Here is a 115,294-nt window from a genome sequence, read left to right as displayed (position 1 = left end):
AGGGATGTGTCATAACCCAGAACATCCCAAAAGAAGCGACTCCAAGCTATCCTCTTAGCTGTTGGAGTCGTGAGGATCTTGAGTGTCTTAAATAAGGTTTGATCTCATGGGACGTGTCCTGCTGTCTACCTCTGTGTATGTAACGGCTATTAACATGAGGGATTTCCCCTGACACTGAAAAGGTTACACCTTTCAAGCTCTTTACAAAGCGAGGTTTGTCCATAATAGCTGGTGCTAGTGCACCTAGGATTGACCTTTTAATCCTAATCTGCCCCAAAGGAAATTCCCCCCTGCACCAAAGGACATCTCCTGTGTGTGTACACAATCACATAAAATATATCCTTGAAATACACAAGCGACACTCTTGAACCTCACACACACAAACACACACAAAGGCACACAGGCACATACACACAATCAAACACCTGTAGCACACACTTACACAACCCTTTGCTTACACATCCCAGTCACACACACACATACACACACACACACACACACACACACACACACACACACACACACACACACACACACAGATAGTGCTCACAATTGCCGTAATGCGAATGACCTCGAGAGTCAGATAGAAATCCTCAAAGGGCAATCAGTTCCTTAACTATCAATAAAATCAATTGTATGTGTAAGCCATCTCTTCTAGTTACAATTACCTATGTTTGAGTTTCTTTATGGCCAAATGGACCAGAAGGAAAAGTGAGGAAGAGTAGGGAAGAGTGAGGAAGACGGAGAAGTACTAAGTGTGCGCCTAGTTTTTCAGGGTAATGCCTCCATTACCTTAAAGCGACGACCTACAGACTCAAATCGGAATCCTCGTAAGGCAGTCTGTTCTTGGTAACCGCCAATCAAGCGGTTGCAATGAATCCCCACCACAAGCAATCTTTTGTGGTTACGGTTACCTGGTTACGGTTACCCCCATGTGAGCTCAGTTACGGGCAGCTATGCAATAGTACGTACAGTGGCAGGAAGGAGATATCAGCAGGACATTCAATTATCATGCAAGGCGCTAGGCATTAATGAGTGGCCCCTTCACAATAGTTTCTGAAAACAGAGAGAGAGAGAGAGAGAGGGAGGGAGGAAGGGTTGGAGAGAGAGACAGAGAGAGAGAGAGAGAGAGAAAGAAGGAGGAAAGAGATATCAGCAGGACATTGAGCGATCATGCAAGGCGCTAGGTATTAATGAGTGGCCCCTTCACAATAGTTTGCTGAAAACCGACCCGGCAGCTGATACCAGACGTCTCGGCAGTCCTGCCCTGGGAGTCTAATCTTCCCACAATCCTCACCTTTGGCCCTTGATCGTACGCTGAGACTCCTATGGTAGCCCAGATGCAGGTGTCTGCATTCTTCAGGTTTATATGCACTGCTTTTCATAAGGAGAAAACAACCAAACCTGCCATGTTTTTGTCCTTCTTTTTGTAAGGTATCTTGATATACAAATCATGTTCTATTGTCTGTGACAAAAATCAGTGGTGCTTCTAGAGTTCCCCTTGCATCAGAGTGTCATAGTGTTTGCCTTGTCTCCTCAGGAGGGAGCAGACGGTGGAGAAGAAGTACCCCGGCAGCTACAAGCGGCCGATGGTGCGGCCCATCGTCAGGCCCAACGCCGTGGAGAAGCTCATCAAGAAGAAAGCCAGCGTGTCGCACAAGCCCGGTACCCAGACGCCCAAGAGGTGAGCACTCAGCCACATTATAAAAAACAGCCACAACAGAGAAAAACGGCGTCTTTCGGATCAACAAGCCCCGGTATTGCTGGTGAACCAACCAATCGGAGAAGAGCCTTGTTGTATTTGTCAGGCCAGCCCGGACCCGCTGAAGTGCACTCTGCTTAAAACTACTATAAAAAAAAACTTAATTCATGTATTTCTGAGTGTTTAAAACTCCTATGCCAGTGTAACGGAGGAATGGCTCAATGTATTACTCAATGTATTACTGTGTTAATGAATGTTTTTATCCAATCTCCATCCACAGGCCTGACCTGCTACGATCTGAAGGCATCCCCAGCACGAGCCCCCACCCCTCCCCGTCGCCCCTCTCCGGCAGCCCCAAGGTCTCCACACCGCCAGGCAAGGCACGCTACCGCAGCAAGCAGCGCCACCGACGGGCAAACAGCAAGGGCAGCCACAACGACTTCCCGGGGGTCCTGAAGAGCAACAGCACAGGGATCGTTGGCAGTGGTAGCGGCGGAGCAGCCAGCAGCGAAGAGCAGCAGCCTCTCCAGCAGTCTCTCCAGCAACACCACCACCACCACCTCCTCCTCCACCACCACCAGCAGCATCTGCCGCTGAAGACCCGGGAAAACGCGGTGGCCACCTGTGCCAACAACCTGCGCTACTTTGGCCCGGCAGCCCCGCTGCGCAGCCCCCAGACTGACCACTTTAAGCGCCTGGTGGCCGGCTCCGACCCTGACCTCATCTCCACGGCCGTGGACGCGGGCTCCCACCGTGTTGGCAGCGCTGGCTTTCTGGAGGCCACGTCGACCGGCGAGGATGCCACCGCGGGTCTCGCCGTGTCCGCCTCCTCCCTGAGCTCTGGCCCTGGCCCGCTGTGCCCTTGCTGCCAGGTGCACCCTTACCCCGACTGCCCGAACTGCCAGGAAGATGCCCCCGTCCCCGCCAGCCACCCCGAGCTGCCCCACTACTCGCTGCTCAGCACCTGCGAGGGTAGCCCCCAGCCTGCCACGCCCCGCCTGGGAGAGCCCGTCTCAGACACGGAGGGCCAGGAGGGGGTGCGTCAGGGCCAAAAGGCCGAGCAGGGGTCCCCGCGACCCAGCCTCCCCTCTGGGCTCATCCGCATGCTCAGGCCCCTCAGGAAGGTGGGTCGAGACTATTTTATATTATTTTATAATATCTGTTTCTATTTAATGTTTCTATTTGCATTCATTGCATTGCATTTATTAATCTAGCAGACACTTAAGTCCAAAGCAAACAACAATGGAGGAAAGACAATCAAGCTAAATTAGGTTAGGAGACTGGTTAAAGAGTCAAGAACAAAGTACTCATTCTTGTCAATCTGACAAGAGATTTGGAGGGTCAGATTATTAGTTTAACACCTAGGAAAGGAAATTCACATTAATTTGAACGTTTTCTCAGTGATTGTGAGTGTTCTTTCAAGAACACAATCAGGACTGTCTGGTGAAATTCCTTCCTGTCTGTATAGTCAGCCAGGATCAGTTCACGGTCCAGTGGATTTCTGGTGCTTGTGTGAATCTGGCCGAGCCGGTTTTGGAGATTGTTAGGAGATGGTTATCAGCAGACTGGCCTAGGGTGTGGGCCTGGCATCCAGCGACTTCACAGCTGCCTGTTTTTGTGACCTTACAGCCTACAAACCAATTAGCGCAGCTGTCTAGATATTTAGCGATAATTGCATGTCATTCGAGCGGTTGTGTCTCCCCTTAACACTTTAATTTAATGACTGGCTCAGCGTGTTGAATGTTTCCTAGTGTATGTCTATGTGTGAGGGTGGAGATTTGGATATTTGTGTGTCGGTGTTTGTGAATGTGTTGTGTGTGTGTATGTGTGTGTAGGTGTGTGTGTATTTGTGCATGTGTTGGGTGATTGTGTGTGTGTTTGTGTTTATGTGTTTGTGTATGTGTCATGTGATTTTATCTGTCTGTCTGCGTGTTTGTGTATATGTTGTGTGATTGTGTGTGATTATGTGTGTGTGTGTGTGTGTGTGTGTGTGTGTGTGTGTGTGAGAGAGAGAGAGCTGGGTGCAGATGATTGATTAGCTGTTTTAATTGCTCTGCTCTTTGCAGACTGGCGATGAGTCATCTGAAGAGGAAGAAGGGGAGGTGGACAGCGAAGTGGAGTTCCCACGGAGACAGAGGTGAGGGCCGCTCCCCCATTTATTAATTATTGACGACCATTTTCTGTTGATCAGCCTCGTTCGTGACTGGAGATGATCTCTGGGACAGAACGCAGTGTATAGTTTCATCCATAGCCAGACACAGTGTGTGTGTGTGTGTACGTGTGTATGTGTACGTGTGTGTGTGTGTGTGTGTGTGTGTGTGTGTGTGTGTGTGTGTGTGTGTGTGTGTTCATGATCGAGATAGCGGAAATCAGGACCTGCGGTCTATTTCTCATCTCCAGTGACACTGTGGCGGGTGGATGCAGTGTTGGGTTGAGCAAAGACACTGTAGCCACTAAGCATTTAGGTTTGATATGAATAATGAATACCGTTGAAACTGTGTAATCCAGAACGCTAAATTGCAAATGATCATCTGATTATCTACAGTGAGGGTAAATAACCTGTTAAATAACCGCTGAGAAGTTGATTTATCCTCACGTTAATTATTGACATGTTTGTCCAAGTTGATATTCCTTCTGAATGTACGTACAGTATGTGTGGCACTTGTAGCTTGAGTGATCATTAGTGGCGCTTGTATCAAATGGCCATGCCTGAGCTCATTTGAGGCAGAACATCTGATGTTGTCGGTCTGTGAAGAACTGCAGGTCAGAATCAGGTTTTATTGGCCAAGTAAGTTTGCACAAACAAGGAATTTGTCTTGGTGCAGTGGCTCTCAGTGCGCTTACACATATTACACAAAATATACATCTCAACACAAAACAATTCAACAGTGCAAAACAATACAACAGTGCAATGGTCTAACACTCCCAAGAAGTCTAAAAAAGTACACAATAATAAACTTTAATTAATAAACTTTATTACAGGCTCAAGGCCCACATGGAAGATGTACAATACATAAAATCAATACATTACATATAAATATACATACTGTACATACAATCATAAATACATATAAATACACAAGGAAAGAAGGGCTAAAAAAGGCACTTATGCCAGTGTTCCCAGATCTTAGATGTGTACTTGACAGAGCTGCGGCCAGGGTCTGTCATCAGATCAATTATAACATTTGAAGAGCGGTCCAGCCGACACATAAACTTAAAAGTAAGGTTCCTCAGCAAGGCCATGAAGGTGGTTAGACCCATACTACAGAACAGCTGACTGGCTCTAGTACTCCTGGGTTTCTTCCGGAGTATCCTAAGACAGTCATTATAGGCTACTTTAAATTTACGCAAGCTCTCCTTCTTGTAATTCACCCAGAGTGAGAGCTGTATAGAGAGGGGTGCAGTAGGCTCTAAACAAATTCATTTTTACATCATATGTACAGTGGTGGAATTTTCTAACCAACATGTTAGCTAGGACTAGTCTGGGAAGTCCCGCCCCTCTTCTCCGGCCAATTTGATTTTGCCTCTGAAAAGGGTCTGGCAAAGATTGCACAGCCGTTCATTACAGCATTCTCAGGATCGCTGGGACCAATCACAAACTGGCTTTTGGCTACCTGGCGCGCCATTGGCGGATTAAAATTACCACGTCTAGTATCAAAAGCGAAACCTAAGAGAAAAGCACAGCAAACTATAAACTGCTCTCGCGGCTGTCTTGGATGATTAAAGGCAAGTTTTCTTTGAAAATAGAAAAGAAACCTGCTCTGAAACAATTCATACAGAAAAAATATGTGTTTGCTTTATTACCGATCGTTGTATCGTTGTATAGTATCGCTGGTCTGATTGGTTAAAGGCGTGTCCAATTACGTGAGTGAAGTGGACCTCCATTTAGTAGTTTGCTAGACTAACTGAGCAAATGAAATGCAGTGAAGGGACGGGGAATTCCCAGACAAAGCTAGGACAGCAATCTTCTCTGTCTAAACATGTCAGCATCATCCTCCAATGTGTCTGTGATAATGTGCTCTAAGTATTTGGTACTATTGGACACCCCCAATAACTAAGATAATAATAACTAACAATAACTATAATATTAGTATTTCTATATATTATTATCTTTAACTCCCCCGTCTCATGTGCCCCCCCTCAGGCCCCACCGCTGCATGAGCAGCTTCCAGTCCTACTCCACTTTCAGCTCGGAGAACCTGTCAGTGTCGGACGGCGAGGAGGGCAACACGAGCGACCGCTCCAACAGCGGCCCGCTGGAGCGCCTGAGCGCCAGCCAGGAGGAGCAGCTGGACGACCTGCTGTCCAACACGCCCGAGATCCCCATCGACATATCCACGCAGTCCGACGGCCTCTCCGACAAGGAGTGCGCTGTGCGCCGCGTCAAGACCCAGATCTCCCTGGGCAAGCTGTGCTCCGACGAACACAGCTACGAGGTAGGCATGAGCAGCAGGGCCAGTAGGGGAAGCCGTGGAGGTGGAGGTGGAGTCAGGGGTGGGGGTGGGGGTGGGGGTGGGGGTGGGGGTGGGGTGGTGTTGAGAGGGATTAGAAGCATCGGGTGTGATGGGTGAGGTATGAGGTGTGTTGCTCTGCGTCAATGAATTTTAGCTAAAATGTAAAGTGTGAGGTATGAGGTGTGTTGTGTGAGGTATGAGGTGTGTTGTGTGAGTTATGAGGTGTGAAGTGTGAGGTATGAGGTGTGTTGTGTGAGTTATGAGGTGTGTAGTGTGGGTTATGAGGTGTGTAGTGTGAGTTATGAGGTGTGTAGTGTGGGTTATGAGGTGTGTAGTGTGAGTTATGAGGTGTGTAGTGTGAGTTATGAGGTGTGTAGTGTGAGTTATGAGGTGTGTAGTGTGAGGTATGAGGTGTGTGGTGTGTTGTGTGAGTTATGAGGTGTGTAGTGTGAGTTATGAGGTGTGTTGTGTGGGTATGAGGTGTGAAGTCTGAGGTTGGTTGATGCTGATTGGTACAAGGAAGACGTCTCTCTCTGAATAATGTCCCTTTCTGTGACAACTCTCAGTCTCTGAGTGACATGTCCCCTCTGTGTCTGAGTGTCTCTTGAGTTATGTCCCCTCTCTCTCACTCTTAATGATGTACTCTCTCTTTCTTTCTCTCTCTCTCTCTCTCTCCCTCTCTCCCTCTCTCTCACTCTGACTGACGTACCCCCTCTCTCTCCCTCTCTCTCTCTCTCCCTCTCCCCCCCTCTCTCTCCCTCTCTCTCTCTCTCCCTCTCCCCCCCTCTCTCTCCCTCTCTCTCTCTCTCCCTCTCCCCCTCTCCCTCTCCCTCTCTCTCTCTCTCTCTCTCTCTCTCTCTCTCTCTCTCACTCTCTTTCTCTTTCTCTTTTTTTCCCCCTTCAGAACCCGCTGCACTTTGGAGAGTCCGACTGTGACTCCTCTGACGCCGAGTGCTCCGACGCTACCATCCGCAACCCAAAGCCCTGTGCCCCCTCAACCTGGTGAGGGGCCGGACCAACCTCAGAACCCCGCCTCCGCACCAAGGGAAACCATGGCAATAACCAACCAGATCGGCTGCATACAGCCACGCCCCCACCCTTGCTGATACCCTATGCTCCACCCCCTGCCCCCCTCCCTTAGTGTCCACGCCCCCAAGCTCACTACCCAGTCACCTTGGCAACCTAAAGCAGGGATTCCTTCGAATGACACTGTAGCAAACTATATAGCATTCAAAACTTTTATTTTTGTTTGAGGTCTCAAGGAAGTGAAAAATAAATCAGGAACTCTGTATAGAAAAAAAAACTAAACAAAAAAAAATTATAACTTTGCAATGTAGGCGTGTGTGGAGTATATGTGCTAGATCGGACACGGGACACTAGTATCTGTGACCCCAGAGAGACTGGACATAAAATATGAGACGTGTGTGCGTATGTGTGTGTGGGGAGTGTGTGTATGTGTATGTGTAGCCCTTGGTTTCTTGGGCATGGCAGTAGGTCAGTATAGTTAAAGACCATTCCATGGTGGGGACCAGCTGTTGGCCATCCTTTCAGAAGGGACCCGATAAGTGACCCTTAAACCTTGCATCCCCCTCGACATCATTTAGCCAGCCTCCTCTTACTGGCTAAGCAGAGCGTTCAAGCTTAGGTTTACAGAATCCACCTCCACCCCTCGCCCTGTCTCTCGCCTTAGCGGGGGAATCAGGGATGCATCCTGAGTATATAAACACCAGCATGAGGCATTCATCCTCCCAACCCGTCCCCTGTTTCTCTCTCTCTCTCTCTCTCTCTCTCTCTCTCTCTCTCTCTCTCTCTCTCTCTCTCTCTCTCTCTCTCTCTCTCTCTCTCTCTCTCTCTCGCTCTTTCTGTCCGCCAACGTGCTTTTGTTCTAATGGATCTCTCCCCCGTAAAACCCTCTCTTGCATGGCCTGAAAGCTTTCAACAAGACACGGGGGGTGGCCGATGTTGCGGAGACCATGGAAGATGGGATTCACGAGGTGCACACCTCATACAGGACCAGCAGGGGGCGGTCATGCAGGAAGCTGTTTGGAGGCAGCATACAATAAAAGACACACACACACAACTAGGCGCTGATCATGTCCTTCACGTTCTTTCTTCATCTCAGGAGTGTTTGGAACAGGAAAGGACCGAGAGACTTGGCAGGAGGAGCACCAATAAAAATGCTAAGGACTCTTTATGTGAAGCAGGCTTTAGTCTTATGGGCAGGCCTCTGTCTATGCTCATTGATGTTTAGTTTAACATGGCTGACTTCGTTTTTTTTCTCATTATGTTATCCTGGTCATTCACCCGCTCATAATTAGCAGGATGCGTGCAGTGGTGGTTCATGTGAGTTTGCAGTATCCCTTTCAAGGAGTTTGCTCAGGCATAAAAGTCTGTCTTTTCTTTGTTGTTGTTGTCATTGCCGTTGTTAATGTTATTGTTCTTGTATATGCTCTTGATTCTTTGTTTGTTTGCATCGTTGGTGCTGAAGGAGCGCAAAATGAATGTTTACAGTAAGGTTAAAAAAAAAACAATTGAGAAGCACAGGCTCGGTCCCATGCCCGTCTGTGGACGGCTGCTCGGACCAGGAATGAACCAGCAATAAAGTCGGTTTCTGCTCAGGCTGAAAATAGATTTGAACTGCTCAGGAGTGTCCAGCAGGCTGGACAGACAGATGCTCAGACAAGTCGGAAGTGACGTGTAGTGAGACGCAGCTTTTGAGATCCTTTATATTTTTTAACAGAGAAATTCCAGAATCTGATGCTCAGGTATTGATTTGACCACAGTGTTCAGCGTTATAGCAATGAGTGACCACTAGGTGGTGGCAGACTTCTTGATATATATCTCTTTACCCCCACAATCCTTGCTGTGAATTTTGCATTCCAGTCGGGTCAGGCTAGAACTCCCTGACTATTTAGTGAACTGAACTGTGTCATACTTCATGTCTGTCACGAATTTGTATGTTTTGTTTAATTTCTATCCAAGTGAAGGGATACTGCATCTTCTCCATAAACTCTTACTGCCGGAGGTCATCCATTTTTAATTGTTGTCTTTTATGGTATACGTGTTGAAAGTGTCATTAGGATGGCCTGGTGATAAAAATGAACTAAATTAAGTCATATCCTGTTCTTGTTCGTGGAGAGATGTGGGCAAAATTAACTAGATTAAGTCATATCCTGTTCTTGTTCGTGTGGAGCTGTTGGCAAAGATGGCACAAGCTGTGAAATGAAATGAAATGCCTCTGCCTGTTTTGCAAGGAGACGTGGTTTTGTGCTTTTGGACAAATGCCAATAAGATCCAAGAATCCACAGCTAAAGATCAAAGCATCGGAAGACCAGAAGAAGAACTTACCATTAAGGCCACCAGGACCAGAACAGAATGAGAACCGGACTCCTCATGATCCTGTCATTATGTCTTTGATATCTGTCAAACCGCTTGCCTACTGTATAACCACTTAAATGTCTGGATCAATAGCGTAAGAACTGGGTTTTAGGGTTGAGTAGACCAAATGCCAGTGAACTCAAAAGACAGGAACGTTAATTATTGTGTTTGGGATTTGTTTTACATGAAATGGGCCCATTGTCTTGTTTATTTCGTTTACTTGTGGTCCACTTATAACGCTATTCGGATCACCAGAAATAAAACTATGGTGTTAAGGCAAAACCTACAATTAATTCCGGCATATAAAAGCCATTAGTAGATCCTTGTAAAGTATGACTTATTTTATGTGTTGATTTTAAGGTTAATTTAATTTAATGTTATTTTTCTCTTAAATATTTTTTGTAGCTGGCCTACATGATTATAAGTTATGGATAACCTGGAGAGTTAAAAGAAATCAGTGTAATCTCTTGACATCTTGACCTTTTTGTTTGTTTGTTTGTTTGTTTTTTCTCTATCTTTTGACATCCCTCAGTAAATCTGACTGGATTGAAATCCTCTGACGGGTTCCTGAGCTTTTGAAGGAATCTGTGGGACTGCTGAAGATGAGAATGAGAAGGGATGCATCTGTTGCTTCTCTTCTCGTCTTGTCTCTTCTCTTCTTGTCTCTTTCCTCTTCTGGCGGTCATCTTCGATGGTCTGAGGACCCACTAGCTCCTGTTGGCTTTTAGGCCTCTCACATCCCTTCAGGAGCTGGCAGTGGAAGTTAGTAGACCACAGTATCCACTCACGCGTTAGCTAATGCTTTGAGTACTGACAAACAGACCTAGCCAGCAAACCACCCGATGTGGGGGACCCCTCACTCCGGCGCGCCCTTTAAGGGCATTCTGTGTCTGTTGTCTGCTTTCAGGTTGTCCACCACCTTATCTGGTGTCAGACTCCTGCACCAACAGGAGGGCTTGTTTTAAATGCAGGCACTTCGCTGGCACAATGCCAAAGCACATCCAGGGTACAGTGTTAGTTCATAACTACACACACAGACACACACACACACACACACACACACACACACACACACACACACACACACACACACACGCTGACACACAATGGTGTAATCTTGACCCTGTGGTCAAGATTGTCAGGGTGCAGACATGTATTTAGCTATAGTGGTAGGTAGAGATAGGTAGTGTTTTAATGAGTAGACAAGCAGAGCAAGACCGACTTTGAATAGAGGCTGACCCATATCCAGACCAGATCCACTTCAGAACGGGCAGATATTTGAGCCAAGAGGAACTACCACACTGTCAAGTTACAGACATCTGCCAACTCCCCAGACAAGGGTGTTCAATTTCTTTCTCTTTCTATCTCTCTCTCTCTTTTCTCTGTGTCATCATATTCTCTTGTTCTCATGGATAGTCCATACTTCAACTGCTTTTTTCCCCCAAACAGCTCTGTTAATAGTAACTGACTTTGTGCAGAATGTCATTTAATCTGTTGAAGCGTCAGCTCTTCCTGGTTTATTTCTCTCCCCCCTCCCGTGTCTGTCGTTCTTACTCACATCCCGCCTTTTTCCCGCCTCGCCTGTAATTTATTTTTTCTTGAATGGCGTAATGATCAACCAATCCTGATAATGTCCTGTATTAGCCAGTGTACAGTGCAGTGGGGGGAGGGGCGGGAGTAAACCTGAAGCAAACAACTGCATGGAATAAACACTGATGTACTGTACCAAACCACAGGCTTCTCTTTCTTCTATGCACGCACCACACCATTGCATTTTATAGGATACATGTGAAAGCAACATATAGGATCATGTCACAGCATTATGTTACCAAACAAGAAGGTTGCAGTTGGAATAACAACAGTTCTCATTTCTCTTTACTATAAATGTTGGAGAATAATTCAATATTCAAAAATTGAAGAGCATGAAGAGTGTCTTGTACCTTGTATTACCCTTTTTAAGGATATTATGTAAAGTAGTGGTTTATTTCAAATTAGGGTCTTTTATGATTCTACAAGTAGTCTTTGGGGTTTTTTGGGTGGAAAATACATCAATGGATTTTGCTGTTTAGTGTATGGACAGTGTGACAGAGTGGGCTATAAGGTTTATGAGGTAAAGGATTTGATAGGCGTAGGCCTACTATACTCAACTAAGATCAAAGTCCACAGATCTTATATTGTGGGGTAATTGTAGCTGTGAGAAACCAGGAAGGTCAAAAGGTGGTAATAATGGTGCCAAGTGCTTGTTCAAAGATCACTCATAATTTGCTAACTTTTGATAATTATGTTGGCATAGATTACATCCATGCTCTTCAATATTATGTGCTTTTTTTTGTGGTCTACATTGGTCTATTTCTCTTTACATGAAATTGTAATTCCCATAGAAAAAAAGGCAGATTTTTATGCTGTTAACGGATCTAATTTATAGTAAGAGCAGCCATTGCATTGGACTCAGAACATCGGAAGCACACGCTAGTTCCAACCCTCGTTGTTACGACAGAACTGGGAGGAGTCAAGGTGACGCTCACACTCAAGGAAGGTCACCAGGATCTACTGTGTTACAGAGCGCCTGCATAAAAACACTCTGTACCCGACATATTTTTTCCGAGCGGCTTGACTTTGTAAATATTATAATGTCGAAACCGCGCCTTGAAACCAGGATGTCTTCGGTAGCCCTGGAAAAACTGAGGATGACGGGGGCAGGCCGAGCCATTGCTGTACTGACAAGTGGCGGAGATGCCCAAGGTACTGTAGACTGTAGTATCTATTTGAACATGAGACAAGCTAATCATTTCTATCACTGTCTTCTGCAGGACAGGTGACATTCTATCCCAGCATCACAGGACCCATCTGCGCATGTTTTAGTACAATGTTCTGTCTTAATGTTTGCTGTGGAAATGTGAACATCGTAGCTAAAGTTAACAGTGCGTTCTTATAAAATAGGAAATGCTTCATTAAAATATATGTTTGTGTAACACATTGTTTGAAAGAAATACGTTTTAATATTTACATATGTATATATTATGTAGGCTACTGTATCGTGACACAACTAACCTACACATACTGTAGCTGCCTGTACATACGGTTAGGGATTGCATTGTACACATGTCAAGACCTGCGTAGATAGGCGTGGCGCGTGCCTCCTTGAAGCCTACGTGCGAGTTGTCAGGATGTGGTGTTGCCCAGTCCAGCGTGCCTTAAGCAATGAACCCACAACGAATGTCGCCAAAGCATTGACATTTAAAAAGTTGTAAAAAGGTGCGCAGAGAAAACAGTGTAGTTCATGTGTATACATATAAACAGTTTCATGTAGCCTGTGTGTTCTATAACGCTGGTACAAATGAATGTGCAGCTACTCTGTACTTTTTGACCCACCGTAGGAATGAATGCTGCAGTTCGTGCTGTAACCAGAATGGGAATATATGTTGGTGCCAAGGTCTATCTTGTTCATGAGGTATATTTCTCTTTAAAATCTCCCTCCGTCATCTGTTTCAGTTGGGGTCTGATCTGTATGTCAATGTAGCCTACTGTTCACAACCACTTCTTGATTTATTATGGTCATGACACATTGGTATGATCAGAACAAAACAAAACTGAGAAAACAGCATTGTTAACCTTTGAAATTTGCATTCTTTTATTCATTTATATTGTATGTATTATATTTTCTTTATGTATTATTTAATTTAAATGTTATGTTTCTCTCAAGTGCAGACTTTCACAGATTTTTTTTGCAGAACTTTTATACAATTATGCCATCGTTTGATCCACTACACACACACCTCTAAAGTGTCTACACACACCTCTAAAGTGTTGACATTGATGTCCTGCAGGGTTATCAGGGCCTGGTAGATGGAGGAGAAAACATCAAACTGGCTCACTGGCACAGCGTCACCAACATCATCCAACTGGTAAGGACACACACACACACACACACACACACAAACACACACACAAACACACACAGCCATCGGCACCATAGCCTGGTGTGCAAATTGATGTTGGGGTCAATACAGTCATCAAGCTGGTCACACAAACACACATGTCAATGCAGTTAATTAAAATGCTGGGTCTAGTATAATGAGTCACCCACTTGTGGGTCCCAACAAGTTAAAATTGTTATTTTAGTCTAAGGTTTTAACCCTTCAGCCTATACACCCAACTCTTTAGAACTGCATATCGTGTCCTTGTCCTAACAAGCAGGGCAAACTGAAACCCAGAAAGTGTTCCTCTCCTGATCTCTGTCTAAAACATGTTGTGGTCAGCCGAGGTCAGGCGAGGTCAGAGGTCAGCCGATGTCAGTCCATTTTCTATCAGATGGGCTAAATGCATCTACTCTTCAGACTTATGATCATAACTGCCCCCTTACAGATGCTACTGACGAGTACAGACCCTACACTATATCTTATTACAATAACTGATATATATTTTGACAGGAGCATGTTGTACAGTAGGATGTAACTGGCCAGGTCCATCCTTGTGATGTAATAGTCTTGACTCTTGTCCAGAGACCATCTGTAAATCAACCACTAATGTCTCAGAAGTGGAAGAGAACATCCTGAGATGACTGTCAGAAATGACTCATTCGTATTTTTATTCTGTGAAGGAAGTATTTCACAGTTACAACAAAGTGACAAAATTGCGGCATCCAGGGTGTAATGGGGGTTTATCAGCATGTGAGTGCAGCTGGGTTTTGAAATATTCTGCCTGTGCACTTAAAAGTCACAGACCTGATGCAGGATCTCTGGAATTAAATATATATTTCCAAAATGAACTACGTATATATAATAGAATTATGTCCATAATAAAATAGAATGGGATCATGAATGGGATGGGAATGTTCAATAAAGAAATCTGTTCATTTTCAACACATACTGCAGTTCCTTATTCTGTATTCTTAGTTCTCTATGATCACAGGTCACAGTTGTCCAGCATGGTTCCAGTTCTCATAGTTCTGGTTCTGACCTAAACAATCCATTTGCTCTCTCATTCCTGTCCTCACTGATGTCTCTCCTCTTATTCATCTCCTCTTTTCTTCTCCTTCCCAGTTGAGATTCGGAGCCGGTAAGGTGGCTTGTTGCATGTGTATAACCCTAGCTCGCCAGTCTGTAGTCAAGCGCCACTAGCACTTCCTTATGACGGAGCAGCCATGCAAGTTTGCCTTGCAATGCCTTTGACATCCCGACGCAACCCAGACTAATGCAGTATGTGCTCCCATTGTTAGATGTTCTCAGTAGTTACGTTGACTGAGGTGGGTAGGTCTTCTCTGTGATGTAACATCAAGGTTAGGTGCCTTACCTGCTGTATCCTCAACCATCTCCTTATCTACTCAAGCAAAACGTAACCCTTGTGTAACTGTCATTATGTGTTAATGTGGTCTCTCTCAGTAGTGAACGTATGTGTTTTGTCCCATAACATCTGTAAACAAGTCTTCTACTCCTATGCCGTGGGGTTTATTTCCATTATTATTATTATTGTCCATAGTACACAGATCGACTGTGATGTTCATAGTTTTGTGTTGCCTTTTGATGAATTCCAGACAATTTCTATCAAAAGTGCCTCTTCAATTGACATGCGTTTTTATAGTGGTACTTCTGCCAGAGATGCCATATTTGTCTCATCTTGCTGTGGTCGTTTGTAAAGTCTTATTGAAATGCACTTTGTTCAAATGTAATGGCTTTTGCTGCTTCCTGCTGCATTGTGAGATCTGCATTGTTCATGTGCAAAAATAGCCTGCAGAATTGCACTCCCTAATCAGACATGGAGGCTTAAAATATATACTATGTAAAAAAGAGAAAGCAGTCACCCCACCTGGCCTGAAACCTACAGGGTACCAAACCTGCAGTCTGACCGCAACGCCAAAGACCCAGGCTCAATGATATGGCAGTCAGAGTGTAGTGACGGCACTCTGTCACAGAAAGTAGCCATTCTCTGTAAATGCTCCTTTCAGTGATTTATCAGGTCAAGCTCTCTGTGCTGGGTGTACCTGAGACACTGGAGTTAGTAGTGCTGTAAAAGGCATTTTTCAGTGTGTGTCTGCTTGCTCATTTTTCCTGCTCCCAGACTAATAATGGCGCAGTGATGTGCATGTAAGAAATGTATGTACAAGCAAAAATCGATTACAGCTTCCTACCGCGCCGGTGCCTCTTCAGCCTGCACTATTAGCATCTGTTAATGGACATTTCACTGGCAAAGTTATTCAGCTGTTACACAGAGACGAAAAGAGAGAATAATACAACATGTGTTAATACAATGTGATGCACTAAATTGGCAGTGAGGCCCTAAGGTGCCTACATTAGCCTATTTAGCATTGCACGTTTCCAATGAACATACGTATGTGTGTGCTTGTACATGAATGCAACATGTAGATTATTTACTAGTCATATCATGAGGAAATCAGAGCCGCTCTATTCTATTTTGTTCTATTCTGTTCTTTTCTATTCTATTCTACTCGTAACTGTTATGATTCTGCACCTGCAGGGAGGTACAGTGATCGGTAGCGCTCGATGCATGGCCTTCACCACACGCGATGGCCGGCTGGCGTCAGCCTTCAACCTGGTGAAGCGCGGCATCACCAACCTGTGTGTGTGCGGGGGAGATGGCAGCCTCACCGGGGCTAACATCTTCCGCAGCGAGTGGACCGGACTGCTTGCTGAGCTGGTGGAGAAAGGTACTGGGAGCCTAGGCTGTTTAAAACGGCTTATGATTTGTTGTTGTCGCACTACAGTAGTCTTTCTGAAAAACGTGCGTTCATAAGGCCCATGGAAAACTAATAAAATTGTATTTAACAAATCTATAATATTTTATCTAACAAATTATTATATATTTCTTTAATAAGGCAGGATCTCAGACGCCACAGCCAAGCAGTACGACCACCTGAACATCGTGGGCCTGGTGGGGTCCATCGACAACGACTTCTGTGGGACGGACATGACCATCGGTGCTGACTCCGCCCTGCATCGCATCATGGAAATTGTGGACGCCATCACCACCACGGCACAGAGGTGAAACACACACATGCACACACACACGCACACGCACACGCACACACACTCACATACAAACACACTCACACTCACTCACTCATACACACACACACACACACACCACACACACAACACACAACACTCACAGGAACTGGAACTGTGGCCTGAGGGATCAGACAGTGCTGACTTCCTCTCACTGGTGGGAGATATGTTTACATATTGTCTAAATATAACTGTAAGAATAGCAGGGGGAGTCCATATTTGATTTTGGAGGCCTTTCTTGATTGGGAGCGAGGCTCCATTGGGAAGCCATTTAAAATGTCTAGAGAACACTGATCTGTAAATCAAACGTTTAAGTGTTTAATCTAGTGCCTTTCGCTGGAGAATATCCGTATATATCCGTATGATTAATTCAGCAGATTTCAAATCTGTGGCACAAAGCTTGTCTTAGTAACCACCAGATTGTGGTGGATTTGTCCTTTAATTTTCTATACGCCACATAGGTTCAAATAATCTCTTCAGACAGATCGTTCACCCGACTGGCTGCAGCTGTAGTATTCACACCAGCGCAGTGACCAGATATAACATTCCATGTAATTTTCTCCTGAAGATGGCTTTACAGTAAGCTCTCGCCGTCTCCAGCCACGTGATGGCCGCTCTGTGCAGTAACAAGCACAGATATGTCTGTGGGTTCTGGTTGGCTGATTGTGCAGGATTATTGTGTACAGTGGAATGTGCTGAAGTAAATCAGCAAGGCGTGGAGTGGAGGGGGGGAGTTATCAGTTGAATGGCAGGCCTGTCTGTCAGTCCAAAGCTCCTGCCCACACTCACCCCTGTCACAGCAGGCGGCGTGCCAACAACAACATCCTCCACTCCCTCCGTAGATGGTTTTACCTGAGACCGTAGTTTGCAGGAGTTCCAGAATAAGGATCTATATTTGCAGTCATTGACTGGCTTTAAAATGTGATCATTCCTTATCGTTTAAAAAAAGGTGGAAGGATAAAATGTCATCTGTAAAATGTATAATCCACAAATAATTTACACCAAAAACAACATGTCCACCTAGGAAGCTATGCACTTATGTAATACATTCTGTGATTATATTTGAGGTTTACACAACCCATCCATAATGTAAGAGGATGAGGCCTCTTCTACCTTTGTTGTACTTTGAATGAAGAGCCCATGTGTACTGGGTTATGTGCCTCAACTTGTAGCCTCCATTTAAGATTAAAAGTGTGTCTCTCGGAGGATGATAGCAGCATTGTTTGTAAAATACTACATCATCTACATTCCTGAAAGTACTGACCGTGTGCTTGGTTTGCATCTGTACTACTAGCTTAGTGTTTATGTCATACATTCTGTGATTCGTTTTTCGAGCACTGGCAGACACATCCCCCTCCAACACTCTGCCTTTGCTAGATGTATGTGAACCAAACAAATGAGCGGAAGAGATGTTTTGAGTCCAGCTTTTTCAAAGTGCTGTGCCACAACTTAGAAATAGAAATAGAAAGTCTTTTTTATAGCTTTGCATACAACGAAATTTGGAGTGCTGCTCCTCTTGGTGCCATGAGGGACAATATTTATAACAACACAACAATACAATAAACTAAAAAAGATTATTAAACTTTTAAACGTGTACACCTCATACAGTAAGTTATAAGGCAACTGTGTGCTGAAACTGAATTCAGCATGAGTAGCGGTCAGCGAAATGTAACCTGGAGCCTTGTAACCCACTCTGGCATGTCAGTGTGGTGAACGCTTTTCCCTGGTAGCTGTTGAGCTGTTGAGTGTTACTGATGGCTGTGGTATGTGGTTTCCTGTCTGACCTCTCGCCGTGTTCTGCCTTGACAGCCACCAGCGGGCGTTCGTGCTGGAGGTCATGGGAAGGCATTGTGGGTAAGTTGATCTGATCGCACGCACTTCCTCTCCCTGGACCCACAGTGTCCTGCAGGAGTTTTCATTTCACATTTGCATGCGGTCTTTTAGTGGGACAGTTATCTTAAGGTTTTAAAGTACTGTAAAGAGTCTGAAGTAGATCCAAGCAATAGCCTAAGTTAGATATTTTATCCGAATTTGGGGAATTTAAACCTAGATGTGTTTAGCGTTTGTGGTAGTGCTATGCTTGACCGTTTCCCCTTTAGCTGGCTTTACTTAATAGGTCAGTAACATCCATATCCTGTTTACGACCAGTATGAACACATGTGAATAGGACTGATAGACACTGACTCACCTGTCCACCTGTTCAGGTACCTGGCTCTGGTGTCTGCGTTGGCCTCAGGCGCGGACTGGCTCTTTATCCCTGAAGCCCCACCAGAGGAGGGATGGGAGGATCGCATGTGTGCCCGTCTGGAGCAGGTCAGACCTGGGCATCTGAGCTCCTCTGTGACCCCCTAAACCTCTAGAGACAAACCCTAGATCCCCTAAACCTCCAGAGACTAACCACTAACCCCTTTAATATCCAGAGACCGACCAGTGGCAGGGTTACCCCCAGTATCCTATAGACAAACCAAGATTTGAGTAATTGACATCCCATCATTTTATAAAAGGATATTATATAACATTGTGTGTTTTGTCAGCACAAGGATATGTACATTTCTAGTGGGGTTATAGTTTGGAAATGAATTAATGTATTTAATATTCTATTCCAGTGTTTTACAGTGTTTACTTTTGTTCTCTGTAATCGTTTTATCTTAATTTGGGGCTGATAAGGGGAAATATACACAGAGTTGAGTTAAGTGGTCTGCAGAGCTATAAATAGTACAGCATTATGGGTGCCCCCTGCGGTTTGCTTCAGGGATCTTTCTTTAGACAAACTACGTATCTTCCGCTACAGTGGGGAATTTTAGACACACTCCAAAAGGGAAGAATCTTCTGTTTAAATCCCAGTCGGAATTGTTTACTGCTAAATCACATACTGCATCTATCTGTCCTTTGTTGGAGTTTTGCCTGGTAGGTTGGTTTGACATTCAGATCAATTCAGATCCGTTGTAGTCGTTTATGGGCCATTCTACCGAATTGATGCAAAGTCATGTCGGATATATTTTGAGTTTTTTTATGGTTTATTCCCAAATCTTTGTCCGTATGTATATTGTACCATATCTAAAGTACACATATCTAGTAAAATAACAGTCAAGTTTTATATTGTATTTTCAGAATGTGTTGGAATGTTTTTCCTCTTCCAAAAATTGTCACTACCGAAACATCACATTTACTATAGTAAAAAAGTATTAGTATTGACCTGTTCAGATTGTGTTTCCTTCCCTTCTCTGAAGAGTATTTTTACAAATATTTCTTGAAGGTTTTCACAATGAAATCCATAGAAATTAATTTTTTACCAAATTTTCAAGTTCAATTAATCTGTTTCGGTAGTGACTGCACTGTTTCGGTAGTGACTGCACTGTTGGATGGATTTTCATTTCTCTGCCAAAATCATCCAAAAGGTGCTCTGGGCCGCCCTTTAGTCCACACAACACATTTATTTAAAAATTATGGGATTGAACTACTTACCATTTCATTTTGTCACTACCAAAATCATCTGGTCACTACCATATGTTTCGGTAGTGACTGTTTCGGTAGTGACAATTCTAGCTAACTTTAAGCATAAATAAAGAATTCTAGCAAGCACACGGCTTGCAAACACATCTTTGAAGAGGTGAACACACATACAAACATAAGATTTTCCATGAAACCCCAAAAGGTTTACTTAATTGAAGAAAACATGCGTTTCGGTAGTGACAATTCTTAAGGTTACACGTCGATTTTCAGACTTTGGAACACATTTATATAAAAACTATGGGATTTAGCTACTTACCATTCAACCATGAGGGACAGAGATGCAGTGTCACTGCATGGTCAAAAATGCAGAGTCGTGGCTAAAACACAGGCTCAGCCAATGGACTAAAACTCTTGTGTTTCGGTAGTGACATGAAAACTAGGGACATGATTTTTTGAGTATAGTAAATTGATTTAAAAATTAAACCCACAATAAATCTAAATATTCCAAGTTCTGTTTCAACCCAATCATAAAGATCTTTGAAATTAAATCATTGTGTTATTTAAAGGCATTGAAATTTAGATGTCAGGGTTGGGGACAGCTACTTCCCAATAGAAAGTACCCTATAAATGATGATTTTGTATATATTTAGCTTATCACTATCTCATGCAATGCATTGGGTTTATAAAGACCATAACATTTTCTAATTAATTATCTATGCCTAAATACCTAATTGTTTTGTAAATAGTATGCAGGGACTGCATATTACACGAATTCGGTAGAATGGCCCTTATATAGCAGATAATTGCCATTAGGCACATTAAGCGCTGTGCAGAGCCTAAGGCTTTAGCCTCTGAGCAGAAGCACGTCTGCTGTCCTGTGTTTTGACCCTGTTTTCTTGTTCTGTTTTGCACAGAGCCGCAGTAAAGGCTCCAGACTTAACGTGGTCATCATCGCTGAGGGAGCCATCCAAAGGAGTGGAGAGGCCATCTCCTCCGACTACGTCAAAGATGTGGGTGCCCGCTCCGCTTCCTCCTGTTGGGATCCCTCTTTGTAAACCTCGTCTCGTACCCCCTGATTAATATGGCCGTACATTTCATCCAAATAATGTTTATATACTAACTACTGAATTTGGTCTCACCCTTTTTAAAGGTTGTCGTGTCACGCAAATAATAGTATAACTATTCTAACAGTATCTTCTATTATAATATATAACATAACAAAACTCATGTGCACATAATAAACTTACATTTTTGCACTGGAAACAGGAAGCATTGCCGTGTGCTATAATGTAAATGTTCTTCCATGTCCTTGTGCAGTTGATCGTCCAGAGGCTGGGCTATGACACCAGAGTGACCGTGCTGGGTCACGTGCAGAGAGGAGGTACCCCATCTGCCTTTGACAGAATTCTAGTAAGTATCCAGTCGTTGTTTATCTATTTATTTAATTTATTTATATTATTCACTTTTAATCCTGTGCAGTGGACATCGCAGACAGCATGGTATTCAGAAGCCTTTAAGGTTGGGGAAACACATTGAGGTTGTATTTACGACTATTGGTCCCATGGAAGTGCGCTTACGGATAAAACTACTAAAACCCCTCACAGTTTTAAGGAGTTTTAAGAACTTTTGTTTGGAATTTTCTGGTCTATCCATTTAAAGATTCATAAAGGTCCTTAGTGGATGGAAAGAGGACCTTATTACTTAAGGAGTGCAGCACAAAGTGGTAGTTTTCATCTTAAGTTCACCCCAGCATGTTCTCTTGCCCTCCCCAGAGCAGTAGGCTGGGGGTGGAGGCAGTGGTGGCCCTGATGGAGGCCACGCCCGACACCCCTGCCTGTGTCATCGGCCTGTCGGGTAACCAGGCAACCAGGCTCCCCCTGATGGAGTGTGTGGCGATGGTGAGTCCACCTGTCAGTCTGTGGACATAAGACCGACAGCTCTTTCTCTCTCAAACTATGTTTATTATGTTTACGACATATGTTTATTATGATTGCGTTATTTGTGAACATGTACATTGAATGTTTATTGTATTATGTGTATTGAAGATATAATAATTATAATTATATATTAATAATAAGAGAACATTATTTACAGTGAATCTCTCATTTTAGTTGTGATGCTAACCACTTGCAAACTTGTAACATAATGTATTCACTTATAAGTTAAATTGATTAATGAAATCAATTCACTATGAATTCAATTGATTAATATTGTGAATGTAAATATAAACATGTATTGTGTACTTTTACAGTGTTAATGCATGTTCCATAATGTGTCATGATGTGTCTGCGTGTTCCCAGACTAAGGAGGTCCAGAAAGCCATGAATGAGAAGCGCTTTGATGAAACCATTCAGCTTAGAGGCAGGTGAGAGACACAGGTTCTTCTAAGCCCCCTGTCCACTCAGGTACAGGGACTTAAAAAGGTTCCTGGAACTGTAGTCAGACAGGAACAAAAATTGTGATCCTGAGATTAGGAATACAAGTTCCTGTGATGGATTTGGGTCCATATCTTATGTTTGCAAACAGTTAATGTATGCTTTGTGCTTTGGCATGATGTTTAAGCTGTCTTTGGTGTATCATTTGGTGTAAGTGTGCTCAAACCTTGACTTGTTATTGCAGGAGCTTCGAGAACAACTGGAACATATTCAAGCTACTATCTCACCAGAAACCAGCCACCGAAAAGGTAACCCACCCAACAATGTTTAGCTAATCCATTAATGTCTTTAATCCTTGTGTGCTCAAGATATTCAGGTTAATACATTGTCTCTCTGAAATCAATCTTATGTACTTCAGACAGGCCGGTCGGGCTAGATAGGCTCTATCCCAAGAACCTTCTGAGATATACGTCCTGTGACTTCCATTGTTTAGCTTTGCTTCATCTATTCACCCCTGTTAATAGAAAACTTCTCCAGATATGTGACAATGTGCAAATAAAACTGGGTCAAACTGAACTGAAGTAACTTATCCTCATCCTGTGTCCGTACCGACAGAGTAACTACTCCATGGCTGTCCTGAATGTCGGTGCTCCGGCCGCCGGCATGAATGCGGCGGTGCGCTCGGCCGTGAGAGTCGCTCTGGCCCAGGGACACAGGGTCTACACCGTCAGCGATGGCTTCTACGGACTCGCCAACGGACAGGTACAAACTCACCGCCTCCTCTCACCCTCTGTGTTATACTGTATATGCGTTGTGTGCTTTTTATTTCTATTCATTCATATATTTATTTCTATTCATATTGATGTATGTTCTTTATATTCTATTTATATTTTTATCAGGCAACCTTGTGCAAAAAGGTGTACATTCACAGGTGTACAGTGCTTTATGTATTCATTCAGTGGTTCTTCATCACTGGATCCAATAAGCTGTTCACAATTTAATACACAACATACATTCATTCATAGATGTCTTCATTCAGCTGATCTTTATTGTTCCTGGAGGGTAATTATATTAGCAAAACAGAAATACACCAGTACACCAGAAAATAGGCAAAGATGAAGATGAGATGAGATTATGAGAGGTCTTTAAAGACTCTTCCAAAAATAGAGTCAAAATACTGCCCTTGGAAACAGGAATGAGAGCAGTAGATGATGCAGCAACAGACACAAGGCTCAGAGCAGGGGTCTCAATTCTGGCCCGCCGGCTCCTCAGAATGTTGCTAAATGTTTGATTGATTTGAATGGGCCACCCCAACGTTTACCACTGCCATTGGCAAAGGGTTTTGTGCTTCATATTCATATCTTTCATATCATTCCGCAAGTAGTCCAGTCATTTTATGTAATGAATACGTTATTGAAGTCAGAAAGTAAGTAATGGGTTGAAAAGTTCTATTTGCGTGAAGAACCGTTCTTTCTGTTTTTTTACGGCTTAGACTGTGATCATTGACAGAGAGAGAGTGGGAGAAAAAGAGAGGGAGAGAAAGAGGATGGGTTGTAGGGTAGGCTAATTGTATATCTATGCCTAACAGAGGGACATTTTCACAGAGAACTCTTATGCAGGTCAGGGATACGTTTGGGATTTAAGAAGGCTGGATAAGTGTGGGCATTCATAGAACTTTCTGGAAAGTTTGGATTCATTGTTAACGAAGTCGAAGTCGTAGCCCAGGGGTAGAAGCTCCACAGACACAGCCTGTCATCCCTGGAGCCAAATCTGCTACAGCCTGCAGGGAGGAAATGATAATAAATTGGTAATGATAAAAACAAAAACATTTAGTCTTATCTTCTAATCAAACTATCTATATTGACTAAATGTAGTCAGTTTCTTAGGACCTTCCATCATCAATATTTAAGTCACCCAATGAAGCACTACCTGCCCTGCATGAGGGACGACAGGTTTGCACTTTCCCACAACACTGATAACTGAACAACCAGATATGTCAAGGAAAAAAAACCATATTGGTGTCCCTGGACTCCAGTTCACCCCGAAAGTGATGAATCTCCATAAATAATCACTAAATAACTCAGAGAGGGTGTTCACAGACTGAGTCTCATAAAGTATTGCTACAACTGCTACTTCTATTACTACCTCAAATTCTAAACATTTTGTTTTTAAGTCTATATCTTTGTAGAGACTTCCCTCCTCTCTGGTATGACATTGCAGTCTCAGATAAACATAATATGAAGCCCCACCTGTGACGGGTTTAATTTTCCCACAACACTGAAAACCAGATATGTCCTGGAAAATCTGCTATTTCTAATTCTGATCAGTGTCCCTGGACTTTATTTAACCCCAAAACGTCATGACATTTCTTACATAATGAGTAACTGAGACATATAAAAAGGGTGTCTCAGGTTTGAGACTAACAACCTTCTACAACTACTACCATTGCTACTACTGTGTGTCAGAGAGGGAATGAGGTTAAAGATGAGGGCTGTCATCACACTGCTGGTGCTGCTGCTCTCCATTTGTGGATCTCAGACTCGGAGCACCCAGACTGAAGTTTACACAGAGAGCCAGAGCACTGGGGCTGCTGCTGCTGCAGTCACTACCCAGCTGGACGTCTCTGCTGAGCTCAGGGAACTCAGAGCCATAGTGGACAAGCAAGGAATGACTCTGATCTTCACTCAGTATGAGCTAAAAAACACCAAAGATCTGCTGAACATAATAGATGTTGAAAATGATGCTGTGAAACAAAGACTGGTGGCCAGTGAGACTAAAGTGGATGCCCTACAAAGGGTGAATTTAGCACAAGAGGCAGAGATGACAGCTGTGAAGACTGAAATGATGAACCTGATCAAGGATCTGAGGTCAGTTACTGAGAGACTGGCAGCCACTGAGACTGACATGGAGCATGTGAAGAAAGACGCTGCAGCACAACACACAGACCTGACCACCATGAAGACTGAAGTGATGAGCCTGATCAAGAAACAAGCAGCACAAGAGGCAGAACTAGTAGTGCTGAAGACACGGATGGACACTGGTGAAGCCCAAGTGGAGACCAGACTGTCTGCCAGTGAGACTGAGGTGGAGAAACTCAAGATGGAACATGCAGCACAAGATTCAGAGCTGACAGATGTGAAGACCAGACTGGCAGCCACTGAGACTGAAGTAGTGAATCTGGAGAAAGAGATTACAGAGAAACCCAAGGTGGCATTCTCAGCTGGTCTGACTGACTCAGGATACATAGAGGCTGGGAACACTGAGATGAACTTGGTCTTCACTAAAACCATCACCAATGTTGGACAGGCCTACAGCAACATGACCGGCTTCTTCACAGCTCCAGTTAAAGGAGTCTACTATTTCAGATTCACAGTCATGGATTACACAACCTCTCGCGAAATGAATATCAAGATGTTTAAGAATGGAGAGGAGCTTATGTTATTGTACGATTACAATTCTTTACGCTCCTATCTCTCTACTGGTGTAACTCTGCAGCTGGAGGTGGAAGATGTAGTTAACATGAGACTCCCTACAGGCTTCAGGCTCTATGATAGTTCTAATAACCTCAGCACCTTCAGTGGCTTCCTGCTCTTTACTCTGTGAAGGGAACACACTGCTCAACTGCTCATGTTGTCAAATGATAAATAATATGCTTCATGATCATGCTAAAATAAAGCAATTCTAAAATGTTATCCTTCTGTGTCATCCTTGGAAATATTGAGCAATGCATTATCAACACAGATTCATATTCATGGAGTAGGGTGGCCTATTAAGGGGTATCTTATTGAATGCTACACATTCTCCTGACATCCCAGCTTCCTGCCGGAGCATCCTCCATCCAGCCTTCCAATGGCAATTTGGGGGTGGGTGGTGGGGTGGTGGCATTGCATCCCGCTGCCTGCCTCCCCCCTAACCCTCCTCCTCCTCCTCCTCCTCCTCCTCCTCCTCCTCCTCCTCCTCCTCCTCCTCCTCCTCCTGCTCCCAGATGGTACATGTATTTCTGTGGTGTTATCAAACAGTTTAAAGTGACAGAGGAATGACTTTGTGTAAAAACATGCACAGGCTAAGGATGTATTTGAGACAACTGTGCTAGTGTGTTATGGAAGTCGCTCTGAAGAATAACAATATAAACATAAAATAATTCTGATTTTTGCTGAAACTTTATTCAGTTTTCTGCTTTGTTTTGTTTGTTTGCAGCCTTGTTGCCAACTCGACAAAAGTGGTGCAGTACAGCATTTGCTTTGAAATGTGCATGTATTAATAGTATACAATTTTATACCATATTTTGGAGACTCAGTCTTGGATTTGTGTCAGTCATGGATCCAGGTTTATTCTTGAACAATGGGTGGCAATCATTGTGAGACAGAGACTCTAAACCCTATTGAAATAGTCACTTCTGTCCCTCCCTGTTTAGTTTTGCGATTAGCTCTGTAAACACGTGCTCTTAACCCTGTTCTCCATCTGCAGGTGTCTGAGGTGGAGTGGCATAGTGTGGCAGGCTGGACTGGCCTGGGAGGCTCAAAACTGGGAACCAAACGGTGAGAAACACAAACACAGACACACACATTTTAGTGTGGAGTGCTACCTGAACCAGGTGTGGTTAAGGAATTTAACAGATGCTTTTCCGTGCAGGCAGGTTTCAAGTTCAAGTTCAAGTGTTTTTATTTGTCACATACAATAAATTGAAGTGAAATCTTAAAGGGTCAATGCTCCACACTGTGCAAAAATATAAAATAAATTAGTTAATTTATATAGATAAAATAAAAAATATAAATAAAATCAAATTTAAAAATAAGGTGTTGAATTAAAAATTTGAATTCAAGTGTCTCACTGCCTGTGGATAGAAACTTCTCTTAAGTCTCTCAGTCCTTGAGTTAAGGCTTCGTAGGCGTCTTCCCGACGGCAGCAGGGTGAAGAGGTAGTGATAGTGTGATAGTCCGACTTCTCTCGTCGGTCTTGATTTGAGTTGTGTTTATTTTCCTCTGCCAACAGGACCCTGCCAAGCACTTGCATGGAGAAACTGGTGGAGAGCATCAAGAAGTTCAACATCCAGTCACTGCTGGTTGTTGGAGGTTTTGAGGTAAGGGATGCTCAGAGCAAGGCAGATCAAAGGCATTACCATAAAGAAATAATCATCTTTGACTTTGAATGCACTATTTTATCTTTGTGGAATCTTTTTCACTATTTTATCTTTGTATCTCTTGGCCTGACGACAACTTAGAAAAGAGCACAATGTCATTTAAATTCTTAAGTCATTCAGGACTGGGAGATTAAATCCATTATGCAGCATACCTCTCTTAAAAAAGATAAATTAACCTACACAGAAATGTACACGTCATTCTATTACACAAGTTGTCGTTTGCGTTCTCCTGCAGGCGTATGAGGGGGTCCTGGAGCTGGTTGATGCGCGCGGTCACTATGACGAGCTCTGTATCCCTATGTGCATCGTTCCTGCCACCATCAGCAACAACGTCCCAGGAACCGACTTCAGCATCGGCGCAGACACAGCCGTCAACGCAGCTATGTCTGTGAGTGTTATGCATTACAACAGTAACTCCATATAGAGCAAACACTCTCACGGAGCAGACATGTCTTTCTGTCTCATCTACAACAGTAACTCTATACAGAGCAAACACTTTCAAGGAGAAGCCATGTCTCTGAGTCTGTGAAACATGACTTTGAGTCTGGGAAACATTGAATCACATGCATACGGTTATGTAAAGCATGCACTTTCATTGGGCCCTTTCTGCTTTCATGTTTGTCATGCGACAAAGAAATAGAATCAGTCTACATAAACCTATATATGTTTACATCATGGTATAAAATAGTTTAATATTAATATAGACATAATAATGCTACCTTCAGTGTTCGCTACGAATGCAAAGCCTCACGCTGCATGTGTTTTTTTTTTTTTTTTAAATCCACTTCAGTCTACTTTTACCAAAACATAAGCTAATAAAACTCTCTGCATGATAAATGTGGAATATAAATATTTAATGTTCATCTCTCTCCTCAGAGCTGTGATAAGATCAAGCAGTCCGCATCCGGCACCAAAAGGAGGGTGTTCGTCGTGGAAACCATGGGGGGTTACTGTGGTTACTTAGCAACCACCACAGGCATTGCTGTGGGTGCTGATGCTGCCTACATCTTTGAGGATTCGTTCAGCATCCATGATCTGAAGGTGCGTCAGCAAAAATAACAACACCGCCATTCACCCCACTTCAATCGGGAAACTATGTCAACAATAGTGTTCCTGCCATTATCAGCATTATTTATCATCATCAATGCTGCGCCTTTGGTCTAAGTCTTTAATGACTGTGGTTTCTGCTTTGATAGATGAATGTGGAGCATCTCACGGAGAAAATGAAGAAAGACATCCAGAGAGGCCTGGTGCTGAGGTAAACAGGAGCATGCGGTCCGCTATCTGTCACTGGCTGGTCAGATAGTAGAAACAGAAGGGAATGACTAATAAAAAGGGAATATTAGTACACTACACAAACTCAACAACCCTTGACTTCTCACCTAGACAGTTGAGTGAAGAGGCTCTAGAGTATGCTGAAGTGGTCATAGTGGTATGAAACAATCATATGAATATGAATAAAACTGTTTGGTGATATTGCACAACAGAAGGGAAAGACCAACACGAAGGGTAACAGGCCAATGTCAGTACACTGACGTACAGTAGTCCAGAGTTAAAGGGTGCAGTATTTCAATTATTACTTTCATTTCGCAAGAACATCACCATACCAACCCAACATTCCTTAACCATTTTCCCAGACAGCAGGGTTGCTAACTCTCACACTAGCATGACATTTTTTTTTATCATCATGTCAAAATATACACCTGGTTTGGTCAATCTCTGATTCTTACGCCAAGTCAGCTTTGAAAGCTGCTATCTTCAGGAACACAGAAGAAAGAGGTGTAATTTGATAGGCTGTTGAGCTCATATTGCACTAAAATAACTATACTAGCGACTAAATAGAAATGATTGTTTTACTCAAGCTTTGTGCTCATGTTTAGTGAAATCACCAGTTGCACCTGAAGGTGTCTCCTTCCTCTACCAAGCGCATTGTGTTGCCTCTTGGTATAAAAATATAATACAAATACAAGTACAATAAATAAAGCTTTGATGTGAAGTTTGATGTGCCTTCTCTGTGCAGGAATGAGAAGTGCCACGAGCACTACACCACGGACTTCATCCACAGGCTGTACTCCTCCGAGGGACGCGGCATCTTTGACTGCAGAGTGAACGTCCTGGGGCATCTGCAGCAGGTACATGGATGATTGTATTTCTCAGTAGAACACTGGTAAAAAAATGAAAGTATTCATGAAAGTATGAATAACCTCACACACAGGACATGGTTCACTTCCTGGTTATCTGTTGAGTATGTGTTGTGAGTAGTAGTAGAAGTAGTTTTTTTTTTTTTTTTTTTAAGTGGTTGTTTTGACCGCCCTCCTTTTTTCTCTATACTCACTTACCTGTTTATTGCATCACTGTGGTAAATATTTATCTGGTGACCATTGATCAATTTATGAAAGTATTCGAATAGCCTCACTCATGGCCTATTTCCGGGTTACGAAATACTCTAAAGTGTTTGAAGCAATATTACCCTTCTCAGAATTGCAGGTTCCCTAAGAAATAACAGTTTGTGGTTTATTGCAAAACTAGCACTCCATCAGTGTATTCTCTGAAGCCACTCCTTGACAGAATTTCATCATGAGGGCATGAAGATGGTTGGCCTGTTTGACTTCCTCTGTCCTCCTCTCGTAGGGAGGGTCACCCTCACCCTTCGACAGGAACTTTGGCACCAAGCTGGGTGTGAGGGCGGTCCAATGGCTCACTGAGAAGATGGGCGAAACCTTCAGACAAGGTGACCCGAAAAAAAATACTTCAATTCAATAGAGAGCACATTCACAATCCCTTCTCAGTTTTTTATTCATGTCATCGTCATTGCTTTGTTATTCTGTGTTTTATGGCAATTAAATCACAGAATGTTTTGTTCAATCCCCAAATTGTACATTTGGAATTAAGACTACTCTTGACACTTTTGCTTCGTTATGACAATTTCTCTGTAGAATTCTAAGAACAGATTTTTTTTCTTTAATATTCTCTCTGTCAGATGAAGCTGCATCTGATATTGTTAGTGTTGTCTTATTGTCTAACGCATTATTTGTGTGTGTGTGTGTGTGTGTATCAGGGAGGGTGTTTGCTAACGCCCCAGAAACAGCATGTGTCTTAGGGCTGAACAAGAAGGTGCTGGCCTTCTGTCCCGTGACCGAGCTCAAGGAGCAGACCGACTTTGAGTGAGTAGTTTGGATCTTTCTGACAGAATACCCTGAAATAATTAGAATAAGGAGTAGAATACAATAAAATAGAATACAATAGGATGTTATCATAGAATATAGTAGGGTAGGGAAAGATGGAACAGAATGTGTTCATTTTTCAGATGCCTGTTGATGCAAGTGGTGCTTTTCTGTTGTTTTGCTTTTGGAAAATGTGAATGTTGAATTTCGATTTGAATCCGTTTCCATAAATACGAAATAACATCAGTTACTAACACAGTTAGGTGACTGTGAGTGCTATAAGGATATAGGAGGAGAGGGAGAGAGAGAGGCAGCCTAACACAGTCTTACACAGTTGGTCTAACAAAGATACTGTGAGTCAGTCAAAGTCCGTTTTATTTGGTCACAACATGAGACACAGCAACACACACATGCATTTGAGGGTGGCAACACAGGACACACACACGCATGCCAAGGAGGTATTATATTATGTACTGTATATGAGTGCTATAAGATGGCTCTGTCTTTTCTTGTGGTTTCACAGACACAGAATGCCCAAAGTCCAGTGGTGGTTGAACTTCAGGCTAATGATGAAGATGTTGGCCAAGTACCAGACCTCCTTTGACGAATACGTACCCGGGGAGATCGAGCACGTGAACCGGAACTCCCTGAGCCTAGATACTGGCATCTGAAGAAAATGACAACAAAAATGGAAAAACAAGACCAGCATCCACTAGCCAACACGTTATGTCACATCTCACTCTCAATCCATCCAGTCATCTCACTACACCTCTTGTATTTAATGTGCCTGAACCTGACAGAGATCACTCTCAGGGCCAAATCTGAGCAACAATCGGGGCTGTGCTGTTTAAAGTACTTTAGTACATCTCAAGTATATAAACTCAAAGTTTTATTTACAGATAAATCAGTCCCTTCACCTTTTTAGTCATCTGCTTGATTTAGCTTTGTATGACGATGTGATTCCAATCTTGAATGTGAATTTTAAACAAGTGAAATTGAGGACGTATGCAATACAGTGTTAAAATATAAACAAGGAGGGTTGACCTATAGGTGGCTTATATGGTTAGGTATCCATGTTGTGATCTTGAGCCGCCATTAACCATACAGTCACCTGTTGAAGGCAGTCTTTGCTGATGTTATTGTGTCTACTGTATATGTAATCTATGTGCCACTGTTTCTGCCAGATTACATCCAGATTACACCAACGACCTCTGACCTCTCACACAGATATAACCTCAACTTTAAATGAACTCCCTCCAGCTTCCAACCCCACTCATAACATGAACCTGATCAATGGAATAAAACCTGATCAATTGCATTTCACCAGACTTAGTCTTGGACTGTGTTGCTGTAGACACCTGCTGGTGAAATGCTGTATAAGGTAAAAAATTGTTCACATGGTTTGACATCCACCAGCAATCAACCACGGTTATAAATACCAAAAACTGATATTATTACGGTGCTTTATAAATGCTCGCTTGTGGCCAAAGTATGTTGCGCATGGGCTTGAGCATCATCGCGCTCATCTAAATTTGTCCATGCACTACTAACCTGTAAGCTTTTATGGCAAAAATGCAACATTTGTGGCTGATATTGTGTCTCCCACTGTGATGTTATTGTCTAATAATATATACATCTAGTGTGCTTTGCAGTGATTGTGTCACCTGTGGCATTTGTTATTTGTTTAGCTTTATTGTTTATTGATGTTTTTTGTACATTAAGCACCTTGCACATAGAATTGTCAATCCATCCTTGACCCCTAAAAAATGTAATATAAATCTGACTGTTAACAGTCAGTGTATAAGTGCATTAGATTTTTTCCTTTTAAAGAAAAGGTAGTTGTCTGTGACCGCTGTTGTAACAAATTAGCTGTTAGTAATGCTGTTGTAACACTTCAATAGGTATGTGTATGATTCCATTGTAGAACTCCAATGTGAATATAGTGTTCTAATGTCATGATTGGATGTCATTCATGATGAAATCCAAACATAGTTAATAACACAGTTTGCCTTTGATTCTATCACCTTTGTTTTTATTGTCTTTTTCCTTCTTTCAAGTAAACTGCCATACAATTGTATGGATGTATTTGTGTAAACACTTCCTGAATCTGAATGTGAATAAACAAAAATAAATATCACTTTATTGACTGACATAAATCCAGACTCAATCTCATTTCAATGAATAATATATAAATAATGTGTGCATGTTCACAAATTCATTAACAAAAAAAAAAATCAACTAAACTGGGCCAACAACGGGAACATATTTTTACCCTCTGATATGTTCAACTTTAAAAGAACACATTTTCTGGCATTTCTAACTGATCTCAGCCCCCACACAACAGCTCTTAATGACAAAGAGAACAGACACATCACGGCCCAAGGCTTTACACTTGGACTTTGGATAAAAAGAACATTTTTCAACCTTGGAAATTCAATCTTGTATTTGACTGTATATTGTATTCTTTTGTGTAACTAAATTGTCATTGTCGCACCATCCAGTGAACTGGACCTCAAACTACTGATCTCAGTTACCACATCCAAACCTCGTAGTTAGAGAGAATCCAAACAAGTGAATCATGAAGCACACCCTTACCCTATTGGACTGAATTTGAGAAGATTCTCCTTCTGCATAACTTAAAACCACATTTATAATAATATTATCTCTGATGCTCCAGCTACTGATGATCAACCCCCGCTTTCTAGAACTTTCCAAAGTTGAAAGAGAAAGGGAAGCCGTCTCCAGCCCCAGACTTGTCCTCGGAGGTCGGTTGCTGCATGGGGCTCTTGGACGAGAAGGAGAACGGGAAGTCCTCCTCAGATCTGCTCTCGGACTGGTCAAATGGAAACCCTGACCCAAACAAACACACACAGTCACACACACACACGCACAGACACAAACACACAGCATTATTACTAAGAGAAAAACAACTGAAGATGATGTGCGTTTCACGCTTTTTCAGAAAAAAACATTCAGTTCCTATCAGAGATACAGTAGGCTAATGAAGAAAACCCTGATCCAAACACACACACAGAATTATTATTAAATGATGAAAATGAAATGTTGCAAAAACAAGCTGTTCCAATCAGATTTATGTTAATGACTAAACATGGCAGTAGACATTGTACCCTGTACTGATCAGCTGTACGTTTTTTTGTTTTTTTTTTACAAAAAAATTATAATGGGCCGAAACATTATTGCAAGGGGTTATGCATGTTGTGCCTTGTGTTCAATTTCTATAATAAGCTTTGAATTACTGGTAATAGTTTAATAATGATCAAAGTCATCAATACCTGAGAACTTTGCCTCAGGAGATTTCTGTGAAAACACAAATACATGTATTATATCACACTGGTGTAGTACTGAATGAGAAATTAGGGTGATAGACAAATATACCAAAATATGCAGAAATAAACCATTTATACATATTCATTTTGCAGATACTAATCTCATTTTATCCAAAGCCACTTTCAGTTCAGCACAGATTCTTCCTGGGTCACAAATCCATGGCCTTGGTGTTCTCAGCACCTTGCTGTACCGGTTGAGCTACAAGAATATACCAAAACCACCAATACCAATACCTTGTCGCTGAAATATTCACTTGTAAATGCGAATGGGGTTTCCTGACAACACAAATTGTAAAACAATTATAGTGGTGATTAACAAATGGGAACACAAGCCAAACAGCCATCACTATTTGTTCCAAATATTATAACCCTAACACTAACCCAACCAACATTTGAGAGTATTGCCATCAAAATATTCACATTAAAAAATACTATCATCAAAATATTAACATTAAACATAATGATGAACGTTCCGATTTCTCCCCTCACCTCCTCTCGTGCAGTGGAGCCCATATCAAAGCCAAACCCAGAGAAGCCTGGAGTTGAGGGCTCAGAGGTCATGGAGAACACGAAGCCGGGGGACTTCCCCTCAGAGCTGTCACTGCGACTCAGAGGACCGCTGGGGCTACTGCAGAAGATCACAGAACAGCAAACTAGTCTTCACATACACGTCAATCTAACTTCTACAGAACAGTTAGAGAGCTGAGGTAAAGATCACACAACAGCAGGCTAGTCTTCACATACACGTCAATCCAACGTCTTAAGTTAGAGAGCTGAGGTAAAGATCTCACAAAAGCAGGCTAGTCTTCACATACACGTCAATCCAACGTCTACAGTTAGAGAGCTGAGGTAAAGATCACACAACAGCAAGCTAGTCTTCACATACACGACGATACATACATGAAATTCAGATTCAGTCTTTGTACTTGATCACTGAATATCACCTTAACCGAAACCAACCTATAACCCTAATGTTAACCATGAATTGTAGTTAACAGAGTTTCAACAGATAGTTTGTTCATGATCTGAGCATCTGTACATAGTCTATAGGAGACCATCCAAATAAAGTTTGACCAACTATTCCACTTGCTATCTACTCTCTCTGTATCTGTAGAAAATCCCTATTTTCCCATCCATCAATCGCATTGGCTCACGCGAGTGAGAAGGTCGGCGTGGACAGAGCTGCTTTCATCCTGGAGGGCGGGGTTTCGGGAGATGCTGACTTCATCCTGGAGGGGGGGGTGTGGGGAGGGGCTGACTTCATCCTGGAGGGGGGTGTGTGTGGAGGGGCTGACTTCATCCTGGAGGGGGGGGTGTGGGGAGGGGCTGACTTCATCCTGGAGGGGGGTGTGTGGGGAGGGGCTGACTTCATCTTGGAGCGGGGTGTGTGGGGAGGGGCTGCGCTGTCCCCTGCAGATTCCAACTCAGGGACCCCCACAGCAGCAGCATCAGCAGCAGTGGTGGCGGTCGGAGGGTTCTGACTCTCCACTGTCACCCCCTCAAACTCATTATCCATCTCCTCTGCCATGCCGGACATGTTAAAGCTTTCGTCCTAAAAAGATCACAGCCAACAGTTTGGGGACCGTCAAAATGGCAATTTACTGGAATATTACACTTGAATAATTATATATTAGTAATATCTCCAGAATTGACCACCAAAATAATGGTTGTATTCAGAACTGAACCTTAATGAAATGAGCAGCAAACTTATAATTGAGTCTGTATCATTTGAATCATAAGACAATGGGAACTTAATGCTGTCATATGACAACAGGAACTTGAAAATGTTGAAAACGTGAAAATGATGCCCAATTCAGGTATGTTTTCGATGAAGACAAATATAAAACTAATACCAGTCACTAATACTGAGATCAGTCACAATTGTAATAAAGCTAGTTGTTCAGTGACATGAAGATACTCATGTGAAATAGGTTTAGGAGGTAAGTCAATACACATTTGTATGCTGCAAACACCTATGGGTGTGGCTAAGGCATAAGGTAAGATATCAAGCGAGACATTGAGGGCCCAACCTGATCCATTTCTACCAGAGCCTGGTCCGCTACCTCCCTTTGAGCTGCAAAGACAACAACAGTATGAACACAACTAACAGACAGACAGAAGGACAGATGCTACTGAGCAACAATAACTCGGGGTCCTATAAGAAGAGTACCACCTGCTCTAGCTTGTGGATGGGGCCATACACACAAAGACACACACACACACACACATACACACACACACACACACACACACGCACACACACACACACATACACACACACACACACACACACACACACACACACACACACACACACACACACACACACACACACACTCTCTCTCTCTCGCTCTCTCCACCTGCTCTGGTTCCTGGGCTGGTCCAAATGGGGCCTCCTCCACCTGGGTTTGCTGGGACTGCAGCTCTGCTCTGGCCGCCGTCTGGGTGTCCCGCTGCCATTTCCTCCATCCTCTCCTCACCCAACCCAGCACCCTCATCCTGGGGATCACAGCCAGCGCTCTGGAGAGGGGGAATCACTATTTAATTATGTTTGTAGTTTGTATATCTGTGTGAGTGTGTGTGTGTGTGGGGGGGGGGGGGGGGGGGGGGGGGGGTTGTGAGAGAGAGAGAGAGGGCATGTCTGGTTCGGATCAGGGTCTACAAAGAGTGACACAGATTCATGTGTCTGTACATGTGCTTGCCCGCTCTGGAAACAAGGAACTAATACAATAATTCAGAACAGTTTGCAATAACCCAGTATGAAGTTCTGGTATGAAGCACAGAATGTAATGGCTTTTTATTCTGCTTTGTTTGTGAGTGTGAGTGCGTGTATGGAAGTGTGTGTGTGTGTAGATACCTGTGAGAGCGGCTCCGTCATGGCCACTGATGGCTCACCCTGACCGACGAACTGAAGCTCTATATCTCCTGTTGACGCACTTTGAAACAGACAAGAAAACACACAAAAAGATTATTCTAGTCAGGATGAACTACGTTAGTGTAAGTACTTACAGTATATCTCACAAAGGATATATGCTTAAACATATTTCATATATTACAATCACATTTTACAATTTTGTAAATCAATAGTGAAGTGGACTTTTAAGGCAAGGCAAGGCAAGGCAAATTTATTTATAGAGCACATTTCGTACATTATGCAATTCAATGTGCTTTACATAAACAAACAGTAATAACATTTAAATTGAAACACAGTAAAAGAAACTTAAATAAAAATAAAAAATAAAATAAAAATAATTATGAAAATAAATAAATAAATAAAACATTAAAATCAATAAATTGCAGGTAAGAGACATTATGATTAGCAGCACTAAGAAGCAGCATACCGTAATAAATAGAGAATTTCACATATAGGCTAAAGAGAATAGGTTTGTTTTTAGTCTTGTCTTGAAACTGTCTATGGTGGGGGCAGTTTTGATGTGGTCTGTTAGTAGATTCCAAAGTTTTACTGCATAATAACTGAAGGCTGCTTGACCTTGTTTAGTTTTAACAGTAGGGGCCACCAACAAGATTCTATCCTGGGATCGGAGGGGTCTGGGAGGTACATACGGCTGGAGCATGTCCTTAAAATATAAAGGTCCAAACCCATGCATGGACTTAAAAACAAGTAGCATCACTTTAAAATCAATTCTGTGGCTAACTGGAAGCCAGTGAAGAGATTTCAGTATTGGAGTTATATGTTCTGTTCTCCTGGTTTTGGTAAGAACTCTAGCAGCCGCATTTTGTATTAGCTGGAGCTTTTTAATATGCTTTTTGGGGAGTCCAGTGAAAAGACTATTACAATAGTTACAATAGTTTCTAAAACAAACCTCTCATCTGGATTCTCTTGAAGGACTGTATTCATTGCTGCACCTACAACAAAGGCAATTCCATTTTCTATTAAGACAGTCAATAATGATTTGTTAAATTGATTGTCAACTCTGTCATCGTGTTATAATACATACCATAATCACTGTAAAAAGCACACTGTTGAAAGAACGCTCAGATTTTTCTCAGGGTAAACTTTATGAGATAATATGAACCAAATAAAAACACTTTTTTGGGACTAACAGAGCTGAGATGTGTTAGACAGAGAAGTCAAGTAACTTTTCATTACTAGTTGGTATAATTACATTTTCCTCTGTGTTGCCCCATGTTTCTTGCTTCAAAAACTACAAAACAAAAAATAAATACTCTTTATGCAGTTATTAATATTATTATTACTATTATCATTATTAGGTTATTAAGTTATTATTGTCCCTAATTACCCTGTAGTCGCTCTTTCTCTCCAGCGACTATCTGCTCTTCGCAGGCCCTGATTCTCCTCTCGATCTCCTCGTTCTCTGCCTGGATCTTCAGGAGCTTCTGGGCCAGGGGATGCTGGTGATACTTCTCTCTGTGTTTCCTCAGGACCACCTTATAGTTTTCAACCCTGTCCTGGTACATTTTCCTTCAAGAAGTGCCCAAAAATATGTAGTAATAAGCAATCATTGCCCCGGTCTTCTGATGACTTCAATCACAAGAGCCGTATATGAATTTGCAAGATGATCTTTTAACGGACTCACGTGTCCCGATTGCAGTTCTCTTGTCTGCGCTCCAGTTCGCTCTCCAGGACTTTTTCATACTGCAGTAACAAGCCATGAGTCCTTTTCAGGCTGAATTATTTGAAATAGGATGTCTGGTTATAATGATTATCACATTCAAGTATACTCCCATTTTACCACATGTGGGTAAAAGCATTGTTTGACAGCATTGTTTTCTTGTCTATGTTATGCGTAAAAAATATCACAACAATCAAAATATCATCCCTATTCTCAGTCCTTTACCCCTTAGTGTTCTCTTTGTAATGCTGAACTGTCCTCTGTTTCTGTGTAATCTGCTCGTCAAGTTTGTCAATATTCTTCTTGCTCTCTTCGATGTGGGTCTTCTTCAGTTGAATATTTGCTTTGCATTCTGTTGGAACATGCAATGTCCTTACACAGTAAGTTGGCTAACTTCTGTAACAAAGCTTACTTCCAAACAAGGTGGGATGTGTGAACGATAGCTTGATAAACAGTGGGCTCATTAATGAATAATGCTATTAATTGTCACAAAAATGGAACTGTTGTTAATGTAGCATAGAACGCAAGGTGTAGCTATCTGTGGTACTTACTGACCTTGAACATGACGTTGTAGATCCTCTTTTTTAACAGATAATTCTCGAGTCTGCAGAGCTAGGAAGAAAACAATGGAGTACTACGTGTGTAAATAAGTTATATTGTAATTTAATGTAATGATATGGTGTAAACTTGGAGTAAGCACCTATGACTAAAATGTTTTAAATTTTACAGTCCTTGGGTAGTACAGACATGCTCTTGTTATTAGCCAGCTATCTAGCTAGCAGACCAACATGTATCAATGGCGTTAACTTAACGTTTGCTAGATAAAGTGTTTCTGTTACAATTTTGAAAATAACTTTAATATTCATGTGACTTACCTAACTGTATTAAAAGGTTATCCAAACTATCCATAACATCTCCGTCAGCCATTTTAACTGAAGAAAAAGGAAACTTCAAACTTTATTCAGCAACCATTTACATTCAGTTATTTGACAGCTTGTTATGTTACGCTATTTTCACAAGAAAACGGCTATCCCCGCTATCCAGAAGCCATCTAGCAATGCTAGCTAATCCTCACAACCGCAAAATTCGTTCGCCGTTAGCTGTGTTTACCCTCAACTACACAGCTGTTGTTTAAAACAGATGTTACATTAAATATTTTCTTATCACATTTGTACTTTGATGTATGAATATATGATGTGGCTGAAAAGAAACCCAGAGATTTGACACCGTTTCGAAACATGAAAGTCTACCTGAGGAGTTTACTCAAACTGAGCTGAGCTCGTGACTGTGGCCTGCATATCAACCAAGCAGAGCGCTCATCTAGTGCACGCTCATTGGCTAGTCCGATTATGAGTTGGCTCACATTTGTGCAAAGAAAGTTCTGTGCATTTGTCTGTCATTATAGGTCTAAAGCAGGGGTGGGCAATTATTTTTCCCAGAGGTCCAAATGAGCTACTGAAAATATTTTGGAGGGCCGGGCAAAAATGCCGAACTCAATTATGCATAATATACATTTTATTTCTATATAAAAAGCAGTAAATGGCATTGTTTTGACCACTGGTAAGAGTGTATGTTATTATTTGTCAATTCAAATGTGATGTATCATTTATTCAAATTGAATTTCCAAAATGATAAACAAAATGTGAAATATTTGACTCATTTTAAGTCACATTAATAACAAAGGGCATTTTGAGTTTCATATACTATTGAAACAAGGATTTTCTTAGCTTTCTAAAGACATCACATCATCTTTGTAGCCGAAATAAACAAGACAACAAGTCACTGAACTGTGTAACTGTGTAAAGAAAAGTGTCCCAGGTTTGTTGCCTTTTTGACTTTAAATGCCTATTCAGTGGTCCCCAAACTTTTTAGGCCCAAGATCACCAACCTTTGCCTTGGTGAAGGCAAGATCTACCTATTGAGGCGTTGAGAGAAAAAGACTGTCCATACTCCAAACTGCACTTACAGCTTAAATTTGTATTAGGCCTAGTTGTAATTTAATTAAATCAAACACTTTGGTCCAGCTTTCAAACTGATGTGACCAAGAACACATTTAACCAGGGGTTCTCAATTATATCAATTATCAAATATCTCAAACTATAATTTTTCTAAATTATTTCCACAGCCCATAAAGAACCACAGACAGCAATTATTTTATTAGTTTAACGCTGAAACTATGTGTCAGAGTTCATCTTCATATCCAATTTGAAATCTCTATCTGTCTGCAATACCGCTCGCGGCCACTACGCAACTTCGGCGCTCTCACACTTGCAAATCTGGCACCTTTTTCAATTTCAAGTTCAATTTAAGAATCCCCCTGAGAACACTTCAGCTGTGGTCAGAGATATTTTCTGAATATGGTCTCCCGAAGTCCGTAAGAAAACAGTTCGAAAATTACTTTTTTTATTTTTTATTTTTGGGAGATCGACAGGGAAAGTCTCCGAGATCGTGATTGGCCACCTATATTAAATATTTAATGTTTTCAGAACTGTGCAAAAAAAAAAAAAAAATCTAATTATCATGTAATCTTTAGCGATGCCCAGGCCTGGTCTAAAGTATACGTCGTAATGTACTCATTGTATTGTTTAGTTGTCTAAGCCCAAGGTTAAATATATCCAGGCCCTTTTGCAGTGCATACCCATATATTTCTTTGGGTGCGTATACGAGGAGCAAAAAGACCAGTTTTGGCATAACACCAGGTAGGGATGAAAAACTTTCCTGGAGATGGAGAGACACTGAACTCTGCTCACACCGCTGTACACAAGGTATGCTATGCAGTTTATGCCTTTAGAGAATTGTGATTATAATTCTATCTTGATTATGAATCTTCCACCTGCAGTCTGTTAGATTTAATGTTTGCAATCTAATCTTCATTAGTCATTTTCTGTTCATTGGTTCTTGCGGCTAAATGAGGTGCTATTAACTATTACATGTTCTTATTTTAAAGTGTTTTATTACATTTCACTGCTTTGAAGACTGAGGGAAACCTTAGGTGAAGATGGAGAGGGACACTTAACTCTGCTCACACAGCTGTGCATAAGTTATGTTATGCAGCTGATAAGCCTTAGAGCATTTAGATTATAATTCTACTTATTTTGATTATGTATCTTCCACCTGTGGTCTGTTAGATTAATCAGGGTATTGTTTTTGTTGTTTTGATTGCAAGTAGCAGTGCGGCACTCTGGACATTGTGTTTGTGATTGAGAGTGCCAGGCTCACAAACTTCACCCTGGAGAAACGGTTTATCATCAACACCACCAACAGGCTCAATGGCAACAGACTCCTCAAAGACAGGTGCAGCCATAACACAAGCCATTCAAATATAATTATGATAACTACGATTATTTGAATGAAACAATTGAGATATGATCCGGATCATCCTGTGATTTTGTTCAACTCAGATCATTCCTTCAAGTTTGGCACAGAACAAATGACTGCCACTGCTTAGACCAAACACGAACTGTTTCTTCATTCTGTTTATGTCTTCCTTGAAGTGATGGTACTTGATGAGTTGCAAAACACTCTAGGAACTTGCGGTTCTATGCTGTATGTCAGCTGCTAATTGAGAGGAAGGAGCTCCTCTAAAAAGGCCCTTGGCAGAACCTTTAAGGGATCCTTTCAGAGGACAACCAAGGAACTGGCACTGGCACTGGCACTGGCACTGGCACTGGCACTGGCACTGGCACTGGCGGAGTAGATAATCCTTAGGGGAACATCACTAGACGACTGTGAGGGTTGACACAGATATCATCTGCATCTGTGACTACTAGTGAGTTGCACAAGCTATAAAACTGGACGGTGGGGATTCCTAGTGGTATATTTAATGCATTGCACAATTCCAGAGAACCCTCTTTGTTATTAATGAATCCTATCCTAAGGGTACTTTTAAGCAATTTGACCATCATAATCACTACGCTCTTCCAGGCCAAATCTATGGTAGTATATGTATTTTGTTCTCAGGCTATATATTATATTCATATATTATCTGTGTCTTAATAATAGGCCAGCGCCAGTTTGCAGACAGGCAGAGCAGAAATGAAAATCATATGTTACAGTCTACAGTCTTTGCGTATTTCTTGCGCAGGGGCCGCTTAATGCCTCGAAACAAGAAATATGCAAGTGACAGCTGGCTACAGTCCTTCGTTGTGTCTTCCAAAAGGCCCGAGAGAGGAGGGGGGGGGGGGGCTGGGGGGGGCTTCTAACCTCGTTTTGGATTAGCCTACACAGAATGTTAAATGGCTGGTCCATATCCTTGTCTGATTGGATAGGACAGAGGTTGGGGAATTAATGGGCGGGGTAAATGACACTGGGCAGTGGGCAGTGTATAAGCGCATCTGTATGGCCGCTTTTTGTGGGACACGCGTCAGCAGGCAACATTATGGAATAAAACAATCAGGATCGCAATTGGTATGCTACCATAGCAAACATACTGTTTTTTGCACGGATTGAGAATAAGGTAAGCATTTTTATATCCGTTGGGTGTAATGTTTCTGTGCAGATACAACCGGCATGCCATAGAGCAGTGGATGGGTGTGATTAAAATGAAAGGATCAGCTGAGAAAGGAAAACATTCCCACCGTTAATCTGTCGTTCCGGGTCGCAATTTTAGCGAACAATACATGGCTAGCATTACATGCGTTCATTAAGCTCTTGCCATTCGTCATCATTAAAAAAAAATTGTTTCATTTAATTCACTCGCTGCTACGACCAAAAGCTCGCTTTTAGTTCGCGAGATGAAGACGGAAAAGGGTGTCGGCAAATAACAATGCATAGAATTGCCTTGTTCCCAGTCATTGTCACACCATGGGGGTTCCCTGTGCATAAAGTGACGACGGATATGGGCTAACTCTCAGCGTATATCATATTTAAAATGTGTTAATTTGTAATCTGGACACGAGGCGGTAACGATGGCATAATTAATGAAGGCCTATGCAAAAATATATTGAAGATACTGACTTTGATGGTAGTGCGAATATGAGTCGTCGATAAAAGCGTTTCATGTGGAGAAGTGCAAATTCATGCATTTTCCAACACAAGTAATAAATATTTAATTCATCATAACAGTTTGGGATGTGGACTTACCTGAAGCCTTGTATGGAATCTCCTCATTTTCTTTTTTGATTAAAAAAAAAAAAATCCATATGGGTTATTATTCATATTTACTCTCTTCCAGGTATTCCATGTGTGAAACAAAAAATCCTCTGTAGCCTGAAGACAAAGCACTCTCTCAAGTCAAGCAGCAGAGTAACCAAGAGACCCTCAAACAGGCTTACATATATCAGGCCTCAGGTTTAGCAAGGTCTGAATAGGCAGAGGCAAGATGGAGCAGGATGGTCAGCCGGGGTCAGAGAGCCCGAACTTGGCTTCTCTCCGGTCGGAGGGTTCCGTGAGTCAGGTGGAGGATGTGGAGCCAAGCTCCACCAGCTCTGGCGTCAACAAAAGGAGGAAGAAGAGGAGGAAGGAGCCACGGCCGGAGTCCTTCATCGTGTACCGGTCGGACGTGGAGAGAGCACCAGGGGAGGAGCAGGGGGGAGAGGAGGCCCAGGACCGGGGCTCTGAGGAGGGGGCCAAGTTTCTGACGACCCCCACACGTGAAGGTAAGTCCATCTTCGCGGTCCTTCTTTGACATGCTGTTGTTTCATTTGAATCAGAATGAAAGAACATTCCCTAAACATAATGATGTGTGACTCATTACAGTCACAGTTATAGTTTTCTATAGTTACAGTTGATGAACTGCAGTTGCAGTGAACTGGTAAATGCCCCCGAGGAGTCGAATACAGTCCAGCTGAAACTGTGGTGCAGTTTAAGAAGTACTATGAGAAGCAAACCAGAGCTTAATGGCTAAACTACTCCTGACCATTCTTCTAGCAGCCTATTTCACCACTGTAAACTTAAATATACAGTCTAAATTTACTGCACAACAACTATACAGGTAAAATATCTCCTAGTGTTTCATGATGATTTTGTCTCTATGTAAATTAACACCTTCTGAGTTGAAAGCGGCAGCAGCATGAATAAGTGCATATTAGCTAATTTGTTAAAGTGTGCTATATAAATAAAATTCATTATTATTATTATTTATTATTAAATAAGCTAATTTCCCCCTGTGTCTTGCAGTGGCAGAATGGAGTCTGCCCCCAGACAGCCGGTATGTGACACTGACGGGCACCATCACTAGGGGCAAGAAGAAAGGTCAGATGGTAGACATCCACATGACCCTGACGGATAAGGAGCTCCGCGGCATCGCCAAGTCCAGGGAGCGTCTGGACGCTGATTGCGAGCGGGATGGGCGTTCGTGCCACTCCTGCGGGCTGGGCGTGTGCCAGGGCCCGCACGTGGTGCTGTGGAGCCTGTCCTGCGCACCCGTGGTCTTCCTCCTGTCCTTCATCACCTCCTTCTACTTCGGCACGCTCACCTGGTACAACGTGTTCCTGGTGTACAACGAAGAGCGAACGTTCTGGCACAAGATCACCATCTGCCCCTTCCTCATAATCTTCTACCCAATGCTGATCATGGCCGTGTCGGTGTCCCTGGCCGTCTACTCGGCCGTGGTGCAGGTGTCCTGGGCGTTCGGCGAGTGGTGGCAGGCCGTCAGGGACCTGGAGAAGGGCTTCTGCGGTTGGGCCTGTGGGAAACTGGGCATGGAGGAGTGCTCGCCCTACAGCATCGTGGAGCTGCTCGACTCCGACACACTCTCGGACAGCCTCCAAGGGAAAGCTCCAGGGGAGAACGTGCAAACGTCGTCTGTCTGAGGAGCCAGGGTTGAAAAGCGGGCAGTCCCCATTTTTAAACCAAAATATTTAATTTTTTTATTTTTAAAAAGGACCTCTAGGCTTTTCTTTGTGTGCACTCAAAAAAACTGGACCTAGCCAGAGAGAGCTGTAATGCAATTGGCCATTGAGCTCAACAACCATTCAACAGAATCATGGACTGTGCCTTTAAGGTTTAAAGAACATTCTGCTTCTACACCATAGATGCTGCACACCAATTTGGTCAATCAATGCATCAATGCAGACCTCTCCAAGACAATATCTCTGTTTTAATTTTTTTTTATTCAACAATTTCCACCTTATGTGGAGCATATCACATGAATACTGACACCTTGCAAGGGTAAACCCTTTGTGAAAATATGCAGACAAACTGCGTTTAGGCTGAAGGATGTGGAGTGGATGGATGGATGCTCTTAACAGATGCAGACAAACAAAGCCATTTTATTGTCATTGTGCAAGACCGTCTCTTTGTGTATTTCTTAAAAAAACTAAATGTTTTTTTCTATGACATGAAATGGCAACATATGGTAACACTGCATGGTCAAAATACTAAAAAATACTCTGCAGAGAAAAGCTCTCGTGATGGATGGATGTCCTCCCTTTAGAAGTTGGGGGTATGGGCAGGGGGCTTTCTGCTATGATATGATTGATGATCCATATGGATTGGAGCAACTGCTACGTTGTATAAATACACTACGATGTCAGGATTGTGCAAAATGGTGTCTATATTTTTCCTAAATCATTGCTATTTCTCTTTTGCCCAACTAGCTGAGATGACACCATGTGCATGCACACTGTAACGTTCACAAGGCAGTAACAACTTTGGACCCTGCTGATTATTATCAAGATGTCTTCAAGCTGTGTGGGGGATTTCAACGACAGCAACAGATCATGACTGAGGTCATCCTGAGTGCATACTGTTATACTTCAACGATGTGCAGTGTGGGTACGTGTTACATCATGCAGGGATGTTAAGGTTGCTGTTTGAAGTCTGCAGGACAGTTTCTTTGTTTTAATGTTTTTTCTTTCCTCCATGTCATGTGGTGGACATATAGTAACCTCACATGGCTTACAACAACAACATTTTAAAAAGAACCTGTTTTGCATTAACACTTTGTGAGCTAACCTGGTGATTTATTTTAATTATATGATGTGTGCAGTATTAACACAAACTCTACAGTGCACTGTGTTTTTATAAACATCTATTTCTAATGTGTAGAGATTAAACAGGATACCATATTTCTCAATGGTTATACAGAGGGATTACTAATGACAAGCATTGGAGGACACAGTAAATGTTCCTAACTGGGCCACATAAGATTGATAAATTGTCAACCAGGTTGATGTTGTACTTAAAAAAAGGACATAAAAGCTATTTCATGCAATCCAAACAAGATGTTTTCCCAAGAAGTGCAATACAATGGCTGGTACATTTATTTATTTTAATGTTTATTTGACCTGATTGAGATCAAAGATTGATATCACAAACATATTCATGAAAGAGTGACACGTGTTGTTTATAATGAAGTGCACGTTTCATTTTTTTTACCGGTATTTCTAAACTTTTATAAATATATTTATTTTATTTATTTATTACAGATTACAGTTATTTGTCATAGTGTCTCAGTATGTAATTTTTGAACCTTAAACAAGGATAAGCTGACCGATCTGATAACAAGATGTCTAAACTTTTGAAAAGGAACAGCTGTGCTTTGTTATGACTTTTACAGAATCTGCCCTCTTGATATTTTCTCAGCCACTTTTGTGGGTATTGAGATGCTTTTGCAGTTTTATAAGCAATTCTTTTAAATATTCTGAGTATGAGCGATACTGTATCACAAAACAGAATGTTTTTACCATTTGCATGATGTTGTCCAGGTGCTGGTGTCTTAACCCATACATCAAATTGTCAATAAGGTACAACATGTTTTCAACTCCCTTCTTTTTATATTTTATTATTATTATTATTATTCATTGATGTACTTGATTCATTGATGCACCGTTCACTCAGTGTGTGACAATAAAATCTTGTTTATCTCCATCTTTTGTCAAATTAAGTGGAAATGTGACAGTCCTCAGTTTGTGGTTAGCCTCTGCCATATGTCTTGGATTTAACTTGGCAATCAGATACAACATTATGCATGTTTATTAATCTTTTTTTGGTTTTGGTCAATACAATATATGAATTTGCTTTAGTTTTAAACTAATTCTCTTGGAACAAACAGTGCCGTGAATTAAGATGAGACTAGACACATGCTTAACAAGGCCAAGCAGATGGTTCTCAGTAGGCAGCACTCTTTAGGAGATTACTGTTGTTTTGAGGCTCAGCAGTCTCTGTGGGTCTGTTTGGGGGAAATGTAATTAGGAGGCACCTTTGGGTACTTACATGCCCACCCATTATAAGCTCACCACCCAGGGAGCGTGCAACTTTTCGGGAGCTCCAAAGCCATATGGGATTGAAAGCGCCTAATTCAATCATGTCTACAACTTGAATGGTATTTTGCTATTTCAACTGCGATACAATTCTCAGATTTTACGCTAGATTCTTTACACTAATATCAGCCACCTTGAAACACATCAGTTTCACCCTAAGGGCGTTTCAGACTAACATTTCAGTCACTGACAGTGAAGTGCTGGTGGGAGGCCATTTATACTACAGGACTATGTGACGGGAGCACTGCCACTATGGTTAAGCATGCACTCTTACTGCTAAACTAATGAACCTAATGAAAGTGACTGCTCTCTCCCGTTGCTACAGATTGGGGGGAACAGTATGTGTACATTTACAGATATTTTCATGGATAGAAAAGCTACTGTGAACATAAAAACACATGATGTTTCAAATGCTATTACAGATCACACATAGGTTACTATTAAAATGTATATCAGTACTGCAAGTAGCTTTAGATAAAAGCATCTGCTAAAAAAAAATACATGTCACTGTAAATTTAATGATATTGCATGATATCTCTATTGCTTTAGTGCCACTTCAGTGAGTGGCCACAGTCTGACGTCAGCCGGACCTGCCAAAAAGGGGAACGCGCGAATTGGAACTGTGTAGTTCCGGTTTTGGATACATTAGTTCCGGAACTCTTACGGTTCTTCGAAAAGTTTCAAGATATAGACCAAGCTAGTAATATGGAGAACGAAATCGCATCAAAAGCTGTGGAACGATGGCAAGACAGTGAGGTAGAAGCATTCCTCAATATCTATTCAGAGGATGGCATTCAGGGTTCACGTCGGAACACTGAGGTATATCAGATCATTTCCTTGCGTTTAGCTCAGCGGGGGATATACCATACTCCAAAGCAATGCAGAGAAAAAATTAAAAAACTGAAACAAGATTACAAAAAAGCTAAGGAAATTAGCCAGCAAAGTGGCGGCTCAAATAGACGAACCAGCAAGTGGTTTCATTCCCTTGACTTGATTCTGGGCAACAGACCTGCACATTTGGAAGATGTAGTTCCAGTTGATGATAAGGCGTGGAATGCCATATCGGATAACGTTACCATGACCAACAGTCTTGATTTAGATATTTCATCTGCAGAAGGTAAGTTCCGCAGGTACTTGGCGACAAAGTCCTATTTCTTGCGATGTATAAATATCTCAAATGCTGTCTAAAGTAGAAAGCTATTTCACAAAAGCTAGCGTAGCAGTTGGCTAACCAGCTAGGCGTCGGTAGTGTAATAGCTTCAGCTATGCATGCCCTGCTCCGCGCGTATCCCAGACGGTTCTGGCAAAGATCCTCTAAACAGTCTCTGGTTCTGGTTCTTGGAGGTACCCCCTTGATCCGAGGTGTACACAGCTTTATCTTAAAGCAACACTATGCAACAATTTGTCACTTTTTTATTTTACTTTTGATATAATTGCCTATGGTCATGCGAATGACAGATGTTTTTTCTACCCCACTTTAAATGTATGAAAACTGTTTCAGTGCTGATCATGGAGGTATAATGTTTAATTTTGACCCACCTCCTGTATCAACGGGATGAAATAATTTTGCTGTTAGTGTCTACAGTCGTGCGACCTCCGTATGCAGCCTTTCTTAATATATTATGTGTGCAACAATCTGGAAGCAAAGTACAGTTATTCTTATTTTTATTGATTTATGTTTTTTGCATTTAACAGTCGGTCCACACAGAACATCACACCCATTCCCTGATGATGGATTAGGTATTTCAATTACCAATTATATCCCCACCCTGCCCTCCCCATGTATGTTTTGTGTAAAATGACTGAAACATTGTTTCATAATTTTGTTTCATAAATTCATAATTCTGATGTCAGTAATTTAAATAACTTTATTGTCTGTTCTGATAGCTAGTAATTGCAATGAGACTTGGGTTCGAATACCAAGAGTGATGGCTTTCCATTTTAAGTGTTTTGTAAAAGTGGTGAAGTGCAACACAGGGCAACTCCTTACCAGCTCAGAATTATGAACTTATAATACAAATATTTAATTATTATTCTATAATTATAAATAAATAAACTGTTAAATGCAATTTTATATCATTTTAATCTGTTTTGTCACCATGAATGGTGGGATTTTGTTTCAGATCACCATGAGACAAAGGCTCAAGTGAGGGCAGACAAATGGACACACAGAGAGGTGCAATCCTTACTCAACATCTACGCTGAGAATGAGATCCAGAGGGAGTTTGGAATATGGCGGCGCAACGAAAAGGTGTACCAGAATATTTCAATGCGCTTAGCTGAGCTGGGCATCTACCACACCTCAAAGCATTGCCGGGAAAAGATAAAGAAAATGAAACAGGATTACAGAAGAATTAAAGAGCAGGAGAACATCGGAGATCCCATCAAACGTCCAGGCAAGCCTCGATGGTTTGATGCCTTTGATGAAATCCTGAGCCACAGGCCTGAATATGTACACGTGTCGGGCACAAACCATCATGAGACTTTGTTGTTGGAGGTTATGAGTGATGACGAAAGCAGATCCAACAGTAATAATGAACAAGAATCATCTGTGGAAGGTAATTAATTGTGGTCTACTTAAAAAAAACACAACAGCAAATAACTATACTGAACATTAATATAAGTACATCATGGATGAGTCTCAAAGATTTCATGGAGTCACAGTTCATACAAGGGAATTAGGCAATGCATTTTGCATTAAGCAATGAATCTTTACTATGGAAACATATATGAATTAGTGCAGAGAAAGTAAAAAAAAATAATGTTTGTGAACATAGAGAAATGACAGGATTTGCTATTTCATGACAAACTCATGTTGTATTGTTTTGTTCAGTGTCAACAGGTCAGTCTACAGTCAAAGGTATGTGAAACTATAGATCCATGTCTGTCTTTCAGCTCGCTATTGGATTTAATTGAATTGAATTTTCGAGGTGTGCATAATTTGCCACCCCAGTTGTTTTTCGTTGTTTAACATTTAAGGCAAATAAATATGTTGGTTTGCTTTTTTTGTTCTGGCATTGGAGATTTTATAAATACATATTTTATTCTTCTAGTAAAGGGTTTGTGTGTAGATGAAAAGGACAAGCAAGGATAACTTAAAGCAGTTATTTTTTGTAAAAAAGTTACTTTTCCCTGCACCTTTTGAGGTTTCAGTGCAGTTATTCCAAATATTAATCTGGGTTGGCGTGATGTTTTTCAGATGAGCACACTAAACCCATTCACCTCATAGACGCCCGCTTGATTGATTCGCCAGGGACCTCCGGCTGCTGTGATCCTATCTCTCCTTCCCCTTGTCCTGTCTTACCCTCTCTCGGCCTTATATCACCATCACCGGATCAGATCAAAGGTATGTGAAACTGTAGATCCCTGTCTGTCTTTCAGCTTGCTTTTGGATTGAGTTGACTTCTACAAAGCTGAATTTTCACAGTGTGCTAATTTGCCACCCCAGTTGTTTTCGTTGTTTAACATTAAACGCAAATAATTAAGGGGGGGGGGGGTGGGATTAAATGCAGGAGGAAAACGGATATGCCTCTCTTCCCAGGAAAAAGAAAAAGGGAGTCTGATTTACTAGAAGCGATGAGGGAGATGGAGACGAGGGACTCTGTCTTCCTGGACACGATGCGGGAGATGGAGGAGGCCCACATGGATGTCCTGAGGCAGGAGCTCGACCAGCGGGAACGCTGCTTCCAAATGCTTTTGGCGCACGACGTCCAGGAGGCCGAAGCACGCGAGAGGGAGTTCGCCCTCCGACGGGAGGAAGTAGCCGAAGCGAGGCGGCAGCAGGAAGCTTTTCAACAGGGCTTTCTGGCCGTCCTCAACCGGCTCGTCCAGGTCCTGGACAAGAGAGACAGTCCTGTGTCCCCACCACTCGACTAGAGGAACAGAAAAAGGACTGCTTGTGCCTTTGTATACTGATCTAGGGTATATTTTACATGTACAGATATTGGAGTTATTTAGGCATAGTTGTTGCTTTTTTTTATAAAATACAATGGATTTTGCAGTTTGCCTTGTACTGGAGTATGTACAGTCCTGTGAATCCTATAAGGGATGTTGTATTGTAGGTTTTTGTTTGTTTGCTTTTTTGGTTCAGGCATTGGAGATTTTAGTGAATGGTTTGCATGTGGATAAAAAGGGCAGGCAAGGACAGGTTAAAGTGGTTATGTTTATTAACACACAGTGACAAAGATATCAAACCACAGTGGCGTGGTTGTACATCATTCCGTGTTGTACCATATCAACGCTGAGGCACTCACTCTCCCATTGACCAATGTCAAAGAAAACATTAAAAATACAGCTTTGGGAAGGACAGGCTGGATAAATAAACACAGACACGGTGACCATAGTAACCAGTATTTCTGGCGAGTGTCCCTTTATTCACCAGTATCCACAATGTTGACCAGTAGTAAACTGTACCATCCATAGAATTGGCGCCAGCAGTAATCAGGTGAAAACATTTCCCAAAAGACCAGTCCCTTGGCTCTCTCTCTCTGGTCATATTCCAGTCGTTACTCCTTTATAGGGTAATTGTGTACAATTTAGCACTGACCACAAATGCTTGGGGTAGCACCCTTCTCCACTGGCCTTATGTTACATCACAAGATATCCGTCGTTGTCCGCAACAAAGGAACAGCTCTTCACTGGTCGCAACAGTAGAGCAAAGCGGTGATGCCACATCCAGCCAGGCTAGGTGTGCGGTCCTTACTTAAGGATCATAATCCTGCCAGGTAAGGTTAACAACCATCACATACAGAATCGCTTTTTATGATCCCTGCTGGTCATCATGTTCCGTTTCGTGTCACTTGTCTTGCTCTGTTTCGGATCCAAACAGACACGGGAGAGCGACGTGCATGAAAGTATCGAAGCATCTAAAAAACAGAAATAAATAACATTACATGACCAAATGTATATGACCGTGCATTAGATATACATTCTCGTGAGGAAACAATACATCATGCTGGCCCACTTTATGGAAACAGTTGATTAACATTTACCCTTCTTCGTCTTTGGTGCCTAACTTCTGCCCGAGCCAATTTAAAGTCAAGCTCCATAATTCTTAGTTGGAGTTCTCTTCTCCTATCAGATCTAGCCATCTCCGCGTATTCAATCTCCTTGTCCACATTAGACAACCTTTTTTCCAGCATTGATGTACGAAATACGTTCGCACAATAATAAAACACCATAAAGAATAGAACTATTTCGACTTCCTCCATGCTCTTGACGTTTACGTTGTTGGTGTTGTACATTCGTCGCTTAAATTACGTCATTGTAATTGTCGCACAATACGCGTCACTAATCCTCAATCAATAGACAAAAACATATGTCTATGGACAAAAACGTGTAAGAAAGTGTATGCCTCAACATGCACAACCCTCTGCACTCGGTTACATCAGGTTCCAGACTAATCCTTCCGAGTAATTGCAATGTCGTGTACCTTTTTGTTTTCTTTTGATACTTCAAAATCACACATTTCCGTATTATCTCACCGGAAACCACGAATTGTGTGTTAAAATGCATGGCTACTCTATAGGCTACAACACACACTATACAACGCCAGCTGGATAAAGTTCATCTTCCAGGATGACAGTGGTGATAATTTCCTTTACATTTCCAAGCACTGCATGACTATTATATCACAATGAATGAATCCCATGAATCAAATTTCACAAGCAATAGGCCTACATTCACAAGTGTGAATTAGCGTATCATACATTCACCTAATCCAAATTATAATTTAAGTTTAAGTTTATTTAATTACATCATTGTCAATTCACAAGAAGCAGAAAAAAACTACTGCTCATGCTTTTGTTAACTTCTCTCAGGTATATTTTACACGAAAATAGTTTCTTGAAGTTATGGAATAGTTTTTTTATTTGTTTTAAAACAATGAATTTTGCACTTTGCTATGTATTTGAGTATGTACATAATATCATATAACGAAATAAAAAGAATGTTGTATTGTGTTTTTATTTTATTTGTATTTTTTTAAGTTCAGGCACTGGAGATCATAACAAGTCTTGATTGCAGAGTAGACCACCACAAGGGCCGAAAAACAAATCACTTTCCCAACATGGCATTTTTAGCCAGCTCACATTAGGAGGTTCACAGCCTGCCTTGTCTAGAGGTGTCCATGTGATGCAGTCTTTGATGCCAAAGTCTCATCTGAATAAACATTGTGCTCAGTCATGTGAGTGTTGGTCTGGCCCCAAGACATTGCTCACACTCATGTGTCGCAGCACAGAGGAACGGCTGACCTAAATATTCACAATGCTGTCAAAGACTCACACCACATCAAACACTGTGACATTGGACGGGTGTATTTAGATTCACATTGAAATCTAAATCTTTCCTTTATTGATGATACACCATTGAATGCCAGTAATCATATCATTTAGTAGTTGGCTGTACATTTGACCCCAACAGAGAAGTTTTTAAAGCCCTTTAAAAATCAAGTGCCCTTCGAAGCCACCTCTCTTGGTTATAGATGCAAAGGGGTGATACAGACATATATAGCAGTCATGACAAGCAGGAGAAGCCTTTAGCTCCACGCAGATAATAATACTCACCTCTAGCTTTGTTAGATAATATTCAGTGAATTATGTTTAGAAAATGTGTAGAAAATGTGTGTTTTTGAGACTGCCAACTCAAGAAATGTTTATTTAACAACTCACGTCATCCATAGTTGCCTTGTGGTGGTACAATGTCCACTAGGTTTGATTGCTACCCGGACTCATAACAAGGTGAAACAACTCCAGGAGTGTATGAGCCATGGCGCGAACAAGCAAGGTAACGTTAGCGAGTGGACCATTCTCTGTAGTGCAAGTTGTTGTGCTTTGTGAGAAAAGTAACGTTATTACGAGGTGTCAGTAAAAGACTTAAGCAAAGGGCACGTTTAATACAAAAAGCTGTTGTTTGGGCTAGAGTTGACATAGTCGCTAATAACCAAGAAAGCTAGCCAGATCTGTTCAGTCTTACTGTATAGCTAAGTTCACTGACGTTACAGGGCAAAAGTTTTTAGGTTGTAGCTAGATAGCTGGTTATTGTAGGAAAAGCATGACAGTGTCATTGTTTCACATGCTGAATTTACTGATAGGTTAGTTGCTTATTGCAGTTTCTTTTTGCAACTTATGTTTCCTTGTTTCTTGCTAGCTGTCGCATATGAGGTATCATCGTTATCTTATCATCAATGAGTTATTGACGAGATATTAAGCAAAGATTGTAATTGACAAACGTTATGGAGAATGCATTTAGCGAATGTTGTGCATAACTACAGCATTCGTCCTATTAATTACACGAATGATGAAGTGTACATGTACATCCCTATGAGCGCCTCAGACGCGGGACATGCACAGACATGCTCAGGATGTGAAGGGGGCTTGTCCCAGTGCCAGAGCCACCTAGTGGAGAAATTATATAGCGAAATAGAACTCTTGACAGCAGTTCGATATCCTCAACTCAATTTAAATGAAAGCATTGGAAGGAGCAAATGCCTTTTAATTTGCTGTTGTTTTAAAATCATAATTTGTATGGATTCAGTCAGCGCTGGTGCTGTGTATGGATGTCGGCTTCTCCATGAGCAATGCAGCTCCTGGCCATGAAGCACCGTTTGAGCAAGCAAAGAAAGTCATACAGAAATTCGTTCAACGACAGGCAAGTATCCAAACATGTACCGCTGCTTCGAAAACACATTAAGATTTGTTCTGTCAGAAAAATTATTAAATCTATCCTTTATTTTTTAGCTGTTGGTTGTTGGATTTACATCTAATGTAGCTGTTTACGATGTGCGTGCAAATCCTGTAGGTGTTTGCAGAAACGAAGGATGAGCTGGGCCTTGTGCTCTTTGGGTCAGACCACACTAAAAACCCGCTGGCCACAGATGGACAGTATCAGAACATCGCCGTCCATAGACACCTCATGATCCCAGACTTTGAGCTGCTGGAGGAGATCCAAAATGATATACATCCAGGTTCTCAACAGGCAGATTGTATCCTTTCGGTTGATACTGAGACACTTGTGAAATTATTGTTCCATATTTTACACCTACCATGAAGGTAGTCCTTGTTCTTAAAGATACTTTTGAGTGAAACCACAGCAATCCTTCAACTTTGAAGTGAAACATATGGCATTGCTTCGGATACAAATATATTTGTGTCACTAATAGTTTTAATAACAGCATCAGATATTGTTTTGCTTCCTTTACTCTGAGTACATCAGGGTTGGATGCACTTGTGGTGTGTATGGACCTCCTGCAAAAGGAAACCCTGTGAGTAGGCACTGATATTAACAGCAATCAAAGGTTTTTCCCAATGACCATGGAACGCTTAGCTCAGGTAAGGTTGCTAAGATAATGGTCCATCACGTCTTTCTGTTTTTGTGCCGTAGGGGGAAGAAGTGTGACAGGTTAAACATTGCCCTGCTCACTGACCTGCACACCCAGGTGTGTGCTGACCAGCTGGACGTCATCATCAGCAACCTGAAGAGGGCTGGAATCACACTACAGTTCTTGTGAGTAGCCCATCTTGTGGCAGCAGGGATATAGACAAGGCAAGGCAATGCAAGTTTATGTACAAAGCACGAACAAGCAGAACACTGCTTCACAAATGAGCAGATAAAAGGACAGCGAAAATAAAGGATTGAAAATGTAGATTGCGTTGAATTTGTTCCAAATCAGCTGATGTAGAATAAGGGCAGTTTTAGTTGGTGCAAAAAGGTTGTGTATATTTTTAGATGTGTTTTAATGTTTTGCCAGGGAAAAAGCTATGTCAAGCCACAAATCGATGTGCAGCACACACATAAAAGTTGGGTAGCAGTGGGTTTAATGCTAGGCATGGGATCTTATATGCAGTTGTACAGTTTTGTGTGATTGGGTCCCATCTGCCAACTGACAGAGCAGTGATCCCTATTTTCCCCTTATGTTTTTATGCGCTATATTGGAATGTCAAGACTGACTAAAGTCCATTTTTATGTTAGTGGTTGTATTGATTTCAGTTTATCAGTTGTTGTGTATACGTTTGGGATAGATTTATAACGAAAATAGGATTGTGCAAGATTGATTAACTGATTGCATGACTGAATGAATGGAAAAGGCTCACATCAGCTGCAGTGTTCTGCCCCTGCGACTGCTATTGTTGTTTTTGCATCTCCTGTCCTGAGGGTTAGAACAGTGTGCTATCTTTATCCTCTGATTCACCTCGTCCTCTGACACGTTTCCCCCTGTGCTCTCTTAGCCTGCCGTTCCCTGCGGACACGGAGGATCCAGGAGAGGGGGGGTCGGGTGGGGAAGGAGGTTCCCGGCCGCCCCCCCACGGGAAGGGGCTCTCGCGGGAGCAGCAGAAGGGGCTGGAAATGGTGCAGCAGATCATGCACTCCCTGGACGAGGAGAGCGGCATGGAGGAGGTGCATGCCTTCAGGTATGACCTTGGCCCTCAGATGAAAGGGAGTGTACACCTTCAGATATGACGACCGAGATTAAATGTACACCTTCAGGTGTGCCATGCAACAGAGAGAATGGTGTAAAAATTTAAGTATGACCCCAGAAAGGAAGTATACAACTTTAAGAATGACCTCTGAAAAGATGTTAACTCTCAGTTATGACCATTGAAAAGAGGTGTGCACCATTATTTTGGCATCATGATCTTTGAAGTGGTGTGCACCTTTACACCCTCAGGTATAACTGATGACCTCTGACACGAGTTGTGAGTGATGAAGTCTTGAAGGTGCAACAGACTGTAGTGACTGAGTTGGAATGGGAGACACTGAAAACACAAATGCCCAGAAAAATAGCCGAATCCATGCAACATCTTAATGGATTTTTCTCAGTGGGCAGAACCTATCAGTTGAGCTCACTTTTATTTTCAGGGTTAATATAAAAACTTGGTTTATGCATGGGTCTCTTGTTTAAATAGATGCTCTTTATATCGTTGTGGATTTTCCTCACTGAATGCACTGAACACACACTGAACTAACACTGAACACACACACTTCCCCTATTGAGTATTACAAATGGGGTCCTCATTTGAACCCAAATGCATTGTATTCTTCAAAGCTCAAAGAAATGCCATTAATGAATTCATTCATCTTCATATGGGGCTTTGTCGTTGCTGCTCGGGTGAGGCAGATTCTGTAACGCCTGGCTGGGCACTTAGAAATATATCCGTGCAATTAGTATAATTAGAAGATACTAATGAAGAATTTGGATGTGCAATCATTTGGGGATGTCCGTCCCCTTTTATGTGAGAAATAAACAGTGACTGCTTCAAGATAGACCCCTCTTCAATAGCATAAGCTGATTGCATATTAAGTGATTACATTTTCTGCATTAGTCCCAAAGAATCAATGTCATTTTGCACATTATTCCCTAATTTAAGAATGGAATCAAGTTAAAGTCGCCTTCCTCATAGTACCCTCACCCTGACATCGTCAAGAGTTTCAATGACTTTAGTGCACTATATAGACAGCATCCTTAGTTACACTGATTCCATCTTTGGAAGTGACTTAGTGTGTAGAGTATTTATTACAACAGTTGGGTCCGGTCGAACAATTTATTAATTTGTGATTCGACAAGAGGAATACCGCTAGTATACTGCTAGTAATCACTCTGTGTGTGATATATATCAACAGTTGAATTGTAGAACGTCAACATTCAATTGAGTGACCATATTCGTTGCTTGGCAACCTTTCACGCCAAAAACTCAGGTTGAAATTATTTTTGGGGGGAAGATGATGAATGAACAAAATGGGAACAAACAAAAGTCAACACAAGGTTGTGTCTTCAGTTAGTCTGTAGTAGAACTGTTGTATGGCAGCCTTGTGTTGACAGCCAAATCACAGCTGTGGGGACATCCTTTACCAACCCCCCTGCCCTCATGTCATACTGCTTAAGTATTGACTCCAGTGTTTATGCTTTGTCTGGTGCAGTGAGGCCATCGAGAAGCTGTCCATCTTCAAGCACATTGAGAGGAGACCCATGGCCTGGCCGTGCATACTCACCATAGGCACCTCCCTGTCCATCCGCATCGTGGGCTACAAGGCTGTGAGTCGCCCATTATGTGTTTATTGGAGTATGGAAAATGCAAAAAAACAACAATGTAACAACATTACCGCCATGTTTTTGTATGAAGATTATAGCTAAAAAGCTGTTTATGTACTGTTTATTCTTCCTATAAAATAATGCGTCAGAAAATTGACACACATGTAGGTTATAAAACATATTAAATGTATTATATATATGCATTACATATTATAATTTGAAGCATATAATATCAGACACAGATCTTTATATTTCATTTGAGTCAATTCGGTTTCAGTTTTTTTCAAAAGGTTGTCGATTTTGTGCTCAACAGCCAAACAAATGACACCCATGCTCCTGAAACACCATGTTGATTGGCTAGGACTGTTTATAGCTTGTTCCGAGCTACTATGTTTGTTTGAAGGTGAACTTAGAGGATTTGAGGGATTTTCTCCTGATTTCTAGGCCACAGATGCTGTGACATGAGTTATCCATGCTTTCGTTTCAGTTTACAATAATATCCCTGTTATGCACAGGTCACAGAGGAAAAGGTCAAAAAGACGTGGTCCGTGGTGGACGCCCAGTCCAACAGGCGAGACGACGTTAAGAGGGACACTGTCTACTGTCTCCATGACGACAACGAGACAGAGGTGCAGAGGGAGGATACCATCCAGGGTGAGACTTGGGAGGCACAAAGGCATTAGGAACATGCTACAGGAACTACCCTTAGGATCATGCTACAGGAACTACTCTTAGCAACATGCTACAGGAACTACACTTAGCAACATGCTACAGAAACTCCCCTTAGCAACATGCTACAGGAACTACCCTTCAGCTCTGCAGTCTTAGTCATAGGTCTGCTACACTACTGTACTTGAATTAGAGGGTGAAAACACTCATTCAAACATGTGAAAGTCAGTGAAATCTAAGTCTTATTTGGGAATGTTGAATTTCTCGTCATAAAATAAGTATGTTAAAAATGTACTTGAAAGCTGTAGGATTTTATGTTTTAAGTTATGTGAAATTTTATTTACAGTTGGCAAGTATGCATCCAAAGAAAAGAAAACATATGACTGAGTTCTCCTCTCGTTTTAATATCACAACTGGTGGATGATGCAGAAGTAATACTTAAAATCTCATATTTAGTGTAAAACACCGGTCTGGTCAAGGCTGTGTGGTTTTGGATGTTGTCTAACTTTTGGAAATGTTAGATGGAGGCACAGAAGGTTCTGATTATTTATTCCATTTTCCTCTGACCCACCCCCGCCACACATCAGGTTTCCGATATGGGAGCGACATTGTTCCTTTCTCCAAGGTGGACCAGGAACAAATGAAGTACAAGTCGGATGGAAAGTCCTTCTCTGTTCTCGGCTTCACCAAACAGAGCCTGGTAAGGCTTGGCCACTAGGGGGAGCTCTCATTTACATGTCAGCCTTTGGAGATGATCCTGGTCTATGACCAAACAGAATGTCACAGTATAATTGGTTCTGAGGTTGACTTTGTACTATCCCTGTGTGTGTAATTTAAGTCACACCAATGCATTATATTTTCCATGATGTGTGCAGTGTGGATTGACAGTGGTATGTGGTAATTTTAAACTATAATCGCAAGGCTGTGAAAACATTTTTCAGAGCTAAACAAATTGTTTCGTCCTTCTGTTATCGATCGCGTTCCAGCGGTGTACACATCTGCTTTCACACCACATAGAACAAAAAAAATACAGAAACAATTCATAGAATGCAGAATTTGGGTTTATTAAAGAAGAGCTAACTGTCTGTGAATGGTACCAATCAAGTATTACTGAACCGTTAAAACATCCGCTTAATTTCTGCCTAGAGTTGCGGTCTAGCAGGACAACAACCAAATCCTGTTGCAGAAACGATTTTAACAAGCAGGGCTTTGTGCAGTTTAATGTGAACCGTCTGGAAAAAGGTTTTTTGTTATGACTGTTTGTGTGTTCTCCCTCAGCCTGTTTCTCTGTTTGTCCTCTGTGAAAGACACTCGTTTGTGCTAACCCGCCTGGCCGTGTTGTATCGGCATCTTTTCATGCAGATTAATCGCCACCATTTCATGGGCAGTCAGGCCATCAAGGTCTTCGCAGCCAGGGATGATGAGGTGAGTACACAAATCAATGGAGAGAGAAAGAATAACTTCCAAAACTCTTCTTTACATCATGGCCTATGTTAGAGAGCAACCCCGGGGTGTAGAGCTAAACTGGTATCATATGGACGTCCTGGGGTCTGTGAGGAAGTCGGATGGGACCACGCCAGTCCATATCATCAACCCTTTTCCAGTTTAAGCCCATTCTAGTCCCCCCCCCCATTATCTGTGTTGCTAGTGCTTAGGTGACTGACACCTGCATGTCTCCTCTCAGCATGCCAGCGTTGATGTTAAACCATTGTCATTATCACAACGTGTATGGTATCAGGAATGCAGTGCTTATGACACCGTTATGCCAATGATATGGCTGAGGTTTCAATTGAAGTATCACCTGGTCATCATCAGTGTCATGCTCCAGTTTTTGACACCCCCCCCCCCCCCCCCCCTCTGAATGGCAGAACCAGACTGTACAACTTCAACATCTCTTTGTTCACTGAGTAATCATGCAGGCCAGAGAGCTTGTGTTCAGGTGAGTTACACCTGTGTCTATCCTCCCAGCATGCTGCTGTCGCCCTGTCGGCCCTGATCCGCGCGCTGGACAGCACAAACATGGTGGCCATCGTCAGGTACGCCTACGATCGCCGTAGCAACCCCCAGGTGGGCGCTGCCTTCCCCTGTGTCAAGGAGAAGTACGAGGTGAGTGTGGGTGTGTGTGTGTGTGTGTGTTTGGCTCTGAAAGAGTATGTCATTCCTGGCGAATCTTTGATGAAATGCCAAAGTTGTTTCCTTGGGGTGGACTTTTGTGGAATGTTTGTGGGGGTCTTTGATGTGTGGGTGAACTTGATGGATGGGGGAGTAGGTATGTCTGGGGGTCGTAGTTAAGGTGGGGGCGTGTAAAGTGTAAATGCCAGGCATGGGGTGTCTTGCTGACCATGGCCATCCAAATGAATCTAGTCTATGGGGCACTGGCTCCAAACCCCTGGTGTGTCAGAGCCTAAGGATAGGGGTCAATTGATATGGTCTGGAATGTGCAACCCATCACTATCTAACAGGTCAAACACATGGAGGTGGTTTCCCCTCTCTCTACTGCTAGCCTCTGCTCCTCTGCAACATCTATGGAAGTCTTATTTAATTGTTATTTTTTTTACTTTTATGACAGTGCCTGATCTACGTCCAGTTGCCCTACATGGAGGATCTGAGGCAGTTTGCCTTCGCCTCCCTGGAAAACAACAAGAAGTTTTCACCCACGGGTAAGTAGGCTCCTGGCCCGAGGCCCATTCCTCCGCTCTCTTATGTGGGAAACACATCAGTGTGTTTGCTGTTGTTGTTTTTGTCCCGCTAGTCTGGGCAACAGAGCTGGCCCTGGGGTAATGGAAGAGACTCAGCGGGGCACAGATTTGTAGAGTGATTCGTCCAGTTGGATCCAATTTAAAGCTTTCAAAGCAAGTGCTCACACAATTGCTTTGAACTGGTCAATTAAGTGCTCAGTACCCTGGTGAAGACACTGCAGTCATCTATGTACACATGTGCAACCACTGGTACACAGTAGCCTTGTGAAGACACTGTAGAAGACACTGACACTGTAGTCATCTAAGGACGTCTGTGGGGTTTACGGCGTGGGTCAACCCTCTCTGATATTCTTGTTGACTGCATTTGCTGACGCTCTTTTGGTTCTGTCTATTTGTCTCTCTCTCTTTCTCTCTCTTTCCCTTTCTCTGACCTTCTGTCCCTCACCTCTCACCATCTCTCACTCTGGACTTACTCCCCCCCCCCCCCTCTCTCTCTCTCCCTCCCTCCCTCCCTCCCTACCTCTCCTCCTCCCCTCCTCTCCCTGTGTTTGTGCACCAGAGGATCAGCTGTCTGCAGTGGACTCCCTCATTGACTCCATGATGCTGGTGGAGGAGAATGAGGACGGAGAGAAGGAGGACCTGTTTAAAGTCAACCACATTCCCAACCCACAGTTCCAGAGACTCTTCCAGGTGCTCCCCCCACACACACACATCATGGATGTACTTATGCAATCTCCACACACACACACACATCATGGATGTACTTATGCAATCTCCCCACACACACACATCATGGATGTACTTATGCAATCTCCACACACACACACATCATGGATGTACCTGCAATCCCCACACACACACACATCATGCATGTACCTGCAATCCCCACACAAACACATACTGGAGTCAGGATCCTCATGGTTGATTAGATATCCAGAGTGCCACATTGTGTACTGACTGTTAAAAATGTATAAAAAGCTCTGTCTGATATCAGTGTTTTCAAAAGCTGTGTCTGATTTTGGTGTTTTTCTGTGTCTGATATTAGTGTTTTCTCTGTCTGATTCTACGTACATACTTTAAATCAGTCAGCAGAACAGAATAAAATCTGTAAAACTAAAAAAAAAAAACAGCCAAGCTTTTAAGCTGCTGGAAGCTCATGGAGCTCTACTGGGTCATGTAATTGGTTTGGTTAGCTCTGGGTTATTTGTACGACTTTTTTAACATCTTTAATGGAAGGGCCCCTAATGGCCGAAACAAAAATAAAATCCGAGATTTGACAATTGCTGGGGATGCTTCACAGAAAAACAGAGGTTATTTTCACAGCGTTTAATTTAGCTCTTAGTTCAGTCAGTTGCACACTGAATGTATTTAATGTAACCTCTTCAGACCCCCAGCTAGTTCAGTGTTTGTACTAGCTGGGGGTGAACCCCGGGATATAGCCTATAAAGACACATATATATCAAACCAGTGTTGAATGTACACTGCTTAACACTTGGATAAATCATACTCACAATGTACTCCCATTTGACTCTGGTTTTCCACGTTGTGTATTTGACACGGCCTCCCCCCACCCCACCTCAGTGTTTGCACCAGCGGGCGGTGCAGCCGGGCGCCCCGCTGCCCTCCATTGAGCCGTGGCTGAAGCGAGTCCTGGAGAAACCCCAGGCTCTGGAGGCCCGCTGCCATGCCCCGCTGGAGGAGGTGAAGAAGAGGTTCCCTCTGAAGGTGGTGGTGCGCAAGAAGGAGACGAAGGCCGGCGCAGACGTGTTCGGGAACGGGTGAGAACCAGGAGAGGAGAACCCGGGGTTAAGGTCGAAAGCTGCTACAGCAGGTTTTGGGCTAAAACTGGCAATCTAACTACCTAAAATGTATGCAAAAAACCTTGCAAACACCAACCAGAAGTTCATAGTTCATAACCTGGATGGCTAGGGGAGACAGTCGATGTGTTCATCTGTCCATGACTATATACCATCAAAGTGACTTTAAAGATGAAACCAAAATTAGTTGCCTATAAAAACAAACATCAAAAAGTGAAAATGTGTTGCATAATGTTGCTTTACAATTCCAAAAAGGTCTTTTCTGAGGTCTGGAGGCATTTAGCACCTAATAAATAATTCGACAGTACTATGTTAAGAGTCTTCAGGGGCTCCAGAAGACTGGGGAAGGGTGTAGCGAAAACATTGTTTAACTTTTTCAGGAAGCAGGTGTCCGGTTTCAGTCATAAATTATCAGCATTCGGGGGACTGGGGTGGACTCGAGTCAGAAAGTCTCTGGAATGGGTCCGTCGGAAAAAGAGATGGGGAGGGGGGGGGGGGGGGGGGGGGCTAATGAGTTGCGGGCTGTGGGAATAGACTGTACCCCTGGGAGGGTGCTGTGGGAATATGCACCTGGTCTCTATCTTCAGACTGGTTTGGGCGGCAAGACAGGAACTGGCAGCTTGTGAAAAAGGCCTTTGTTTACATCATGGCCTTATTCTTTATGGGGCCAAATGGTGGAAAGCTGATGTGGGATCAGTCGCTCTGATGTTTAGATGCAGTTTCTTGATGCGGTTTGTGCTCGTCCTTACGCAGAGGAAAAGTTAGAGGTGATTTTCTGTGCGTTGGTTGTTTTTTAGGAAAGAGGAGCCAGATGCTAAGAAGGCCAAAGGGGACGAGGAGGAAGACTACAATCTGGCCGAGATTTCAGAAGGCAACATCACATCTGTAAGACATGGCATTTATAACTATGTATATACAAGAATATGTGTGTACAGATACATATTATAACATATGTATAATCATATTTCCATTTGTATATTATGCATATATTGTGGTAATTAAAATACAAAGGAAAAATACTAAATACTAAAAGACAAACTGCTTCTTTGTCAGGTGGGAAGTGTGGATCCAGTGAAAGACTTCCGTGCACTTATTCGCCACAAGACGCTTCCCTTCGGCGAGGGTGAGAGTGCATCTCATGTGTGATCGTATCCGCCTGGAGCATTGTACTGTATAGTACAGGAAATGTATGCCTGATGTGAGCAGTGAAAAAGGCTTTAGTTCCCAAGGAGCACAGACAGTGCATGTATATATTTTCATACATTTGATATGTTATACACAAAGATGTGTGTGTGTGTGTGTGTCTGTGTGTGTGTGTGTGTCTGTGTCTGTGTATGTGTGTCTGTGTGTCTGTGTGTGTGTGTGTGTGTGTGTGTGTGTGTGTGTTGAATTGCGTATACAAACTCCCACTGGACTCTGAAACCCTTTGAGTTGCATCTCATTCAGCATGAGTGACCCTTTTCTCCTCTTCCTCCTCTTCCTCTTCCTCTCTTTTGTTCTGTGTGCTCATGACAGTCTGCCAGCAGCTGACCCTCAGAATAGAGCAGTTGCTGGGCAACAAGAGCACACCCTACTACATGAAGGCCATCACCTGCATCCTGGCCTTCAGGGATCAGTCCATCAAGGTGAGCATCCGCAGGCAGAGAGGCCAGGGACCAGCAGCTAAACAACCAATCAGCAGTTAGACCACTTGACATCGAGACTTACACGGACCAGCTGCTGACCAATCAGAAGTTAGACACTCGTCACAGAGACTTACAGGGACCAGCTGCTGACCAATCAGAAGTTAGACACTCGTCACAGAGACTTACAGGTACCAGCTGCTGACCAATCAGAAGTTAGACACTCGTCACAGAGACTTACAGGGACCAGCTGCTGACCAATCAGAAGTTAGACCAGTCATCATCATAGACACAGGGACCAGCTGCTGACCAATCAGCAGTCAGACACTCATCACAGAGACTTGCAGGGACCAGTGCTAAACAGCAAGTAGTTAGACCAGTCAGCACAGACATATTAGGAGCAGCTCAGCACAGACATATTAGGAGCAGCTCAGCACAGACATATTAGGACAAGTCATCAAAGACACTGTTGTGTGCATTGACTCAGTAAAGACATGAGGAACAACACTGACTAAACAGCAGTTTATAACTCAATGCATTTTATTTGATTATTGATTATTTGAGTCTGAGAGCATAGTGAATAAGAGAACAGGATGTGTTGAGATTTACACCGCCAACCTTCCCCTTCAGTCTCCCCAGTGTAGAACAGTGGCGGATGCAGAACGTGACAGTTGGGTGGGCGTGGAGTAAGTCTGGGTGGGCCTAATCATCACCACTTCGCTAAAATGTATAATGCCTATGTAATAATTGCCAGCGTTCAGACATACCACTACCTTATAGGGGGTTTAGGAGTTATCGACCGATTTTTTTTTTTTTTTTTTTTTAAACTAGCCTGTTCAACGTGCAATTTCAGGGACGTAACTTGGGCGAACACGAGTGTAAAGAGATGTATCCTACAGGATTGTTCAGGCCTACTTATGATGTAGGCTACAATACACATTAAGGGTTGCCACAATACGTTTGAATAAAAATACATTTTTTTTGTTAAGAGTTAAGACTGACTTGTTAAAATGTTTAATGGGCAGGTGGTGACTCATAAGTATGAAAACGGACATCATAACTGATAAATGTTTGCGAATTGAATATGCTATCCACGTTATAGGATCTATTGAGCATGTAAACGTCCCAATCACAATCTGTAAATTGAGCAAGAACTTGTATTTATCACTGTTGAAGACAGTAGCCTACGTTTTCGCGATCGATGGTGGGCTTCCCTTGACGCCACTGGGTCAGAATCAAAGATCTTGGAGCGCTATACGTGCGTAGCTCTCTATGATCTTAGGTCAGAATTGTACGTTCGCAACAGGTGGGAATCCCCATCAGTCAGTTCTGTATTAATTCAAATAAATGCACAGACAAGGCTTCCTTTGCTGGAAAATAAAGACATTTTTTTCCCTGCGAAAGATACAAAACATTCTGAATATCGAGGCTACCGATTGATAAACACAGGTAGGCCTAACACAGTTCACAAAACATACCCCCCACCATAAATATACAAGATTACACTAGCCTATAATAGGCCTACAGTCAAGTAGAAAACATCTAACTCCATAAGTCTCGAACACAGTAAATTCAATTTCGCCGAATAGCGGCTAACAACATACAAATGTATCACAGTTCAAAGTGTGTAGTGCAGTGTAGTAGGCTATAATACGGCACCAAAGTCCATCTACCGTTACCGTACCGTATCTAACTACAATAAAATAAAACATTCACCATTAGTGACAGTATATTTCCCCTTCAATGTCATAAAAAGAATAAGTTAGGCTACTTTGCGCATAGGCTAGATCTAGGCCTAAGTGATGTTGTTGGAGGAAGTTTTTGTTTCTACTGATGACAGCAGATGCAGTCAGCGCCTCGTCTGCTGCAAAGTGGCTGTTCCCATAAACCCAAACGAATGTTCGTAATTCACAATGTTTTACCCTGAAGAAGTTGTATTAATGTTTGTTGTCTATCTACTCATTATACATTGTTTCACCAAAATCAGTTTAATTGATATAATACTGTGTTCATTTGTGTACTGTGTTCATTAAAACAGATTTTAGCAACCCTTAATGTGTAGCCTATTGTAGGCTACACGATAGGCTAACTAGATAGGCTTGCGCGTTTATGCAATTCACATCGACCAGCAACTGATGCAAGCAGCCGTGGTAAAACAAAAAATGATAAACCAATTTTTTTTTACGTAAAATCTGGCAAGGGAGTTCAGCGTCTTTGGTGATGAGACAGACTTCGATCTGCGATACGTCAATTTATCGCAGTGTCTAATTAGGGCGGGCGAGTAGTCAATCTGGGCGGGCATACGCCCACCCATGCCCGCCCGTGGCTCCGCCCCTGGTGTAGAACCCACCCTGCGTCCCCATGACTGACGCCATATTGCATCATAATCACGCCTAAGCTTCTTAAGTGTGAAGACACCTGGGTCCCTGAAGCCAGAGGACTTCGCTGTCTAAGGGGATACGCTGTCTACAGCTGCAGAGGCCCACACAGTTAACAACGGGGTATTTGCCAGCGGTAATTGTGAGCTGCTACTGTAGACCAAAAGCCTTAGAAGGAGCACTTTCTGGAGCAGAATCGGCTGTGTTTATGTATTTAGGTGAACACTGTTGAATGAATGTTCTCCATGAATGTCATCAGTTGGTGGTAAAGTGAAGTGACATGGCCAGTCCGTTTATTAAAGCAGCAAATGTTTCGCAGAATAGTTTTGAACTTCAAGCGTACAGCACAAGCTGGCAAGGGTGTGTGTGTTGGAAGGAATCTCAAAGGAAGGAGGAAACTCAAGACTTCTGTGTGTGTGTGTGTGTGTGTGTGTGTGTGTGTGTGTGTGTGTGTGTGTGTGTGTGTGTGTGTGTGTGTGTGTGTGTGTGTGTGTGTCTGTGCGTGTGTGTCTGTGCGTGTGTGTCTGTGCATGTGCGTGTGTTTCTTGGCAGGCTGCAACGGCTGAACTCTTCAACAGCTACATGCAGTCCCTGAAGAGAAGTATTCCAGACAGAAGCCTCCAGGAATTCTGGGATTTAGTCTCCTCAGGTGGGCCGTAGGGGACAGCACTGTACTGTCCGTCTTCCTGCTCATCTGACAAACTCATCAGGTCCTCTTCTGCTTAGTCCAGCAGCTCAGCAGTGAGAGGGCTTAGACAGACTCTGTCTACAGGAAGTTGAGAGGTCTTACTGAATGCAGAAAATTGCACCGAATGAAAGCATGTGGTTTAAGTGAACAAGGCTGTGACTGTTAGTGTAGTATTCCAGTGTTAGTCACAGACTTACAGACTATTAGAAGGGTCTCTCTGAGATAGATCTGTCTCTGGACTACTGCAGACTCTGCTCAAATCTGAGTGTATCTGTTGTAGTCTGTATAGCTGTTCATTTGTTAATACTGTGGTTGTTTACCGTCCTCAGTGTCTGTTTGTGTTTGTGTTTCTGTTGTTTTATGCAGATGGCCTGACTTTGATCAGCAGAGATGAAGTGGAGGGAAGCTCTGTGTCCAAGCAGGAGGCCAATCAGGTTTGCCGTTTTTCTGTGTGCTTCTTTCTGCTCTTATATAACAGTGGTCTCTCTTCTCATGTTACTTAAGTGCAGTGGTGCTGACTCACACGCTAAAAGATGGATGGACACACATACAGACACACACACACAGACGTATGCAGACACACACACACACACACATTCACACACACACACACAGACACACACACAGACATATGCAGATGCATACACACACACACACACACACACAGACGGATACTGACACACAAACAAACACACACACAGATGGATGCTGACTCACGCACACACACACAGACACATGTAGACAAACAGAGTTTTTCTTTCCACCCAACCCCAACATCTGGCTGGAGTTGCTTGACGAAGAAGGCCAAGAGCTACTTCCCTGGAACAGCTTAAGCTTGAAACAGTGCATGTATAGTTGTCAGTCGCCACTGCCCCAATTGTTTCTGTTCAAGAGATTTTAGACAGAACCCCTGTCATACAGTTCTGATTCCACGGAGCTCTGTTCCTAGGAAGCAGTGTTCTTAGAATTCCTCTGGAGTAATAGTAATAATACCAGTCCCTTCTTCATTTCTCTTCATTTTTTCACACACACTCTTACACATCGAGGGAAACTGACACAAACAAACGTACGTACGTACACACACACACACACACACACACACACACACACACACACACACACACACACACACACACACACACATGAACACACACACACACACACACATGATAACACACACAAGAACACACACACACAAGCACACACACACACATACACACACATTAACACACACATAAACACATAAACACACACACACACACACAAACACACACACACACACACACACACACACTCAATAAGTGGCTATAACTAGAATGCGTTTCGTGAACGAACTGCGAGAGTGTGCTTGCTCTGTTGCGGCCATGACAGAGAGAACAAGTGCCTTGGAATTAGTCTCTTCCCCTCCTAGTCTCCTAGAAGAGTGAAGAAAGTAAAGAAGAGTGGAAGAAGGAAAGAAGAAAAGAAAGAAGAGTGGAAGAAAGAAAGAAGAGTGGAAAGAGTGAACAAGAGTGGCTCTGGACAGTAAAGAGAGAGTGAAGAGGGAAAATATTGAAAGAAGGAGAAAAAAAAGTGAAGCAGAGAGATGGAGTGTGAGAGAAAGTAGAGTGAGAGGGATAGAGAGAAAGAAGGAGAGAGAAAAAAAGTAGAGTATTTGCAGGGCTCTACGCTAAGGTTTTTCCCAAGGAGCACATGTGAAAACAAAGAAATTTAGGAGCACAGCAGGTTTTTTTTACGCGGAAGCAAAGCATGTCATACTCATTTGCGACCTATAGTTACAAACATTGTATTTTCCAACGTTTAACCCCATTCATGTTCAGTTATTCCAAAGCAATTTAGCTGGTAAATTGATCAAATTACTGCATTTGTTCATACAACGCTTTGGTTGACCTCTTATTAATTGTTATTAGTAGTATCTTACATAGCCAGCTTTACTTAAAGTTTATTGTAAGATATAGCTTGTTTGACTTAATGCAGTTAGAGTTAGACTGTAGGTCTAGTATCTAACGTAAGCAACACTTTTACTGTATAGCTAGAGAGCACGTGTATCACATTGGTTTATAGTCTGTCAAATTAGTTCTAGTTATTGGTGTTCGTTGGCATAAAAAGTTAGTCTTCTCTTATAAGCCTATAGTACATCTGATTAGAGCTAGCAACCATGAAAAACCTCTTCTGAAACTAAGAAGGATAACTATGACTAAATGTGACTAAAACTAATATGCATTTTTGTCTTAAGACTGAATCTAAAATAGCTGCCAAAATTAATACATCTCAGTGTTCATTTTGGCATCTATTTTAGATTCAGCAGCTATTTTAGATTCAGTGCATATTAGTTTTAGTCACATTTAGTCATAGTTATCCTTCTTAGTTTCAGTCTAGTTTTCGAAAACTGAGCACACTACAACAGCTACGCTGTGTCCAGGTACATCCTCAAACGTTTTTCAGTTAACCTAATGATTCAAGGTCTCTCATGAATCATTACTCCCAGGACACAGGTTAATGTTAACTCACGCTATCGGCCACAACAAGTTAACCATTCTTTCAGTATAAGCAGCTTTTGCATAGCCCCGCACAGCTAGGATAGCTCACGTTACCGTAGTAGGAATACAAGCCTTAGCTCACTATATCCACACAACTAAATTCATGAATTACTTCACAGGTTTACTTAACAACTTGAATTAAGGAAAATGATCCCCCGTTACGGCTAGCTGAAACTGCCAGTGGATACTCCCGTTACGTAGTGTTAGTTAGCCTTTAGCCCCGTACTCAGATGTTACAGCCATAGACATGTATACGTAGACGCCGCCTCCACTGCTTCAGCCCGTTGCCTCGGCGAAACGCGTCGCCGCCATATTGTTACAGGAGCGCTCTGACGCCAGAGGTCTGTCAAACGTGTTAAACAACCGCAAGTTGCCAGGAGCTGCGGTTTATCTGGATACAAATCACGATAACCTTTTACATTTCGCAACCAATTTCATGGAGTATTCAAGGGTTTATGCTCTACGTGAAGTGTGTGAAAAAGATTTGCCTCTACATTACTTTGAATCTCGCTAGTTAAATCGCCAGTCATTCATGTGCATGGGTCTATGATAAACGCGCACCTGTCTTGCACAGCTCGTGCACTTTGAAAATACTGAGAAGCTCTATAAACTATTGAAATAGTGCTTCTTTAGTTACTACGTATTGACCATCATTAAGAGAAAGAGCATACATCAAATAGTGAAATACTGGCAGTCAGTGTGTTTTTCATAGTTTAATAGTTCCTTTTCAAGTATGTGCATTAAGAAATGAATGACTGTGCATTAAGAAATGTGCAATGGAATAACATATATATGATATGTATAATATGTGATACAACATAATATAATATATTTTAAGTATAGGTATATATTCATATTCCACAAAATCAGGCTGCACCACATTGCAAAACTGAGCACGCTGCAATTACAGACTGGCAACAGTCGAAAAAATACGATACTTTTTAAAGGGTTCTAGCCTAGATTAAATTATTATATTATATCATATATTGTGTGAAATTCTATATTGTGTCAATTGCACTGCATAGATCTGAAAATGTTATGAGCATGATTGTATATGTCAAATTGTACAAATGTACAAATATATATATATATATTATATAATATGAATATATACCTATACTTAAAATATATTACATTATATTATATTGTATCACATATTATATATATCATATGTTATTCCATTGCACATTATACTGAGTCATTATATTATATTGTATTATATATATGCTATGTTATTTATATTACAGTTCAACTATTGAGATGTGTATGTATATATTGAGATGTGTATATTTTTACTGCTATAGAAATATATAGCTTTTTTTGTAATGTTGATTTGTGAAATAACTGTGTATTGGCAATTGCACTGTTCAAGGTTTCTTAATGCACATACTTGAAAAGGAACTATTAAACTATGAAAAACACACTGACTGCCAGTTTCTCACTATTTGATGTATGCTCTTTCTCTTAATGATGGTCAATACCTAGTAACTAAAGAAGCACTATTTCGATAGTTTATAGATCTTCTCAGTATTTTCAAAGTGCACGAGCTGTGCAAGACAGGTGCGCGTTTATCATAGACCCATGCACATGAATGACTGGCGATTTAACTAGCGAGATTCAAAGTAATGTAGAGGCAAATCTTTTTCACACACTTCACGTAGAGCATAAACCCTTGAATACTCCATGAAATTGGTTGCGAAATGTAAAAGGTTATCGTGATTTGTATCCAGACAAACCGCAGCTCCTGGCAACTTGCGGTTGTTTGACACGTTTGACAGACCTCTGAAGTCAGAGAGCTCCTGTAACAATATGGCGGCGACGCGTTTCGCCGAGAAGCAGTGGAGGCGGCGTCTACGTATACATGTCTATGGTTACAGCTGCTTAACACAGCTAGGATAGCTCTGCTTAACACAGCTAGGATAGCTAACGTTACCGTAGTGGGAATACAAGCCTTAGCTCACTATATCCACACAACTAAATTCATGAATTACTTCAAAGGTTTACTTCACAACTTGAATTAAGGAAAATGGCGTCTCCAACGTTAACGTAACGTTAATTTATATGTTAGCTGCTACGGCTAACACTATCAGTTTCCATTAAAATTTCAGTCAGTACACTGAAAATGCTGCCATTCAACTCACCTTAACGAAGTGGAAATATGGTAGCTAGGTTAGAAACTGTAGTTACTCTTATTCTTTCTCAAAGTTGAATTGAGAGGGACAGAGAAATACGGTTCCTCTTATTCTTTTTCAAAGTTGAATTGAGAGGGACAGAGAAAATGCGGTTCCTTGGATTTGGCGGAGGTGTCAGTGAGAAGCACAGGTGCAAGCCAGTTTAATGAGCCTATTATGATGTCATAATGCACAGAGTTCTGCCATGCAAGTCTATGGAGAAAAAAGGGGATGAAAAAGAGGAATAAAAAAGGAGTGGCAAGGAGTACCGCCACGAAAAGTCATAGCGGCTTGCACCGGATCGAGCCGGACATTTCGGTGTTTGAATGGCGTCTCTATCTCAAACGGGCGAGGAGTAGTTAGCTGCAAGAAAAACGGGGAGAATAAATAAATAAAGAAAACTTGACGATAACAATACTGTGCTTCCCTTCGGGCAAGCACACTAATAATAATACCAATCCTTTCTCTTCAGTTCCTCCTGTTGGAGGAGAAGATGGAGGCGGTGGAGATTCCAGCGGCGGTTGACACAGGAGACGTAGATGATCTGGTGAGTGCATTCCTTCCCCATCTTCACTCTAAACAGTAGAGCGCTGGAAAGCACTCCAATTTGAGGCGTCAATGTTGGAATCATTTCTCACAATAATATGAATACCAGAACAAAAAAATATATGTAAAACCTAATCTTTAAGGGTTGCACATGCTGCTTCTTGGTTTTAGAGTTCAGGGACACTGTCATAATATACCGGATCATTTCTGATAGCTTACCTCAGCTAGACTATATCAGTTCATTGTTTTACTGGAATACGGTTTGGAATCCCTCAGTTGAAAACAGCCTGACTGCTTCCTGGCTGACCTATCAGCAAGTTGAGAGGACTTGTGTAGAAAATCAGCTATTCGCTCGTTGATACTGTTGAAAATGAGCACGGAAGAAAGATAAGAGTAGTGTCTGGGCAGATGAGCTGAAGGCTAAACAGTCCCTTTCTCGGCTGCACTCATTTCTGACCCCCTGCTAACCCCAACGAAAAAACCATCAGCGAGTTTCCAGACCACAGAAAACGCTGTGAAATTACCGGACAATAGCAAGGGGCTGCATGTTTGCCCCCAAGCCCTCCTGGGATACTGCCTGACTCTGGCTCTGATTAATGCTGGAAGTCTTCATCCATATTCAAGGTTAAGGGCCTAAATATAGACTCCTCCAGCGCAGGCACAATGGTCAGAGCACACAGATTGTCTTCGGTCAGATGCTCTCAGAGGACACTCATTACTCTTCAATGAGATATAAGCAGAAGAGGGGGTGGCGGTGCTTTTGATCTGGGAGCAGAGCCAGGCGCTAGATAATAATTAATTATCCAATGACTCCTCCTAATGTTGTTTTTATTTTTTTATCTCCTCAAACAGCTGGACATGATGTGAGAGCAGAGACGTCTGGACTTCTGGCCAAAGCACTGGAGACTTTAGTCTGCACACCAACAGTTAAAAACAGAGTCAGCTGTGCCTTCTTCAACCAGACTGTTGCTCATTCAATAATGTACTGTTTGTTTGAAGGCAACTAACATGGAGAGTTGCTCTCGTTGATTTGCGTGTCTGGAATCTCGTCTAGCTGTCAAAACTGAGAAGATGTGTTGTCTTTTTTTATGTGGGTCTGTCAGCTTATGATGATGTAATAAAACTGACCGGACATGGCGATGAGCGAGCCTGTAGTCATTCAGGTGTGTGCGTGTGTGTGTGTGTGTTCGCGTGTTCGCCTGTGCACGTGCTCTGCAGAAGTACGATGGCATGTTTGCTGAGTGCCTGAGTTTCATTGAAACAACAACTTGGGGAAACAAAAAATTGTTTATTTGAACTCAAAAGCACCCAGTGGATCTAACAACATGTCTTTTTGGAAACCAGACCAAAGATTAGCACCTTGATATAGGGAGACAACTGTGGGTGAGAACATTATACCGTGATAATGGCTACACTCATATTATTATTGAACACAGCCTGTTGCTGTGTAGTGAAATATCTTCATTTACTGCTGTCAAGGCTCAGATGAAATTGCTCAAGGGTGAGAAAAAAGTACTGTTTTTTTCTCAATGTGCCGTTGTGTGGGGCTTCAAGGGAAAATACAACTTAGATGGGAGAAAGTGGACCCAAAGCTGAAGCTACACTTCTTGTCTTGAGTGACAAAAAAAACATCAGAGCACTCTCTAACCGTGATCTGTGTCTCTGTACTGGATGCAGGTTATTTGAGGACAGCAGATAAGGTATCTTACCTTGGCCCTGGTGTTTCCCTTTAAGGTCAATGTTACTTACAGTAAGGAAAAAGACACATAGGAAAAGATGAATCGCTAGATGCTATCCCTTCCACTGCAAGTGGGTGCTGTTATGTTGTAATGAGAAATAAATCATGGGAACGCATGATTATGAATTTGATATTGAATGGATCAACCCCTGGTGAAGTTGTTCTCAGTATGTCCATAAAAACATGAAGTTGTTTTTGCTCAAAATAGTCTTGTATGTGACAGCTCGTGTTAATCAACAATCAACAAATAACGTGTTAATCTTGGTATTACCATACTATAAAAAAGGAATAAGAATGGATGGTCTCGTGTAACTAAAAAAAAAAATACCAGTGGTTAGAGGAACTAAACATCTCACTCCTCCCCTAACATTAACACACCCACCGGAAGAACCGGTCAAAAAAGTTCTGCTTGGACAGGTGTGTGTAGTCTGGCCCCTGGAACACTGCGTTGGGATCCCTGAATGCCAACTCCATGACAACATCCTTGTCCACCTCGTTTCCCATGGCGACGACCATGGGTACCACCTGCTCTTTCCGCATGACTCCAAGAACCTCCTTTAGCCCCTCTGTCGTCGTTACGCCGTCTGTAATGAAGACGAAGTTGACCTCGGCCTCCCTCCTGGTCTGCCGCACACGCTCGGAGAAGAGAACGTTGCTGACGGCGTGCGTGATGGCGGAGGTAACGTCGGAGGAAGCGTCCAGGTAGCGCATGCCCTCCAGACGCTTGGTGAGAATGGAGAGGTCGTGCGTGAAACCGGAGGTCATCTCGTGCTGGTTGGCTTGGCCGTACTGCATCACGGCCACACGGGAGCGCATGGTGTCGCTGGCATCCTGGGCCAACGGGAGGCGCCGCGCCACTTTCTCGATGAAGGCGCGCACGTGGTCGAAGTCCTCCTGGCCCAGGCGTTCTGAGCCGTCCACAAGGAATACGAGATCCGCGGGACGGTCAGCACAAGGTGCCACAGCAATCTCTGATGGAGAAGACACATTTGTGTGATGAAATGTAAGTTACAGCTACCTACAGCTACTCTTGAGAGTTCTCCCTACAGCTACTCTTGAGAGTTCTCCCTACAGCTACTCTTGAGAGTTCTTAAGTTCTCAATATAAATCTGCGTTCCTAGCAGAAACCTGTTCATATACTATTAATAATGTGAAGACAGTACTGGTTGTTCACAATTTCTAAATGTTCTATATGAACAGATAATAGCCATTGCTAGTTGTCAGCTCATGTGCTTGATTTTTCTTTCTGTAATGTAAGTAAAGAGTGTTTCCCTTAGTTTTTTACCCCCTGGAGCCCCAGAGGACACTAAATACATGACCAGTGTTGGTAGCTTGCAAAGCTGTGCTGTCAAAGTAGCATGAACCCTCCCCCTTCCCTCCTTTCTATCTCCACCCGGCCAACCTCAAGCAGATGGGTCCCCCCTTATGTGCTGTGGTTCTGCTGAAGGTTTCTTCCTGCCTAACAGGGAGTTTTTTCTTGCCCCTGTTGCCATTGTGATTGCACTAAGGGGGTTCAGGCTCTGGGCTCTGTAAAGCGCCTAGAGGCAATTGTATTGTTATGGCGCTATATAAATAAAATTGAATTAAATTTCATGCTGATAACGCAATAAACAAGGAAAATTAAATGAATGTTACCTTTTTGGCATGGCAGATCTGGACAAACGATTACGGGGTCTGGATAACAAAAGAGACAGTTCTATAAATCAAACCCAGTAGGATGCCACAGAAGAGGTGTGAATGTAAGTTACTTAAAAGATGAGTTAATTTAATTAATTAGTTAACTTTATGATACCTGTTATAGTAACATAATTATTATTATTAACAAGATTATAAATGGTAAAAAATATGCATCTATGTTGCCGTCAGTGAAGCATGGCAGGATTGGTGCTATACCAGGACAGAGCACTGTCTCAACCTCCTGGATGAACTCCTCCGCCACCAGGTCAGTGTAGCGGGTCATGTTCCTCACGCGCTGGGGCCGGTCACACGTGATGCTGACCAGCGTCTCGTCCTGCCCTGGGACGTTAAACATGTCCCCGATTCCCACGGCCATGACGTCTACACTGGGGTCCTGACAGAGGGACCGGAGCAGGCCAGGTTGGTCTTTAGGGTCGTAGCGACCGTCTGTGATCACCACCGCAGTCACCCTGGCCCCTTCACGTTTCCCGTTACGGATGAGGGTGTCGTAGGCGTATTTGAGGGCGGACGGAGTCCAGGTTCCACCGGCGATCCACTTCAGGTCCTTGACGGCCTTCTTGAGGGCGGACAGTGAGTTGATGTTTGGGTCATTTAGGTGGATGGCCTCGAAGGTTCCGTTGTGGCTGTACTGCACAACTCCGACTCGAGTCCCTGTAAAATTAAAGAGGGTATTTCAGCAAGTATGGAAGTCTTTCATCTAGATTGACGGGAGGAAAGAGCCTCACAAAATCTCTAGCTACAGCTATTTATTAACGAGGGGAAAAAAAAATCCAAACTAATTGGACGAGGGGAGAAAAACTAATTCCAAATTCCATTTTTATGACTCACAAAGGATCTATACCTGTAGGTGAATTGGGGTCGGTTGCCATGGAGCCCAGCTTGTTCATTGTGTTGATGACAAAGTGTTTTTCCAGGGTGAAGTTTGTGAGCCCGACACTCTCTGAGCTGTCAATCACAAACACAATGTCCAGAGCGCCGCAGTGCTTCTCGCAGTCTGAAAAAACAAAACACCTGTTTGTTCATTTGTTACTTTCCCAATAATCACGTTTTTAATTATGTCAGTTCTTTGAAAAATAGTAGTACAAAAAAAATTCAATTTAGTTTGTTTGTTTGTTTGTCTGTCTGCCAGCAGAACTATTCCCTGGTATATAACCTGGTGGAGAAATGGAACACGGCCCAAAGTAGAATGCATTAAATTTTTTTTTCACTTTATTTTACATTGCGAGACGCATTTAGCCTTAGCTGAGGTCTGTGCTCTGAGTGCACCTCTAATTGTTCTCTTTGACGTACTAGCCTTCACTCACTTATGTAGACAACTTACCACAACAACCACATGTCTCTCTGATGTAGCTCATGACATCGCAGTCCTGGGGAAGTGTACACAGAAGGATTAGGTATACTTAAACATGTAGTTCAATAGGGAAGTGTACACAGAAGGACTAGGTATACTTAAACATGTAGTTCAATAGGGAAGTGTACACAGGAGAATTGACATGTAGTTAAGTGGAACATGATGAAAAAGGAGAGATAACTCACATTCAGTCCAGGGTCTCCTTCAGGTCCTGGCCCCCCCTATGAAAAAGAGTCATTGGTTCAACAGTGTTTGCAGAAGGGGCACAAAATGGTTCCTAATTAGGGACTAACAATAGATTCCATTCTGTCTTTCATTTTTATGTTGTTATTTAGTTGTAGTCCTTAAGGGAAAGCTAAGAATCAGTTGGAGCTCAGAGTGATTTAAATAGGCAGTGTTACAACTGTTCTTATGTGAATGCAAAGACAAACCCGGGCTTTGAGACTTCACATGACTGACGCTGAAGTACTGTAGGCTATGTCAGACAATACAAGCTAAATTGCTTCATGGCCATCAAACAGACAATCCAGAAAAAGCTAAATAGTAATTTCCCGTGCTGCTAAACATGCAACAAGTTGCGCCAGCATTGGCCCTTGCATCCATTCACTGTCTATCGTCATCTATTGAGCCTTGAGGGTTTTGGGGTAGGTCTTCCTGACTTCCCAAACCACACTGTGGTTCTGGCTCTGGTTTTCGCTGCAGCCCAGTTCTCAGCACTTACAGGAGAACCCATTTCTCCTGAAGGTCCTCTGTGACCGGACTGTCCCAGTGGTCCTGGTTCACCCTGACAAGGAGAACAACAGAACCCTTAAAAACCTGGAATCGGTACTGATTTCAAAGTAAAACCTTGAGTCGACTTGAGTGCATTTTTAAAGAGAATCAGGGACTCCTGTCTGTGTTAGCTGTGTTCACTACATGCATACAGTCCAGTATGGCAATATTTTATGATACACCAAATTAATCAGCAATGACACAGATACAATAATATATTTACATAACCAATGACATGGCTAAAAACTATTCCACCAGTATTGCTTGGTTGTGTTTAAATGGCAATACTCCACAAAGACTATATTATATATTATGTATTCTAATGTCACGTCACATCTCTCACCGTTTCCCCCTTTCCCCCCTTGGTCCCAGGATCTCCTTTGGCCCCACAGTCTCCTCTGCTCCCTCGCTGACCCCTCCTCCCCTTCTCACCCTGGTCGCCCTGGGTAACAACAACAACAACAACAACAAGAACAACACTTGTTTATTTGTGCATTGGGTTACTTGAGAAGTCTAATAGCAATACACATTCGGCGTACAATCTGCAATTCCTATAACATGGACAAAATGCATGCACAGTCACAAGATTCAGGAGAAGAACATAACCTAGTTCTAGAAGCTGACAAGGTCATCTGAGTATTGGCCGCCATAATTCTAGAGGCTTCTAAAGGTCATCTGAATTTTGGCTGCCATAATGAAATCCAAACTTTTCTCACCGTGGGTCCTCTGGAGCCAGGATAGTTGAACCCGTCTCTTCCATGGTCGCCCTATGACGGAGACAGGGTAAGAATCTTCCATCATAATGACTAATATGTAGATCACTGATGGATACAACATATAACTTGGGTCTACACTAATGTATGCAATAATGTACATCGTATTGGATTATGATTGGGTTAGCAAACACAATGCACTAGGGCTTGATGGTTCTGAAGGCAGCAAGTTCCATAATAACTCATGAAGATACCGGGATCAGCTTAAATACACAGTTTATGTGGTGGATTGCAATATTTCATGATGGAATACAAACACTGTGAGTAATAGAGCCTCTTGTCATAACACTCCCAACGATCAAAACATGTGAAAGAAAGTGGATCATGGGTTGGGGTCTGCAGATTTTCTATGATGTGTTGACTTATTGTAAGCTCTGCCTTTATTTGAGAGAAAGCTTAGACTATAATAAACATGACAGGAAATGGAAACGTTTCAGTCCATTCCTCGCCTGCTCAGCCAATTGAGTCACATAAATCATAGCACAGCAATGGGAGAACCTCAAATGACATGCATTCTTTTTAGTCAAGGCAGTGGCACAGTACTATCTTTTCAGACACCATGGAAAAGAATGCAGCCCTATTTTGTTCAGGTTTTTTTAGTTGTTGTTGTTTTTGTCAGATGTGGATGACTTCTATTAGAATGCCTTTCCTTTGATAGACAGGTGACTTTGCTTAATTGGTTCTTTATGAAATGGGTGAACAGACATACTGAGCTTTGTTACAGAGATTTCCACTTAAAATAACTGAGACAGAGAATAGCTTCTTGCATTCCTGATCCTTAAATATGCTGCATTCTCCACAAGTTGTCAGACAGTGAGCTCTTTGTCGTTATGTCCCTCTTTAAATTTGTATGGTTGGACTCTAGGACAATTTTACTATCTGCCATGTACAGCTTGTAGTGTCTCCTGAAATTCAGATGAGAAGGGGAAAGATTGGCGCACCATTTTGTACTGTGAGCATCCAAAGTATCTTGTTCAGATGCAAATTATAAAATGGATGAACTACATACAGACAGTTCACTCATTCTGGACATTCTGAACAGGACTTGATATATACTGAATATACATACAGTAGATATTCTGCAAACTACAAAGTATTATGAATCCATTTGAGCTGTGACGGTGACAGCCACACAGGTGTACAACTGTGGTGTGACTCAGTCGTTTGGTGGGAATGAGTGGGCTGTTGCAGTTGGCACATTCCCTCTACCTCTATAAAGCAGCACACGTATCTGTAGATGTTGTGCAGCATGATAAAAAAAGCACTGTTGTGCTCTTAAGTCCTTTGTGAGCACTTCTGCACTTCTAAAATACCTTAGGTCTACAGAGGTTTACGGTTCTAGAACACCCTACAGACTTGTATAAGGAGTGTTCTAGAACAGTACAGCTAGCTATTATCTGCGGAGCGTTCCAAAGCAGAGGCTAGTAGGCTAGCAGATGCTAGTAAGGCTAGCAGTAAGACATGTAGGCTAGTAAGTGGTATTATACTGTTGTCTGTGGGTGTACAACTGTGGTGTGACTCAGTTGTTTGGTGGGAATGAGTGGGCTGTTGCAGTTGGCACATTCCCTCTACCTCTATAAAGCAGCACACGCATCTGTAGATGTTGTGCAGCATGATAAAAAAAGCACTGTTGTGCTCTTAAGTCCTTTGTGAGCACTTCTGCACTTCTAAAATACCTTAGGTCTACAGAGGTTTACGGTTCTAGAACACCCTACAGACTTGTATAAGGAGTGTTCTAGAACAGTGCAGCTAGCTATTATCTGCGGAGCGTTCCAAAGCAGAGGCTAGTAGGCTAGCAGATGCTAGTAAGGCTAGCAGTAAGGCATGTAGGCTAGTAAGTGGTATTATACTGTTGTCTGTGGGTGTGTATTAAGTGTGTTGATATACCCTTGGTCCTGGGGGGCCAACGGTTCCCCTGGGGCCCTCGTCTCCAGGATCCCCTTCAGAACCCTAGGACACATAAGAGAGAGGGAGGGGAGTTTAATCCCCATGTGTTATCCAAAGCATTCAACAGGTTTAAATAGTATTGATTCTTATACTCCATAGGAATTGATGATCTTGGCATTTGTCACACAGTTCAAAGGAAGGGCTGACATTCCAGTCATAGCTTCAGGAGGGGAACTGTTTCTTTTTCAATACTTCAATTTCTAAAAAATTCTGCTTATGTAGTATACCTAGCTGAAAGTAGAACTAATGAGGCAAGGCTTAGACAAAGCAAGATTTGGCTTCATGCACAGGCTTAAAAAGAAGACCAGTTTTACTATCTGAAGATGCCATTTTGAAACTGACAATCCTTTTCACCAGTGCCATAGCATCCTGCATAAGCTCTGTAAATGATGAACAAACATAGTAGCTTAACCATATACAAGTCATAAACAATTTGAGCCAATCAACACGTTGCTTAAGGTGCACAGAAGGGTTTCATTTTATTGACTGTGAGCTCAAATATCAATATCCTTTCACCAGAATCATGGACTACATCTTTAAGTATCTATCTATCTATCTGTTTAGTCTGTTGCTCCCCCCCGTCTTCCTGGAACACACCTACAACACACACCCCACACTGTATCCCCCCATGGCTAAACTAGGACAATGTAATGTGCTAAAGTCACTTTATTGATTCGGTGTTGGTTGCTGGAATTGACTCCCTGCAGAAGCACGCTGGAATAAACCTCAGAGAAACCTTTGACTCACCTTTGACTTCCTCTCTGGTCCAAGGTCCAAGGGTTTGTCAGCTGTCTATCTATCTATCTATATGTATATCTGTCTATCTATCTATATATCTGTCTATCTATCTATCTATCTATCTATCTATCTATCTATCTATCTATCTATCTATCTATCTATCTATCTATCTGTTTATCTGTCTAGTCAAGGCTTTTTGACCATGTCTATGTCATTTCCAGTGTGAAGAACCCAACCCAACCCCCATCGTAGACACATGTATGCTGAGGAGGGAGGAACCTCTTGCTCAACTCAACATCAACTCCCATCTTGCATCAAGGTTTGACCTACCTGGATGCCAGGAGTTCCTGTTTCCCCTGGTTGTCCTCTAGGACCTCCCAAACCAGGATGTCCCTGTATACAGAGGGTAAGAGAAGGTAAGAGAAGGTACGAGAGGGGAAGAGAAGGGAAGAGAAGGTGAGTGGTGATATGGACTTTAAAACAACAAGGATGTACTTTCCATTAAATATCAGCAGTCATCAGTCTTTTATAAAAATGAATCAAAGCTCACTCATGTTTTGGTATTTGCAAGTACAGCTACTCATTCCAAGTGAACCACAGCAATTTGATGCAGTACTCCCAAAGGGATGAAAACATCTGTGTGAAGCTATGGTGGCTAAACTGACCTCTCTGGCTCTGGTTTGTAGGGTGGGGAGTTGTACGAGCAGATTGTATTTGCAGATTAAATTGCTGATTGTACTTGCAGATTTGCTTGCATTACTTGCAGTTTGGTTGTAATGTCCAGAACAAAAACAAAAGATCCAGAACTTACAATAATTGTGAGGACTGCAAAAATAACTAAGTGAATTTAAAGGTTAATGTTCAGAATTGACTTTATAAAATACTGGTTGGTGGCATTATCTTTAACAAGATGCATTACCATTCATATGATATTGATGGCAGCCTAACAAATGTTTTTACCTTGGCTCCCTTACTTCCGACCGGTCCAGTCGATCCCCTCGTCCCCTCCGGGCCTGCCTCCCCCTGGGATGAGCAAGAGAAGGCTTATTCCTGTGACACGTACTGTGGAGTTACCTAATCCAAAGACTACATTCTCCTTTTACTGTTCTTCAAAGGCGCGTCTCCCAGGGTCTGTCAAACTGTGACAGAAGTCCCTGAGACGTAGACTGGGGACTTGCACAGTGTAACAGAGTCTGTGTCTGTGACCAAACCTTATCTCCTTTGGGTCCAACACGCCCTTCTGTTCCTTTGGCTCCAGTATTGCCTCTTGTCCCCTAGAAATGAGCAAATGTAGCAAATGTACTTTACTACTCCATATTATGACCGTGAATGGAAGGAATCGATAAGAAATAGGCATTCATTTAGGAGATATACTGTATATGATGTGATGTTGTAGTGTGTTTGTTATATTACTGTTCAAATTATTATTATTGTTTACCTTCTCTCCTACGGGCCCTCCTCCCCCTGGTCCTCCCTAAAAACAACACACTTTCAGTCACAGAACAGCAAACATTGGAAGAGGGAAAAAACTAAAAGCTCTCTGCACGTCACATCACGTCACCTACCCGTGAACCTTTTGTTCCTGGAAACCCTTGTGTTCCTGGCATCCCTCCTTCCCCCTAGTGCAATAAACACAGGATCATTTCACCGCGCAGTAGTAAAAGTAGTAATACAAATTAGGCGTTTATATGCGCTTGGTAGAATACTATAAAACAAAATAGTGTATTATAGAGCAATGAAAGAACATGATTGATCTCTGATGTACTTTAGGTCCAACATCTCCTGGTGGCCCAGGAGGGCCTGATCTGCCTGTGCGTCCCGAATCCCCCTAAACAGGAACAAGATCATGAGACAGGATTAGTCCACTCCTCTAAAGAGGTAAGGGTACGGGTTGTCAACAATTCTTAAAATCCCCTCAGGACTTCACCTTCGCTCCTACAGTTCCCCTAGGTCCAGGGTCACCACTGTCTCCAGGATACCCGTCCGATCCCTGTGAGATGGAAAACACGAAAGTGTAACACGTAACGTTAGTAACACTGTGAAGTGTTTTTATGTGCACTGACACTTAATAAATACACACGTGTGATGTGATAATATGAGACCAACCTTGTCTCCTGGGTCCCCTTTACAACCAGGGGCGCCGATCCGCCCGATCTTACCCTGAAATGCCACATAATCGCATTGTGAGTTCTATATTCTCCTTAACAGTGGAATATGCTCTAATGCCCTGCATCAGCACATAGTGTCCCCACTGAGGGAGTTTATACATCTCTAAACCGTTTTACCTTCTGACCATCTGTTCCATTGCGACCAGGAATTCCCACTGTGCCCTAGACATTGGGGAAAAAAATATTGGGGCGTCAGAACTCACTGGTGCACCCTAAATAGCCATGCATGGGTTTCTTAGAGAACTATTATATATTGTTGTGTCATACCTTTCCCCCTTGGTCTCCAATGTCACCCTACACGCAATAAAGAACAGAAAAGAAATGGTTCAGGTTAAGGTTAAGGTGTTCGGGTTTTATGTGTTTGGCTTTAGGTACTTCGGTTTAAATAGGTGCTTTGGTTTAGGTGTTTGGGTTTAGGCGTTCGGGTTTAGGTGTTAGGGTTGTTTGGTGACTCACTTTATCTCCTATCGGTCCTGTTTCACCCTGGAGAAAAACAAAATTGGAATGTGAAGGCACTCACACATTTAAACCATGAAATGGCTTTGTACTGTATGTGACAAAAGTTTTTGTGCAGCTGAAAAGACCTACCTTTGGACCCGGAGGTCCAATCCGGCCCTCAAGCCCTGGATCCCCCTGCAAGAGACAGCACACACTTGATCATGATAATGTTAACGCTTCAACACCACATTCAGAAAACCATTGGCCAAACGCTGTTATCAATTATGAAAAAGTCACAATTATGACGAGAGAAGTCTTATCTCACCGCCTGTCCGTCACCGCCTTTCGATCCAGGCACTCCAATACCCCCTTTTTGTCCCTGAATGATGCCAAACACACAACAGAAATATTAGGAGTTTCGCACTGATATTGAAGTGGAGTAGTACTGTATGTGGTTGATTAATATTTATTATAAAGTATATTCATTTATGATACCATTAGTCATTTTCATTATCTCACTATTCCATTATCTCATATTCATATTATCATTTATTTTTCATCGTTAGGCATTGACGCTTTCCAACTCACTTTTGCTCCTCTGAAGCCTTTGGGACCAGGAGGGCCATCATGTTCTACACATTTGGGTTTGAAACACTGCAAAGATAAGCATGGTCTTATTAGTCAGCAATGTCCCCATACAGCATCAAGTTAAACCAAAGAAGAATGGCATGAAAAAAACAACAATAATAAATTATGTTTTTCTTCTGGGATGTTTGCTGGTAGGACTATTATGCAGTGTCCAGTCCACTTGGCTTGTATGTGTGCTTCTTATTTCTCACCTCCTGATAGGCACGATGTTTCTGGAGACACAGAAAGGACAGTCGGTGTCACATATGACAACTAAACACACATGGCATTTTCACATGGATAGTCTGCAGTGGAAGTTCAATGTGCCACAGTTTTCAAACATTTTCTACGGAACACTGGACAACAGGGGTTTAGTGTAAAGTTCACGACACAGGATATTGCATCTGGACTTGTATGTGCCAAAGCTCCACATCACATTATTAATCGTGGCACACAATGCAACCATTCATTGGCATATCTGCTTGTCTTCTGCTACACATGCCATGCTTACCATTGCTTTAATAATCCGTTCAATCGTTGGCATGTTTACATTCGCACTCTGAGGTAGATCGACGGCCACGTAGTCATCACGGAACAGTTCAACGGGGGAGCTGGCGATCAGTTGCAGTCCTGCCTCCACCTTAGTACCGGACACGGCGACGGAGAACAGCTGAGTCCCATGGTCCTTCGCCCGCTCTGCAGCCATCTTGATGCCACCGCAGAGGTTGCCAGTCTCATAGCCGTCCGTCACGACCACCCCAAAGTTCACCGTCTTCATCGGAAACGGGTGCCGTGCGATCTCTTCGGTCATGTTGTTGAGGGCGCAGTCGATGTACGAGCCCTTGCCAAAGTAACTGATAGAGTTGACGTTCCGGAGGAATTCTTCACGGCTGGTGATCCTGCTGAAAACCTTGTTGTTCTGGGAAAAGTGGAGGCCTCCCATGGTCCAGGAGAGCTGAACGCCATTTGTGTAGGTCTCGTCCTTCAGTCGCACGGCGAAGTACTTGGTGAACTCTTTGATACTCGCCACCACGCTGCCAGGGGGCTTCTCCAGCAAGGCCACGGACTCGGAGGTGTCCAAGACGAAGAACACGTTGATCGGACACATGATTTCTTCTGTTGGGGTAGACCATTTTAAGTGTTAGTCTGCAGCAAATGTCTTGTTTACTTTCAAAACACTGACAGACTTTTCGAGGGTTTTTTCAAGGTACAAAAATAATACTGGTGAAGGGTTTATCAGAGAGCATGTGGGGACGAGATACTAGATTAAACCTGCAAGAAAACATTTCTTTGTCTGGTGTTGAAATGGCTTTTCATGGCATATGTGAACATTTTCATTTTTGAGTCACAACGCAGATACGTCTCCATAGAAACCTTTTTTTAACATCGCATTCCCAAGAACATGCATAAACACTGGCATGAAAACACAGAGAGAATAGCTCTCAAAAATCAATCAATCTGTTTGATGGGTTTAGTGATTTTCATGTTTTCACAAACAAGACAGGGATCTCTATCTGAATATTACTGCACAAGAAGGATCGCACGGTGGGACGTTTGGGTTAGGGTTGGACCCAGCTGCTCTACAACTGTATCAAATTATAGGGGAATCTAAGAACCTTCCAATATTGACATAGTTCTAAAATCCAATTTGATTCAAATTTCTTAATCATCATTGATATCTAAATGTCCATAGTTTTGTATAAAATGAGTAAATAATGTTTGTTTTTCTCTCTCTCTTTACTAACAAAAATATTTGTTGACTGGCTGTGATGACTGCTGACTAATTGGAGTCCATTCATTTTCATTAAACACACATTAAGAATCCTCTCCAACACCATACCCCCCCCCCTCCACACACACACACACACACACACACAGGGAAACACAAACACACACAAACAGAGACACACAAACACAGACACGCTTCCCCCCCTGTCCTTGACTGCCATGAGGCCATGAGCCAAGTTGTCAGGATGTGTAATCAATGATAATTGACTGATCAATCACACAATCAAACACTGAAATACTCTGCTGTTTTCCACACTACCCATGTGCAGACATCCTCATACTCACTATGACAACAGGGGACTGATGGGTCGGGAAGGGTTGGGTCTGGATCCGGCTCGATTCCCTGCGGGGGCCACGGACGCGGGCCTCGGCCCTGTGCGTTGGCGCTGACCCACAATAACCCCAACAGCAGGACCACCTGGCAAACAGTCATCTTGACTTCTACAGCACTGAATGAGAACATAGAGACTCTTCTTAGTGAAGCATTATGTCATAAATAAATAATACATTTAAAAAAAAAACCTTTAGCCCTTACAGTGATAATGTTTCACAGTAACTTCGTCTATTGTGTGAATATTAATTGTTTGTTTTAGGTGTTTGTATGAATTCCTTTACATTCTTTGGGACTACAAGTGTAAACAAATGGCAAGGAAAATGTAAAGAAAGGTCCCACTTTACATTATTTTCATTTTGCTGAACATTGTGGCACTACTACCTATAACCCTAAACCTGGACCTTACTTTGGCCTCAAATTAACATTCTAGCATGACATAAGAAGTACAAAGTTTTTTCAATTACTGATGTACCCAAAAGGTCAAAAAGTGGATTGAAAATACTTAAATAATAAATTATAAAAACCAGAACAAGAAAAATTAGATAAATGAAAAAAATGTCAAGGGTCGTTGAGAAAAACTGTCTTGTCGTCACACCTCCAAAACTACTTGTAAGAGAGTGAGTGACCTTAAAATTCCCAGACGTCCAGGGCGTGCCGTGGGCAGCTGATCGGAGAACTACACTGCAGGAAGGCCCAGTATTTATGCCAGGCGCTGTTTAAACACTAACACACACACATTAGCATGAGTGGACCCTTGATGAAGAGCAGAGACTGGAAAAAGTATCACATCATTCAAGACATGTATACATACGCCGGAGACCGCGTGATATAATCACTTAGCAAAAAATCTATAAGAGAAAAACTGAAAAGAACCCATCACTTTAACTAATAGTGCATTGGCCATCAGCTGAACAGCTGTGTTTGGATATTTTCCAGAGCCACCCCATTAAACCCACGCACACACGTACACACACACACGTACACACACACCCACGTACACACACGTACACATACACACACATAGACATGTACACACACACACACACACACACACACACACACACGCACATGTACACTCACACACACAAGCACCTTCACCACCACCACTGCCCCGAAACACTTTCTGCCATATCATGACGCCCTCCCAGGACTGGCCCCTTCACCCTCAAACAGACCCTTACCAGCCGCTTGTACAGGATGCTAGAACATGCATTGTTTCAGCAAGTACATCTCACACAAGCACTCTACATTTACCCCTCACTACAAGTTTACACTGCACCAAACACACTACATTTACACTACAAGACCCCTCACAGTGTTACTGTCTCAACAAGAATATTTCATAAGGACACTCAATACCTTTGAAAGCCCCTTCCTATCAATATACGCACCAAAATGTAACTTTGTAGTACAAAACGCATTGAGTGGTATTTCAAACCCCACAACACTATTATGAAGTAGACAGGGATGGCTAAGAAAGCAGGTAAATAATGAATAGTCAAAAAAGTAAGTGGTAAACCATTATAGAATCAAAACATAGTATTTTCACAAACTGAACAGATGTCGTGTTATATTGTGTTACAAGAGGCTACTCGGTCAGGACAGAGCTGAAGCTCTTGCCATAAACCCAAACTAACGTTGCAAATTCCAGTCTTTCTCTCACGGAAACGTAAGATTTTACATAAGAATAAGATTAGAAACAACATATTTTTGACCCCCAGATTTCAGCAGTTTCAACAGTTTTCTACTTTAAGCTAAACTTAGTTTTATAGTAAGGTTTTGCATCTTAAGAATAGGCTACTTAGATCTTTTGATTTAAAGTTATAGATAACATTCTTCGCACTTCATAAAAGTCACGATGTGTCCATCTTACCAAAATACGCAAAATGTTCTTAAAACGTTGTCAGTTGGTGGCAATTAAGAAACGTCCGTTAAAAATGTCTCTTTACATCCCATTCTATACACCGTGAAAAGGTAGCAATCCAGTATTCACGCTTCCATTGGCGCTTCTGGGCATCGAGAAGGATTTTCCTTCTCCATCCGGTAGTGGTTTATGGGTTGTAAGCACGGAGTGCGCGGGGGGAATGAGTGGGCTACTGAGGGACAGTGTATGCCAAATGAGTGTGTGTGTATGTGTGTGTGTGTGTGTGTGTGTGTGTGTGTTTGTGTACTAATGCAGTTGCATTTTTTGATGACTTGTTTCACGTGCTGATCAACGCATGACCAGTTACATATCAGTTACATTTAAAATACAACATTCAATGGAACATAAGATGCTGTAGTTTTTGCATATGGGCATAGCTGCGAGCTCAGTCCTTGTCTCTCGGTCTTTGATGAGATGCATAACATAGTCGACTTCAGATCATAAAATAAGTTTATTTTTCATGTCAGATCCTATTCGACTATATTCAAACGGATTTCTTCGCCAGTGGACTTAACAGCTGGCTTGTTTTCAGTGAAGTCTTACTTGCGGTTTACTTTGTTCGCTCCTTTGTTGACATCTGGACTTCCTCCAAGAGGACCTACTCTGCATTCTTCAGCCCAGTTTGGTCCTCACATGGCCCAGTCCGTTCGCTAATGTAAATACACGCAACTCAGACACCAGCGGAAGCGCATCTGGTTGCGATGTGGCGCGGATACGGTAGTGTAGGCCTACTGTTGAGCCAAATCAAGATCAGGTAATTTCGGGCTTTATTGAACTGCCAGGTGAAAGACGTTTTTTTTTTTTTTTTCAAAGAAATCAAGGCTATATGGCGTGTCCGGTGGCTGCCAGGAAACACAATACATTTGATATTCAACAACTGTTGAATATAATGAGATTCAGTTATTTCTGTTTGAATATTAGGAGAGGGCTAGCGAAAGGCAGAGAGAGAGAGAGAGAGTGAAGTGTTTGTTAATAAAGTGTGTAAGATAGATAAAATAGCTTTGTGTCTGTTTATGTAGGTATCCACAGACTTACTGTGTGTGAAAATTAAAATGCATTTTCTTTTGAACGGTTTCATTTCGTGCTGTCAAATACGAAATGTATTTGTATGCACATGTGTGTATGCAGCCCATGCTTCTCTACAATAGTATTGTGAGGTGAGGATTGGGGCTCGTGGATAGAGTATGTATTAGTACTGTGAGGTGAGGATTGGGACTCATGGATAGAGTATGTGGCAGTACTGTGAGGTGAGGATAGGGGCTCGTAGAGAGAGTATGGATTAGTACTGTGAGGTGAGAATTGGGGCTCGTGGATAGAGTATGTATTAGTGCTGTGAGGTTGGGATTGGGGCTCGTAGATAGAGTATGTATTAGTACTGTGAGGTGAGAATTGGGGCTCGTAGAGAGAGTATGTGGCAGAACTGTGAGGTGAGGATTAGGGCTCGTAGAGAGAGTATGTATTAACACCGTGAGGGGAGGATTGGGGCTCGTAGAAAGAGTATGTATTAACACTGTGAGGTGAGGATTGGGGCTTGTGGATAGAGTATGTATTAGTACTGTGAGGTGAGGATTGGGGCTCGTGGATAGAGTATGTATTAGTACTGTGAGGTTGGGATTGGGGCTCGTAGAGAGAGTATGTGGCAGTACTGTGAGGTTGGGATTGGGGCTCGTGGATAGAGTATGTATAAGTACTGTGAGGTTGGGATTGGGGCTCGTAGAGAGAGTATGTGGCAGTACTGTGAGGTTGGGATTGGGGCTCGTGGATAGAGTATGTATAAGTACTGTGAGGTTGGGATTGGGGCTCGTAGAGAGAGTATGTGGCAGTACTGTGAGGTGAGGATTGGGGCTCGTGGAGAGAGTATGTATTAGTACTGTGAGGTGAGAATTGGGGCTCGTGGATAGAGTATGTATAAGTACTGTGAGGTTGGGATTGGGGCTCGTAGAGAGAGTATGTGGCAGTACTGTGAGGTGAGGATTGGGGCTCGTGTATAGAGTATGTATTAGTTCTAGCCAAGGACTTGGCAGTTGACATGTGAGTAACTTTTTCTGAATGAAAGAGACCCCTGCCAGAGAGCAGCAGAATCTGGACTTAGTCAGGGTCAAGTCTGCCAGACCTGTATCAGTTCCTATGTGGTCCTGCACATAAGACTACATCCCATAAAACCAGCTGACAGCTCTAACATTAAGTATGCATTCAATGATCACATTGTTTGTAATACACAAATGTTATTTGTCTCTTTACGTTGTGTAGCTTGAGATAAAAGCGTATGTTTATTGAGGTGCACGTTTTATTACCAAAAAATGTCACTTGAGCTCCTTGGAATGTGCAGTCCTACTCTAAACAGCCGTGAAGAAGAATCGTCTCATGTAAATAAGGAGGTTCAGCGGTGATGGAAATAAAAGATCTGTCTCCCCCCCCCCCCAAAAAAAGAACAAAATAGAACAAAACCAGAAATACAACAACTGAATGTGCATTTCACAGCATGTCTGTTTGCCAGTGACACTCAAAGTTCAATTTAACAGCCAAGAGACTGGGTCCTGTCAGTGACCGCTACACACACACAAAGAGACACACACACACACAAACGGTTCTTACGCCTCAAGCAGATGACTGTTGACTTGTGGTGTTTTAGGCACTCGCAAATGTCACACAGAATGAAATGTGTCAGTGTGAGAGAACTAAACATATTTCATGCATATGATTGGCTTTGGTGTTCCGTTGATTTTCACAGGCACATACTACCATTCGATGTCCGATATTTTTGTATGTCTATGCAGTGTCACAGTTTGGTTTGTCATTCATTAGAACCTTGGAATAATTTAGTTGGCGTCATCCATCTAGGTCAGGACGACGAAAACAGATCTTTTAATTTAAACTGTGGATCTTGGTACCCTTTGTCCACCAGGTTCCAACAGGTTCTCCTTTTGTTTGAGAGCTCAGAGGACATACGAAGAGAGAAAAGACTGGTGAAGAGTGTGAGTGTGACTCATCCAATCTGGCTTTGCTGTCTACTCCAGCCACAGCTACCTTTTTGATGTCTGCACTGAAGATTTTTTAACAACTTGTAATGACTGTCATTATTTCCCACTTCACAAAGGTAGCCCTGGCAGTTTTTTTTTATTTATTGTTTTTACTCCCTGTTAAAAAAAAGAACAAAAAACTAAGGATGAAAAGAAAGATGAAATAAAAGCAGACAGAGAGATGACGGGGGTTATGTGATTTTGTTCTGTTACGGTTCCAGGATTTGAGAATTGTCTTTGAAATTACTTGCAGTGCCTTGCAAGCCCTGAAATATCATACCCTGCAATTTCCCCATAACACGACATGCAGCAGCGCAGTAATAGTATTATGCACATAAGGAAGACGATTGCCACTGCTGTAGAAATCTTAGGAATCCCTGAGCTATCCGTGGAATATCTTAATAGACTGGCAGTTTTTTTGTGATGGATAGTATACAGCTGGAAGGTATGTTATGATGTCCCTGTTATGAACAGTCTGTGTCTACTCTGTGCTGGCATAAATGCACACCCAGGAAGTGGGTTTTGGCAGATTACACAGATAAGATTTGAAATCAGATAGCTTCTGCATCTTCTGCTTGAGGGAATGCTAGAGTTTCAAATGTGCATAAAGTAGACTCAAGTCATTTGTTTTATTATTCCCAACTCTTTTGTTAGACATTTACAAACTGTAACCAAAAAAAGTTTGATTTTAGGAAACAAATACATTAGTGTCTGTTTTAGACACACTTTGACTTGTCTCTTATGGTCGCCCGGATCCAACTTTAGCCACTTTAACTCACTGCTGAGGTCATGGCCCTTGTGAATCATACAGTCATGTAACAACAGACACATCTGGAATGACACGGCAGTAAAGAAGCCATCATGGCTGACTCTCTCGACTTTTGCTCAGACTTCCCCCTTCTGAGTGGTTTGACAAGGCTGTGGAGGTTTAAGAGTCTCGCTCATTTGTTGCAGAGATTACACAAGGACAAGCCAGAGTTTTCAATTTTTGGCTCAATCCCTGTATCTCATATTCAGGGACTTGTCAGAATCCTGTGCAGAGTTATTTCCTGAAGTGTAGCCACTGACAACACCTAACAAAGAAATAGACTAAGAAATCAGCAGAGAGAGCGAGAGCGAGAGAGAGAGAGAGAGAGAGGGGGGGGGGTCCCCCTTCAGAGAGCAAAAGAGAAAAAATACTTAGGGTAGGAGAAAACCTAAGTGGGATAAAGAGGGCCCCTAGATAGAGAAAAGAGAGAGTGAAAGAGAAGGTGGGCAAGAGAGAGAGGGATAAAGATAGAGTAAGTGAGTGAGAGAGGGTGAGATTGAGAGGGAGGAATGAAGGCAAATGAGTTCATGGTGAACTCTCAGTGACCTTGTCTCCCAGGCAAAGCTGTTATTGTGCCAGGTTCTGCTTCCCATCGATATCAGCAGTTCAAGGCTTGAATTATTTAACGGTCAAGCGGCCAGGTATACCTGCGGCCCTGCACACACACACACACACACACATACACACACACACACAAACACACCCAGACCACCAGCACCTCTCCTCAGCGTTAATGCTTATGTGCCTCTCCAACTGGGACAAGCTGTTTCAGACGCACACGTGCGTTTGTGTGTGTGTGTGTGTATATGTATGTATTTGTTCGTTCAAAAGGCCTCTGCACACCCAAAGGGAAAGTCATTCACAGCAACCAAAAAAACCCCATTTATTTTAAATAAATATATGCTGTATTTATCAGTCTTACTGTTAAAAATGTCCACCTCATGACAGACCTTTGAATTGACTTGGACTGTTGAACAGGAACCAATACAACTGGAACCGATACTGGAACCAATGGAACGATCACTCATATGTAGGAACTTCCCAGTGTAATGTCTGGTAAAAGCATCAAGGCATTTCAGAACAGTCATGTGAAATATTAACTTGGAGGTCTATCCCATCTATAGTCTTTGTCAGTATCAGAACTGTGGAGAAGTAAACAGATTTAATGAAAAAGCACCCTTACCCAACAACAGCCCATTAAGTTCCATTCCACAATGTGTTTGATGGGTTCCTCATGATGAGTCTATTGGCCATGTGAGGGTACCGACACTATCTGAATCCAGTCTAATTAGAGCTCAAGTAGCCTGCCACTGAGAAGAGAAGTGTGTGTGTGTGTGTGTGAAAAGAGGGGCCACTTAAACAAAACACCCAGACTCAGAGGGTCTGCCAAGCCGAGTCAAGTCAGAAAAATGTAAGATAATAAAGTCTGAGATAGAAAACACACATGAGTCAACGTCTGTGATGAGATTTATCCCCGAAAAGAAAAACATGTCCACATGGAGGTGTGTATGAGAGTGTGTGTGAGAGAGTGTGTGTGTTGGTGTGTGTGTGTGTGTGTGTGTGTGTGAGCAGATCTGTTGACTGAGAGACGGAGATGAATGGAACTGAACGGCTCACTGTTGTTTGATGTTGATTCTTGTAATTGATGTCATTCTGAATATAACTCCTGCCATCATGATGCCAACTCGAGCTGGAACATAAGACTGAAATAAAAGGGTCTTACATTGTGAGTGTGTTTCTGTGTGTTTGATGAGCTGGCTGGAGTGTGTGTGTGTGTGTGTGTGTGTGTGTGTGTGTGTGTGAATGTATGAATGTGCAGCTGTATGCGTTTATTGGTATGTGTGCGTTTATGAGTAAGTGTCTGTGTATGAGTATGCATGTATGTGTGTGTGTGTGTGTGTGTGTGTGTGTGTGTGTGTGTGTGTGTGTGTGTGTGTGTGTGTGTGTGTGTGTGTGTATGTGTGAGTCATCATCCGTTTCCAGGGACCTCTCGGCCAGCGTCTTGTTCTCTTGCGGTCAGCTTCTGCGGTCTTCCCTGCCCTTTGCATCAGTATCTGCTCCGGTTGATGTGCCCAGCACGTCCTCTCTGCCTGCTCCATCCCACAACACAAACAAACCTCATTCAGACCGCACTGGACACTGGAATAAAGTAATTAGTCATTCTTTTTCTATTTAAGCCACATCACTATTATCGTGACGGAAAGTCTTCCCTTTGCTCAAAAGCTTCCCATTCACTTAAAAACCACTCTTAGTGGATCTACGTGGAAATTAAGCATCAGGGACATTACCAACACTTATGTTGAATCTGCCACTAAGAGGGAGTTGATATGAAGAACCTCGTTCAGGGCGCAGCACACTGTGGCATTCGTGTTGAACACTGGGTACACGGATAGATTCCCCAGCATCAGCAGATAAGAGCCCCTCTGAAGCGGCTGCCGTGATAACCAGCCCTGATGAATGCATAATGGGAGGCGGTACAAACTGTTGAATAAATTCATAGGCCTCAGACGCTCTCCAGGGACCTCGCATTTGTCATCTAATCAATAGCAACACCTCGCTGTTCAAACCAATCGAACACATTGATTTTTGCTTTTAATCTAAAAGACAGATGCACAGTGCCTTCCATAGACAGACACACACACACATACACACAGAGACACACTGACAACAATGCACACGCACACACACACGCACACACACACACACACACACAGAACAAAAAAAGTCACATAAATCTTTTAAAAATCTCTTTTTTCGTAAGAGTCCTGAGCCCCATTATTCGTATTCAGCCCCCCCTCCAGGTAGGCCTCAGCGGATCCTCAGACTGTAGTGACCCTCATGACCAGCTCTCGGGTGCTGGTGCTGGGCTGCCCGCGGGGCTCCTGGGGCCTCAGGTGGCTGAACAGCTGGCGGAAGTGCTGGTTGGGCCAGGACGCCCCGTTGCCCTGGGCGACAGAGTTCTGTGAGTCTGGCCCCGCCCCTGTTCCCTCGGGCGACGCTGCTGCCATCGCTGCCACCGCCGCCCAGGCGGCTGATTCCGTGGTAGGGGTCAGCGCGTTGATGATAATGGGTGTGGGGCTGGACGGAGAGGCGTCCGGTCCGGCTTCGACCCGCTGATGCAGCAGCGACAGCGTCCACTCCCGCTCGCCAGTCTTCACAGCCTCTTTGTCCTTGTTGTCCTTGACTTTGTCATAGTTCAGAACCTTCCACTGCTGATTGACAGCTTGCCATCGGTGGAATATTCGGAACACGGAAGGTCCCTCGTGCACAATCAGGGCTGAGGGCAGGAGGAGACAGAACAGGAAGTGAATACCTAAGCCCAATGCACAGCTCAACAGAAGGCTGTGTGTGTATCAGTGTGTTTTATCACATATAAAAGGTATACAAATAGATGCCAATAAAGAACATTATATGACACAGATGTTAATTCAAATCTCAAGAGAGGAACATGTGACCATGGCAACATATTAACACATCTGGAGAAGCAGATGCTAATACATACGTGACAGAAAAAAGGATCATGTGAGCATCTCAACATGTTGACAAAAGGCACATGTGTTCCATAGCCGAGTGGGCACTAGACACTCAATGATGCTCATGAACTCAATGAACTCAAGGTCGAGATTCTCAGATGTCTATTGGTTTCGCTCCATCAAACTCCACAGGCTTTGCCCATAAATCCAATAGATCATGCCAGTTAAGGTCATCCTAAGTCCTTCACAGATATTTTCTTACACAAACCACGGTGAAGACCATTAGACCACCTTAATTCCTATATGGGTTGTCTGAGAATAAAAACCCTGGTAATGAATATCTGAGAATATAGACAATGTTTTAGACCACCCTAAGTGCTTGTATGGATACTCTGGTTAACACCACCCTACATGCTATATGATTGGGAGTACATATCCAGACTTTCACTGTCACTGAGCTCATGTGAGCCCCACTCGAACAGCTACAGGTCATTCAGTGCACACACACACACACACACACACACACCGCACACACACTCACACACATACACACACAGACGGCTCAGTGGAAACAGCCTCTCTGCTGTGAGCTAGCGGGTGACAGAGGGAATGGATTTACATGAGCAGTTATTCAGTCCTACAAATGATCACAGAAAGCTGTTTATTTATGACTTTAACACAACGCTGCTTTGTCCTGTGGAGATACCGTGCTCGAGATGGGATCTGTAATGAGACGATATTTCACTTGCTGTTGGAGTCCTAAGAAGCCTCGTTCTGCGTCTCTCAGAAATGAATTATTTACCCTCTGAATCACTCCACCGGCAGTTCCAACCCAGGGAAAAAAAATAATAATCTATTGATTCACCAGAGAAATCTGGCAGCATGGAAAACTGCAATTAATTTATCAGAGTAGATTCATTTTAGGGGCTTGAGATTACATTTACTGTCAGAGAACACACTATACCTTGACCTTTACTCACACGGCAGAGGCTCTTATCTAGGGAGACTGACCATGCACGTGGGCTATACATTTCATTGGTTCCTGTGCCTCCTGGGTCATGACCTCATGACCTTGTTAACTGTTTGCCAGTTGAGCTTCAGGAACATTACCAGTTTTATTGGCATAGAGCTCACTAAGGAGCTTTGTGATGGGATGTCTGGATTTTATCTTACCTTACATCCTATATCCCATTACCTCAACACACACACACTTGCACGCGCAAACACACACACACACACACACACACACACACACACACACACACACACACACACACACACACACACACACACACACACACACACAATGGCTCCAGTATTACACACACACACGCTTGCCTCCAAAAGAATACTACAAGCCATACTTTACACTGCCGTAGTACTATGGCAAAAAAGTACATATTTTACCCAGATGCCCGTTCTATGTCACACAGGCAGTGTAAAGTTCAAAAAGTAACCATCCAAAACTTTACTTTTAAGCTCTTCTGTGTTCTCATCCATCATCTCCTCACAATGTCCTCTTTAAATAAAAAAGTACAGTATATGAAAAAAAGAAAGAAAATCATCTCTCTGTAAGAGCCCTCTATACGCCCCCCTCTCTCCCTCTCTCCCTCCCTCTCTCTATCTCCCTCCCTCCCTCTTTCTCTCTCTCTCTCTCTCTCTCTCTCTCTCTCTCTCCATCTCCCTCCCTCTCTTTCCCTCTTTCTCTCTCTTTCCATTTCCCGATAAGAGTGAGGTGATACTGCCTCTCCCTCTCCCTCTCCCTCTCTCTCTCTCTCTCTCCCGATAAGAGTGAGGTGGCACTGCCTCTCCCTCTCCCTCTCCCTCTCTCTCTCTCTCTCTCTCTCTCTCTCCCGATAAGAGTGAGGTGGTACTGCCTCTCCCTCTCCCTCTCTCTCTCTCTCTCTCTCTATCTCTCTCTCCCGATAAGAGTGAGGTGGTACTGCCTCTGCCTCTCCCTCTCTCTCTCTCTCTCTCTCTATCTCCCGATAAGAGTGAGGTGGTACTGCCTCTCCCTCTCCCTCTCTCTCTCTCTCTCTATCTCCCGATAAGAGTGAGGTGGTACTGCCTCTCCCTCTCCCTCTCTCTCTCTCTCTATCTCCCGATAAGAGTGAGGTGGTACTGCCTCTGCCTCTGCTGCTTCTCCGCGTTTGCCACTGTCTTCCAGGTGACAAGTAAATCTCCTTAAAGACGGAAGATAATGATTCCTCCGCTTTGGTTGGCTTTCCCCACAGGACATTATCCAACATCCCCACTCCTCACTTCCTGCTCCCTCTCACCCCCCCCCCCCCCCCCCGCACCTTTCTTTTCTCACACTGTCTCTGTCACTCTCTCTCTCTTTCCAGCTCTCTGCCTTTTGCACATACACTTCTCATCACTTCCACTCTGGGGGCTTGACACCCCCCCCCCCCCCCCTAAACACACACACACACACACACACACACACACACACACACACACACACACACACACACACACACACACACACACACACACACACAACCACACACACACACACACACACACATACACACACACACACAGACACACACACACAGGCAGATATTCTGTTGCTTCCTTCCTATGACTCACAGAAGGTCATACTTCCATTGTAACTCCCTCTAGATATTTTTTTTTTTCACAAATAACAGTGATCTTCATTGAATCTTAATATTGACTGTCACTGTACATAGCACAAAATGGAGGGTAGCAGGGACATGATTAAGGTATTGAAGTGTTACAAAGACATATTTGAGTCAACCAAAGTGTAGTTTGCCACACAGAAGAGTTCAATAGTTCATTCTTACAGAATTCTTGGGAGAACATGGTTCTTTGTACTCAGAGACACGGTTCCTCTGTTCCGAGCTGCGGGGGGTTTCTACATGCTGTTGAGAGGGTAGGGAATATGAGCCGACGATCACGGAAAACAATAGAGACTCCCCAAAAAAATCCAGAGAGCCATTTTCACAGCACAAATGTATGCTAATCACACCGGGGCTGTAGGTACAGTGATTGTGTTTGCCGGCTAAAACTTCACTTCCCGGGAGAACATATCTGTAATTCATCACTGTTTCAACGAGTCTCTCTCTCTTTGCACACACACACACACTCACTCACGCACACACACACGCTCACACACCATGAATCACACTCACTTACGAACGCACACACACGTACACCCCTCGGGTGTGGGGTGGGGTGTGGGGTAGGGCTGTTTTATCATAATAATATTCTCCCCTGATGTGGGTCAATGAACAGCGGCTGCTGGAGATTAATTGGCTCCTCTCTCTATTGTGTTTTACTATGCTGCCGTCCTCCGTGTCCTCTGACTCCCGTTCGATAAATACTTCATGAGGGGCCCCAGGTCTCACACACACACACACACACACACACACACACACACACACACACTGCATGAGGGGCCCCAGGTCACTTTGCCATTCGGGAGAACATGATTCTCTGGAGTGGCGGTGCATGCCTGAACTGCACCAGCCAATTGCCTCTGACATCTAAGGGGTAATTTCTTTATGAAACAAGACAGCTTGCGAGAGAGAGCTCCACAGGCTGCGCTCGTAGTTTATCTTCACATAGATCCTTGCTATAATGTATCATTGTGTAGAAGTTACAGACATACACTGATCCACGTAAGCATCTACATCATGACCTAAACAACTCAAATATTTTGCTTTAGTTCCATTTAACCTCATCAGTATCTTTGCTCTGTATACCACAAAACTTACCTTATGGCTCATATAAACTATAAGCGGAGAGAAATATACACTTTTTCAGTCTGAGTGGGTTTTATTGGTGTCTGTCCAAATTCTATTATACTGCTGCTCTGCTCTCCGGTTCTAGATGATTAAATCTCACTCTGTATAGTTTTAGGGCTGCAGTGGTTCTTTTGGCAGAACAAACATCATTGCATTATGCTGTCAAAGATTTACATTAAGGTTCAGTCACATAAATGTTTCACTGTAGTTAAGATATACAGCACACATGCTACGGTGCAAAGCTCATACACAAACACACATACACACACACACACACACACACACACACACACACACACACACACACACACACACACACACACACACACACACACACACACACAAACCATGAATACACAAATACACATCAAACACAATTATACTACCCACAGATGCAGACCACGTCCAAAAAAGTTCTTTTCACTTCATGCACGCACATCAAACACACAAACACACACACACACACACACACACACACACACACACACAGTCACACTCACACTCACACACACACACACACACACAAACACACACACAAACACACACAGACTTTTGCTCACCGATGCAGACCACGTCCATGAATCCGTACATGCCGTAGCAGATCTGGAAGAGCAGGTCTTGCCGTTGCCACTTGGCTGAGGGACTCAGGGACGACCAGACCAACCAGGAGATGCTGGCGATGAGGAACAGCGATCCCAAGATGGCCGCCGCTATCTGCACCTTCTCTATGACCGTCAGTGAGATGGCCTGCCACTACACAAAACGGAGAGGGGTGGTTAGAGGGATTTAGATTTATTTTTTTTACAGACGCTTTTACCCATAGCAACTTACAGTGTGAACAAGGTATAGGCTGTTAAGAGTTCTCCACTACTAATAAGTCCCAGGGGGGAAGAATCACTCTTGGGACAGCCACCACTTATGAAAGTACAGATGAAACAGCAAAAATGTTATGAACCAGCTGGTGCTGATGGCTTATAGTGTCACATTAAGAGTTACTGATTTACCTGCAGTGGGTTCTTGGTGCTGATGGCTAATAGTGTCACATTAAGAGTTACTGATTTACCTGCAGTGGGTTCTTGGTGCTGATGGCGATGACCTGGTACTTGTAGTAGCACAGTTCACAGGCCCAGGATCCTCTCTCACTGATCCACTTGATCAAGCACGGCTGGTGAGTGCTGCGCACGGAGCCATTGCAGCGACACGGGTTCAACAGCTCCCCCTACAGGCAGGGAGACACCTGCACTCATCAAAGGATTCCTCGAGATTCTCAAGACAAAGATATCAATTCCCCAAGATCTCTGTTTTACAGTGTTAATAATTAAAACAGATGAAAGTGTCAGATGTTAAACTCCTGCACTCAGTCAAAGGTTTCCTCAGGTCACATGCTATCTAAGATCTCTCTTTTACAGCATAAATAGTTAACTCAGAGAAGAGTGTAAGATGTTTAAAATCCCAGTTCCCTTTGCAGAGCATCCAAAAAACAAAGGGTTCTGGTGTTTTTGCATGCGGATCCTATGGATGCAGACGAGGGGTTTGGGGAGAACTCACAGCCTCTCTCCTCATTAAATCTCTTTCAAATGAACTGTTCTTCTAATTGAGCTCAGACTGCCAGACATGCCTCGGTGAACGTGCCTAAAAATAAAACCACTCCAAACAGCCTGCTGACAAATTAGAGCCACTCAGTTAAGTTGCAGTCCTCAATTATTGCTAAAGGCTGTTGATATTTGAGCTCAAAAGCCAATCAAATTGTACCCCTTCCCCTCCAAACTTTTGAAGTAATGCATTGATTGGCTGGGATAGTGTATTGATTGTTGATATTTGAGCTCAAAAGCCAATCAAATTGCACCCCCTCCCCTCCAAACTTTTGAAGTAATGCATTGATTGGCTGTGATAGTGTATGGATCGGTCCAAGCCAGTTTGTTTGTTTCCCATTTACAGAGCCAGGACTGTGTACGAACACCAGAGTTTCTTCGAGCATGCAAACAAAATGGACACCTACAGGACCGTGAAGCTAAATGTACTGACTTTGACAACAATATATGAGAATATATGAATGATGATATATGAATAATATATAAATGTATTAGACTGTCGCACTTGTGCGTTAATAACCCCTCTGCCCTTATCCGACTCTGCCTGTTCACTCCTGTTGTCTTCTTCCTCTCTCAACATTCAGAGTTTTCCTCTCATGTGTGTCTTCACCTGTGACTCATGTGCGATGGCAGTCATTTCATGCAAATGTTTTGAAACTAAAACAACAACAACAACAACAACAGTTAATCAACTGAACAACTGAATAAGTATCAGGAGGGCTGGAGAGTGTGAAGCCTTCGCTGATTATGCCATGTCCTTACTCTGATGCAGCATGTGTGAAAGATAGAGTGGGGAGATGCATGCTTAAGCATCCAAATACCAGCGAGGAAAAGCGGCAATAAAGTGACCAATAGCCATGGATATTACTACCCAAACCAATTAAGTAACCAATAGCCATGGATATTACTACACAAACCAATAAAGTGACCAATAGCCATGGATATTACTACCCAAACCAATTAAGTAACCCATAGCCATGGATATTACTACACAAACCAATTAAGTAACCAATAGCCATGGATATTACTACACAAACCAATTAAGTAACCAACAACCATGGATATTACACAAACCAATAAAGTAACCAAAAGCCATGGACATTACTACACAAACCAATTAGGTAACCAATAGCCATGGATATTACTACAAAAACCACTCTCTGCATAAGTAAAATAATTAAGAACCTTCCTAGTTCAGGCAAAATTCAAATTGCAGGGGAAACTTGAATCCAAACCACATAATATTACACGTCTGAACATCTGTCAGCAACATTTAAAGACTCCTATTCTCAACAGGGATCTCAAATTTAGTTCCAATGACTTACGCGTGGGGAATCAAGATGAAATATGGCAACTTCCACCTCACCAATGTGAGGAATGTACGCTTGGTGCCGTTAACCACTCTTAGTGAGCGCGTCAGTCTGCGCTAACACCCTTGTCTCAACACATTCGGTTGCACCTGGGTGTGACATCAGGCAATCCGGCTCTGTTTGTACTGGGAGAAGGGCTGGTTTCATCTGCAGTGTGATTTATAAGGTAGAAGCACGGAAGAAATAAATGTCGGAGTTTTATGGGATTTGTAATTTTTTCTCGTTTTGCTTTGAGGACCTATTTGGACCCGAGAGTCATTGGAAATGCATATGGGTGCAGAGGAACACATGTACACATGCACATGCATGCACAAGCACACATACACAAGCGCACACACACGCGTGTGCACACATGCTCACACGCACGCACACACCATAAAAGCAACAGTGCAATAAAATGTAAAAGCTGTGATTTGTGTAGGTGTAGGACAATTCCATCTCTCTTTAAAGGGACTCTTCATATGAACTTAGCAGTGCTTTGGAATTTGGTTGGGCAGGAAGTAGGGACACATGTTTCTCCCATTACCGTCAGTACAGGCACAGAAAGGCCTGGAGCAGCATACCACTCCAAGAGAAAACACACACACACACACACACACACACACACACACACACACACACACACACACACACACACACACACACACAGACACAGCATAAGACTCATATTGTCTTTTGTTATGACATATGTACTTGGTTTGTCAGTCCACATGTTTAAACCACCAGGAGTCATGGTCTCTTCTCTCCAACCTAAACAGCCCTCCCTCCGCTGGTTGTGTTCCAACGGTGCAGGCTGTTACATTCCTGCGCTGAGCGGCATGGGCATCTCACACTGTGAACCTGGAGGCTATCACTACTGACAGAACGAGCAATTCTCAGCCCCCTCCACCGGCTCTCCAACCCCCCCCCCCTTTCCCCGCCCAGTGGCGAGAGGAAACTGGGAGGGACAAGTTCTTTTACAGATGGACACGGTGGGAGTAGCTTGGCGTGAGGTGTGCCGAGCACCCGGTCCATCCAAAGACGCTCTGGCACCGGAGCAGCGCAGGGATGGACCGTGGCCAAGAGCAGCGCCTGCTTGTGGTCTTGTACCGCCACACAGGCGCGGAATGAGCTGCAGAAGCGCCACTAATTACTTCAGTGTCAATGAGAGCGACCCGTTAACTCACAGTCTCTCTCTCTCTCTCTGTCTCTGCTCCTTCTCTTTCTCTCGGGTCCTTTAGAGAGACGTGGGAATGGAGTGGGTTTGACAGTTGATAGCACACACACAGCCCTCTGCCATGTCCTTTTAATGTGCTTCGCGAGGGACGAGTTGGATGTCTAAACTAAAAATAAACGATTCCTCGATTGGATGTGCATCAGAGGGGTTCTTCGAGGCCGCATTCTGTTTATATCTATTTATTAATAAAGGGGCCTTGGCAACGCCACATAAAGGGTGACAAACGGCAAACCAGATTGATGTCCCACAGGGAATAACAACAAAAAGTGTGAAAAACTGTTTGCCAAACAACCAAACCAGCCCAACGGTTCTCCTGCAATGCGACTGACTCCAGGACATATCTGGCCCACATTTGGCACAGATCAGGCCCAGATACGGTTCAGATGCGGTCCGACTGCTCCTTGAGATTGTAAGAATAACAGCGCAGTCATTGTCTGGCTGACATCTGCAAGAGGAATACCAGTGAAGGGGGGGTAAGTGGAAGCATAATACTGGCAAAGTTAAATCAAGATGAAGACATATCTGCCTGGGAACTGAGCATCACAACAACAACACAAGAAACAAAATGATGCAGGGAATAAAGAAGGTGCTCCTGCACTGACCAATATGGTACACTTGAGCCCGCAGCTTTCTTCCCCATCTCAAAGAGTACTGTTCAGTCATCCACATCATCAGTTGGCAGAGTGTGACCGTGAGTGCCTTAATTATTTGATATTGAATCGTGCAAATTGAATGACCTGTTGAAGCGAGCACAGTTACAAAGAGCCTCTAAATCCTCCGATTAGAGCGTTTTACAGCTCCCTAACCATACCCCTGATGAGCTCTAATGCCAGCCCTGGGGTCAGATGAGATTTAAAATTATGCTGGGTTGCCCGGGCGACAGTCGTCCAGGGTTACCTCTGCGCCAAGGTTTATTTTGAAATTATTGTTTATTGTGATCAAAACACGATCCAGTTCATTTGCAAAAGGAAAATTTCAAGGGAAATGGCAAATAATGCGATGTCTTTCCCTGCTGATGCCTCGACCTTACTTCTTCAGCCTTAATCCGTTAGTCGTTGGCCTCTGTGACCGCCGTCCTTTCTTAGTCATTGCCGAGGTGACGGCCTGCATGGAGACAGATTGACAGTGGAGCATGTAACAGGATTTGCACATGGAATCCAACTGTGTCTCTTCACTCTGTCATCACTAAAGGTCCTCTGATGCATGAGTCACTTCCGCAGACAAACTATAATGGCGAGTTAGTTAAGAGAGAGAGAGAGAGAAAGAGAAAGAGAAAGAGAAAGAGAAAGAGATTGCAACGGGGACTCTGTGGCATTTCGCAGTAAATTGGTGGATCAAATTCATCCCGTATCCCTACGTAGGAGTTCAGCAAGCAAGGCTAACCCAGCGCTGTGAGCGGAAAGAGGATCTGGATCCATTACAGGTCGATAAATAATACAAGAGGTCTCTGTCTCCACTGTCTGCGCTGTGCAGAAAACAAAAGCTCCACAGAGACCCCCCCCACCCCAAAAAAATGCACAGAGATGACTAGTAAACAGTTCGGAGATACTGAACATTCCCCAGGTGGCCAAGTCAACATACCCACACTCACACCTACACACTTAAACAGTATACACTCACACCAACACACTCCGAAAAAAATAAACATGGATTGTGCTGTGGACCAAGAGCGCTGTGAGGACAAGCCCACAGGATTCTTCAGAGTTCTGAAGAGTCATTCAATGATTCTAAATAGAACATTGAACTGTTAACTGAGTCAATTTGGGAAAGCAGCCTCAAGAATCCTGGAAGCTTTAACTGTTTTTAAAGAGACTGAAGACCGAAAACAAGCCACAGCACCCTTGAGTTTTTGAAGTGTTTAGAAGGCGCTGCACTCATGAAACAAACCATCCAACTTCATTAAAGAAAAATAAGCTTTCCAGCCCAGGCAGTCTTTCTTATAAAGACAGACAAAAAAACTCTCTGCAGGAAAGTCTCATGGGTGTTTCTGTCGCTCCCATCCACTGAGATGTTCCCCCCTCCCCAGCCCCTCTGGGATGACAATCTGTGCCAGTAATCCGTAACAGACACTAAATCTTTACTCTGTTGTCAACGGGAGTCCCACTCCAGTGATGTGAAAACACAGGAAATCATCTCAGGGAAGCTCTGATTGGGCAGATGAAGGGTCATGCAGCGAGGGAGAGGATGGCATGAGCTCTCCAGGTTTTGGTGACGCTCGAAAGTGTTTCACCCTACCCTACGTTCACCACTTCCTGCGATGAAGATGATGATGACAAAATGACGATGCTTTGGTATCTCTGTAGAAACGATTATGCGTGTGTGTGTGTGTTAGAGAGAGAGAAAGAGAGAGTATGGGAGACTGATCAACCTGTCACTAGGCACCTCTATAAGCAGAGAAAGATCAAAGAGAAGCCTGGGAAATGTTATTAATGAAACAAAGTGGAGAAGGAGAGAAGGGCTGTGATGCGTGGGACTCCAGTGCCTGAGCCTCGCCAGGGAGCCAGGCTGGGAGGGACGGACTTAGCGTCCTCGACTGACAGATCAGGCCGAGGAAGAGAGAGAGACTACAAGCACGAGAGAAGCGGAGCGCAATATCGATAACTCTCAAAGGGCACCCTCCCCGCATTGACCTCTCTTCAGATCTCCCTGCATTATTCCACTTCATGAACTGCATTTAAGATAGTACGTTAACCAAAACAACTCTCGGTGGGGACAACAGTGCGATAAATAATGAAGTCACAATAAAAACACATAGGCTAATATATTGTGGGCCTGGTGAGATGGGAGAAACTGTAATTCAGGGTGTCTCCGCCACCACATTAGTATTCACTGCTGGTGCAGCATTTTTTTAAACAATAACAAGGCCTCAGTGCCGCAGGTTACAATTTCATAATTGGAGAACACAGCCGAGGAAAAAAAACACAAAAATAAATAAATAAATGGTTCTGTCTCCACTGAGACAGTGCTTTGCCTGACAGCTCTGTGGTGAGAGTTTATCAGAGTCTGAACGTGATGTGCCTGACTAGATTAGCCCATGCAGCTACCCCGGCGCTAGTTAGTGCTTAAGGCCAATTTAGGCTACAAACAGTGGTCTCCTCCGAGCAGACGCAACAGTGGGCCACAGACAGACACTACAGCGACAGGATGAGACCGGAGAGGGAGGGGATAAGGGAGGGGTTGTCCAAGGGTGGGTTGGGTGGTGGTTCGATAAGCAGTGTTTGTCTCGGACACCTGGTGGCATTTGGCTTCAGATAGACGTGACTGATCTCCTTCCAAAAGTTAGAGAAGTGTACATAATGTTTGCAGCATGTGCACATGGCATGAAGAACTTGCATAAGTCCTAAGGGTGTGGGCGGGAAAAGTAATCACCTATCTATAGTTATTTTCTGAGAAGGCAACAGCATGGTGTCTGGTTTGCCTTTGACAAAAACTGCAACCAGGAGTAACAAGAAAAAAAGCCCTAAAAGCAACCTACAATGAAACTACGACTCAGCAATAATTAAAGTACACAGGGTGCAGGCAATGACTAAGTCGCCATTGACGCATGCCCTCCTCATGCGTGTAATTGCTACTAAAAACTCCTTGGTACCCGTTTCTGCTATGAGGCATTATGCTTTAACAACCCCCTGTGTCGCGTTGATTAGGCTAATTGACCAGAAAAGTTCAGTTTCTTTTTCAACTCACGGTTACATTGTGTTTAAAAAAAAAACTGCACCACAAACCAGAAGTGAACCACACTATGATTCGTGGTCATTCTCTCTATATGACCAAGTAATGAATTCAAACCCAAAGTAATGACTGCCTCATTAGCGTAACGTAGTTTGCTCCGACTCACTTTAGGCTTTATTTTCAAATAACTCCGCAAAGTGTATTTTGTGTGGAGAAAGGAACGGACTGGATCTTTAGTGCAGCGCCTACCTGTATCTGGGTAAGCTACTCTCTTAACACTAAATTCAACCATTTCTAAGGCAAAAACTCAACTGACAATCTATAAACTGATATCAAGTCAAATATGTTACATTGTCAAGTCAACACCAAAATCAAATCCCACCACAGCCTACAGTCAGTGAAAGACATACACTATGTTGCCGACTTCAAAAGTAACATTTATCATTGAGGGCGTTCCAGCAAAACTGGAGGCTAAGCATGCCTGTGTCTCGCATTTAAGGGAACAACGTATCCCAGAAATGCTCAAGACACCCTTTCCCCTTAACACGTTAAGAGGGTTCGGTGTACGTCACACATTCCGATTCCCATACCTGCTCCGGTCCCTGAAAACATATCCTGCACAACGGAGTCCGCATGCCGCTCGTGCAGCTGATGAGGGAGAACCGTTCCTCCCGCTTGGGGAAGTCGTCAGGGGAGACCCTGAACTGAAACGCATCCGAAGGTTCCTCCGCTCCCGCCTCGGTCCAAATCGGGGCTTCTCGGACCCCCTCTGATCCCACAGCCCCATCTAGCTGCGGGGCAACCCATGGGTCCGACGGATTGACTCCTATTAATGTGTTGTTATTGACATGCGAGTTGGCTCCGCTCTCACGACGCTCTGTTGTTTGTCCAATCATGGGGTTGAGGGTGGGTGGCGGTGCCGAGGGCGGCGGTGGCCTGAACAGCAGAACCTTCAGGTCACTGAACAAAACGCAACAGCGGCTCTTCAGCATACCGGCGCTGTGTAGTTTCAGATGGAGACTCAACAATGTCCGGCACCATGTAACAACACCAAGGACTAACAACATGTGCACATTTCACAGCCACGCGAATAAAATAAAGTTGGTAAAAGCCACGGTAAATAACAGACCATGTTAATAATAATTCCGTCAGAAGTTTATATTGGAGAGAGTAGGTTGTCACGGATAGACTGATTTACAAAAGGTGTTTCGGATACCATGGTGTTGAAATATCACTGAAATGTCTCCTCAGTGCCAAAATACACCAAACTCCTTTCGTGTCTTGCTGAACATGTATAGGGTGGATAGGTTGGGAATTGTATAAGCATGCATAAGAGGCCATAAGTTGTTCAAAGAATCAAACAAGCGCTCCCACAGCCTATGGTTCGAGCTCCTATTTATTTAGAGTATAGATTTAAGTAGAGAACACTAAAATCGCCTTTAGTCTGTTTCCCACGTCGTTCCTTGTCGCGAGTGCATAAAGGTTGACAAAAAAAAAATACCAATCCTTTCAGATCTTAGTGCTCCGCAATTTAGAAATCCGCAGTTTTTGTGAGATGTTCCATACATTTACAATGCGTTAATCTTCATCTTCTTGTCTGTGCATGTGCATGGGATCGCAACAGTTAGACACCCTAGAGGGATTTAAAAATCCAGGCAATTATATCCCATTATTGGTAAGAGCAAGACAAAGCAGTTTTCCGACCCCCTTGTCGACGACTTCAACAGAAACCCTCAACGGAAGTTGCAATATGTCTTCATCAATTAGCGTAACTCCTTCTTATGTTTGGCTCTTGCTTGTTTCGGGTCGTGTGAGCTACTTTAACATCGTACAGGATCACGGTTTTCAGGAGACGCTTCAGGTGAGAGTCAAATCAAAACCTCGCTCGTTGGCGCTGGTCCAGGCTCACCGTAGGGGGGCATTTTGGTAGCAATTACAATCCTGGAATCTATATCACGCAAGGGCGATGCAGCGGCGAGGTGTAGGGTGCCCGTAGCTCCGTGTCCAAAGACCCACGGAAACTGTCCCCGTGTCTGGAATAACGGCGTGGAACCTGTGGTGGCTATAGCGCTTCGCTTATTGGGTACTGGAGGATGCGGCAGCTTCAGCACCATGATTCCTGGGACAGCTCCCAAGCACGTCATACCTCACGGAGGGATGCTGATGCGGGAAAGGGGGGCGAACACGGAACAGCGCTTCTCCGATTGATCAGATTAGGCTTCCTTTAGGTAATCGTCCCTATCTATTCACCCACTTGCACATCTAATCTAAGCACTGTTCAAACTAGAAAGAATAAACCATGCAATCTATAGGTTATGACACTACCCACGTACATAAAACAGCCTAATCTCCTGAAGGTGAACAAGAAAAGACTCATGCATGCATGTTTTAATTTTTATTTTCACTTCAGTTTGAAGTAATTTATTATTCATGATTCGACATTTCTCTCACGCAACCGCGAAGGTAAAGCAATTGGGGTGGTGACTGAAGGCTACAATCCCTCCCATTCCTTTTCTCACCCATGTCCGCACATCTTGTCTGACTGTGACTCACGTCAACACACACTGACACGGAGTCACGAGAATTTCCAATAAAATAGGGGAGAGTGGGGTAGGATGAGCGTGATATGGGGTCCCAAAAAAGTGGTTATGTGGTTCAAACTTGCCCCATATTAAGGTAAATTGGTCCAGCTGACCGAGTAAACTGAGCCATCTGAAAAAAAATATTGTATTAACCAGATTTTAAGTCATTCTAAATATAATTATTAATAATTAAATTCCCCATTCTGCTGATTCTATTGGTGTTCATAAACATTAGAACGAATCTATCTACAGTTTTTAAACCTGAAGATAGTTTGCCAAGTCTCTAGGATTAAGAAATAGACTTGGACGTCTTAAATTGAATGACATTTTTAGTGTTTGAGGAACATTCACTGATTGCTTGTATTGTATTTCACTTTCAGTGTCTCAACTGTATGTTTGGCATATCTGCAAACTTTTTTTTTTCTATACACATAATATAAACACCAACATATAACATAATGTTCTGGCTATCCATATAATCGCAAACATTGTACATAAACACTAACACGTCACTATGTATGGAAAATACTATTTTAAAATGGCAAAACAACAGTAATGCTTCTAAGTCACCCAAAAATAGGGTTACATGCAAATGCTTAAATGTTGAAAAGATTCCCTTTTCAAATGATCAAGATTTCACAAATACTTCTTTCCTGATCTCTAATTTATAAACATGCATGTTCTCCTCACAGATATTACATCTGGAACAACATCTGGAGACATATTATATAAACACAAATCATAATTTTTGGAAAACAGGTTTGCTAGACGGAATTTATCTGCTTAATCATCTCCTCAGTTCAAGTGGTGCATTAATGTCATACTCAATACTATATCACTACACCAGCAAGCGAATGTGCTTTAGGCTTTTATTGAATCCCCTTTGGTGTTGTAATGCTTCCTATGGTATCTCAGACAACTTTACTAAGGCTGGATCCTGTTGTTACTGGTGTGGGTCAAATCTGTTTCTTGTCTAAACAAAGAGCAATGATAACTGTGATACATTATTAATTAATAAGTTATTAAATATGTGCTTTATTTAAAATTATATATTATATAAATAGTCTCTGTTTCCTGTTGCAGTAACCTTATTTCAAACCTGGACTGGAATACAATCTGGTGCCTACCTTCTGAATATCTCATTACAAATAAGGTTAAGGAAGCGACTTTTATAAAATGATTCATCGTTTTTATCCGTCCAAGGTATTTTCTATTAAGATATAAAAAGGACATTTATGTGGAATGCTCATTTTGTCGACTTGCTCCAGAAGATTTATTCTGGTCTCGTTCCCACTCTTGTACTTTCTGGCTGCAGATTTATTTCCCCAATATACTGATTCTGAATTTCCTCCTTTCCTATATGATAATGTTTTTAACTCTTCTACCAAGGAAAGTCAATCTTATATCATCCATCAGATTTTATTACTTGCAAAAACACACATTCATAAATGTAAGTCCTTCAAAATGAAATAAAACGCATTACATAAATCCTATAATCTTAAAGTAGGAAAGCTACTAAAACCTTGAATTTATGTGCCCTGCTTAACATTTGTCTGTGCTGATTTATGATTTCTGTCGGTCCTCTGATCCACTGGCATTGTGTTTATGTATTTTCTATATATTTACCCAGCCGTTTGTTAATACAAGCTTTATTATTATTTTTTAAAAGGGCCACAAGCACGTGACTATGGAGCCCCTATCTGTGTTTCTTCTGTAATTGCGTGGCATGACCGCTGTAACGCTTCATCTAAAACACTGTAGCATGCAGTGGAGATGCACACTCTCATGCATATTTCTGTGTGAAAATGGTGTGCAATAGTTTTCCCATAATGTGATACATGATGCCTTTCAAGTGTTCAATGTTTTAGTGTATTTTTGGGCCTGTGATAATGTCAGTGTGTATTTCTGTTATCATTTTCGGTCATGTATTATGTGTCAATGCTTTTCCTGTGCTTTACACTCGTGTATTAGCGTCTCTGTCACCACTGCCCACTGTGTTGTGACTGCATATCAGACCCCTGCTCCCCTGCCATCATGTATCAGTTGTCTTCTGTCTCATTAATCTGGAGCAGCTGTGGGAGGACATGGGTTTTGCTGTACCCCCAACCCTCTGGCTGCAGCCCTGGACGAGGTAGAGCAAGTGGAGCACGTGGAGCGAGTGGAGCACATGGAGCACATTTGCGATCGTCCTCAGATTCAACATTCAACATTCAACTCAGATCCAAACATGTTGTGCACCAGGGCAGACCTAGAAGAGAGCGAGATGATTCATCAGGCCACAGAGGCAGCTTCTCAGCGATCATGTTTGGGACCCTGGAGGGCGGCAGCAGGCCTGGGCAGCCATTAAGCTTCACATCGTCATGGTTACAGGGGAGCGGGCACAGATGAGAGTTAAGAAGTCACAGCAGGTGAGAGTCGCGGGCCAAGCGGTCCATCATCCATTCTGGCGTCCAGGACCCTCGCATCATTGGACTGGATTTTCGATGGGGTGCTACGGTGGATGTGTCCAGAGCCGAGCTACTTCTGGGCACTGAAGCCGTGGCACTCTATGCCACTAGCAGGGGGGGACTCTCGGCGAGGAGACTCTTTGCACTGCCGTAGTCAGGTGAGATCCAGCCTGCTCAAGAGAAGCCATTACGCGGTCGCCAAGATCTTTGTGAGCCAAAGGAGGCTATTGCTGTGTCACTGCCAGTCCGGAGAGTCCTCGCACCGCAACCATCAGCTGAGACCGAGCCTGCCAAATCGCCTGCGCCCCCGCTCCAGAGAAACCTCCACGCAACAACTGCCACCGTAAAGGTCGAGTCCGCCCACTGGAAAAGAGTTGCCTGCAGCTCCTGCACAGCCTCCATCAGTCGGTAGCACGCCCACCGCAGACAAGCCATTGTCTACGCAGTTACAATACGACATCAGTTATTCATTGTGAGGATGCAAACATTGATTTAATCACCAAATGTTTGACTCATCTTCATGTGGACCGGTGGTTCATCCCCAAGGCTCTGGCTCATTTTGCCCCACGTCCACCATTTTGGGAAAAGAGCTTAGTCTAACCCAGAGCTGCACTTTCTCTAATTCACTCACACCTTTTCACACATTGTCAGTTCTTCAACATATCTTATACAACTTTTTAAACTGAGATGAATTACTTTTGATGTGAGAAGGATTATACCTCATATACTTTTTTTTGTTTGCTTACCACTTCATGCACATGGTTCTTTTTTCCACAGCAGGATGACGATGCAAATGAGAATGCACACTAAATTAAGGGTCACATGATACAAATTGTGTATGGTTGCCCAGATACAGTTTCCCACGTGGCTCATCTTACCCCCCTCTCCCCTATACAAAGATAAGTGAAGCTACACCGTTCACTTGTATCTTACTTTTCAAGATTGACTTTCAAAATCCGTAGCCAGTCTGTTAATCTTCAAACACCTGTATGTGCATTGGAAGAATCATACGTCCGTCCTTCCGTCAAACCACTGTTTGTTGTGATGTGACGCCATATCCGCC

The 115,294-nt window shown here is 42.9% G+C and overlaps 7 protein-coding genes across 7 annotated transcripts in view; 5 read left to right on the top strand and 2 right to left on the bottom strand.

Moving 5' to 3' along the window:
• map3k13 (mitogen-activated protein kinase kinase kinase 13) overlaps window positions 1-7,195 on the top strand; it is a gene marked incomplete at its 5' end in the record, with an annotated part of 19,102 nt that extends 11,907 nt beyond the window's left edge. Inside the window, 5 exons of the mRNA XM_080838655.1 lie at window positions 1,541-1,684; window positions 1,983-2,826; window positions 3,769-3,839; window positions 5,847-6,138; window positions 7,061-7,195. Of these exons, the coding sequence (XP_080694781.1) occupies window positions 1,541-1,684; window positions 1,983-2,826; window positions 3,769-3,839; window positions 5,847-6,138; window positions 7,061-7,162 (1,453 nt within the window). The 3' untranslated portion in view covers window positions 7,163-7,195. The remainder of the gene's footprint in view (window positions 1-1,540; window positions 1,685-1,982; window positions 2,827-3,768; window positions 3,840-5,846; window positions 6,139-7,060) is intronic.
• A 4,917-nt stretch (window positions 7,196-12,112) lies between these two features.
• pfkla (phosphofructokinase, liver a) lies at window positions 12,113-31,969 on the top strand. The gene is made up of 22 exons (XM_080838236.1): window positions 12,113-12,276; window positions 12,912-12,985; window positions 13,362-13,439; window positions 16,009-16,198; window positions 16,367-16,532; window positions 18,366-18,410; window positions 18,761-18,869; window positions 20,924-21,019; window positions 21,327-21,419; window positions 21,782-21,907; window positions 22,310-22,374; window positions 22,629-22,692; window positions 23,000-23,146; window positions 26,852-26,922; window positions 27,377-27,464; window positions 27,760-27,912; window positions 28,401-28,565; window positions 28,721-28,782; window positions 29,545-29,656; window positions 30,156-30,255; window positions 30,583-30,688; window positions 31,212-31,969. The coding sequence occupies exons 1-22, from the start codon at window positions 12,165-12,167 to the stop codon at window positions 31,357-31,359; spliced, it is 2,370 nt and encodes a 789-aa protein (XP_080694362.1). The 5' UTR covers window positions 12,113-12,164; the 3' UTR covers window positions 31,360-31,969.
• An 11,981-nt stretch (window positions 31,970-43,950) lies between these two features.
• tmem169b (transmembrane protein 169b) lies at window positions 43,951-45,382 on the top strand (the record flags this gene model as incomplete). The annotated part of the gene is made up of 2 exons (XM_080838593.1): window positions 43,951-44,227; window positions 44,754-45,382. 2 exons carry the CDS (start codon window positions 43,951-43,953, stop codon window positions 45,380-45,382), a joined length of 906 nt encoding a protein of 301 aa, XP_080694719.1.
• A 3,153-nt stretch (window positions 45,383-48,535) lies between these two features.
• Window positions 48,536-51,187, top strand: LOC308366123 (zinc finger and SCAN domain-containing protein 20-like; the record flags this gene model as incomplete). The annotated part of the gene is made up of 4 exons (XM_080839759.1): window positions 48,536-48,950; window positions 49,529-49,573; window positions 49,957-50,391; window positions 51,033-51,187. The coding sequence occupies exons 1-4, from the start codon at window positions 48,539-48,541 to the stop codon at window positions 51,185-51,187; spliced, it is 1,047 nt and encodes a 348-aa protein (XP_080695885.1). The 5' UTR covers window positions 48,536-48,538.
• Window positions 51,188-54,579: 3,392 nt separating this feature from the next.
• Window positions 54,580-75,018, top strand: LOC308365349 (X-ray repair cross-complementing protein 5-like). Its single transcript, XM_080838739.1, has 21 exons — window positions 54,580-54,616; window positions 55,367-55,480; window positions 55,631-55,814; window positions 56,045-56,093; window positions 56,213-56,335; window positions 57,058-57,240; window positions 58,748-58,862; window positions 59,375-59,513; window positions 60,116-60,228; window positions 60,891-60,953; window positions 61,497-61,634; window positions 62,098-62,188; window positions 62,787-62,917; window positions 63,809-64,005; window positions 64,842-64,929; window positions 65,098-65,167; window positions 65,560-65,669; window positions 68,597-68,693; window positions 69,099-69,166; window positions 73,916-73,990; window positions 74,842-75,018. Exons 1-21 carry the CDS (start codon window positions 54,599-54,601, stop codon window positions 74,854-74,856), a joined length of 2,181 nt encoding a protein of 726 aa, XP_080694865.1. The 5' UTR covers window positions 54,580-54,598; the 3' UTR covers window positions 74,857-75,018.
• A 239-nt stretch (window positions 75,019-75,257) lies between these two features.
• Window positions 75,258-90,383, bottom strand: LOC308365288 (collagen alpha-2(VI) chain-like). The gene is made up of 28 exons (XM_080838665.1): window positions 90,234-90,383; window positions 88,312-88,475; window positions 86,750-87,354; window positions 86,451-86,471; window positions 86,200-86,265; window positions 85,937-85,990; window positions 85,762-85,806; window positions 85,630-85,656; window positions 85,441-85,467; window positions 85,291-85,335; window positions 85,112-85,165; window positions 84,933-84,995; window positions 84,771-84,833; window positions 84,571-84,624; window positions 84,444-84,479; window positions 84,217-84,279; window positions 83,966-84,028; window positions 83,336-83,398; window positions 82,208-82,270; window positions 80,264-80,314; window positions 79,891-79,989; window positions 79,498-79,560; window positions 78,962-78,997; window positions 78,747-78,792; window positions 78,267-78,419; window positions 77,621-78,076; window positions 77,363-77,401; window positions 75,258-76,698 (listed from the first exon to the last, which is right to left on the bottom strand). Exons 2-28 carry the CDS (start codon window positions 88,457-88,459, stop codon window positions 76,097-76,099), a joined length of 3,105 nt encoding a protein of 1,034 aa, XP_080694791.1. The 5' UTR covers window positions 88,460-88,475; window positions 90,234-90,383; the 3' UTR covers window positions 75,258-76,096.
• Window positions 90,384-96,931: 6,548 nt separating this feature from the next.
• On the bottom strand, window positions 96,932-111,346 carry LOC308366122 (E3 ubiquitin-protein ligase MARCHF4-like; the record flags this gene model as incomplete). Its single annotated transcript, XM_080839758.1, has 5 exons — window positions 96,932-97,389; window positions 101,916-102,108; window positions 102,419-102,574; window positions 109,793-110,259; window positions 111,112-111,346. 5 exons carry the CDS (start codon window positions 111,344-111,346, stop codon window positions 96,932-96,934), a joined length of 1,509 nt encoding a protein of 502 aa, XP_080695884.1.
• Window positions 111,347-115,294: the final 3,948 nt, after the last annotated feature.

The sequence above is a fragment of the Sprattus sprattus genome, assembly GCF_963457725.1.
Source record: "Sprattus sprattus genome assembly, chromosome: 5".
In the NCBI taxonomy this organism is placed as follows: domain Eukaryota; kingdom Metazoa; phylum Chordata; class Actinopteri; order Clupeiformes; family Clupeidae; genus Sprattus; species Sprattus sprattus.
This window is presented reverse-complemented; position numbering and strand designations above follow the sequence as displayed.

What these genes read in the sequence shown, in the direction of transcription:
- LOC308365349 (XM_080838739.1), top strand. An exon ending in TCGCAGCCAGGGATGATGAG is followed by an intron (nt 60,954 to 61,496) that starts GTGAGTACACAA and finishes CTATCCTCCCAG; the next exon opens with CATGCTGCTGTCGCCCTGTC. An exon ending in AGTTCCAGAGACTCTTCCAG is followed by an intron (nt 62,918 to 63,808) that starts GTGCTCCCCCCA and finishes ACCCCACCTCAG; the next exon opens with TGTTTGCACCAGCGGGCGGT.
- pfkla (XM_080838236.1), top strand. Translation starts at nt 12,165, where the DNA reads ATGTCGAAACCGCGCCTTGAAACCAGGATGTCTTCGGTAGCCCTGGAA. An exon ending in AGAAACCAGCCACCGAAAAG is followed by an intron (nt 22,693 to 22,999) that starts GTAACCCACCCA and finishes CCGTACCGACAG; the next exon opens with AGTAACTACTCCATGGCTGT. An exon ending in CAGAGAGGCCTGGTGCTGAG is followed by an intron (nt 28,783 to 29,544) that starts GTAAACAGGAGC and finishes TTCTCTGTGCAG; the next exon opens with GAATGAGAAGTGCCACGAGC.
- LOC308365288 (XM_080838665.1), bottom strand. Translation starts at nt 88,459, where the DNA reads ATGACTGTTTGCCAGGTGGTCCTGCTGTTGGGGTTATTGTGGGTCAGC. An exon ending in CAGGACCGATAGGAGATAAA is followed by an intron (nt 85,468 to 85,629) that starts GTGAGTCACCAA and finishes TATTGCGTGTAG; the next exon opens with GGTGACATTGGAGACCAAGG. An exon ending in CAGGAACTCCTGGCATCCAG is followed by an intron (nt 82,271 to 83,335) that starts GTAGGTCAAACC and finishes TATGTGTCCTAG; the next exon opens with GGTTCTGAAGGGGATCCTGG.